The following is a 134864-nucleotide window of genomic DNA, read 5'->3' on the forward strand; positions in this document are numbered from 1 at the left end:
AGAATCACAATGAGAGACTCATGAAACCATAAGTATAGTCGGAAATGAAATCACATTCTTTGTGATGATGGTGGAAAGAATATTTGAAGAAATAATGGCTGCAAACTTTCCCAATTGGCAAAAGGTATAAACGTACAGGTTCGGAAAGCTCAGTGAACCCAAAACAGCAGAATCTCAAAGAAATCCATGCCCAGACACATCCTAGTCAAAGCTGAAAACTAAAAACATTTAAACTTTTTGAAAGCCACCTGAGAAAAACTATGCCTCACATAAAGATTAATACAAAAGATCATAGATTTCTTTTTTATTTATTTAGCTGTGCCACGTCTTAGTTTCACAGGATCTTTGTTGCCTCGTACGGGATCTTTAGTTGTGGCATGCTGGATCTAGTTCCCTGACCACGGATTGAACCCAGGCCGCCTGCATTGGGAGTGCAGAATCTTAACCGCTGGATCACCAGTGAAGTCCCGTAAGATCATAGACTTCTTATCAGAAATCATAAAGGCCAGAAGGCAGGGAAACAACATTTTTAAAGTGCTGAGAAAAAGAACTGTCGGTCTGAATTCTATACGCAGTGAAAATGCACTTCAAGAATGAAAGCAGGGGCTTCCCTGGTGGCGCAGTGGTTAAGAATCCGCTTGCCAATTCAGGGGACACGGGTTGCAGCCCTGGTCCGGGAAGATCCCACATGCCACGGAGCAACTAAGCCCGCGAGCCAGAACTACTAAGGCCACGTGCCACAACTACTGAAGCCTTCGTTCCTAGAGTCCGTGTTCCACAACAAGAGAAGCCACCACAAGGAGAAGCCCGCGCACTGCAATGAAGAGTAGCCCCCGCTCGCCGCACCTAGAGAAAGCCTGTGCGCAGCAACGAAGACCCAACACAGCCAAAAATAAATAAATAAAATGAATTTAAAAAAAAAAAGAAAGAAAGCAAAATAAAGACATCCTCAAGTGAAGCAAAACTAAGACAATCTGTTGCAAGCAGGCCTGTTCTAAAAGAAATGCTAAAGGGACTTTAGATTGCATACATTTGATCTTTAAGATATGTATGATGGTCGAAAGTAAAATTTATGACATTTTCTGGTAGGGTTTTCAGTGTATGTTAATGTGGTATATATGACAACTGCAGCACAAAGAGAGGAGGGTATCAAAATTCATTCAGTGATATATTTGAGATTTGTACATTTTACTGTCTATAAATTATATCTCAAAGAAAACCATTAGGGTACAAGATTTTTTAAAAAATTTAAAAAGGGGAGGATAAAAAGACCCATATAAAGTTTCTAAATCCCACTTTAAGTGGTAAAATATTAATTCTAAGTTGACTATGAAGAGTTAAGCATGCATACTGTAATCCTTAGAGAAATCTCTAAAAAAGACTATACAAAGAGATGATCAAAAACTCAGTAGATGAATTAAAATGGAACCTGAGAAAAAATAACCAAAAAGAGGGCAGGAAAGGGGAAACAGACGGAAAACAGAAGGAACAAACAGAAGAGAAAAAGGTGGACCAAAACCCAAGCATATCCATTGTTACATGTAAATAGTCTAAACATACCAATTAAAAGGAATTTTTTTAAAAAGAAAATAAAAAACCTACTTTAAATATAATGATATAGGTAAGCTGAAAGTAAAAGAGTGGGGAAAGGTATATAATGTGAAAACTCCATCAAAGAATGCTGCAGTCACTATATTAATATCAAACCAAGTAGACTTTAGAAAAAGGAAAATTACCAGGGATAAAGAGAGAAATTACATAGTAATAAAGGGCCAATTCACCAAGAACACAAAACAATTCCAAATATGTATGCATCTAACAACAAAGCCTTAAAATACAGGAAACAAAAACTGGTAGAGCTGAAAGAAAATAACAGACAAATTCACAATTATACTTGGAGACTTCAACACCCCTCTCTCTAGAATCAGCAGAACAAGAAGACAGAAAATCAATGGGGATACAAAAGACCTGAACAACATATCAACCAACTGGATGTAATGGATGAACTGCCAATAGTCGATCTTTTTTTTATCCACAAAGAAGTAATTTCCCATGATTTAAAGTAACACAAACCTATTTTTAAGCCTAATATTAGGCTGTTACTAATGTTTAACCCCAGAAGCCAATGACCTAAGTTTCCACCTGAAGAAAAGGAAAAAGAAGAAATTAATTCAGAAGTAAGTAGAAGGAAGGGACCAGTAACGATACAAGAAGAGATTCACAAAGTAGAAAAGAGACAGTACAAAAATGAGCAAAGCCAAACTGTAGTAAGTTCTTTGAAAAGATTAATGCAGTTGATGAGCCCCTAGCTAAACTGACAGAGAGAGAGAGGGAGAAGGGACACCACATCAGTCATGAAAGAGGTGACATCACTACAGACCCTGCAGGCACTAAGAGAATGCAGGAGTGTTATGAGCAACTCCATGCCAGTAAATCAGACCTCTCAGAAGAAAGAGGCAAACACACAGTTTATCAAGTATTAGCTGATAATGCTAGCCTAATACACAACTGCTGTATGCCAGCACCTCGAGGGCCAAGCTCCAGGCAGGGGTTGGGCAACAGTCCAGGAGGGCGTCGGGTGGGGTACACGGGGCTCAGGACCGAGGGACAGTGGGGAAGGACAGGACTCCCACTCCTCCCACAGCTCCAAGCTCGGACGTGGGAGGCCTGGCCTCTGGTTGGAGACGCAGTCCGGCACCACCACATGGTGGCCACTCAGACTGGGAAGACAGAACTACACAATGCAGCCTCTGAACTGCCTCCCAGTTCAGTCAAGGGGTGCTGGAGCCTCAAGCTGCCCGCCCACACCTGCTGGGGACTGGGCAGAGGTGACTGCGGAGTAGCTTAATGGAAGAAGGCAGAAGAAGGCAGTCTTGACAAGTGGGGGCCCGGAAGCCAATCCTCGGCACGCCTACCCTCAGGATCCAACCCGGAGCCCATCCACCTTCAAGACCCAGGATCCCAGCCCGCTTCCCTCGGCTCTGGGACTCCAGCCCCACTACACCGGGGCTGCCATCGGCCAAAGACACATTTTTAAAGTCTGTCTTCCCATTTATTGATTCTGGCGTGGTTGAGGGAGAGCCGTCCCTGCCCTCTCCCCCCAGGGCAAGTCCAGCTTCCAGCTGCAGGAAGAGGGATCAGAGCCAGGCTGGAGAAAGGACTTCCCAAGGATACCATCAGCAGCCTGGGTCTGCAGCTGGATCAGCTTCCTAGACAGATTTGACAGAAGAGACATGCTAGGGGGAGGAGGCTCCCTGGTGAGTCAGGGCAGACCTCACTGAGACCCCCCAGGAAGGATGTGGCTTGGTCCGCTGCCAGCTAAGACCCCCCCCCACACACACACCCACACCTGGGCCTCCCTCCAGGTGCTCCAGCTGGCCACGCCACTCTCTGCCTTAGGGCCTTTGCCTGTGTGGTTCCCTGCCTGCAATTCCCCCCACGCACCCCCGCAGACTAGGCCAGTGTCAGTGCTGGGAGGAGGTGCGGGGAAGGGCACTCCTGGAGGAGGGTACAATCGGGCAAAGGCCGGGAGCCTCGACGCGCCCACGGAACCGAGCTCCACCTGCCACTTGGAGCTCCACCGGGTCGCTGAGCTGGGACAGCAGGGAGTGGGGCCAGTTGGAGCGGTAGCCGCAGCTGTAGTTGCCGGCGTGTTGGGGCCCCACGTAGGTCAGCACGAGGTCCGCGGAGGGGTGGGTGGTCCAGACCACCGCCGAGGGCTCCTCTTCGCCGGACCGTAGCAGCAGGAAGGAGACGTCGGGCACGTGGCCCTCGCAGCGTAGGACAGCGTCGCGGCCCGGAGTCACGGCCCCCGTCCACAGGGGCCGGAGCCGCGGCCTGGGCAGGGGTCCTGGGCGAGAAGCGGGTCGGTCTAGTGAAGCCCCTCGCCCCAGGCAGCAGCGGCCCAGCCCCGCTCCGCTGCCAGCCCCCTTCTCCAGCCCAGGTTGCTGGCCTCACACCGTGGTCACCGCGCTGTAACCGTAGTGTCTCCCCTTACACGCCCCCCCCCCCCCTCCGCAGACCCGGGCCTTCTCTGAGACTTCCTGGGGTCCCCAGCGAACGGCACTCAGGGCTTCAGGACAGGTGAGGAGAAGGAAGACAGGATCCAGGGGAACGGGTTCCCGCAGAGGGCACAGCGCAGTCAGTGGTCTGGCGGGGGACGCTGTGCCGGGGGCTCTGCCTGACCTCCGACCCCAGGAGATCCGGATGAGGAAATCAGAGGAACACGCAAACCCCAGGGCCGGCGGGGGCTCGGGGAGAATTACAGCTCAACCCTCCACCGTGGGCACCTGGGCGCAGGCAGCGGTGGGGTCATAATCTGACTACAGCCGACAGGCGTGTCGCCCAGGGAGCCTGAGGCGTGAGCCAGTGCAAAGCCGTTAGCACTCTCAACCCTAAGTTCTGGGGCCTCTCTCCACGACCACCACCAGGGCGCTACACGTAGCCCCGGTGCTCACGTCGGTGGGAAACAGGCCGAAAGGCTGGGTGTCCCCGGGCCCTGGCGGCCGACCTCGCGCTCCCCTAAGGAGCCGACTCCGCGGGCAGGGCCGAGGCCCAGAGCGCTTCCCTTCGGCGTCCTGGGACAGGCGGGCGCCCTCGTGTTGCGCACGGGCAGAAGGAGGCTCCGGGCCGCTGGGCCCGCCGCTCACCGTCCACGCGCAGCTCCACGGGCGCGCTGGGCGCGGAGCCCGCCGAGGGCGGCGCCGTGTCCGTGTAGACGCAGCTGTAGTTGGCCGAGTCGACCGCCGAGACGTCGCGCAGCTCAAAGTGGGCCTCCGTCCCCGCGGGGCTCAAGAGACCGTGCACCCGGCGCTGGCCCGCGCCCTCGCGCACCAGGGCGAAGCGCACGCCGGCGCGGGGGGCCCGGCACCGCAGCTGCACCAGCGTCCCCGGCTCGGGCCTCAGAGTCGCGGGCTCGGCCGACAGCTCCGGCGCCGGGAGCGTCCCTGCGGGGAGGACGCGGCAAGGCTGACGCCCAATGCCGCCTCTTTCCGCCGGAAAGAGTGCGCCCCGCTGCCTCTGCTCCCTCCCGGGAGGCCTGCCCGCACCGCCCTGCGTAAAACCGCGCCATCCGCCCGACGTCCCGGCCCCCGTCCTCCCTGGACGCTCACGCACGCTCCTACACTGTGCCTAACTAATTTGTGTGCCCACCAAATTAGAGGCGTGTGGGGTCGTGTTTTGTTGGGGGAGCATCCGCGCCCGCCTCGCCCGCCGGCGTCCGCTCCTGGGGTTTACGCCCCTGGTCCGAGTCCTTGGCGGGTCCTGCAGCCCCAAACTGGCCACCCTCAACAGACAGGCCTCGGCGCCCACGCGGACCCCGGAGGCTGGGGGCCCCCGTGCATGTAGCGCCTGCATGGCCAGACTTGCGCGTGGACCCAATTATTCTTCGCGGGGCCACGAGGCTGGGCTCAGTTTTCTATCCTCAGCTGGGGAAACTGAGGCCGGGCAGATGAGTCGGGATTGAGCCGTGCAGTTACCGGGACCCTTCCCTGGGTCTCTCCTCCCGCTGCCCCGAGGGCAGAGCGCCCCCGCCCTCCCTCCCCGCTGCCACATCCCCCAGGCTCACCATCGCTCAGCACCAGCTCGGCGGGCGCGCTGTCCAAGGACCAGGGCGCTAGCTCGTCTCGCAGCCGGTAGCGGCACGTGTAGACACCGCCGTCTCCCGGGGCCAGCGTGTTCAGCTGGAAGAAGACGCGGTCTGGGCTGGTACTGGCCATGGGTACCTGCAGCACCTCCTCGCCCCGCCGCAGCTGGAAGTCCACCCCGCTCAGGGGCGCCACGCAGGTGAGAGTCGTGCGCGAGCCGGGGCGCAAGAGCCCGGCGAACCCGCTATTCAGAGTCAGCGTGGGTGGCGGCGGCGTGGCTGCAAGGCAGGGACAGTCACTGGGGCGGCCAGAGTCCCAGCCACCCCCGCTGTGGGAGCGTTCCTTGGAGCCCAGCCTCCAGACCTCGGCCCCCGGAACAGCCTTCCTTGTGGCAAATTCCCACGCCACTATCAAGGCGGGGCAACTGCGTGGCCACTGTTTCCCAGACCCAGCCCTGGGCAGGGGTATTCAGGGCTGGGGGTCAGGGTAAAAGCTACTCTGTCTCCAGGAGCCTCCGCCCCCCGGAAGCCCTCTGGGATGGTCCACACACTCACCCAGCTCCTCTATGGTCACAGTGGCACTGGGCTCCGAGGGGGCGCCTGATGCGTGGGTCCGGTAGCTGCAGCTGTAGTTGCCAGCCCGGTGGACTGGGAAGGTGGCCTGCGTGTCCTTTGGGGCCTCAGCCACCTCCAGAAACTGGTCGTCGCCTTCCCGCCTCAGCAGGAAGGTCACACCGCGAAGTCCCCCGAGGCACAGCAGCGTCGTGTTCAGGCCCCGTGTGATCCAGGGCACGGGCTTGGTCGAGAGCAAGGGTGGGGGCAGGGGCTCTGCGGCGGGGGCAGGGGGTGGGGCGCAGGGGTCACGGGTGGTTCTACCTGAGTTGGAAGATACAGGGCCCCAGCCGGACCTGGACCTCCACACTCATGGGAATGTGAGGGAGCCAGGAGATGGAAGGCATTGGCGGGGGTGGAGGGGTGGAGGGGTGGAGGGGTGGCGGGACAGGCCGAGCCGGGGACAGGGGAAGTCGCGTTCAGGGCCCAGCTGTGGCCAGGCCTGCCCTAACTGCTTCCTGGGGATTCAGTCATTTATTCCTCACAGCCTTCTAGGGTTGCTACAAACATCACCCTCATTTTACCAGTGGGGAAACTGAGGCTCAGAGATGTCACCTGACTTGCCCGAGGCCACCAGCCACTCGGGGAGGGGGCCGGAAGAGAGCAGGGAGAGTGAGGAGTGGAGGAAGGGAGGCCTCTCCAGCGGCCTCTCTTCCGGCCTCGAGGCCCACGAGCCCTCCACTCACCTGCTCCAGTCACCTCCACGAGGTTGCTCAGGCTGGTCCTCCCACTGTCCATGCTGTAGTGGCAGCGGTAGAGGCCCCGGGTGTCACCGGTCACTGCTCCCAGCGGGAACCTGTACTCGGTGGCAGGTGAGCCCAGGTGCACCAGTTCCTGGGCCACTCCATCCTTGAGGAGCTGGAACTCCAGGGTCCACAGGGGGCTCTGGCATGTCAGCGTCACGTTGGCCCAGGGTTCCAGCAGCGATTCGACCTCTGCCCACAGGGTTGGCCTTGTGTCGAAGACTGCGTGGGGATGGGTGTCAGACCTGGGTGCCCAGGCAGGGGCTCACCCCGCAGCGCCCACCATGCCCAGGCCCGGCCCACTCACATACGGCCTCCTCGGTCACTGGGTTCAGGGCGAGACCTGTGGAGACCCACCACCTGTGAGGCCCCATGGCTGTTCCTTCCCGCCCCTCATCCCGGCCCCGGGGACCCCAGGCCAGACGCCTCACCCCAGAGCAGCAGGAGGGCCACCCGTGCGGACATGGTCAGCCTCACTGCAGCCCCAGGAGTGTCTGCTGGGTGATAAGGCCCAGCCAGGGCGGCCGGGAGGGTGGGGCGGGGGGGGGGGAGGGCGCGGGGCACTGACCTCGCAGTTCATTTCCAGGAAAGCAGGGCTCCAGGGGGTCGGGACAAAGGGCAGATGTGGCCTCAGGAGTCTCAGCTATAGCAACAATCAATAACTATGCAGAATGAATAAACTGAATTAATAATAAAGAGTAAAGATAACAAAATAAATGATGTGATAACAGCAAAGAATAACAAATGAAGACACGCCTGTCGGCTGTAGTCAGATTATGACCCCACCGCTGCCTGCGCCCAGGTGCCCACGGTGGAGGGTTGAGCTGTAATTCTCCCCGAGCCCCCGCCGGCCCTGGGGTTTGCGTGTTCCTCTGATTTCCTCATCCGGATCTCCTGGGGTCGGAGGTCAGGCAGAGCCCCCGGCACAGCGTCCCCCGCCAGACCACTGACTGCGCTGTGCCCTCTGCGGGAACCCGTTCCCCTGGATCCTGTCTTCCTTCTCCTCACCTGTCCTGAAGCCCTGAGTGCCGTTCGCTGGGGACCCCAGGAAGTCTCAGAGAAGGCCCGGGTCTGCGGAGGGGGGGGGGGGGCGTGTAAGGGGAGACACTACGGTTACAGCGCGGTGACCACGGTGTGAGGCCAGCAACCTGGGCTGGAGAAGGGGGCTGGCAGCGGAGCGGGGCTGGGCCGCTGCTGCCTGGGGCGAGGGGCTTCACTTGACCGACCCGCTTCTCGCCCAGGACCCCTGCCCAGGCCGCGGCTCCGGCCCCTGTGGACGGGGGCCGTGACTCCGGGCCGCGACGCTGTCCTACGCTGCGAGGGCCACGTGCCCGACGTCTCCTTCCTGCTGCTACGGTCCGGCGAAGAGGAGCCCTCGGCGGTGGTCTGGACCACCCACCCCTCCGCGGACCTCGTGCTGACCTACGTGGGGCCCCAACACGCCGGCAACTACAGCTGCGGCTACCGCTCCAACTGGCCCCACTCCCTGCTGTCCCAGCTCAGCGACCCGGTGGAGCTCCAAGTGGCAGGTGGAGCTCGGTTCCGTGGGCGCGTCGAGGCTCCCGGCCTTTGCCCGATTGTACCCTCCTCCAGGAGTGCCCTTCCCCGCACCTCCTCCCAGCACTGACACTGGCCTAGTCTGCGGGGGTGCGTGGGGGGAATTGCAGGCAGGGAACCACACAGGCAAAGGCCCTAAGGCAGAGAGTGGCGTGGCCAGCTGGAGCACCTGGAGGGAGGCCCAGGTGTGGGTGTGTGTGTGGGGGGGGGTCTTAGCTGGCAGCGGACCAAGCCACATCCTTCCTGGGGGGTCTCAGTGAGGTCTGCCCTGACTCACCAGGGAGCCTCCTCCCCCTAGCATGTCTCTTCTGTCAAATCTGTCTAGGAAGCTGATCCAGCTGCAGACCCAGGCTGCTGATGGTATCCTTGGGAAGTCCTTTCTCCAGCCTGGCTCTGATCCCTCTTCCTGCAGCTGGAAGCTGGACTTGCCCTGGGGGGAGAGGGCAGGGACGGCTCTCCCTCAACCACGCCAGAATCAATAAATGGGAAGACAGACTTTAAAAATGTGTCTTTGGCCGATGGCAGCCCCGGTGTAGTGGGGCTGGAGTCCCAGAGCCGAGGGAAGCGGGCTGGGATCCTGGGTCTTGAAGGTGGATGGGCTCCGGGTTGGATCCTGAGGGTAGGCGTGCCGAGGATTGGCTTCCGGGCCCCCACTTGTCAAGACTGCCTTCTTCTGCCTTCTTCCATTAAGCTACTCCGCAGTCACCTCTGCCCAGTCCCCAGCAGGTGTGGGCGGGCAGCTTGAGGCTCCAGCACCCCTTGACTGAACTGGGAGGCAGTTCAGAGGCTGCATTGTGTAGTTCTGTCTTCCCAGTCTGAGTGGCCACCATGTGGTGGTGCCGGACTGCGTCTCCAACCAGAGGCCAGGCCTCCCACGTCCGAGCTTGGAGCTGTGGGAGGAGTGGGAGTCCTGTCCTTCCCCACTGTCCCTCGGTCCTGAGCCCCGTGTACCCCACCCGACGCCCTCCTGGACTGTTGCCCAACCCCTGCCTGGAGCTTGGCCCTCGAGGTGCTGGCATACAGCAGTTGTGTATTAGGCTAGCATTATCAGCTAATACTTGATAAACTGTGTGTTTGCCTCTTTCTTCTGAGAGGTCTGATTTACTGGCATGGAGTTGCTCATAACACTCCTGCATTCTTTTACTGCCTGCAGGGTCTGTAGTGATGTCACCTCTTTCATGACTGATGTGGTGTCCCTTCTCCCTCTCTCTCTCTGTCAGTTTAGCTAGGGGCTCATCAACTGCATAATCTTTTCAAAGAACTTACTACATTTTGGCTTTGCTCATTTTTGTACTGTCTCTTTTCTACTTTGTGAATCTCTTCTTGTATCGTTACTGGTCCCTTCCTTCTACTTACTTCTGAATTAATTTCTTCTTTTTCCTTTTCTTCAGGTGGAAACTTAGGTCATGGACTTTTGGGGTTAAACATTAGTAACAGTGTTACTTTTTAAAAATAAATTTATTTTACTTATTTTTAATTTTTTGGCTGTGTTGGGTCTTCGTTGCTACGTGTGGGCTTTCTCTAGTTGCGGTGAGTGGGGGCTACTCTCTGTTGCGGTGCACGGGCTTCTCATTGCAGTGGCTTCGCTTGTTGCAGAGCACAGGCTCTAGGCGCGTGGGCTTCAGTATTTGTGGCACGTGGGCTCAGTAGTTGTGGCTCACGTGCTCTAGAGCACAGGCTCAGTAGTTGTGGCTCAAGGGCTTAGTTGCTCCGCGGCATATGGGATCCTCCCAGACCAGGGCTCAAACCCGTGTCACCTGCATTGGTAGGCGGATTCCTAACCACTGCGCCACCAGGGATGCCCTGTGTTACTTTAAATCATGGGAAATTACTTCTTTGTGGATAAAAAAAAAAATCGACTATTGGCAAGTTCATCCATTACATCCAGTTGGTTGATGATGTTGTTCAGTTCTTTTGTAACCTTACTGATTTTCTGTCTTCTTGGTTTGTTGATTATAGAGAGAGGGGTGTTGAAGTCTCCAAGTATAATTGTGAATTTGTCTACTATTTTCTTTCAGCTCTACCAGTTTTTGTTTCCTGTATTTTAAGGCTTTGTTGTTAGATTCATACATATTTGGAATTATGTCTTCTTCGTGAATTGGCCCTTTATCACTGTGTAATTTCTCTCTTTATTCCTGGTAATTTTCCCTGTTCTGAAGTCTACTTGGTTCGATATTAATATAGTCACTGCAGCATTCTTTGATGGAGTTTTCATATTATATACCTTTCCCCACTCTTTTACTTTAAGCTTACGTATATTATATTTAAGGTATGTTTCTTATATTCTTTTTAAAATATTCATTCTGGCACATTCTTTAATTGGTATATTTAGACCATTTACATGTAACAATGGATATGCTTGGGTTTTCATCCACCTTTTTCTTTTCTGTTTATTCCTTCTGTTATCCATCTGTTTCCCCTTTCCTGCCTTCTTTTGGGTCATTTCTTTCTCGGTTCCATTTTTATTCATCTACTGAGCCTTAGATCATCTCCTTTTATAGTCTTTTTAAGGGGTTTCTCCAGGGATTAGAGTATTCATAACTCTTCACAGTGTACGTAGAATTAATATTTTACCACTTAAAGTGGATGTAGAAACTTTAGCACTATATAGGTCTCTTTACCTACTGCTCTTAAAATTTTTTTTTAATTTGGTACACTCATGGTTTTCTTTGAGATATTTATATACAGTAAAATGTTCAAATCTCAAATATATCACTGAATGAATTTTGATACCCTCCTCTCTTTATGCTGTAGTTGTCATTTATACCACATTAAAACCCTGTGGTATAAATGACATTTCATTGTCAAGAAAACCCTACCAGACAATGTTATAAATTTTTCTTTCAACAATCATACATATATTAAGGATCAAACATATGCAATCTGTTACTCTTCCTTCATTCCCAAGGTTCAAATTTTCCTTCTGCTTTCATTTCCCTTCTGACAAATGCTAAGCTCCCTATTTAGCATTTCTTTTAGAACAGGCGTGCTTGCAACAAATTGTCTTAGTTTTGCTTCATTTGAGGATGTCTTTATTTTGTTTTCATTCTTTTTTTTTAAATATTTTTTAATTTACTTATTTGGTTGCATTGGGTCTTAGTTGCGGCACGCAGGCTCCTTAGTTGCAGCTCGCTGGCTCCTTAGTTGCAGCACGTGGGCTCCTTAGTGGTGGCATGCGAACTCTTAGTTGCAGCATGCATGTGGGATCTAGTTCCCTGACCAGGGATCAAAACCAGTCCCCTGCATTGGGAGCGCAGAGTCTTAACCACTGCGCCACCAGGGAAGTCCCTATTTTGCTTTCTTTCTTGAAGTGGATTTTCATTGTATATTGAATTTGGACTGACAGTTCTTTTCTTCAGCACTTTAAAAATGTTGTTTCCCTGCCTTCTGGACTTCATGATATCTGATAAGAAATCTATGATCTTTTGTATCAATCTTTATGTGAGGCATAGTTTTTCTCAGGCTGCTTTCAAAAAATTTAAATTTTAGTTTTCAGCTTTGCTTATGATGTGTCTGGGCATGGATTTCTTTAGGATTATGCTGTTTTGGGTTCACTGAGGATGCCCCCTACATCCACAAGGGTTCTCCCTAGCAGGAAGTTAGAGAGAGAGGAGTTTTGACTGGGCTCACAGCCCTCCTTGCCCACATGGACTGTCTGGTGCTTGATGAAGCTGAACCACCAGCAGAAGCTTTTCCACATGCTTCTCACTCAGACAGTGTAGTAACCAGCCTTCAAGACAGCTGCTAATGACCGTCATCTCCTGGCCTCCACACCCTTGTTTGCATATTATTCTCTGCATTGAATCCGGGATGGTCTGTGGCACGAATATTATACGGCATGAGTGACAGTGTGTGACCTGGACTCAACTCACTCGCTCTGGGGAAAGTCAACTGCTATGTCATGAGGACACTCAAGCAGACTTGCACAGAGGTCCACATAGAGAGGGACCACCTGCCAACCACACTAGCAGCCAGCCATGCTTGACATAGTGGCCGCTCCGTTGTCAGGGGCCCTGGTGAGTGAGTGGGGGCGAGTGTTGCCCTTGCCAACACACAATGTATGGTGGGAGTGGGGGGTTAGTTTTAGTGTTTTCAGTCAGTAGGGCATCAGCGTTGTCACGGCAGTGGAGCTGAGCCCACCTGGTCACATTCCTAGGCTCTCTCCAGAAAGACTCCCCTTGTGTTCAGGCTTGATGGAAACTGTCACTACACTTGCATATCAACCGGGTTCCTCTTTGGTTTGAACGCGTTTAGGTCTATCACGACGACTGACGGGTGTGCATCACCCGTGACACACTGACCACACTGGGAGTCTGCCTCCCTCATCAACCCCCTCGTGTCCACCAAGGATTGCATTCTCAACAACAGAATGTCGCTTCAGAATAAATGTCCTGGGTGTCTGTAAAAGGTTGAGCTGTCCTTGGGGGTACCACTCTAGTTGGGTTTCTCCTCAGGATGAATTGTGTGGACAGTAAAAAGAAAAAACCCAAGTTCCACTTTTGCCTGAGGTGCTCCATTGGCCGCAGGGGTGGGGAGACTTCCAGGTCTCCTGAATGGCCTCTTCCACTTGCCCCACCGCACTGCTCTCTGGAATGAGCTGTCAGGTGTGCCGTGTGGGCGGCAACTGCAGCCTTCCTCACATTCTTGCACTACCCAGGATATCTGTCCAGCACGACTTTGCTGGTGTTTAGTAAGTATACAAGGAAGTGTAAATGCGCCCCTAAAATGCTGAGAACAGAACGGCAGGGGCATGTGTTTTCATTTCTGCTGGACTTGCAAAGAGACCAGCTTTGCGAAGTTTAGCCTCTACTCCAGGGTGGAATGTGACGTGGCCAGGATAGCTGCAACTTGGGAGAAACCTCTGGAAAGAGTACTGGGTGACTGGGTCCTGCCTCATGGGGGCAGGACAGGGGAGGGTTTCAAGGAGACCACCTGGCAGGACACAGTGGGCTGGGCTTGCCTCAAGAAGGACGGCTTGCCGCAGAGCAGGGGAACTCAAGCCCTCGGGAGGTGAGTCCTGAATTAAGCAAGACACAATAAAGGGCTGGATGGTGTCCTGCAAGCCAGGCCTGGGAATGGAGAGCCAACAGCTTCCTTACCCCAGGGGACCCACACATCCTCCCCTTCCCAGGCGACAGGATTTCGGGACAGGAGACAGAAAGTGAAAGGTGATTCACCAGGGCTTTGCTGCAGGGTCCATGGCCACATTCAGGGAACCCCTTTGGAAGCACGGAGGCCCAGACGGTGAGGGACTTGGTGCTGAGCCCAGCTCTGCCCTCCCTCCAGGAGGCTCTGGCTGGGCCCCCCGCCCATGGCCTCTCTGGGCACCCTGATATGGTTGAGAGTCTTCCCTGCCCCCCACCCTCAGTTAAGGTGAGGATCCAAAGGGGTGATTAAGGGCAGAGTGCCCAGCACGGTGCCCGGCCTGCAATGAGTGTGCGCAAACGTTGGCTTCTGGAGTGGAGAGTCCTCGGAGTTTCACTTTGGAAAGAGTGTGGAGGATGGGGTGGGGAGTAAATTAGAATCATATACGAACATAACCATACATACAGCTAGGAAAGAAACATGCTGCTCCGGGTCTCGGCTGGACTCCACGTAAGTGATGGCCTCGGGCAGGTGTAGCCACACCTTCAAGTCTCCCTCCTTGATTGCGCCCGCGCCGCAGGGGCTTCTGGGAGACGTAGTCCAGCCTGGCGTCCCGACAGGAGGAGACGAGCGATCGGGGTGGGAAGGACCCCCTGGCTTTGATGTAACGTGACATCCCCACCTGCCAATCACAGACCAGCCCAAGGTTGCCAGGGAATCCCCCCCAGCAGAGCCCTCTCCACGGCGACCACTGAACCGCCGAGCGGTGGGCAGGCAGAGTCCCAGCCCCAGAAGCCCCCGGCCAGCGGCCTCGGGTAGGTGCACGAGGTGTGCAGGGTCCCACTCCCGAGGCCAGGGAGGTCAGAGGCGGAGGCCTCGCCAGATCTAAGGGAGGTGGGGGGCCCAGCTACACCAGAGGGTGTGCAGACACCCCCGAGGCGACCGAGGGCTACTGAAGCCCCCTAGGAAGCTTCAGGTGGGGGACACCTGTGGACGCCGTGTGCGCGAGGCGAGGTTTAACGCGCTGCCCGCCGGCCGCTGCTGGTGCTCGTGGAGGTTGGAGCGCTGGCTGAAGGTGCGGCCGCAGCGGCCGCACGCGTAGGGCCGCTCGCCGGTGTGCGCGCGCCGGGCGCGCGAGGCTGCAGTTGCGCACGAAGGCCCGGCCGCAGTCGGCGCGGATGCAGGGCTTCTCCCCCGAGTGCAGGCGCTCGTGCTGGTGCAGCTCGGAGCAGCCCTGGAAGGTCTTGCCGCACTCGGGACAGCCGTAGGGCCGCTCGCCGGTGTGCGCGCGCCACCGGTGCTCCGCCAGGTGCGAGAGCAGGCCGAATGCCTTGGTACACTCGGTGCACTCATGGGGCTTCTCCCCGCGCGGCGAGCACCTCGGCCGGAAGGCCCGCGTGGCCAGGGCCGCGGCGCGGTTGCGGTGCTCGGCCGAGTGCGTCTTCTGGTGACCCTGGAGGCCGGAGCAGCGCACGAAGGCCTGGCCGCGGTCAGCACACGTAGGGCCGCTCACCCGTGTGGATGCCCTCGGGCTGCAGCAGTCTTGAGGTGCACGTGAAGGCCTTGCCGCACTCGACGCAGGCGTACAGCTGCTGGACCGGGCGGCCGGGCTCATGGGGGAAAGGACCCGAGGCCTGGTCGCACCTAGGACACATCGGGGGGCCCTCGTCCCATCCGCTGCTCATTGGGGCCCAAGCGCTTTCCGCACCGGGCACACGGAAGGGGCTCCTCTGCCGCCTGCATCAGCTCCTGAGGGGCCAGCGGGGACATTCGGGTACAGGCCTCTCTGTGCCGGCCCACGGCAGGAAGCTCCACGAAGGGACTCTGCTGGAGAGAGGCCGGCAGCAGGGTCCTGGGACAGGGATGTGTGCGCGGGGGGCAGTCCGAGCGGACCTCGCACAGCGCAGCGCAGGGGCAGCTCCAGTGCAGCACCTGGGCCCCACGGTGGTCACACGCGGGGGCCTTCTCCCCGGGGGGTGTCCTGGGATGCTGCACCAGGAAGGAGTTCTGGCTGGAGGCCCTGGCACCCGCTGGGCACGGACAGAGGCCCTGCCCGGCATGCGGCCCCTGGAGATGACCAGGTCGGGGTCCGGAGAGGAGGTGGGGCCACGCGGCTCTCGCACCAGGCGTCCAGCTCCTGCACTCTGACAGTCCCTGCAGTGGGGCTCACACCCAGGGGCGTTGTCCTGCCGACCACGGTCCCTCCATGCAGGTCTGCCCCCTGAGAGGGGTGTCCTTCGGCTGGGTCCTCCTCCAGGGGCCTCAGCTCTGTCTTGTGCCTCTCCGCCTGGCCCCTGTGGGCTCCCTGGGGGTCTACCTTGGGGCTGCCTTCCTGCCGAGAGCTCTGGGCCCAAGGCTGCATCCCGAGGCCAGCCTGCAACACGGTGTCCAGGTTGTGGGATCTGGAAGAGCAGAAGAGAATGAAGGTTTGCAGTTCCCTAGGAATGCTGACCCCAGGATGGATGCCTACTGAGTGGCCCCCACCCTCGGCAGTCCAAGGAAAGGGGCAGGAGGAATGACACCTGGCCATGAGAACACTGGAGCCTCCTGTCCCTACGCTCAGCACCCACGACACTCCAGAGACCTGCTTCCCTGCCTCTCTCTGCTCCCCGGCACCCTCCCTCCTCCTCGCCACTGCTGGAGTACCTTCACCCCTGGCTTGGGACCTCAGTGGCCCCTCCCTCAAGCAACGGGGACACCCCAGTTGCTCAGCTGCCCAGTCCCCAGGATCCCTCCTCCACTCCTGACCACCAGGCCCCCGGAGCCATGCCCTGATGGCTCCCTGCCTCGGCCTGGCCCAGCCCCGTCCACCTGCCATTAGCCAGCTCTTCTGTAAGGTGTGAGATGCGACTCACCTGGCAGCAGGGCTGGAGGCCCAGTGTGCCCCTCCCCACTTCTACCAGGCAAGATTGGTTCTCAGGACTGCCAGCCTCATCTACAAAGTGGGTATGATAACTTTAAATGTAAACAGCTGAGCACGGGGGCCCCCGCTCATTCCAGTGACGACCAACACCGGAAAGGGACTGATGTCTGCAATTACTATGTCCAAATTCATCTGTGGCCATTGTTGGTTTCCTACTGCTGCTGTAACAAATTACCACAACTTTAGTGGCTTAAAGCAATGCAAATTTATTATCTCAGTTCTGGAGGTCAGAAGTCCTCAATCAAGGTTTCGGCCGCATTGCTTCCTTCTGGAGGCTCTGAGGCTCGGTTTGCTTGCCTTATCCAGCTTCTAGACACCACCTCCTTCCCTGTCTTGTGGCCCTGTCTTCCATCTTCAAAGCCAGCAGTGAAACATCACTCTCTGTGTATGTCATCATATCTCCTGCATATGGACTCTGACCCTCCTGCCTTTTCTTGTGCAAAGACGCCTTGGGCCCACCATGAATCTCACGTATCAAGGTCCTTAATCACACTTCATAGTCCTTTTTGCCACGTGGAGTAAATTCCCAGGTTCTGGGGACTAGGACGTGCATATCTTTCGGGGAAGCGGGGAGCATTATTCTGCCTACCACAGTGGCCTTTTCTGAGCTTTTTATATGATTTACTGGGGAAAAACAGTAAATGCATCAAGATGCCATTTCGGTGAAACAAAACTATAAATATTTAGCCTGGAATCTTGACGGATACTCAGAACCATCCCATCTGGGGAGGGGCTCGCTCGGTGGGGCGTGGCTGCAACATGCAGCTGCACCCCGCGAGGAGGGGCAGGACAGAGGAGAAGGCCCACCCGGTGGGGAGGAAGATGGAAAGAAGGGGAAGAAGAGGACGTGCATGTCAATCAGGTTCCTGGCCAGTGACAGTCACTGATGACCAGAAAACTGACCTATTAAAGAGCCCATGGGTAAGGATGAGAATTTTCTCTAGGTTCTTGTTCCTTCCAGAACAAAGACACATCTGTCCAGTGCAGCCTCTGGGTTATGAATGTGTGACCACAGTAAATCACCACCTCACTGAGCGCCAGGGCTCAAGCTCGCCTCCTTTTGCTGTATGGAAGGCAGGTATTCCTCCATCAAACATTCCAGAGCTCTGAGTTTATTTAGGGAAATTGCTTGCTCCAACCTTCTCCTTCGACCCACTGTTGCTTTCCCATCAGTTTTGCAAATTTATAACAAGCAGTTGCCCAGGAACTAAAAGCAATCAGGACGCATTTAACCAGGACGCTACACATTTTCAGCCAAGGACACATCAGAATGGCTGGATGTGGGTTCTTTTTAGGATTCTGCTGCCAGCCATCACTGGTGGGTTATTTTGCCTTGGATATCTCAACCACAACGGCAGAGATGCATCAATGGTCTGCGCTCTGGGAGAAAATGTTTTTGAGTGGAAATTGGACACACTGAATTGGTTAAAGGTGAAAAGGCAGAGGCTTCCCTGGTGGCGCAGTAGTTGAGAGTCTGCCTGCTAATGCAGGGGACACAGGTTCAAGCCCTGGTCTGGGAGGATACCACATGCCGCGGAGCAACTAGGCCCGTGAGCCACAACTACTGAGCCTGCGCGTCTGGAGCCTGTGCTCCGCAACAAGAGAGGCCACGATAGTGAGAGGCCCGCGCACCGCGATGAAGAGTGGCCCCTGCTTGCCGCAACTAGAGAAAGCCCTCGCACAGAAACGAAGACACAACACAGCCAAAAATAAATAAATAAATAAATAAAATTTTTTTAAAAGGTGAAAATGCAGAGGAAGGCACGTCCCGCAGATGGCGAGGGGCCATCTCACCAGCCGGTGCCACTGCTCTGCTCGTCAGGGGGCTGCTTGCTGGAGCCCAGGAAGCTGAAGGCCCAAGGTAGGGGTATCTTGTCTGGTCCTGTGTTCAGCAAGTAACTGGTCTGGTGCATTTTCCAAAAAAACAAGGATGGACTTCCCTGGTGGCACACTGGTTAAGAATCTGCCTGCCACTGCAGGGGACACGGGTTCGATCCCTGGTCCAGGAAGATCCCACATGCCATGGAGCAACTACGGCTGTGTGCCACAACTACTAAGCCTGCGCTCTAGAGCCCGCGAGCCACAATTACTGAAGCCCGCGTGCTTAGAGCCCGTGCTCCACAACAAAGAGAAGCCACCACAATGAGAAGCCCGCACACCGCAACGAAGACTAGCCCCCACTAGCCGCAATTAGAGATAGCCCACACACAGCAACAAAGACCCAAGGCAGCCAAAAAGATAAAAAAGTAAATTTAAAAAAAAAGAAAGAAACAAGGATGACAGGAAGGACATTCACAGAAAGGTAGACAAAATGAAAAGGCAGAGGACTTTGTACCAGATGAAGGAACAAGATAAAACCCCAGAAAAACAACTAAATGAAGTGGAGATAGGCAACCTTCCAGAAAAAAAATTCAGAATAATGATAGTGAAGATGATCCAGGACCTCGGAAAAAGAATGGAGGCAAAGACCGAGAAGGTGCAATAAATGTTTAACAAAGACCTAGAAGAATTAAAGAACAAACACCTAGAAGAATTAAAGAACAAACAAACAGAGATGAACAATACAATAACTGAAATGAAAAATACACTAGAAGGAATCAATAGCAGAATAACTGAGGCAGAAGAATGGATAAGTGACCTGGAAGACAGAATGGTGGAATTCACTGCTGCAGAACAGACTAAAGAAAAAAGAATGAAAAGAAATGAAGACAGCTTAAAAGACCTCTGGGACAACATTAAACGCCAGAACATTCACATTATAGGGGTACCAGAAGGAGAAAAGAGAGAGAAAGGACCCGAGAAAATATTTGAAGAGATTATAGTCTAAAACTTCCCTAACATGGGAAAGGAAATAGCCACCCAAGTCCAGGAAGCGCAGAGAGTCCCAGGCAGGATAAACCCAAGGAGAAACACACCGAGACACATAGTAATCAAACTGACAAAAATTAAAGACAAAGAAAAATTATTGATAGCAACAAGGGAAAAATGACAAATAACATACAAGGGAACTTCCACAAGGTTAACAGCTGATTTCTCAGCAGAAACTCTACAAGCCAGAAGGGAGTGGCATGATATATTAAAGTGATGAAAGGGAAGAACCTACAACCAAGATTACTCTACCAGGCAAGGATCTCATTCAGATTCGACAGAGAAATCAAAAGCTTTACAGACAAGCAAAAGCTAAGAGAATTCAGCACCACCAAACCAGCTCTACAACAAACGCTAAAGGAACTTCTCTAAGTGGGAAACACAAGAGAAGAAAAGGACCTACAAAAATAAACCCATAACAATTAATAAAATGGTAATAGGAACATACATATTGATAATTACCTTAAATGTGAATGGATTAAATGCTCCAACCAAAAGACACAGGCTTGCTGAATGGATACAAAAACAAGACCCATATATATGCTGTCTACAAGAGACCCACTTCAGACATAGGGACACATACAGAATGAAAGTGAGGGGGTGGAAAAATATATTCCATGCAAATGGAAATCAAAAGAAAGCTGGAGTAGCAATACTCATATCAGATATAATAGACTTTAAAATAAAGAATGTTACAAGAGACAAGGAAGGACACTACATAATGATCAAGGGATCAATCCAAGAAGAATATATAACAATTATAAATATATATGCATCCAACATAGGAGCACCTCAATACATAAGGCAACTGCTAACAGCTATAAAAGAGGAAATCGACAGTAACACAATAATAGTGGGGGATTTTAACACCTCACTTATACCAATGGACAGATCATCCAGACAGAAAATTAAAAAGGAAACACAAGCTTTAAATGACACAAGACCAGATAGATTTAATTGATATTTATAGGACATTCCATCCAAAAACATCAGATTACACTTTCTTCTCAAGTGCACACGGAACATTCTCCAGGATAGATCACATCTTGGGTCACAAATCAAGCCTCGTTAAATTTAAGAAAACTGAAATCATATCAAGCATCTTTTCCGACCACAGCACTATGAGATTAGAAATCAATTACAGGGAAAAAAACATAAAAAACACAAACACATGGAGGCTAAACAATACGTTACTAAATAACCAAGAGATCACTGAAGAAATCAAAGAGGAAATCAAAAAATACCTAGAGACAAATTATAATGAAAACACAACGATCCAAAACCTATGGGATGCAGCAAAAGCATTTCTAAGAGGGAAGTTTATAGCAATACAAGCCTACCTCAAGAAACAAGAAAAATCTCAAATAAACAATCTAACCTTACACCTAAAGAACTAGAGAAAGAAGAACAAGCAAAACCCAGAGTTAGTAGAAGGAAAGAAATCATAAAGATCAGAGCAGAAATAAATGAAATAGAAACAAAGAAAACAATAGCAAAGATCAGTGAAACTAAAAGCTGGTTCTTTGAGAAGATAAACAAAATTGATAAACCTTTAGCCAGACTCATCAAGAAAAAGAGGGAGAGGACTCAAATCAATAAAATTAGAAATGAAAAAGGAGAAGTTACAATGGACACCACAGAAATACAAAGTATCATAAGAGACTACTACAAGCAACTCTATGCCAATAAAATGGACAACCTGGAAGAAGTGGACAAATTCTTTGACAGGTATAACCTTCCAAGACGGAACCAGGAAGAAATAGAAAATATGAACAGACCAATCACAAGTAATGAAATTGAAACTGTGATTTAAAATCTTCCAACAAACAAAAGTCCAGGACCAGATGGCTTCACAGGTGAATTCTATCAAACATTTAGAGAATAACTAACACCCATCATTCTTAAACTCTTCCAAAAAATTGCAGGGGAAGGAACACTCCCAAACTCATTCTATGAGGCCACGATCACCCTGATACCAAAATCAGACAAAGATACTACAAGAAAAGAAAATTACAGACCAATATCACTGATGAATATAGATGTAAAAATCCTCAACAAAATACTAGCAAACAGAATCCAACAACACATTAAAAGGATCATACACCATGATCAAGTGGGATTTATCCCACTTGATCCTAGGGATGCAAGGATTCTTCAATATACGCAAATCATTCCATGTGATATACCATATTAACAAATTAAGGAATAAAAACCATATGATCATCTCAGTAGATGCAGAAAAAGCTTTTGATGAAATTCAACACCCATTTATGATAAAAAAAAAAAAAAGCTCTCCAGAAAGTGGGCATAGAGGGAACCTACCTCAACATAATAAAGACCATATACGACAAACCCACAGCAAACATCATTCTCAGGTGAAAAACTGAAAGCATTTCCTCTAAGCTCAGGAACAAGACAAGGATGTCCACTCTCACCACTATTATTCAACATAGTTTTGGAAGTCCTAGCCATGGCACTCAGAAAAGAAAAACAAAAGGAATACAAATTGGAAAAGAAGCAGTAAAACTGTCACTGTTTGCAGATGACATGATACTGTACATAGAGAATCCTAAAGATGCCACCAGAAAACTACTAGAGCTAATCAATGAATTTGGTAAAGTTGCAGGATACAAAATTAATGCACAGAAATCTCTTGCATTCCTATACACTAACAATGAAAGATCAGAAAGAGAAATTAAGGAAACAATCCCATTCACCATTGCAACAAAAAGAATAAAATACCTAGGAATAAACCTACCTAAGGAGGTAAAAGACCTGTACTCAGAAAACTATAAGACACTGATGAAAGAAATCAAAGATGACACTAACAGATGGAGAGATATACCATGTTCTTGGATTGGAAGAATCAATATTGTGAAGATGACTATACTACCCAAAGCAATCTACAGATTCAGTGCAATCCCTATCAAATTACCAGTGGCATTTTTTACAGAACTAGAACAAAAAATCTTAAAATTTGTATGGAGACACACAAAAGACCCCGAATAGCCAAAGCAGTCTTGAGGGGAAAAAATGGAGCTGGAGGAATCAGACTCCCTGACTTCAGACTATACTACAAAGCTACAGTAATCAAGACAATATGGTACTGGCACAAAAACAGAAATATAGATCAATGGAACAGGATAGAAAGCCCAGAGATAAACCCACGCACTTATGATCAACTATCTATGACAAAGGAGGCAAGGATATACAATGGAGAAAAGATAGTCTCTTCAATCAGTGGTGCTGAGAAAACTGGATAGCTACATGTAAAAGAATGAAATTAGAACACTCCCTAACACCATACACAAAAATAAACTCAGAATGGATTAGAGACCTAAATGTAAGACTGGACACTATAAAACTCTTAGACGAAAACATAGCAAGAAAACTCTTTGACATAAATCACAGCAAGATCTTTTTTGATCCACCTCCTAGAGTAATGGAAATAAAAACAAAAATAAACAAATGGGACCTAATGAAACTTAAAAGCTTTTGCACAGCAAAGGAAACTACACACAAGACAAAAAGACAACCCTCAGAATGGGAGAAAATATTTGCAAATGAATCCACGGACAAAGGATTAATCTCCAAAATATATAAGCACCTCATGCAGCTCAATATTAAAAAAACAAACAACCCAATCAAAAAAATGAGCAGAAGACCTAAACAGACATTTCTCCAAGGAAGACATACAGATGGCCAAGAAGCACATGAAAAGCTGCTCAACATCACTAATTATTAGAGAAATGCAAATCAAAACTACAATGAGGTATCACCTCACACCAGTTAGAATGGGCATCATCAGAAAATCTACAAACAACAAATGCTGGAGAGGGTGTGGAGAAAAGGGAACCCTCTTGCACTGTCGGTGGGAATGTAAATTGATACAGCCACTATGGAGAACAGTATGGAGGTTCCTTAAAAAACTAAAAATAGAATTACCATATGATCCAGCAATCCCACTACTGGGCATATACCCAGAGAAATCCATAATTCAAAAAGACACATGCACCCCAATGTTCATTGCAGCACTATTTACAATAGCCAGGTCATGGAAGCAACCTAAATGCCCATCAACAGACGAATGGATAAAGAAGATGTGGTATATATATACAATGGAATATTACTCAGCCGTAAAAAGGAACAAAATTGGGTCATTTGTAGAGACGTGGATGGATCTAGAGACTGTCATACAGAGTGAAGTAAGTCAGAAAGAGAAAAACAAATATCATATATAAACACATATATGTGGAACCCAGAAAAATGGTACAGATGAACTGGTTTGCAGGGCAGAAACAGAGACAGATGTAGAGAGCAAACGTATGGACACCAAGGGGGGAAAGTGGCAGGTGGGGTGGGGGGCGATGAATTGGGAGATTGGGATTGACATACATACACTAATATGTATAAAATAGATAACTAATAAGTTAGCTATCTGTATAACTAAGTTATAAAAAATAAATTAAATAAAATTCAAAAAAAAAAAAAAAGGATGACAAGACGGACAGGACCCGAGGTTTCTCAAACAGCCCTCACTCATCACACATGTGATAATTGCACAACGCTTCCATCCCCTCTGGGCCTGTGCGGGACTGGCCTTTGACCCAGGGCAGTTGAAGCCGACACCACCCCCTCCCCTTGCTGGCTCTCCTTCCCCCACCGGTGGCATTGATCAGGGCTAATTCCTCGGAAATCCAACACCTCCCCCGCACTGTGGCAACTGCCACTTTGTACTTTGGTTTCTCCACCTGACAAGTTAGCCAGCTGGATGTCGAGACCAAAGGGTGGGTACTCGGAGCCCCTTCTCCAAGCAAGTGTGAGGACACCTGTGTGGCAATGAACACCGGCCCATCTCGCCCCATGCCAAACTGCCCACGGGGCCCTGACAGAGTCACCAGCCGTCACCACGTGAACAAATGGGAGGATGTGAGAGAGGAACATCTCTTCCCCAAACACCTGTGGGCTTGAGTCCCAGGATATTCTTCCCAGGTGGGAAGTGGCCTGGCTGCAATCCTGCCTCTCCACCTGAGACACTGACTGTGCAGCTTCCTGAGAACATGGGTGGGGGTGACGTGGGCACACTGGGGAACAGGCAGCTGTGGGCCCCACCTGCCCACCAGCGTGATCATCAGCCGGTGGGGACAAATCTAACCTACAGCGGACACCAGCTCGGGGCTGATGGAGCTGGGCTCAGTGGCCGTGGCTCCTGAGGGGCCCTGCCTGGGGGAGGTCAAGGGAGGTGCTTTCTCTAGAATGTGGAGCCTGCTGTGCAAAGCAAGTAGACAAGTTGGAGGGTCCAGGTCCCAAAAAGCGTCACTTGTCCCCCAGGACTGGCAGAGGTACCGGCAGCAAGCCCTGTTGTGCGTCACCCACTGCAGGTAAACTGCTCAGACTCATCCAGCACTCTCCACAGGCAGCGTCTGCCCCAACAAGGACAGATGCGTAGGAAGAGCTGGCAGAAAAAGGCAAGTGCAGAATGCACTCCCACACGGCTGGTGGCAATGGAAAAGGACGCGGCCAGCCACCGTGGACAGCAGCCTGGAAGTTGCCCCAGATGGTTAAACATGACACCGCAACTCCACTCCTATGTATCTAGCCGAGAGAAATGAAGACAGGTGTTCAAGCAAAAACTTGTATGCTAATGTTCACTGCAGCATTCTTCATAACAGCCAAAAGGTGGAAACAACCCAAATGTCCATCAACTGATGAATGGATAAACAAATTGTGGTCTATCCATACAATGGAATATTACTCAGCAATAAAAAGGGATGAAGTACTGATACCCGGTTGGACCTCGGAAAATATCATGGTCAGTGAAAGAAGCCAGACACCAAAAGACCACATAGTGTATAATTCCATTTATATGAAAAATCCAGAAAAAGCAAATCCAGAGACAAAGGTTAGATTCATGGTTGCCAGGGGCTGAGGGGAGGAAGAATGGGGAGTAATTGCTTAATGAATATGGAGTTTCACTTTGGGGTGCTGGAATTAGTGATGATGACTGCACAACACAGAAAATACATAAACTAAAAAATATACCAAAAACCAACCTGAACTGTACACTTCAAAATGGTTCATTTATGTTATGTGAATTGTATCCCCCCCCCACACCAAAAAAAATGGAATGCACTCATGTCACAAGGTGTTCCTGCCTTTGGCGTGCCGGTGTGTCTGCCCAAGGCCGCCTGGGCCAGCCCACCCTGCCACATCCGGATGTCATCTGAGCCCCGGCCACAGGGACAATACTGCATGGAAAGGAGGTGTGTGTGTGTGTGTGTGTGTGTGTGTGTGTGTGTGTTTAAACAATACTCTTGTAGTAAGAAAAACAAGGTCTTCAAAATTGTTAGGTAAAAATAAAACATAAACTTCTTGCCCGTGGCCAAGCTAACTGCACACCAAGCAGTTTTCACATCAGAAGCTTAATGCCGGGTTGACAGCATTCTCCCACAGGGCACAGACGTTTCTTCAATCGGGTGTCTCTTAATCCACTCGTTTCAAGAAGAAAATGCTTTGTGGGAAGCTGGACACACCTGCTGGGAATAATGGGTAGCATGCTGGGCACAGGGCGATGCCTTATGGTGTCTCCAGCCCCAGGGCACTGCTGTCACCAATTCACAGATGGAAAGCTGTGATTCAGCGAGAGCGAGACTTGGGCAGGACGTGGAGCACGTGCGCTCATGCCGAGTCTGTCTGACCCTGGAGCCCTGTCTCCGCACCCAGGGGGCCCACTGGCTCCTACCACCACCCACGGCTTTCAGCATCTGCCTCTCACAGGTGTGGGCTCCACCCTCTGGCAGGTGTCTGCCAGCCAGAGAGCTGTGCAGGGCAGGCCCATGCTGCCATCACCCCAGCTTCCCCTGTACCCCTGAGTCTCTGCCTCTGGGCGCTGCAGGTTTTGCGGATTTCCTTGGTCTGCCTCCAAGAAGCCAGGCTGACCCTGCAGGGGGACCAACTGCAGAGCTGCTGGCGCTGCCACCAGGACCCTCTACTAATGGGGATCAGTCCAGGGACACTACCAGGCTAGGATCTGAGGTCCCCACACACAAGAGAGTGGGGGCTCCCCAGCCACAAGTGCTGATGTGGGGACCCTGCCACCCCTTCTCCTTGTACAACTATAACCCCAGGGGGAGCTCCAGCCCCTCACACAGAGGAGGGGACACCACATGGGTGCTGAGCAGCAGGAGGGCAGGCGCCCAGGTGTCTGTGCATCAGCTCAGGAGAGGGACCAGACTTCTACAGTGTGCATCCTGGAAGCCCCACAGCCGGGTTCCAGGTCCCTCTGACACGACACCAGGTCACCTGTGTGAAGGACACTGGGACCTGCCCCAAGGCTTCCAGTGAATGCTGCCCCCGTGGGGTCATGACTGCTGGCCTCACATCCCGGTTTGCACAACAGCTGGCAGCCAGAGCAGGGCCTCAGGCCACCCCGAGTATGACTTCCTGGACCCCCAGGGACCCAGAGGCCAAGGACCCACAGGATGAGAGAAGACGCCAGGGCAGCCTGGCCAACCCAGGACAACCAATCACCGTGGAATCAGTGGCCATGAGGTCACCTAGGACTGAGCAGCTTCCACTGAAGGAGGCTGTAGTGGATTGAATGGCACCGCCACCCCCAAAAGATACGTCCACACCCTAATCCCTGGAACCCGTGAATGTGACCTTATTTGGGGAAAGGGTATTTGCAGGTGTACTTAAGAATCTTGAGGACTTCCCTGGTGGTCCAGTGGTTAAGACTCTGTGCTTCCCTATTTACAATAGCCAGGTCATGGAAGCAACCTAACTGCCCATCGACAGACGAATGGATAAAGAAGATGTGGTACATATATACAATGGAATATTACTCAGCCATAAAAAGGAACAAAATTGGGTCATTTGTAGAGACGTGGATGGATCTAGAGACTGTCATACCGAGTGAAGTAAGTCAGAAAGAGAAAAACAAATATCATATATTAACGCATATCTGTGGTACCTAGAAAAATGGTACAGATGAACCGGTTTGCAGGGCAGAAATAGAGACACAGACGTAGAGAACAAACATATGGACTCCAAGGGGGGAAAGTGGCGGGGTGGTGGTGGTGGTGGTGGGATGAATTGGGAGATTGGGATTGACATATATACACTAATATGTATAAAATAGATAACTAATAAGAACCTGCTGTATAAAATAAATAAATAAAATTAAATTTAAAAATTAAATAAATAAATAAATAATTTTAAAAATACTCTGTGCTTCCACTGCAGGGGGTGCGGGTTTGATCCTTGGTTGGGGAAGTTCCACATGCTGCTGGGTGCGGCCAGAAAAAAAAAAACAACAAGGATCTTGAGATGAGATCATCTTGCATTCCTGGGGTGGTCCCTAAATCCAATGACAGAATCTTTATAAGAGGGAGGCAGGGCTTCCCTGGTGGCGCAGTGGTTGGGGGTCTGCCTGCCAATGCAGGGGACACGGGTTCGAGCCCTGGTCTGGGAAGATCCCACATGCCGCGGAGCAACTAGGCCCGTGAGCCACAACTACTGAGCCTGCGCGTCTGGAGCCTGTGCTCCGCAACAAGAGAGGCCACGATAGTGAGAGGCCCGCGCACCGCGATGAAGAGCGGCCCCCGCTTGTCTCAACTAGAGGAAGCCCTCACACAGAAACGAAGACCCAACACAGCCAAAAATAAATAAATAAATAAATAATAATTAAAGGTGCTAATAATTAAAAAAAAAAAAAAAAAAAAAGAGGGAGGCAGACAGAGATGACCAAGATTGGAGTGAGGCAGCCACAAGCCAAGGAACACATGGAACTACCAGAAGCCACGACAGATGTACAGGATGGTTTCTGCCTCAGAGCCTGCCGAGGGCATGGCCCTGCCAACACCTTGATTTCAGACTTCTGGCCTATAGAACTGAGAGAATAAAGTTCTGTTGTTTTAAGATGCCCAGTAGGTTGTAATTTGTAGTAGCTACAGGAAACCAATGCAGAGACCGGCCCAGCACCCTCGACAGGATGGGTGGGTTGCACAGGGGGCTCTCCTGATCCCTGGTGATGCAGAGTCAGATGACTGCTCAGTGCCTAGACAGAGGGTCAGGAAGACTGGGTGGTCCCAGGAAGCAGCAGCCCCCGTCTTACAGGAAGGGACCCTGAACTCACAGGAGGCAGGGGCTGAGGGCACCCATTAGCCATGTGCACAGGGCACCTCCAGAACTGTCCCTAGACACCCTGCTCCCACCGTGGCCCCTCTGCCCAACTGCTTCCCAACACTGGACTCAGCAGGGGGAAGCTGCAGACCATGGCTGCGTCTCTCTGCCTCTCCTGCCCTGCTCCTAGCCTGCACCATCGAACTCTCTTACCTGCAGCTGGATGACCTTCCCGCCATGGACCCAGGATCTGTGACTGAGCTCGGCAAGGGCTGCCAGGAGCCTGTCCCTGGCCCTGAACTGCAGCTGCTCCAGGTGTTCTACCAGTAACCTCCCATCTGCCCTGGGTAACCATGACCTCCACTCTGAGTGCTCGCCCAGCTTTTCTAACTGTCCCCGGGGCTGCTGGTGTATGGGAATAGGGCACGAGGCAGCCACCTTTGGGCAGGGAGGCGGGGTGCTGAGAGGTTAATATGACCCAGGCCGAGTCCTGCAGAACCGCATGGCAACAGCCCATGGAAAGGAGGTTAGTGAGGGTGAACGCTCTCAGAACCTGGACATGGCCCCCTGAGGCTAATAAGAGGCTTTTCAGGGAAATCAAGAGAGGCAGCTTTGAGGTGAGGAGGGCACAGATTCCGTGCCGAGGCCGGGGCGGCTCCACCACCCTGAATCACAAGCCAAGCTCACCCCCACTGACAGCCCCAGAGGACGCAAATCCTAGCGCGTCTGTCCTATTCTACACCGTACACCCAATGGGAAGGCAGAGCATGACACACAGTAGGGCGAAAGGAGTACCCTCTGAGTGCGGGCTAAACTCCCTTCTAGGCCTGTCCTCCCGGTGGTGCCTCCCCTCGTGGGCCTCAGCCTCCACGATCGGGATGGGGGACGCGGGAGCCAGATCTACAGAAGACAGACCCGCCCGGACCTGAAGGACCCACGTGCGGCGGCCAGCCCGGGCCCATAGCATGCGGACCGGAAGTGCGCATGTCAGGCCTCCGCCGGGGACCCCGCGTGCGGGGGTGGCGGCCGCGCCGAGCGCCCCGAGGCCCCGCCTCGCTGGCTGGGGTCGTGGGTACGCGCAGGATGCCACTTACTCGCTGAGGGCTGCCGGCACGGGTCCCCGGCTCTCCGTCCGCCCCAGGACTCCGGTTGCCGTGGTAACCGAGGCCAGCGAGGCGTGAGCCTGCGTCGTCGCCAAGGAGATGGCGTCCCGGTCGGGGCAGTCCGGCCCACCCGGCCGGGGAAAAGCGGGTGAGTGGCCAGGACGGTGGTTGAGAGCCCTTGCCCCCAGTCAGACTTCTGGGAGATCTGGACAGGGAAAGGCGTGGGAGGGTCGCGGGTGGGAAACACCTGGGCGGCTCTGAAACGTCCCGGTGAGCGGGTCGCTCGCCAGAGCTGAAATCAGAATCTCTGGGAGTGGGGCTCGAGCATCTGGGTTTGAAAGCTTCAGGGCAGATTCCGCGGCCCCCGGGGCCCCAAAGGTGACGCTGAGCCTGCTTGCTCTCCTGGGCGGGATGCGCTGGTCAGGCCCCGCCTCCCCCGCCCCCTATGTCAACCCGCATCTTGTGCCCACCTATCCCGTGGCCCCTGCACCACAACCATACAGACACATCTGATGTTGTTAGCCGATGCGGGCCCCGTACGGCACTCAGCAGCCGGCTGTGACGGCCCCAACGGTCTGCTCCTACTGTGTGTCCCTTTCTCCATCCTATGGGTGTTTGCACAGGGTGTTTGCCCTGCCTCGGTGAGGCCTGTCTCCCTGCCCAGGGGCAGTGTTAGGGCTTGGTTGACGCTGTTGGTGGGGCTTACCACGCTCAGTGAGGTTGGAGCGGTGGCTGAAGGGCACTCGGAGGGCCGCTCGCCTGCATGCCTACCCTGATGGAACACGGAGGCTTGGCCAGGGTTGCTGCAGGGAAAAAGTGTGGGTGCGCGGGTGTGCCGGCGTGTGGGCGGCTTCTACCTCTGGCAGAAGGCCCTTGCGCACTCCCTGGGGCTTCTCACTGCTGGCTCTCCCAGGGCTCAAGAGGCTTACAAAATTGGGACCTCTCATGTCTGTGGGCGCACTGCTGCTGGAAGAGCGTGGAGCTCTTGTGAAAGGACCTCGCACTCTGGGTGCACAGAAAGGGCCACTCCCTCTCGGGTGAATTATCTGGCGCTGCCACAGGCCCACCTACCAAAGGCCTTCTTGCTGTCAGGCAGGCCTGGAGGTTGGAACTCCGACTGAAGGCGGGCGCCAGTGTGCGGGGCTTGTCTGGACGGGGGCCGGCTGCAGCGTCTGCTTTTACAGAAGCCTGTTGCATAAGATGCTCTCCCTCTACCCCAGCCCCCTGCCCCCTAGGGCTTATGCTGGGAGCAGCATCAGAAAAGCACCTCAGTACACTCACGGGGTGCGGGGAGGGGGGATTAGGAGCAAGACCCCTGGTCACACAGGACACTGGAGAGGAAGTGGGGCTCCCACACGGGGTTCCTTGAAATGTCAGGTCCTGGACTGGGGTTCATACCAAGGCCACAGCCCGGGGAGCCTGCGCCCCGGGGTAGCTGTCTTGCTGCCCACCACCCCTCCACGCAGGCCGCCCTCCTGAGCAGGGGGCCTCTCAGCACGGTCCTCGGCCAGGGTCCTAGGCTCCACCTCAGCCTCTCCTGACATCCCAGGGCAGCTCATTAGGAATCAGCCTGCTCAGTGTACTGGCCCGAAGAGCCGAGAAATGGAGAGGCTGGAAGTTTCCAAAAGGGGAAAAGGTGCCAGGAGCCATGAAAGCAAACGCCCATGGCTGAGGCATCCCGGACAGCTTGGCCAAACTTCCTCAAGAGTCTTGAAAGCTGTAAAAAGGGGAGAACATAAAGAAAGGCGTTTCAGCAGGAGCTTAAGCAGCCAGCTCAGTGGGTGAGGTGGTCAGGGGTAACTCTGCGTCTCCAGGCTTGGCTCTGCCCCGCCCCTCCACTGTCCTCTCTCACCTGTCTGACCACTGGCCCCCAGCTGACCTCTGCTTCCCTCAGACCCATCCCCTTCCCCAGCTGCCCTGCACATACTTCCAGACTGCCCATCTGACAGCACTCACCCAGTGCTGGCCATTTGGTGGCTGCGCCAGCCCCACGATGGAAACTGCTGCTGACCAAGGATTAAAGTGCAATGTATACGTGTACTCAACGGAATAACAGACTCCAAAGAGGTCCACATCCCAATCCCCAGAGCCTGCGGACGTGCCACCTCGTATGGCAAAAGGGACTTTGTGGATGTGATGAGAGACCAGGAGATAGGGAGAGTGTCCTGCATCAGCCAGGTGGGCCCTAAATGTGGTCGCGATGCTCCTTATAAGAGGGAGAGCCAGAGTCAGGGGAGGAGGAGGTGTGATGACAGAAACAGAGGTGAGAGCGGTGCGGCCACAGAAATGAGGAATTTGAGCCGCCTCTGGACGCTGGAAAAGGCACGGAGCCTTCAGGAGGAACGCAGCCCTGCCCACACCTTGATTTTAGCCCCTAAGACTCACTTTGGACTTCTGACCTCCAGAACTTTAAGATAATAAACATGTGTTAAGTTTGTGATAATTTGCTGCAGCAGCAGCGAGCAGGAAACCTCCATGAGGCACTGGGAGGTCTTTGACATTTCCACTCTGGCCCCGCTCTCTCTTGTCAGAGCGAGGGCAGGCCTCAAGCCCAGGGCCTCTGCTTTCAGCATCATCAAGCACAGTTTAACCAAAGGAGTCTGTCCAGGAATTTACACTTCGAGTTCCCTTCTTTTTCTGGCTGTTTTTATGTTTTGGTGGATGCCGTCAGGTTTCCTTCTAAGCAAAAACAAGTGAGTTGATGTAAATCAGCAGTTCTCAACCAGGGAGAGTTTTGCCCCCCAGGAGGACCCTTGGCAATGTCTGAAGACAGTTTTGGTTGTCACAACTGGGGGTGAGGGTGCTGTGACATCCACTGGGCGGAAGCCAGGGACCCTGTAACGCTCGGTACAGCCCCACCCCCAACCCCAGGACAACGCGTCAGTAGTGCTGAGGTGAAGAAACCCTGGTGTAAAGAAAACCATGAAGCACAGGAGGCACGTGCTGGAGGAAAGGGTCGCTTGGACAAAGTGGAGCTGGGCTTGGAGCTAAGTGAAAAAGCCAGACATGGAAGGCCACGTATTCCATGATTCCACTTTTATACGATGTCTAGAATAGGCAGATCCATACGGAAAGTAAGCTAGTGGCTGCCAGGGGCTGGAGGGTGGGGGGAATGGGAGTGACTGCTAATGGGTATGGGGTTTCTTTTTGGGGTTATGAAAATGTTCTGGAATTACAAAAGTGGTGATGGTTGCATGACTTTGTGAAGATACTAAAAACACTCAATTGTGCACTTTGAAATAGTTTTATGGTACATGACTAATATCTCAAAAAAATTACAGTAAGTAGAGTAGTCAGTGAAGGCCTCATGGAGAAGGTTGGATTCAAAACAATACCTGGGGGGAATTCCCTGGCAGTCCAGCTGTTAAGACTCCGTGCTTCCACTGCCGGGGGCATGGGTTCAATCCCTGGTCGGGGAACTAAGTTCCCACATGCCACGTGGCGTGGCCAAAAAATAAAAATAAATAAGTAAAAGACATGTGAAAGTCATTTAAAAAAAAATTTTTTTTAAAGAAAATAAAAACAAGACCTTGGGGCAGGGGCAGAGTGAGCCATGAGGCTCCCTGGGGAAGAGCATGTTCAGTGAGGGAACAGCAAGTGCAAAGGCCCTGAGGAGGCCTGTGTGGCTGGGACGGAGCTGAGGGGGAGAAGAGAGTGGAGGGTGACAGGGGCCATATCCTCTGGGCCTAGCAGGCCACTGTGCGGATTGTTTTTTCCCGTGAGTGACACAGGGAGGATTTTGAGCAGGGGAGGGATGAAACCTGACTTGGGTTTTCAGAGGCTCCCTCTGGTTGCCATGTGAGAATGGATGTTTTCCTCTTTGGGGCCTAGCCCGAACCTCTAACTTTCTGCAGGGTTGAGGAGTGTCTGAGACCCCATGGCTACGCCGGACTCCCAGACACAGGGAGCCTCACATGTCCCAACCCACGTCAGAGCCCCATTCCCCCGCTTCCCTGGAAACCCGGGAGATGGCCTTGCCCCTGGCGCCACCCAACCTGAGTCAGGGGGCCACTCACGTGGCAGGGTCTGCTATACGTCTGCCCCATGTCTTCATACTAATAACCTGGTGGTGGGGCCTCTGGTCTTTCCCTCACCATTCAGCCTCCTTGCAGATACCTGAGGGACCTAAGATTCCACACTGAAGTTGCCAAGTGGAAACAAAGGATGCAAAAGCGAGCTCACAGGGAAAGTATTTCTGGCATTCAACTCCCGGTGGCTGCCTCTGGGTGGGTCTGGGACTGCGGGCCATCTCTTTACACCTCTGCGATCATACCTTTCCTGTATTTTGTCCAGTAAGTAGGTATTATGTAATCGGAAGGCATCATGTTTTTGCTGTTACAACATTTCAGCGGCCCACTTGTCCTGACACCTGGGCTGAGTTACCTACTGTTGAGTAACAAACCACCCCAATATATGCATCCCCCGCTTTTCAAAAGTTTGCTTTATGCCACTTTGCTGTTATGAAAGACCTACATTAGCACCTATTTTATCTAAGTGAAAGAAATTTTCACTTTGAAGAAAAAAGTTAAAAAGCAAAAATAGTGTTCAGCATTTGTTTCGCAGTGAGCTGAGTGATAGAGGAAGCACACACCCCAGTCAGGGGGCGAGGCATCGCCGAAGGAGCTCCTTTCTCAGAACTACTCTCACCACCTCAGCATCAAGCTGCCAGAGCTTCGAACTGTGTCTTTGAGCATCTGTGCTTTATTTCTATTTATTTTGCGCATCTATTAGCAAGATGTGTCCTAAGGTAATTGATTCTTCGCTGTACACCATTTTGACTTAGGAAAGGTTTCATAGAAACGCTCTACTTTTGGCCAGCGGGGAATACCTGTGCTTTATTATGCTGTGTGTGGAGATCGAGATTCTGGCAAAACTCCATTCTAACCAGATCCTCAGGGGATGTAGCTCCAAAAGCTGGAGCATCAGGAGCCTGTAGCACAGCAGAGTTTCATAAATGTCTGCTGAATGGATAATCCATCTCTATTTATTTTTTGGCCGTGCAGCGAGGCTTGAGGGATCTTAGTTCCCTGACCAGGGATCGAACCCAGCCCCTCAGCAGTGAACGCACGCAGTCCTAACCACTAGACCGCCAGGGAAGTCCCTGGATCAACCATTTATTACTAAGCTAAAAGCGGCCACAATTCTGAGTGCCCGCTAGGCACCACCTGGCCCTGTGCTAAGAGTGTTATACACACTGATTCTTTAGTCCTCATGTCAAGTCTAGAAAAGCGGTGGCAGTACCCCACCCATTTTACAGATGGGGAAATGGGGGCTCAGACAGAGGAAGCCAGGCGTGGGCCAAATTCTTAGCCTTCAGATCTCCAGGAATCTCCAAACTTTAGCGCCCAGTGCAGGGCTTTAAATGCAGTTCTGGGGCCACCTGGAAAGACTGGAGCTCACACCTCTCCATGAGGTGGTTGCACGTGTCATCCCCACTTTACAGATGGGAAAACTGAGGCCCAGATAGGAAAGCCGCGCATCTCGGGCAGAACCCATGCAGCCGGACTCGCAGCCACCGTCCACGACACAGTCCAGGGCTCGACCTGCACCAACGCTTCCCCTCAGCCCCGCGAGCCGCGGGAGGATCGTGACCCCGCCTCCATCCCCGAAGGGCGGAAGGGAGGGCCCCGGGGGCGGTATCCAGGCGCCCCCACCTTCACGGAAAATGGGTGGCTCCTCGGGAGCTCTAGCCGGCCCTCTACTCAGACCTGAGGCTCCTACGGGGCAGGAGGCTCAGGCCGGTCGCCCCTCTAGGCCGCGGACTTCCGCACAAGCCCGAGGTAGAGCCCGCACCGCCTCAGCTCCGGAACCAACTAGCCGACCCCGCCGCGGCCCCGCCCGGACCGGAAGCGCAGGAGTCCTGGCGTTCGGCCTTCGGGGTGCCCTGAGCGGTCGGCTCTTGGCGCCCAGAAGACTGCCATCTCCGTGGTTCTTCGGGCCGGCGCGGCGTCAGGGTACCTTTTCTCAAAAGTGACCAGAGGAGGCCGGTACGGAGAGGCTTGAGAAAATGAGGTTCTGCCCCGGGTCCGCCCCAGACTCTGCCGGGTAGTTCAGCGGCGGAGAACCTGGCGGGAGGGGAACCGGCGATCTTGTCCAGGCTTGACTGGGCCTTAGGGTTACCATGGCGACCCCTCATTTCCCCCGCCTCCGCAGGGGGCGGTGGGAACTCCAGCTTCCGGGTGAAGCTGGAGCCTTCCTGCGATTCGCCATCGTCTTGGAGACGCATTACGTCATCCAGGCAGGCAAGCACTTGGATTCTGGTGATTGGTCGTTCCCAGGGAAGGGCGGGGCTTCCGGCCTAGGTCCAAGCTGTCAGTCGGTTCCAAGTGCAGGACTGAGGTAGGCGGGAGCGTCCCCCCAAAGGTTTAGGCCGTGTCCTTAGACCCCCGCAAGATCCCCATGGCCGGGTCCTCCCGCTCCGTGACCAGTAACTTAAGTTCCCGCCTCTACTTCCGCCCGATCCGGATGCCTGGTTCTCACCCCAATTCCTGCCTCTGAGTCCCCCCCAAATCCAGGTCTCTGTTTCTCTTGCAGGTAAGGCCTTGGATTCCCCTTCAAGTCCAGGTCCCCGTTTCTCTCCCAGTTGTGCCTCCAAATCGCAGCTACCAGAATCTGTATCTGTGAGACTTCTCATTTCATATGTCTGGTCTGCAAGATTTGAGATCCTGTACCCACTAATTTTGGATATTTGGATGTTCAAAATGTGTTTCTGGACTTATCCTTAACCCAAGCCTCTGAGACCCCTATTAATACCCTGTCCTAAGGTTTCCAAATCCAGCCCAGTTCCTCCTCCCCTCTATTCTTTACCCCAAGTGCTGCAAGTGAGAAGACAGGTCCGGATTTGATCCAGCGTTGCCACCCTCGTCCTGCACATTCTGCCCTGTTGCCTCACTCCTGCCCCCAATTCCAAAGAGCCACCATGAATGCGTGGTCCTAATTTACAGCTAAGCAAACTGAGAATGGGGAAGGGGCTTAGGCTGGCCCACCTAGCAGGTGAACTGGCCCAGGCACCTCCCTTGCCTTGAGGTCTAGACCTTCCGCTCCTGTAGCACGCACCCAGGCTAAGCCAGCCACCCCTGTGAGCCCAGGTTTAGACTCATGGTCAGTGGCCAAGGCAGTGAGAGGCCCAGGACAGTGGGAAAGATCACCTTGTTCTCTGCCAGGCAGCTGTGGGAGGGGGAGACACAGTCCTGCAGGAGTTAGAGGAACAATAAATATGCTTGTTTGTTCGCATTCACTTGTTCCTTTGTTTGAGCAGGTTTGGAACCAAAGAGACCATCTTTCCTCAGTAATTACATGGTTACTGGCTCAGCAGCCTTTTCTTTAAAAAGGGAGAAGCCTAAGGCACAGGGAGAGCCCCTCTCTGGATCATGCTAGATCCAGTGGAAAGGCCCAGAGTTGACTGAACTCATTTGTTTATTGGGCACTTTGTATGTTCAGAGATCGGTGGCACTGGGGGAGACATGATGCAGAGATGGTGGAGAGGCCAGCGGAGGAGGGAGAGAGAGGTCAGGCTCTGGGGCCAACCACCTTAGAATCCCAGCTCTGCCCCCTTTTGCTGTGTGACCCTGGGCAAGTTACTGCACCTCTCTGGGCCTCCCTGACTGCCTAATCAAGTTGTTCTGAAGAGCAAATGGTCTGATTCCCAGACTCCTAATGCCTACCTGGCATTAGGAAGGGGTTTCCCCAGGCTGTGGCCAGGAAGAGGGGCAGACTCAGGTAAGGAGGTGTTCTGAACAGGAGACAGCAGGACTCTGGGTCTGGAATTGGTGTCTGGTGGAGGAGGGAGGCCCAGCCGTTCGGTGTCTGCCTGAAGCCCAGAGAGGGAGCAGCAAGACTAGGGAGAACTGCCCCATCCATCCTTCCATCCATCGTTTTTTCAGCAGTTACTTGTGAGCAGATACTGTGTGCCAGACTCAGTACTTCCAGCTGGGGACACAGTGGGGAAGAAACCAAACAGTCTCTACCCTCATGGAGCAGTTAGAAAATCAGGGCAGAGGAGATGGCCAGAGCTGGTCAGCCCAGAGTGAACATGATGCACCAGGAATGCAAAGGGGCTTCTGCAGACTTTCCCCCTCCAGCCTGAGGAACACAGCACCAACATCCCTAGACTTATGGGATCAGACTCCGGATTTTGTGCCTGTGTCCTGGGGACCTGGGGAGGCTGGACTGTCTCAGGCCTGGCAAGTAGTGTGTGATCGTCAGCTATGCAAGGTGACCCCCTACCCTGCACCACATAGGGCTTTACTGCAGGACCTCTCTCCTGCTCTCCCATGCATGGTGGGTCACTCCTGTCAGGTCTATAAAGATGCCCATTATCAAGTGACCACTGACAGTCAGGCCACAGGCTCCAAACTCACCTTGTCTGATTTAGTTCTCATTTCCACACTGACAGGGGAAACTGAGGTTCAGAGGGGGTGGGCCCCTGTCCACTTTTGAGGAGAAAGAGGCAGGGTTGGGGGCCCCCTCTGGATCCTGCTGAGTGTGAGGTTGCCTGGTGCCTACTCCCAGCCTCCCTGTTTTCCCCCAGTCAGCACCTCCCCAGCTGTGTCCCCCAGGACCAGGGAGGGCCCCCAGTGATCAGAGAGGGTCCCTCCAGGTCCAGGAAGGAGCCTACTTAGCTCCTCCCCATCCCCACAGACCCCAGTAAAAGGCCCGAGGCTGCTGCTCTGTACATACCAGGGCAGAGGCCAGGGATAAGGCCACAGGCTGCAGTGGCTGAGGCCCTTGGCCTCTCTGGGTGCGGCTCCCAGACTTCAATCCACCAGAGCCTGAGGTCTCACCCGCTGCCCAGACCAGCTTCAAGGCCTGTGTCCCCCTTAGCAGTGGCATGAGCCGTGACTGACGACGACAGTCCAAGGGCGCCCAGAGTTTCTGGTCTGAAACGCTCCTGGAATTGGGATAGGGATAGGGCCGAGCCTTTATAGTCAGTCAGTATCCTTTACAATCAGTGAACAAACATCGCGGCCGCTGAGCAACTGTAATGTGCATGCCCCGAAGGTGGGCAAGTGGGGTTGGTGCGGACAAATGAAGGACCGCCTGAGTCATGTGGCTGGGCCCCTTCGGGTCTGAGAAGGGGAACTCCCACCCTTGGAGGTTGAGGTGGGCACCTGGAGGTGAGGAGCCTCAGGCGCCTTGGAGACCAAGCTCTGCCAGATGCCGCTCCCTGCCATCTGCAGCTAGCATGGGTGTGCAGCTACAGTGGTCGCTGCCTCTGCGAAGCCCGCCGAGGAGGCGTCCACAACCCAGCTCGGCTCCAGAGTCTAGGCGGGGGATGTGAAGGCTTGGCACGTGCTCTCCACGCAGACCACCGGGGTCACTGGGTGCGGCTGCAGAGTGGGCAGGGCACGCACCACCGTGCCTACCCTGCACTCGATCAGTGACCTCGGCAGCACAGACCCCAGCTGGATCAAAAAGGGCGGGGGCTGTCCCCCAGGCTCCTCCTCCAGGGCCCCTCCCTGACCCCCTCCCGCACGCGGTAACGGGGCAGGAGAGGCGGGAGCCAAAGAGAGACAATGGTCGGTCGGAGGCTCAGGCCCCAAGCAGCCCAGAGCGCGCGAGTGTTGGGGAGGGGGACCCGCGAGTGGTGCCCGCCCACGCGCGCGGGGCCCGGACCACAGCGGACAGCAGTCGCGACGCCCTGGCTTCACTGAGCCGCCGGGTCCTGCAGCGCTTGCTTGTACGGGCAGCGACGAGCGCGGGCCAGACTTTTGCCCTCATTAGACATGGCGGCGTTGACCTCATAGAGACCTCTGCGCCTGTGCAAGGCCCCCCCCCCCACCCCGAACTGGCAAGTGCTGGAAATTGGACATCCGCCAGGCACAGCCTTTGGGCCCGCTTCTGCAAGTACGCATGCGCCGGGGGTTTACGGTTTCCATTTGGCCCAGAGGGTGCCTTTACATGCTCGCTCCGGATTGGTCTGTAAATACGCCTTGTTCTGCGCACGCGCCGCCTTCGGTGACCCGGAAGTTCTCGCCTCCCTTAAAAGCGTCGGCCCGCAGTGTGCGGCCTTTTCTTGTCTGTGCCAGGGCGTCGCGTGGTCCACGCCGAGCGACCGAGACGTCTCGGCTGCGCCTTAAGGTGAGGCTGCCGCGGAGTCGGAAGTCCGAAGGCCGATTCAGGGTCTTCCGGGAGCCGTGGGTGGGCCCCGAGACCAGGGGCTTCCCTCGGGCAGGGGACAAGGATGGAGGCGCGGGGAAAGTTACTCTCGCCCCGTTGCTGATGCCCCGCCGCCGCCGTAGCCTTGCCCCCAGCGGACTGGGGAATGTTGGTCTGGTGTCTGTAGTTGTACTTTATTAATTATAAGAAGTTATCGTTATCCTTACATGCACGATGCACACTTTGGTCTGGACACGCTTTCTTCTAAATAGCAGCCTCTAATCCCCCAGTCGGGGTCGGACACCAAACTCGACCTTTGCACTGGTAAAACGCAGAATTCATACCATTGATCCTTCTGTTTTACTGATGAGGAAACTGAATCCACAGCGGCTTGTAGACTCTCCTAGGGTTGCAGAGCTCTTGAAGAACAAGGTTGGGATTTGACTTCGAGCGGATGCAGCGTCAGGGCATTTGGCATCTCCTGCCCATCTCTGGGCCGCCTTGCAACCGTTGAGGGGGTGCCTGCCAGCTGTTGGCCTCATAGTTCCTGGGTGAGAGACCGGTGTTTCTTGCTGACAGATGAGTGGTTTTCTTAAGGTTCCACAAGGTGGCCTCAGATGTTCACAGCCTTTCTCGGTTCCTGGTAACTTCCCAATTCTCAGGTTGTGCGCTAGCCTCGGAGTCCGTGGTGAGTATGCCTGGGCTTTGACAGTTTCTGTCCCTAGGATGACGGAGTGGGAGACAGCTGCACCTGCAGTAGCAGAGACCCCTGACATCAAGCTCTTTGGGAAGTGGAGCACCGATGATGTGCAGATCAATGACATTTCCCTGCAGGTGAGGTGGGGTGTAATGATTGTGCTCCCCAGCTGGGGGTGGGTCACTTGAAACTTGTAGCTGTCCCACTAAGTAGAGTTGAAGATGGAACAGGTGAAGGAGGGATCCCTGGACCACCACCTCCATCGTGTCTGTTTTTCCTTGTATCCTGTTAGAGGTTGCTACAGTTTTTGTCAGGAGATGGTTCCTTCCTCAGGGGGAGTATCACATCCCACAAGTTGTTTAGTTAGTTGTTTTGTAGTGAAATACACATAAAGTTCACCATGGTACCTTTTATTTATTTATCTTTTTAGTTTCATATATTTTATTTTTTAAAGGTTATCTATAAGTTTTGAGTGTTTTTATTTTACTCAAGTATTGAAGATGACAAGGACAATATTTCATTCAGGCTATAAAATTTTATTTAAATTATATGTTTTAGAATTAAAAATGGGCAGTATTCTTCAAGTTCAGAAGTTGTGCCTTGGAGAGACGAGTCAATTAAATTATAAAGATTCAAATGCCTAAAAATCTAAATGCCTTACCGTTGTTCCTCAGTATCTGAGGGGTGTTCTTTCTAGGAGCCCCCAAGTTTACCAAAATCTGCAGATGCTCAAGTCCCATAAAGTGTAAGGGCCTTAAATGTAGGCAATAAAACGTAACTTCAGTCTCATTTATACATTATATGTATGTGTCCCAGCACCATTTGTTTTTTTTGTTTGTTTTTGCAAGAAAACCCTTTTATTATGATTAAAGGGTCAGTACACCAAGATGACATAGCAATCCTATATGTGTATGCACCAAACAACAGAACTTTGAAATACATGAAGGAGAAACTTACAGAACTTGTAAGAGGAATAGCCAATTTCTCAATTATACTTCAGGACTTCATTATCCCTCTCCCTGCAACTGAGATAAATACTAGACAGAAAGTCAGCAAGGATGTAAAAAATCTGAGTAATAACCCCAACCAAGAGGATTGTGAAAACATTTATAGAAACTTCATCCAATGACAGCAGAATACACATTCATTTCAAGAAGCCTTACAGAACATTCAGCAAGATATACCACACCCTGGGTCATAAAACAAACATCAGCAAATTTAAACAATCAAACCAAACGTGAAACAAATAAGAAATCAGTGACAAAAAGATACCAGAAAATGCTCCAAATAGTAGGAAATGAAACAATATACTTCTAAATAATACACGGGTGACAGAGGAAGTCTCTAAGGAAATCAAGGGATATTTAGAACTGAATAAATTGTAATGAAAACTTGTGGGATAAAGCTGGAACAGTACTGAAGGAACTTTATAATACTTAATGATTTGTTAGAAAAGAAAAAAAAGTTTCAAATCAATAATATCAGCACCCCTCAAAAAATAAAAAGAACAAAATATAAGCAAAGCAAAGTAGAAGATAGGATATCATAAAGATCAGAACAGAAATCAGTGAAATTAAGAACAGAAAGGTAAAGGGACTTCCCTGGTGGTACAGTGGTTAAGACTCTGTGCTCTCAATGCAGGGGGCATAGGTTCAATCCCTGGTTGGGGAACGAAGATCCCACATGTGCAGCACCATTTGTTGAAGAGAGTATTTATCCCATTGAATGGTCTTGGCACCCTTGTTGAAAATCAGTTGAGCAAGGATGTAAGGGTTTGTTTCTGAACTCTGAACTCTATTTCATTGGTCTCTATGCCTATCCTTTTGCCAGTACCACACTGTCTTGATTACTATAGCTTTGTAATAGGTTTTGAAATTGGGAAATGGGAGTTCTCCCACTGTATGTTGCCCCCATTCTGTTTTACACTTGGCCTCATTAGGACTTTTGTGGGGCCTTCATAAAAAGAAATTTATGTTTTGTGACTGCATTGGTATAATGATGAATAAAATTCAGGTTTGATCATATTTTTCCCTTTCTTTTAAAAGAAATTAAAACTTTTTGTTGCCTCTAAATATATCATGGTACCTAGGCACTGAGCCTAACAGAGAATTCAAACCTGTTTTTCACTCTGAATGTCTTGCAGAGCTGTTTTCCTTCATGGGTTTGTTGGGGGAGAGGTCTGTAAACTTAAAAGGACCAGTTAGTAAATGTTTTATAAAGTCTTTGTAGGTCACATGTGGTCTGTCACGTGCGTGTTTGCTTCCTTGTTTTCTTTTTCTTGCTTTTTTTTGTACAACCCTTTAATAATGTAAAAACTATTCTTCACTTTCCCCTGGTGCTCTCCTAGGGGCTGGGAAAGCAGAAGTCAGCATGGTATCAGAGTTCTCACTCTCTTGAAAGCTGTGCTGGGCTCTACCGTGGGGCCCAACAGCTCAACCAAACGCTTGCTGGGGCATTTGGTATTCGCAGGTTTTTTTCTGGCACAGTGTGAGTCTCTGCATGGACACCCGTCTGTCTACTTGCCTGTTTGTGTAAGTGGTCCTCTCCAGGCTAGACACCAGACTGTCGTGCCTACATCGGAGTCCTCTGTGTTCTTTTCCTGTTAATCCTTGTATTTGTAGAAACTCACTGTTTGTACATGTTCTCGTGTGTGTGGTAGGATGACTTGGTGTAGGTTTCATACTGGAAATATCAGAAGTAGTCCCCACATGCACAGTTCCTCTGACTCAGCCCCCCCGAACGGTTTAGTGTTTCTAGACACTGTCTTGGGATATGTATGTATATATAGGCAGGATTGTTGAATGATTGTTTGAAACGCTGGTTCTCTGGGTTAGTTCCCCCCACCCCTACCCCTTTAGGGTACATTTTTGGGTGTCAGCAATGAGGAGTGCTACTGGCATACTACAGTGCACGGGACAGCCCCTCCAGAACAGAGTTATTTGACATAAAACGTCAGTGCAGAGTGAAGAACACTTTTAAAACAAGACTGGTATCGTGGGTGGTTATCTACTTAGTTTTCCATACCCTTCCTCCCATTAGAAAGGAAGTACTCTTTTTAGTGGCCTGGTAAAGTCACTTGCTTCGGTTTTACTTTTCTGTGGCAGGCCCGTGAGTGGGCGCTACCCTGAGTGGGTGTTCAGTCTCTGTGGTCCCCTGCCGAGATCCATCCTGCTCCTGACCGTGGTCCCTTCACCCCCTCTTCCTGCTGCCCCAGGATTACATCGCAGTGAAGGAGAAGTATGCCAAATACCTGCCCCACAGTGCAGGGCGCTACGCGGCCAAGCGCTTCCGCAAGGCGCAGTGCCCCATCGTGGAGCGCCTCACCAACTCCATGATGATGCACGGCCGCAACAACGGCAAGAAGCTCATGACGGTGCGCATCGTCAAGCACGCCTTCGAGATCATCCACCTGCTCACGGGCGAGGTAGGGCCCTGAGGCCAGGAGGGGCAGAGTGCCCCTGCACACCCTAAAGCCAGCGGGCGCCCCGCCGTATGCGCGCCAGGGTCCTCCAGGTTTATGGGGTGGAGGGTCGGGGAGGGATGCCTGCCAGGTATCTGGCTCAGGGCCCCTCTCTCTCTTAGAACCCCCTGCAGGTCCTGGTGAATGCCATCATCAACAGCGGCCCCCGGGAGGACTCGACCCGCATTGGGCGAGCTGGAACAGTGAGGCGGCAGGCCGTGGACGTGTCCCCGCTGCGCCGTGTGAATCAGGTGGGCTTGGGGCTTTGGGGCACACGTGGGTGGCCAGGAACGGCCACCAGGCTCTGGCAGAATCCTGCCTGGGGCAGCAGAGGCTGGCAAGTGGGAATGTTCATCTCCGTCTGCATGTTTACCTGAGGGTCAGGTAATGAAGGCTTCCTGGATTCCCACCCCACGCAGAGCAGGTCCTAGCTCTGGGCCCTCTCCTGGGCAGCATTTGATTGAAGGGCCAGTTTCATTTGAGTATATGTTTTTACACTGTTTTTTTTAATTTTCTTGGACCATTTGAGAATCAGTTGCAGGTGTTTTGACCATTTCCCTGTTAACATTTCAGTGGGTGTCTCCCTAGAATAAAGATGTTCTGTCCCCACCGTCACCCCCAAGGAATTTAACAGCAATCTAACATCTGACATTACATCACTGTTCCAGTTTATGGAGCTGTCCCCAAGCATACCCTTTATAGCTGTTCGTTTTTAGTCAAGGGTTCCAGGCCAGGAACACATTGCATTTCCCTGTCACGGCTAGTTTCAAGTCACCTGTCATCAGGGACCCAGCTTCAGCCTTTGTGTCCGCACACTTTTTTGTGCCCCTCAGTCTGATCCCAGATCTAGCCGCATGGCACCTGGGCAGCGCTGTGGGCTCCCACTGTGTCTTGCCTCACTTGGCCTGCGGATGGCAACGTGGTAGGCAGCATTTGTTGGGTCCCAGGGTACTGGAGAGCCGTGTCCCTGCGTGGTGTAGGGGCAACCCCTACTTAGCACAGGGACCCCTGTGCTCCCTAGGCCATCTGGCTGCTGTGCACAGGTGCCCGTGAGGCCGCCTTCCGGAACATCAAGACCATTGCCGAGTGCCTGGCAGACGAGCTCATCAACGCTGCCAAGGTGGGTGAGGACACCTGGGGGGGCGAGTCTCAAGGGGAGGGTCCTCCAGCATTGGAGCTAACCATCCCTTCTTGCAGGGCTCCTCCAACTCCTACGCTATCAAGAAGAAGGATGAGCTGGAACGTGTGGCCAAGTCCAACCGCTGATTGCCTGGCCGCAGCTGCAATAAACCCGCTTGCCCTTTGGGGTGGCGCCACCGACCTGTGCCGCTGTCTGTGCTCAATGGGGAAGGGCATCTGGGAGCAGGGGCTGAGGGGCAGGGTGACTGGTGTTTGGGGGAGCTGCCCGTGTGCCTGGCGTGTCTTCTGGCCTCTCGGGACCTGGACTCGCCCGGGGAGTGCCTGGCTCAGGAAGCGCCACTGGCTCAGAACCATGGCACCTCGGGCTGCAGGCCTGGCTGCCTGGACTGCGCCAGCGGGTGTTGGAAATGAGGGGGTGGGGCTGTCCTGGCAGAGGTGTCGCTGGTCTGGGGAGGGCCTTGGTGGCTGCAGCCCGCCACCCTGAGAGGTGTGTTGCCAGGAAGCAGCCCCGGGGGGAGGAAGCCAAGGCCTGGGCTCTGGACCAAGACAGTTTCTAGCCCCTTGTCGTTGGCTGGACAGGGCTGGTCCGGTCCAGTCCACTGTGGGGTCAGCCTGCCTTCAACCCCCAGGACTCCAGAAGTCCCACTCTTCTTCCTGGACACGCTGCCCCCACCCAGAGCCACTGACACCCCAGGTTGCACTCACCCCACCAGTGGCTCTAGGTGGAGGATTCATGAGGTGTTGAAGGCTGGGAGTGGTGGTGGGGACCCCCTCTCCTGATGAGCCTGGACCGTCACTGCCCTGTCAGCCTGTGCCTCCTTCCTGGCACCCCGGACATCCGGCCGAGGTCAGGCTTGGTGTTCCCTGTCCTGGGGGCGGGGAGGGCAGTGTGACAGGTCTGGTGGGAACCTGGCATCCGGAGGGAGTGGCCCCACCACAGGCACCCTCCCATGGGGAGGAGCACTTCGTATCCAGCTGCAGGTAGGGCTAGGGTTGGGGTCAGAACAGGCAAGGAAGTGCCAGCCAGAGGGAGGAAGCACCAGCGGGTGGGAAGAGCCTGCTGGCCCGCTGGGGTCTGTCACTGCGGAGTCGACTCCTGGGCTGCTGGCCACCTATCCTGAAGCTTCCGTCCTGTCCTTCATCTGCCTTTCCTGTCTGTCTTCTGTGGTCTCCCCAGGGTCTGTCTCTGCCCAGCTCTCCTGGGAGTCCCTGTCTCTCCTCTCCACGCCTGTCTGGGGTCCTTCCTGGGGTCACTCAGGTCCACCTGGCTCTTGGCTGGGCCGTCCCCCAAGTGTAGCTCAGAATCTGCGGTGCTCCCTGTCTGTCCCTGATGCTCTTCAGAACCCCTCTGGGTCTCACCTGCCTGTGTGTCCAGATCCTCTACCTGCACGCTCCCCTTCTCGGTCCCGACTCCGTCTCCTTGCCTACTGGGCTCTGCTCCCCTTTCTCTGGACGCTGCTTCCCTGTGTAGGGTGATCCTTCCAGAGCCCAGCCCCTGACCCTCCCCAGACCCCCTCTGCCGTCTCCCCCCGGCCCCTTCGCTGCCTGACCGCCTTTCCCCGCAGGCCGGGTCCAGATGCCCTGCCCTCGGCCGCCCTGGCTCCGCCGCCCCCGGGTCCCCCTGGGCTCGGAGCCCAGCATCCCGGGCTCGCCGTCCACACCCCGGTCCCCCGGCAGGGGGGAGGACGAAGACGAGGGTGATGAGGAGGAAGGGGACGGCAGCCGGGGACCCATCCTGCCGCCCGCGTCCCCCGTGGAATGCCTCATCTGCGTGTCGCCCTTTGACAGCGTATTCAAGCTGCCGAAGTGCCTGGACTGCAGCCACGTCTTCTGCCTCGAGTGCCTGGCTCGTCTGTCTCTGGCCACGGCGGGCGGCGGCGACGCGGTGGCCTGTCCCGTGTGCCGCGCGCCCACGCGCCTGGCCCCACGCCGCGAGCTGCCCGCGCTGCCCACGCAGCTCGGCCTGCTGCCCGGCTCCGCACGCGCCCCGCCGCCGCGCCAGGGCTCCGTGCGCTTCGACCGCCGGCGCGGCCTGCTCTACCTGCGGCAGCCGCCGCCCGCGCCCGGACCGCGCAAGGCCCGCCCCCCGCCGCCGCCGCCGCCGCCGCCGCTGCGCCTCGGCCGCCCGCTGTCGCGGCCCCTGACGCTGGCCCGCTCGGCCTGGGTCTTCCACGCGGCCGTCGCCGTGGCCGCGCTGGTGGCCGCGGGCCTCGTGGTCACGGGCCTCTACATCTTCTTCCTCATCCCGCGCTCCACCACCTCCAGCCCCGCGCGGCCCCAGCTCGTGGCGCTCGCCCCGGCGCCCGGCTTCTCCTGGTTCCCGCCTCGGCCCACGCCGGCGGCGCCCTGGACCTCCGGCTGGAGGCCGCGCCCCGTGGGCCCTGACCTGGACGCCGCCCCGCCGGGGGCTGCGGAGGACGCGCTGGAGCCCGAGGGGGTTCCCGAAGAGACAGAGACGCCGGACGGGTCCTTGGACCGCAGGTGGGGGGCGGAGGCTGGCCCTGGCTGGGCCCCGCGGGCACGCGGCGGGAGGAGGCGGTGGGGGCACAGTAAACGCGTCTGCGCCGCAGGCCCTGCCTCAGGCCTGGGGACCCCGGTGTCATCCTGACGCTCGCCATGATTCCCGTGGAGGCCTTAGAGGGCGCATGGCAAGCACACATTTCTCTAGAGAGGCCTGGAGGGATCATTCCTGGCATCATTAGCACGGAGCAGGGACCCTCTCAAGGAGCACCCCTGACACCAATCCCTGTGGGCATCCAGCTGTGGGACCCCCATGTCTGTAAAGGTCCTGCTGGGAGGCACTCATAAACCAGCTGGGGGTACCCTCGATCCTCAGCTCTTGTGGGAGCCCAGCTGCAGAGTCCCCCTGACCAACATCGTGCAGTGGCCCTGCTAGGGGTACCCCATCCCTGATCCTCGTAAGGGTCCTGCTGAGTACACCCCAGTCATCAGAGCTCCAGGAGAACGCTCATCCTTGGCTGGCACCAGAGCTTAAGTCTCTGATTTACTCATCCTTTGGGCTTTCTGCAGGTGCTGGAGGCCCCCATCTTTGGATGGCAGACTATTCCCTGGCCACACCTGTGAGTGGCCCACTGCAGGACCAACCACCCCACTCCTCCCCAGGCTGTGGAGTTGCTGCCTGCAGGCTGAGCCAGGGTGGGATCCAGCCATCTCCATGCTGGTCCTGCATTTGCTGCCTTACACACCTGGCTGGGGCTTGGGCTTGAAGGGGGAGGTGTGGCCTGGCCAGGACTGGGGAGAGACAGACAGGGCCTGAGCCTCAAAGACTGGCTCCCACTTGGGTCCTGAGTATCAACTTGCAATGGGGCCTCGACTTCCCCTATGGCTAGTGGCCTCTGGGATTCGCCTAATATGCTGAGGGGCAGCTGTGGTCACTGAGGCTCAAAGAGGCCAAGGTTGCCCACTGGGTCAGCCAGTGTCGTGTGATTTTGGGTGAGGGGTCGCTCCTGGACATCCCTGGCCCCTCTCCTTAGCCACTAGAGCCCTCATCACCCCCATCTCCACTCGTTAAATACTCAGCGTCGGTTACTTCATCTCCTCCAGGGCTCCGTCAGCATTTTGTGGCAACCCTGCTGTACGCCAGGGTGAATGAAGCCTCAGCCCTCCCTCAGCAGGGAGAGTGGTCCTCCTCTCAGAAGCCTTCCTGGGTTAGTCACAGTGGGGTAGATAGCAGCCACCTTCTGCACAAACTGAACATGGACTTTCTGTCACCCCCCAGGCCCTGGAGCCCCGAGTCTGCCTCACTTCACCCCAGGTTGGGATGCTGTGTGTGGCAGGTGGGCATCCAGCATTTTCCAGACAGAAATGTGACTTCTTTGGGGCTAGAGGCTCCTGTTTGATTTGTTTACGTGTGTGTCCTCAGCACCTGGCATACAGTGGGTGCCAAGTACTTTTGTAGGGAGTGACAGCATTGCCGGTAATCAAGAAGCAACCCAGGAATGTCTGCGGGCATCCTAGGTTCACCCGGCTCCCAGCCACCTTGACCTAGGCATGTCAGCGGAGCTCCTTCTGATGGGAGCCGCTGCTTCCAGGTGGGAAGCAGGAGGAGGAACGTCAGGGTGTCCTAGGGAGTGTCTTCCTGGACCAGTTCTTGTCCCACTTGGGGCCCATGACAGGTACAGGGGCCAGGACCAGTGTGCTGGGTCACTGGGCAGGCACAGCCCAGCCTGACAGGGAGGAGACCTGGTCAGGCAGGAGCAGGATTGACTGGTGGTCTGTATTGGTTTTCCCCGGCTGCTGCAACAAATTACCACCAAATCAGGTCCTTAGAATGGCACGTGTTAGTTATCTTACAGTTCTGCGGGCCAAGGGTGTTGAAATCAGTTTCACCAGGCTAAAGTGGAGGTGTCCGCAGGGCGAGTTCCTTCTGGCTGCTCTGAGAGAGGATTTCCTTAGCTTTTCTAGCTTTTCTATCTGCATTCCTTGGCTTCCTCCTCTGTCTTGAGAGGCAACAGTGTAGCCTCTTTCAATCTCTTCCTGACTCTCCTGCCTCCCTCTTTCACTTATAAGGACACTGGGATTGCACTGAGCCCACCCAGATAATCCAGGATAACCTCTCCAACTCAATATCCTTAATTTAATCACATCTGCAAAGTCCATTTTGCCATGTGAGGTAACAGATTCACATATTCCAGGGATTAGGATCTGGATACCTTTGGGGGCCGTGACTAGGCTTACCAGAGGGTCTCCAATATGCCCCTCCTCATCCCTTCCCTCCTCCACCCCAGGCTGGGAGAATTACGGTGAGGGAGTAGAACTGGCAGGGATGGGCCCAGCCAGGGGGGTCAGAAGGGGCCCTTGGCTGGTGGTGCACAGAAGAGAAAGATGATACTTTCTGCCTGAGGGTGTTCAAGGAAGGCTGCCTGGAGGAAGAGGCCTCGGGACTGTATCTTTAAGGATGCTAAGGGGTAACGCCAGCTGGCATCGAGGCAGGGGGCCCTAAGCAGGGAGCTGGCAGCTGAGGGCAGTGGGCAGGGCTGGCTCCTCCCTGTCCTAACGTGCTTCCTCCTCGGGACTGTGGGGAAGGGTTGCTTCTCCACCCTCCCAGCTGGGAGCCTGAGACCTGTCTCTCTTCCCGTAAAATGTAGCCTACCTCGATATCTGCCCGCCCACTGCCCACGAACAAAGGGGCTGCCTGAAACCACCCCGGGGCCAGGATCACAGGGGACTCCTCCCGACACTTGCCTACCAGCCTCTGTGGCCACCTGGAGCTGTGCTCTCCCGGCCCTCCCTCTGCCCACCCCATCCCTGCCGGACGCACCCCCCACGCATCTGCCCCAGACTTGCTCCTCCTTCCACTGGTCCCAATGCCTGTGAACACCCAAAGTGTGGGAGTTAGCTTCAGTGCCTGGCATGGGTGCCCAGGGACGCCTTTACTGGCCAGACTTTGGTTCTCGCTTCTCTAAAACGGGAGACAATAAACTACTTGCAGGAAGAATTCGTTCATCCACAAGTATTTATTGAGCGCCTGCTGTGTACCAAGGGGGGACTCGGGGCACCTTGCGAACGAGGGAGTTCGCATGGCAGATAATGTCCAGAGGGCTGAGGAGAGGAGCCATCATCTTGGCAACACTGCCTCCCCCTCCACGCTCGTGGGGCCCTCAACTCCCCAAACCTTTTCCAGGCCCTCCGCCAGGTCTCCTGCATTTGCCCCCGAGGGGCGCCGAGTGCTCCACTCTACCGGGATCCAGCCAGCCTCTCTCCTCACGAGGGTCACGGAGGCCTCTGCCCACACCGCACTCGTCTCCTGTCATTGGGGCCTCTTGTGTTCAGGCCAAGGGAACAAGGCCCACGGGGGGCCCTCGCTGGACCCTGAGAGCGGAAGTGTCCAGCTTACAGATGGGGAAACTGAGGCTGGGCGGGGCAGGGCGTGGATTCGAACAGGGACCAGAGAGCTTTCTGCAAAACACCTCCCCTCAACTCCACACCCTGGCAGGGCAGCCTCGCTTTTCCTTTCTCCCCGGGCCCCTCTCCTCCTCTCATCCTCTGAGTCTTTCCCGCTCACAAACCTAAGCGTGTTCGAGGCGGGGAAAGCTAGGAGGTTGTCAGCAACGCGGACCAATCGGAGGCCGCATTCCGGGCTGGGGGCGTGACCTTAATTGCCATAGCAACCTGGCCCGCCTTCGCCCCGCCGCTCTGTAGAGCTGCGCGCGCATCTTGCCCCTCCCGGAGCCTGGTGGGAGGGGCAGAGAAGGCGCGCCAGCGCTGATAGCCAATCGAAAGCTTGAGACTGTCGTTGCTATGGCGATTTTGCCCGCCTTCGGCCTGTCGGGCGCATCGCGTTCAGGCCGCAGTCTAGTGGGAGGAATTGGGGGAGGGGTGTGTGTGTGTGTGTGTGGAATTGGGGGAGGCGTGTGTGTGTGTGTATGTGTGTGTGTGTGGAATTGGGGGAGGCGTGTGTGTGTGTGTGTGTGTGTGTGGAATTGGGGGAGGCGTGTGTGTGTGTGTGTGGAATTGGGGGAGGCGTGTGTGTGTGTGTGTGTGTGTGTGTGTGTGTGTCCGACCAAGCAGGGGCCCGAAGCTGAAGCGAAGGCCGACCTGGGAAGTGCTGGGATCCTCCGTCCCAAGGGGGAAACAGGCTCGAATGGGGAGCGTCTCCCCGAGGGGCACACACCTTGGCGGGGCAGAGCTGGGCCTGTCCTCCTAAGCTGCGGCTTCCTCTGCCCTGTCAGTCTCTGCAGAGGCTTGGGGCCAGAGGGGCCAGGAGAGACCTATGACCTGCATCCCTCTTTCTGGGGCATGGATGTTTCCACTCTAATGGCCGTGGAAAACTCCACATTGGGTATGGGACGTCTCCCAGGAATCTTCCAGAAATCTACTCGTTTTTATTTTTAATAATAGCTTTCTTGAAATGTAATTCACACACCATACAATTTGCCCATTTAGAGTGAACAATTCATCGGGTTGTTAGTATGATCACACAGTTTATGCAACCATCACCACTATCTAATTTCAGAACATTTACAAAGAGAAGCCCCATACCCTTTCGAGTCATGTCCCATTTCTCCTTTTCCTCAACCCCTGGCAACCATTAGTCTACTTTTTGTCTCTATGGATTTGCCTATTCTGGACATTTCGTACCAATAGAATCATACAGTTTGTAGAAATCCACTCTTAAAAACAGCAGTGTGTGGATTGTTCTTCCCAACCGGTGGGGCCAGCTCAGCCATGGGTGTGGACTCTGGAGCCAGAGAGATATGGGTGTAAATCCTACTCCTATTATGGCCTTGTTCTTAGCCCTTCTGAAACTCACTCTCCACTTGGGGAGTGGTGGGGTGTACTCTTGGCCTTGGGCTCTCCTGGCTTCACTCAGGCTGTGCTCCCTGCTCTCAGGTACTGGTGGGCTGTGACAGGGCTGAGGGTCTCTGCGGGATTTTGAGGAGCCACAGGAGGCCAGACACAACAGGAGCAGATGGGCCCTGGGGGCTTGTCCTCTGGCCAGCCTTGCTTCAGGCCAAGCATTTGTCCCAGTGAGCCATGGACCTACTCAATCTCTGTCGCATGCTGAAATTTCATCTCATAGTTCTTTCCTTATCTCAAGGGGCACCTGTGATATTTGCCAGGCTCTGGGCTGGCTGCTGAGGTTGTAGCAGTGAACAAGAAGGTCACAGATGTTCTTATTTCTCTCTTCCTTAGAAGTCACGTTCCAGGGCAGAGCTGGACAGTCCACAGCCAGACAAACCATTCATAGTATTCTTTAGGTCAAAGCTACGTGTTCTGTGGAAGACAAAGCAAAATGATGTGACAAAGACTGTCGGGGGCCCAACTTCGATGGTGGGGTCAGGGAGTAGGAGCACAGATGCCCAAACAAGGCGAGCAGAGGCCAGGAAACAGCCTGCAAGGCTGAGAAAGTGGCAAAAGCAAAGGCCCTGATGCAGGGACAGGCTTACTGGTGGCACCGTGAGGAGCAGAGGGCCATTGGAGGAGGGCTGGCCAAGATGGACAGGAGTGTGGGAGGGTTGATGTTGGTAAAGAGCACTTAGTGATACGTGGGTTCTTTTGTTTCTCTTTCTTTCTTTTTTCTTTTTGTTTTTAATTTATTTATTTATTATTTATTTATTTTTGGCTGTGTTGGGTCTTCGTTTCTGTGCGAGGGCTTTCTCTAGTTGTGGCAAGCGGGGGCCACTCTTCATCGCGGTGCGCAGGCCTCTCACTATCGCGGCCTCTCTTGTTGTGGAGCACAGGGTCCAGACGCGCAGGCTCAGTAGTTGTGGCACACGGGCTTCGTTGCTCCGCGGCATGTGGGATCTTCCCGGACCAGGGCTCGAACCCGTGTCCCCTGCATTGGCAGGTGGACTCTCAACCACTGCGCCACCAGGGAAGCCCTCTCTCTCTTTCTTTCCTAAGGTATTATTTAGGAAGCCAGTCTAGGTACTTTATGAGCTTCATGTTCTCATACTTGAGGTATCCCCAAGATAAGGAAGCAGCTTATTTTTGAGAGATGCTGCCTGTTTTCCAGGGGGTTTAAAGCCTCATCGTGTTTTGTGCTAAGAAGTAGGCTACAGTTGGGACCTCCCAGGTGATCCAGTGGGTAAGACACCGCGCTCCCAATGCAGGAGGCCCGGGTTCAATCCCTGGTCAGGGAACTAGATCCCACATACATGCCGCAGATGAGACCTGGAGCAGCCAAAATAAATAAATATTAAAAAAAAAGGGGGGGACAGGAATAGAGACACAGACGTAGAGGACACGGTTGGGGGGGTGGGAAGGGGAAGCTGGAACAAAGTGAGAGAGTGGCATGGACATATATACATTACCAAATGTAAAATGGATAGCTAGTGGAAAGCGGCCATGTAGTGCAGGGAGATCAGCTCGGTGCTTTGTGACCACCTAGAGGGGTGGGATAAGGAGGGTGGGAGGGAGACGCAAGAGGGAGGGTCTACGGGGATACATGTATACGAATAGCTGATTCACTTTGCTATAAAGCAGAAACTAACACCATTGTAAAGCAATTATACTCCAATAAATATATTAAAGAAAAAAAAAGAATTAGGCTACAGTCTTGAAGAAGACATTGATCTTTCTGCCTGTATTAGTTTCTGCCTCAGCCTTTTCTATTGTCATGTATTGTTGCTGGGAGAATCCGGCACTGCACTGGGAGGGGACACCTGGAAGCTTGTGCCTGGTCTCTCCTAGAACCTGCCCTGTATGCCTCTTTCCTTTGCCAATTTTAATTTGAACCTTTTCATTGTAATAAACTGTAACTAAGAGTTTGAAAGATTTTCTGAGTTCAGTGTGTCCTTTTAGTCAGTCTTCGGAACCGAGGGCTCTGAGGTAGCTCCTAGCCGTCTTGCAGGGCTTGGCATGGCCGCCTCCTTCCAGCTGCTGACTTGTGATGGGAGGGCGCCCTCGCGATCTTCGATCTTCACCTGCAGGCAGCGCTGGAGTCAGTCGCACTGCAACTGCTGAGTGTGGCCATCCCCATCCTCTCCTCCTCCAGCAAATTCCTTCCAGCCACCTTTTTTTTTTTTTTTTTTTTTAAAATAGAAAGTCTTTATTTATTTATTTATTTATTTATTTATGGCTGTGTTGGGTCTTCGTTTCTGTGCGAGGGCTTTCTCTAGTTGTGGCAAGTGGGGGCCATCTCTTCATCGCGGTGCGCGGGCTTCTCACTATCACAGCCTCTCTTGTTGCGGAGCACAGGCTCCAGACGCGCAGGCTCAGTAATTGTGGCTCACGGGCCCAGTTGCTCCGTGGCATGTGGGATCTTCCCAGACCAGGGCTCGAACCCGTGTGCCCTGCATTGGCAGGCAGGTTCTCAACCACTGCGCCACCAGGGAAGCCCAGCCACCTTTGTTTTACATGCCGCTCCTCTGGTTAAATTCTTCAGCTCTATGACTTCCTAATCAGGGGTCAGCAAACTTTTTCTGTAAAGAGCCAGATAGTAAATATTTTCACCTTTGCAGGATGTGAAGTTTCTGGTCACTGCTCAACTCTGCCACCATAGAGTCAAAGTACCATAAACAATATGTAAATGCATGGCCGTGGCTGTGTTCCAATAAAACTCTATTTATGGACATGGAAATATGAATTACATGTAATTTTCATGTCATGAAATAGTATTCTTTTGATTCTTTTTTTCAATCACTAAAAAAATGTAAGAACTGCTCTCATTTTGGGGACGAGACAAAAACAGAAAATGGCCTGTATTTGGCCCACAGGCTGTAGTCTGCTGAGCCCTGGCTTAAATTACTCACGACTCTCGACTTTGATTTCCAGGGATCCCCAGAAGCGAGTGTCCTTTCCTGACTGGTTGTGTGCATGTGGTCTGAGAAGCATCATTCACGTCTGCACCAGGCTGGAGTATGGCTCTTCTGATCCAGCCCGCTCTGGGTGGTCCCCCCAACCCCCCATGGGATACAGACTTGGCTCATCAACACAGGTGGCCCCTCCCTTGCCCAGAGGCCAGTCCAGAGCTTGATGCTCCCAGCAGTTCTGGACTCCCCCCCAAGCAGAGTGAAGGGCTCTGTAGTGGGAAGAATAATGGCCCCCAAAGATATCCATGTCCTCATCCCTAGAAAGTGTGAATGTTACTTACCTTATATGGCTGAAGAAACTGCAGATGTGATCGAGGATCTTAAAATGGGGAGATTATCCTGGATTCTTTGGGTAGGCCCTCAGTGCAATCACAAGTACCCTTCGAGAGGGAGAGAGAGGAGACAGAGAAAGAGATGTGACGACGGAGGCAGAGATTGGAGTAACGTGGCCACAAGCCAAGGAAGGCTGGCAGCCACCAGGAGATGGAAGGGGCAAGGAACAGATTCTCCTCTGGACACGATGGAAAGCACGTGATCCTGCTGACACCTTGATTCTGGACTTCTAGCCCCCACAACTGTCAGACAATAAACGTCTGGGTTCTTTGGTTTTGTTTGTTTATTTATTTATTTATTGGCTGTGTTGGGTCTTCGTGGCTGCACGTGGGCTTTCTCTAGTTGCGGCGAGCGGGGGCTAATCTGCGTTGCAGTGTGCGGGTGGGCTTCAGTAGTTGTGGCACACAGGCTCAGTAGTTGTGGCTCTCGGGCTCTAGAGCACAGGCTCAGTAATTGTGGCGCACGGGCTTAGCTGTTCCGTGGCATGTGGGATCTTCCTGGACCAGGGCTCGAACTCGTGTCCCCTGCATTGGCAGGCGGATTCTTAACCACTGAGCCACCAGGGAAGACCTGTCTGTTGTTTTAACTCACCCAGTTCCTGGTCCTTTGTTATGGCAGCCTAGGAAATGAATACGCCTATTGTTCCTTCCCTTTCTGGACATTCCACCCTCTTGCCATTTCTTTTTTCTTTTTTTGTTTTTTTTGGCCACGCCACACGGCTTGCAGGATCTTAGTTCCCTGACCAGGGATCGAACCCAGGCCCCCAGCATTGGAAGCGCAGAGTCATAACCACTGGACCACCAGGGAACTCCCAGGATTGCCATTTCTAGTCTGACTTCCTCCCCTGCCTGTTTCCCACCTCTCTGTTCTCTGTCCTCTGCCTCTTATCTGCTCCTCTCTGCCGTGCTCCTTCACTCTTCACCGCTCCTTCTGCAGTGCTCTCCAAGTCGGCCTGCACTTAGTGTGTCATGAGGTGTGCACATATGCTTGAATAGCACTTGAACACCAGCTGCTCAGTTACAGTTGGATTTTCCTGGGCCTGAACACATCCTTCTACACAATGTTCACAGATGAAACCTATTTACAGAGGAGTGTGTTTGAGAGTCTACCTCCAAGCGGACTCTCCATCTTCTGTACCTCATCCCTGTCTCCATGCCCTTCATGAGGAATCCTCCACTCTGTGATCTTGCACAGTAGCCCATTAACCTGACTCAAGCCTCCTCAACGGACATATTCTGGGTGTCAGACACACATGTGTGATGGGGCTGTCCTCTCCTATCAAAGTCAAGATGCACTTTTGCCAGCATTTCTTGGCTTTCCAGTTGTTGACTTGGAGTGCAGGATGAGGAGGCACCTTTCAAGCAGGGTGTTTCTGTAAGAGTGTCACAAGTCCTCAAGGGAGGTCCTTCCACCCAGAAGACCACCCCTGTGACACATGTAGTCCAGTCTTTTTTTTAATCTAAAATGTGTTTATTAGGATGGTTTCCCGTTCATCTTGATTCATGTGCTTTTTAGTGCCTTTTTTTTAAACGTGTGGTTCAGTCTTAAAAGACTTACACTTAGCTGAGCATTAAGAAATAATCCTTGGGTAGGAACCATACATATGTGGGGCATGTGGGAGAGGATTCTAGTTCAGTGCAAAATTTCACCAGCACCCATCTTCCAGTAATAATAATGTGTTAATAACCATGGTGGTAATGAAGTAATAACACTTATTGAGAGTTCACTGAATTCCAAGCACTATGATTTGCCTGTCATACCTTTTATTTGAAGCTCATAACACCTCCACAGATAAGTCCTAGAGGTTGTGAAGAAGCTAAGGACATAGACTCCAGAGCTAAACTACATGGGTTCACATCCCACCCCAGCTAATAATAAGCTCCGTGCTCTTGGACAAATAATGTAAGCTTTTTGTGCTTCAGCTTCCTTAATTTAAAAATGGGGCCAATAGGGAATTCCCTGGCGGTCCAGTGGTTAGGCCTCTGCGCTTCCATTGCAGGGAGCACGGGTTTGATCCCTGGCTGGGAACTAAGATCCCGCAAGCCGTGCATAGCGTGGCCAAAAATAAATAAATAAATAAAAAATAAAAATGGGGCTGATAATGGCACATGATTTCTTGGTGTTTGAGAGGCTCAAGTTGATATGGGTAAAGGACATCGAGCAGAACTCAAAATGTGCAGTACTTGCTACTATCTCTATATCATAGGTGAGGACACCAGAGTTCACAGAGGTCCAACTGCCTGCGCCAGGTGACTCCTGTCCCCAGTGAAGTTATGCTTGGGTTGGGGTTTGAACCTGGGGATACAGGACTGTTGTGTGTGCAGATGAAGATGTTACTTTTCTTATTTCATGCCCAATTTACTAACATGGATTTGTCAAACAATTAGCATTTTAAAACATTAAGCAATCCAAATTTCTAAATAATTACAGGTGGAATGAGTAAAAAAGCTTACGGATTTAAGAAACTAATTGTATCCATGTTTAAATACTGATTTCATCCCACTCCTAGGTATTTACTCAAGTGAAATGAAAACTATGTTCACAGGCTTATGCAAATATTCATAGCAACTTTATTCAAAATAAATAAAAAGTAGAAACAACTCCAATATCCCATTACCAGGGTGGATAAACACAATGTGGTGCATCCATAAAATGAAATCCGTTAAGCCCATCAGAAGCAAAAAATTAATGATCTATGCACAACACTATGGGGAAAAACTCTTAAAAGCATGAAGGTAAGTGAAAGAAGCCATGAAAAAAAATGATAACCTGTAAGACCCCCACATATGAATTCTAGAAAATACAAAATTATAGTTTTGTACATTGCCTGCACTCACAAGGTGACAGCTTTATGAGCTCCTACAAGAAAAGGTATGCAGGGCATTTTTTTAAAAATATATAAATTTATTTATTTATTTATTTGGCTGCGTTAGTTGTGGCTCCTGGGTTCTAGAGCGCAGGCTCAGTAGTTGTGGCACAGGGGCTTCGTTGCTCACAGGTAGGTGGGATGTTCCCGGACCAGGGCTCGAACCCGTGTGCCCTGCGTTGGCAGGAGGATCCCTAACCACTGCGCAACCAGGGAAGTCCTGTAGGGCATTTTTGACTGAAGGCTTTCCGCAGTGGTTGCCTGAGTAGAACTCTCTGGTGTTGAACTTGCTGCTGCAGACTTCAGAGGTGGGAGATATGACTGAAGGCCTTTCCACACGCCTTACACACACGGGATTTTGCCCCATCATGTATTCCTCAGTGGTAAAGAAGGGTTGCTTCTCCTCGAAGGCCTTTCTGTAAGCCATGCATGCATAGGGCGAGTTTTCAGCGTCCGTTCTCATGAGGTTCTGCAAAAGGGATTGTTGAGGTCCCAGCTGCTGGAGACAGTACGCACTGAGCAGTGCAGCACAGGCTCTGGGACATCCACACCTCTGCCCACGTCCAACTACTGATCTTCCCGACACCTCCTCAAACTTTGCACTTGAAATGAGTGCATTTCAGTTGCACCTCTCTACGGCCGGGGTCACCTCGGCTCGGTCACCGCGGGTACAGGGCGTGGTGGGACCTCCCCGACTCTCGCGCCTCGCCCGCTCCGCGGGCCGCGGGCCCGGGGAGCCTCCTGGACGCCATCCCCCGCTGCAGCAACCCACTCTCCCCGCCCCGGCGCGGGTCCAAAGGAACTAAAACCGACACTGGAAGTCCCTGCCCCGCCCACGAGGCTCTCCCGGAAACGCCCCCCTCCTGGGCTGTCATTGGCTACGTCGGTACGGACGCAGTCTGCGACGTCTCTTATGGGAAACGTAGTTCGCGCCCGCCCCGAATGAGGTCGCGGGTGACGCGGGCGCAGACTTAACGGAGGCGCACGGGCGGGGCGGGGCGGAGCGGGACTTCCGGCGTTGCCCTGTGGTACCTGTTTTGCCGCCGCCGGTGGTCGATGCGAGCACTTTTGAGGGCAGCGCTCGCACCGCAGAGACCACACCGGCTGAGAGAAGCGCAGGTACCCTCGCCGCGCCTTTGCATGCGCCGTGACCCCCGGGCATGACTCCCTTTTCCTGAGACTCGCTGTTGTACCCTGAGAACGTCCCGAGGTTGCTCCCAGTCCTCGGGCACATTTTCCTCGGTCGGCCGGAGGCTCCAGCGCGCTGGGCGGGGTGGCGGGTGCGGATCTCAGCTGCGTCCGCTGAAACTCTCCGCCCACAGGTTCCAATGGCAGAGGAGGCGCAGGTGAGTGGGAGGTGCGCCCCAGGCTCTCACCACCCGGATCCCCACCCAGCGGGTCCGGACTCTGAATGAGCCCGTGACAGGTGAGGAAGGCTATGACAGGTGAAGGGACAATCTATGCAGAGATAGAGAAGAGGAGGGTCGGGGGTCTCGGAGCTCCGTGTGTGGATCCCGGCGGCTGAGGGTTGAAGGGTGAGGAGGTCCTCTGTGCAGAGCTGGGGGTTGTCCTTGGCTGTGGGCCATTGGAGGTGTGGGGTGGACGAGGCAGGATGGGATCGAAGATGCTCTCTGTGGTAGCGCACTGGAGACACACACCACTGTGCACAGTGGAACGCGGGAGTTGCCAGTGGGGTGGACTGGCGAGGCTGTGGTGAGGGTGTGGAGTTGTACCATGCTGTGGTACAGTTATGTGTCTGGCATGCAGGAGGACAGACTGGAGGGCCCTTGGATGATGTACTCAGGCCTAAGAGAGAGAGGAGAATATAGGGGTTTTTCCTTATGAAAGGTGATCTCTGGGACACGGACGGAATTGGCTGGCAGGAAATAGGATGGGGCCTGAGTGCTTGGCGGGGTACATAGATGGCATCTCTCTGGTCACCAGCCTGTTGTTGTGGGCTGGATGCAGAATTTAGTAGCAACATGAAGAAAGAGGCACCAATGGTACTGGGGGCCCTGGGAATCCTCTGAGATAGGGGTGTTAGGAGGAGGGAGGTATGAGGGTATGTGAGGGGTGCGGGCTCAAAGGGAAAGATGATGTCAGTGAGAGATGTGGCAGGACCCTGAGACACAGGTCAAGGACATGGATGTGTTTCGCTGTTCATATTTTGGTTGGCTTTCTGCCCACTATTGACCCTAAGGCTCAGTTGAATTCATCATTACAGGCCCCGGTGACCTTTGAGGATGTGGCTGTGTATTTCTCCCGAGAGGAGTGGGGGCTCCTTAATTTGACCCAGAGGAGCCTGTACCGTGATGTTATGCTGGAGAACTTTGCACTCATTGGTTCACTGGGTAAGTCTCTCACACTTTCCCTCAGCAAACTGACCACCTCTGCCTTTAATCCATGGGAAGTTCTGTGTATCTTAAAGCCCACAGAGGCTGTGTGCTCTTCCCCTGCCTCTCTCTGAGGAGCCCTGTTGGCAGCCTCAACACCTGTTGCCCTACAGGCTCCTGGAGTAGGGCTTGGGGTTCAGATGTCTACAGTTTGCCTAACAAATCCTATCCAGCTCTTCCTCTTTCTGGCCGCGTGACTTTGCTGAAGCTGTGGGCCCTCTCTGCTCTAGTTTTTGCCTTCTTCCTCCAAAAGAAGTTTTGTAGGGGCCTCCCTGGGCCAGGTGTGAGCCATGAATTTAAATCAGTAGATCAATTTGGGCAGGATTGCTGTCTTTTTTTTTTTTTTTGTCGCGCTGAGTGGCTTGTGGGATCTTAGTTACCCGACCAGGGGTTGAACCCGCACCCTCGGCAGTGAAAGCGTGGAGTCCTAACCACTGGACCGCCAGGGAATTCCCAGGATTGCCACCTTAATGTATTTCAATCCATGAACATGGGTGTCTTTCTATTTATTTAGCTCCGTAATTTTTTAAAGTGTTTTCAGTGTACAAGGCTAAATTTATTTCTAAATATTTTATTCATTTTGATGCTCTTTTAAGTGGAATTACTTTCTTAATTTCATTTTAGATTGTACATTGCTAGTGTATAGAAATATAATTGATTTTTGTATACTGATCTTGTATCCTGCAACCTTGCTAAACTCATTTATTAGTTCTAATGGTTATTCTTTTTGGTGGATTCCTTGGTATTTTCTCTATATATAATGTCATGTCATCTGTGAGTAGAGATATTTTTACTTCTTCCTTTGCTTAACTGACTTGGCTAGAACCTCAGTACTTTATTGAATATAAGTTGTAAGAGTAGATATCCTTGTCTTGTTCCAGATCTTATGGGAAAAGCGTTCAGTCTTTCACTAATAAGTATGATGTTAGCTGTAGGTTTGTTGCATATGCCCTTTTCAGGGGAGGAGGTTCCCTTCTCTTGTTTGTTGAGGGCATTTACAGAGAAAAGTCGTTAGATTTTGTGCAGTGCTTTTCCATGTCTATTGAAATGACCATGTGATTTTTGTCCTTTATTCTGTTAACATGGTATATTACAGTAATTGATTTTCTATATTCATAAGAGTTATCAATGGTGTAGTTTTCTTTTCTGGTTATGTCTTTATTTGGATTGAGTATGAGGATAATTTTGGCTTCAGTGGATGAGTTGGGAAATGTTCCCTTCTCTTCTTTTTATGGCACAGTTTGTGAAATATTGGTGTTAATTCTTTTTTTAAAAAAATATATTTATTTATTTATTTTGGGGTGCGTCGGGTCTTAGTTGTGGCACACGGAATCTTTCGTTGCGGCACGTGAGCTGCTCTCTAGTTGTGGCACATGGGCTCAGTAGTTGCAGCATGTGGGCTCTGTAGTTGTGGCGCCCAGGCTTAGATGCCCTGCATGTGGCATCTTAGTTCCCCGACGAGGGATCCAACCTGAGTCCCCTGCATTGGAAGGTGGATTCTTAACCACTGGACCACCAGGAAGTCCCCTGGTGTTAATTCTTATTCCTGTGTTATTATTAATCTGTGACGCCATCTCGGCCTAGTTTTTTTTTTTTTTTTTCCTGTGAGGGAAGTTTTGTCTTTTTTTTAAAGTCTATTCAGCTGTTCTGTTTCTTCTTCAGTCGGTTTATCTCTGCTCTTTTTTATTGCCTTCCTTCTTCTAGTTTTGGGTTGCTTTTTGTTGTTGTTGTTCCTTGAAGTATACAGTTAGGATATTGGTTGAAGATTCTTTTTAAATAATTTTTAATTTATTTTTTAATTGAAGTGTGATCGATTTACAGTGTTTCAGGGGTACAACAAAGTGATTCAGTTACACATATAGAGATCTTTTTTTTAATATGTGTGTTGTGACATAAGAAATATATACTTTGTCTTTGTTCCCAGTTCCTTGGCATGCAGCTCTTAAAACCTTTGGAATCTCTGGAGTGATAAGAGAGTCTTTTGTATGCTAATGGGTTGACGGTGGCTGGGGACCCCTAGATGGTTTCAGGATGGGGGATGGTCACCAGAAAGACCAAGGCATGATTGTAAGGTTGGATTTTCAGCTACTCCCAACCCCTCCTCTCCACTTTCCTACCCTGACCTTTGGGGAAGGGAGAGGGGCTGGAGATTGGGCCAGTCATCAATGGCCAATGATTTAATCAATCATGCCTATGAGATAAAACATCCATAAAAACTCCTAAATGACCAGTTCGGAGAGTTTCTGGGTTAGTGGACACAGCGAGATCCTGGGAGAATGGTGCCATCAAGGGCATGGACACTTCTTACCCCCTCTGTCCTCAATCCCCACCCCTGGCATACCTTGGCCTTTTCATCTCTTCCATTGGGCTGTTCCTAAGTTGTATCCTTTAAAATAAATTGGTAATAGTAAGTAAACTCTTTTCCTGAGTTCTCTGATCTGTTCTAACAAATTATTGATCCTGAGGAAGAATCAATAATTGTGAGAATCCCAGATTTATAGTCAGTTGGTCAGAAAGTACAGGAGGCCTGGGACTTTCCGTTGATGTCTGAAGTGGGGGCAGTCTTGTGGGACTGTGTCCATAACCTGTGGGATCTGATGCTAATTCCAGGTAGTTGGTGTCAGAATTGAATTGAATCCTTGAACACCCAGTTGGTGTCAGAGAGCTGGAGAAATGGTATGGAAAACCCCCATGCATGTGGTGTCAGAAGTGTTGTGAATAAGACAGCTCAGAGATGTTTCTGTAATTTTCCCTCTAAGCAATACTTTTCCCAATAACTTTTGGTATGTTGTGTTCTCTTTTTCTTTCATCTCAAAATGTTTTGTAACTTTCCTTGTGGTTATTTAGGAGTACTTAATTTAAATTCCATATATTTGTGAGTTTCCCAGACTCACTGACATAGAGAATAGATTTGTGGTTGCCAAGGGAAAGGGGGGGGGGCAGGGGAGGGATGGATTGGGAGTTTGTGACTAGCAGATGCAAACTATTACATATAGAATGGATAAACAACAAGGTCCTATTGTATAGCACAGGGAACTATATTCAATATCCTGTAATAAACCATAATGGAAATGAATTTTTAAAAATTTGTGGGTTTCCCAAATTTCTTTCTGTTGTTGATTTCTTTTAATTCATTTGTAGTTAGAGAACATTCTCTGTATGATTTCAATTGTCTGAAGTCTACTGAGTCTTGTTTTATATCCTAGCAAATGGTCTATTCTGGAGAATGTTCCATGTGCATGTGAGAATGGAGGAGAATATGTATTCTGCTGTTGTTAGGTGGCATGTTCTATAGATGTCTTGGAGGTCTAGTTGATTTTTAGTGTTATTCATGTGTTATATCCTTTTTCATTTTCTGCCTAGTGGTTCTATCCATATATGAAAGTTAGAAATTGAAGTCTCTAAATATTATTGTTTGTCTATTTCTTTCTTTAGTTATGTCAGTTTTGCTTCACAGGAGGGTCTTTTTTTAAAAATTGTGGTAAAGCAAATAAACCATGAGATCTACCTTCTTAACAAATTTTTAAATGTACAGAAGAGGTTCCAACAAGTATCTACTGTATAGCACAGGGAACTATATTCAGTATCTTGTAATAATCTATAATGGAAAAGAATATATATGTATATTTATATAACTGAATCACTTTGCTGTACACCAGAAACTAATACAACATTGTAAGTCAACTATATTTCAATTTAAAAAATAAATTTTACAAAATGAACATTACAATTGCTTCTCTGACAATTTTTTTAAAAAAATGTACAGAAGAGGTTCATGTTCTAATACTTGGTTTCCTTCCTGGTTGCCATGGTGACATGAGCTTCCTGTGGTACGTGTAGGGATGGGTCAGCCTTGATTTGGGCTGGCATCTTATTACCTTTCTACCTCCTAGGCTTTGCACCTTTGAGGTCCCTATGAAGGGTGAGGTGGCCCAAATGAAGGGTGAGGAAGAGCCCTGGGTGCCCAACATGGTGGACATGACTGTGGTCAGCAGAGCAGAGGCCAGGATGGGTCCTGGTCTTGGTGAATGGGGCTAGGGGGTGCCTTGGTTTCAGTGATGGGTATCTGAGTACACTGGCATTTTGGTGCTGGGGCCAGTGACCACACCTTATTCCCACCTTTCCTCTCCCCTCTTGTGGACTCACTGTGTGGTCTTGCTATCTCTACCATGGCTCTGGATGACTCACCTCTCTGGCCTCTGTGTCTTGTCGTTTCCTCTCCTCTGTGCCAGTGCAGAGCTGTCCACTGTGACCTCCTGTGTGTGTGATTTGAGATGCGTACATATCCCTCAGTAATACTTGAACACCAGCTGCTGTGTCACAGTCATGTTTTCGTTGGAGTAGACACAGCCTCTTCACAGTGCTTGCTGTCCCCAGCAGCTAAGGCCCTGCCGATACCCTTTGCACAGGAGTGACTTGGAGGCCCTGAATCCCTTCCCTGCAGTGCTCCCATCTTTGTGTCCTGGTCCCTGTTGAGGTCTCCCCTATTCTGGGCTCTGGCAGAGCCCTGTTCCACTGGGCCAGCCCTTCCTCGTCCAGACCTTTCCTTGCAACCTCCTGGCAATTCTGTGGACTCCTTTATGGGTGTGTCCGACATGCACTGGTGATGAAGGTGCCTCTTCCCTCTAAGCCAGCTCTCAGTGACTGACTCTTCTGTCTCAGGTTTTCTGTGTAGACTGCGGGATGAGGAAGCCCCTCCCGAGCAGGTGAAGAGCCGCAGAGTCCGCCTGTCAGAGACCCCCTTTCTGTGTGGGGTGTCTGGGAAGGACATCCCTGCCACCTTAGGCTTCCTCCAGCCCCAGGCCACCCACAGAGAGGCGACACCACACAGAAGCACTGAGCGCAAGGCCTTCCCACCCAGCTCCACTTGCCAGCAACAGCAGGGAGCCCACGCCACACAGAAGCCCTTCAAGTGCAGCGACTGCGGGCAAGCCTTCCTGAAGGCCTTCGCGCTCCTCGACCATCTGATCACTCACGCCAAAGAGAGACCCTTCAGGTGCCCAGCAGGTGGAAATGCCCCCAAGGAGAGCTCAACCCTGGTTCATCACCGAAAAACTCACACTGGAGAAACATCCCATGTGTGTAGTGAGTGTGGGAAGGCCTTCAGTTACCCATCTAAACTGAGGAAGCACCAGAAGGTTCATACTGGCATAAAACCTTTCAAGTGTGGTGAGTGCGGGAAAACCTTCAACCGCAAAGATGCACTTGTTCTGCACCAGAGAATTCACACTGGAGAGAGGCCTTACCAGTGCAGCGAGTGTGGGAAGTCCTTCAGCGTTCTGTCTACCCTCATTCGGCACCGGAAAGTTCACATTGGAGAAAGGCCCTATGAGTGCAGGGAATGTGGGAAATTCTTCAAATACAACCATAGCTTCATTCTTCACCAGAGAGTTCACACTGGAGAGAGGCCCTATGAGTGCAGTGAATGTGGGAAAACTTATGTGACCCGCTCTGGGCTGTATCAGCACTGGAAAGTCCACACTGGAGAACGTCCCTACGAATGCAGCCTGTGTGGGAAAACCTTCACTACCAGGTCCTACCGGAATCGGCACCAGCAGTTCCACACTGAAGAGAGGGCTTATGAATGTACAGAATGTGGGAAAGCCTTTAAACATAGTTCTACCCTCCTTCAGCACAAGAAAGTCCACACTGGAGAAAGGCCATAGGAGGACGGGGATGTGGGAAAACCTTTAGCCATGGCTGGCACCTTGTTCAACATGAAAGGTCTCACTCCAGAAAGGAGATTAAGGAGAGTAGCCATTTGAAAGCTAAACATGTCACACCCCAGCACCCACACTGGGCTGGCGCCAGGTATGTGGGAAGCGTTCAGGAGCTGTGTTGCACTCTCACCTGCCCAGGCTGTTGGCAGTGTTGAGTCACTGCCAGTTTCTGTGACAGAAGCCATCCCACTTCTACCACCTGGCAGGTCCCCTTGGTGTGCATCAGTCACTGTGTGTGCTCAGGGAAGCTGACCTCTGTGTTCCCCACTTGATAAAGGAGAGAATCATGAGTGGTGGAGCCCATAATGGGTCTTATTCCCTCCCCCTCTAACTGATTTAGGTGTGGACATGACCTAGTTCTGGCCAAGAGTAGCTGAGTAGTGTCTGCTGGGGGCTTCCAGGGAAGGCTAACCATTTTCATGGACACTGTTGACACTACATTTGGTCCCTGTCGTGCATTTATCCAACCCTGGAACTGGCTCACACTGCTCTGGCATGTCTGGTAATAAAGGCATTTTTGTTTAAACCACGCTTAATCTTTGGGATCTGTGTGTGGAAGGATTGAGAACAAAATTGGGCTCATGGATAGAGGGAACAGTTTCTGTGGGGGTCCCTGACTTTTGTCTGCCTCAGTGGGGACAGCAGGATGGCAGAGGACAGCTCCAGTCAAGGTTGGCCTAATTTGCACTGGTGCCTGAGACCTCCAGGGAAAGACTGAAGGGCTTTGTGGATAAATCTTCAGCCTGGATGTCAGGTTTACTTGAGGATCCAGAGCTCACCTGAAGAATGGGGTGGTTGGCATAAGATCCCCGTGTGACTAGGGACAAGCACCTGGGTTCCTTGTTCCCAGGGAATGTTCTGCAATCTCCAGCACTGGTCAGAAGAAGCTGTTTCCAGAATCAGCTCAGAAGCCATGCCCTCTGAAATCGAGAACGTGGAGGTAAGTTCTAGACTGGCCGTAAGTCCTACAGGGGCCTGTTGGAAAGAGTAAGTGGACACAGAAGCACTGAGTGAGGTCATGTGGAGTGGGGAGTCTGGTAAACAAGAGGGTTTGAGCTGGTTCTAAAGAGGCAATCACAAATGTTTCAGGAACCATGGTTTCACAGGGTGCGGCATGCAGAATTTCTCAGGAATTGCAAACCTTTTCCCTGTGTCCAAGGTCACTGTCAGCAAATAACCTACAGGTTTCCTGGATTCTCAGAGCCTTTCCGGGCATGTTCACCTCATGGCCATCACCCTGGGACTGAAAGAAGATCCTGTAGTCCTAGGATGTGGCTTTTGTGACCCAGCTAGTGTTCCTGATGTCTCTGCACACCATGGCTTTGGCTGTTTTTGCTGCCGCTGTCCCAGGGCTCCAGGGAATGAAGTGGTTGAATCGACATATGGATCCAGATCTATGTTTAAAATTTTGGAAACTTTTTTCAAAAGGTAAATAAAATGTCAGTTCAGCGAAACTTGTTATGTGGTTGTAGCTGTGTCCCTGGCCTAGAAATCGTGCTTCATGTCAAGAAGGAAATGTTAGCTGAGAGGTATGTTTGGGGAGAGAGCCACCAACCCCAAACTTGAGGGGCTTTGGGCCATGGTGCTCAGCCAGTACTGTGGGTTGGAAACTGCTGCTTCCTTTAGCTTCAGTGATTCCTCTCAGCCACCCCCTGATGGCAGGAGGGGCGGTGGCCATGCGGGGTGGGACCCTACGGAGTTCTCGCCAGTCTGCTCAATGTCTCTCCAACACCGTAAGGCATACGCCCACCCCCAGGCCTGCTCGGGCCCTTCTCCCTGTAATACTTGTCTGCCCCTGGCGTGGTGATCTGTGTGGGAGCAGAGTTAGAGTCCAGCTGAGCAGAGTAGGGCTCAGATGACAAACAAGTTGGGGTAGGGTAGACTGAACCAAACTCCTCACCCCAGCCAAAAGGGCCGGCATGATCTGTTTCCTGACCTTTTGGCCTTCTTCTCCTCTTCATGGGCCACTGGGTCTCCTCATTGTTCATTCTTGCCTGGGGCCTCTGCACTGCGGTTCCCTCTGGCTGGAATACCCTTCCCCTGGAGTCACCTCCTCAGCTCTTCCCAACCAATCTGCAGTAGCAGCTATCACTTTGTCACCTCTGCTTCATTTCCTTCATAGCTCCAGCCACCCTGCAATGACGCTGCTTTAGTCTGTTTGCATGTTAAATTTCTGTACTGCATATCAGATGGAGATGAAATGTATCTACCACAGAGCTCAGGCAAGAGCCTGGCACACAGTAGGACCCCAGGGAATGTTTGGCTGCTCTGAAGGACTGTGCTGGGCCCAGACCACAGCCCCGTCATCAGAGCTGACTCTGGGGAGGGAGAAGGTAGGACAGCACAGGGAAATAGTAGTACGTCCCCCTTCCTGCACTCCCTGAGTGCTTACACACCTACCCCAGGCTGTGTAAACTGCTGCTGTGCTCTGGAGACTGAACTCACCCAGCAGGGTCAAAACCCATAGGGGCCCTCCTGCATGAAAACTGACTTTCTAGTAGGTGATGTAGACCAAATGTTGTGTCCCCCCAAAATACACAGGTTAAAACCTAACCCCCAATGTTTTGTATTTGGAGGTGCGGGCCTTTGGGAGATGATTAGGTCATGGGGGAGGAACCTTCATGAATGGGATTAGTGCCCTCATAAGAGACCCCCCCCCGAGAACTCCCTCTCTCCTTCCACTGTGTGAGGACACAGAAGACAGCTATTAACCAGGATCCTCACCAGACACCAAATCTGCTGGCACCGTGATCTTGGATTTTCCAGCCTCCAGAACTGTGAGAAATTTCTATTATTTATTAGCCACCCAGTTTATGGTATTTTTGTTCTGTCAGTTGGAATGGACTAAGACACGGGGAGACAGACATCCCTTAAGAAACCACACAACTGGCAACTGTGAGCAGGGCTGTGGAGGGGCCCCAAGTGTGTCGATGAGGCCCCTCCGGATGTTCTGCATTTCTGTCTCCTGGGGGCTCAGATGACCTCTGCAATTGGCTTTTACCTTTTAGTGAAGGGAAGAAGTTATCATGGCTTGTATTCGTCATGGCTGATCCTTTCGTTGTAACTTTTAAAAAATTGAGCATTTAATGATTCTTTTTTACACTCTAGGGCTTATTCATATTTCACCAGTATACATGGAGACACACACACACACACAGATATTTCTCCCTTGGTACTGTTTTAGGTATACTCCACATGTTGTGATACGCTCTGTTTTCATTTTCATTCAAAATACTTTCTAATTTTTCTTTTGATTTCATCTTTGACCATGGATTATTTATAAGTGTGCTATTTAGTTTCCAAGTGAGGGTTTTCCACACATCATACTATCCTTGATTTCTTATTGAATTCTCTCATAGTCAGGGTCCATACTTTGTATTATTTCAATTCTTTTCCATTTATCAAGCCTTGTTTTGTGGCCCAGATGCTCCGTTTTGGTAAATGTTCTATGTGCCTGTGAAAATAATGTGTATTCTGCCTTTATTGGACAGAATGTTCTATAAATGTCCATTAGGTCAAGTTGGTTGGCAGTGTTGTTTGTCTTCTATGTCCTTACTGATTATCTGGGATGGATGTGGACATCTCCAACTATAATTGTGGATTTGTCTATTTCTCCTTGCCGTTCTATCAGTTTTTGCTTCATGTACCTTGAAGCACTGTTAGGTACATTAACGTTTAGGACTGTCATGTGTCTTGATTAATTAATCTCTCAACTGGCATGGGGTTAGTTCATTCCTTAACCCTCTCAGAGGCAATGGGAATGAAGCCATTCTAGTGAGCCTAGGACAATCCCAACACCCTCCAGGAAAGGAGAAGGGAGGCACAGGGAGGTGTTCTCTCCATGTATATGAAGGTGACTGCTGCAAATATTTGGATCCAGGCAGCTAGAAAGAGGTTTATGCTCCAGAGGCGAGACAGTGCTGCCTGGGTTCCTGGGCTGCTCAGAAGGGGCAGAGTAGCTTCTGAAGGCTCTTCCACATTAGTGACCCATTAGTTAATTTCTCTGTGGGTATTCTGCTGCATGAAGTTTGACGTGGCTGAAGACTTCCTCACGAAGATCATTTCTACAAGGCTCCACTCAGGTATGAATCCTCTTATGCTGAGCAAGGTTGCAGAGGCGGCTGAAGATTTTCCCACATTGGCCACACTCATAAGTCCTTTCTCTGGTGTGAACTATCTGGTGTCGAACAAGTGTGGATCTTTCACTAAAAGCTTTCCCACATTGGCTGCATTCATAGGGCCTTTCTTGTGTGTGAACCCTCTGGTGACGAACCAGGTGAGAGTTATTGCTGAAGGCTCTCCCGCATTCACTGCACTCATAAGGCCTTTCCCCGGTGTGAACTCTCCAGTGATAAATGAGGCTGGACTTGCGGCTAAAGAACTTCCCACATTCAGTGCACTCATAAGGCCTTTCTCCAGTGTGAACTTTCTGATGTTTAATAAGAATGGAGTTTTGGCTAAAGAATTTCCCACATTCACTACACTCATAAGGCCTTTCTCTTGTGTGAACTCTCCAGTGCTCAATGAGACTGGAACTGTGAGCAAAGGCTTTTCCACATTCGTTGCACTCGTAAGGCCTTTCTCCAGTGTGAATTCTCCAGTGCTGAATCAGGCTGGAGTTGCGACTGAAGGCTTTTCTACATTCACTGCACTCATAAGGCCTTTGACCAGTATGTACTTTCTGGTGCTGAATGAGGGTGGCGCTATTGCTGAAGGCTTTCCCACATTCACTGCATCCAAAAGGCCGTTCTCCGGTGTGAACTTTCTGATGTCGAAGGAGGTGAGAGCTTTGGTTGAAGTCTCTTCCACATTCACTGCATTCAAAAGGCCGTTCTCCAGTGTGGACCTTCTGATGCTGAGCAAGGTTGGAGTTATTGTTAAAAGCTCTCCCACACTCATTGCACTCATAAGGCCTTTCTCCAGTGTGAACCCTCCAGTGCTGAATGAGAGCAGAGCTGCGGCTGAAGGCTTTGCTACATTGATTGCACTCATAAGGTCTTACTTGGGTGTGCACTTTCTGGTGCCGAAGGAAATTGGAGCTTTGGCTGAAGGCTCTTCCACATTTGCTGCACTCAAAAGGTCTTTCTCCAGTGTGAACTTTCTCATGCCGAGTGAGGTGTGACCTGTTATTGAAGGCTTTCCCACATTCACTGCATTCATAAGGCCTTTCTCCTGTGTGGATTCTCTGGTGATGAACAAGTGTGAGTTTGTGGCTAAAAGTTTTCCCACAGTCACTGCACTCATAGTATTTTACTCCAGTATGAAATTTCTGGTGCTTCCTCAGCTTAGACGGGTGACTAAAGGCCTTGCCACACTCCTTACATATGTGAGATGTTTCTCCAGTGTGAAACTTTTGGTCATTAACAAGAGTTGATTTCTCCTCTAAGGAATTTTCAACTCTTGGGCATCTAAATTGTATCTCTTCAGAGTGAGTTCTCAGGTGGTTGAGGAGGACAGAACTCTTCTGGAAGGCTTTTCCATAGTCACTGCACTTGAAGGGCTTCTGTGAGGCATGGACTTCTAGGAGCTGCCCAAGACTGGAAGGATGTGGTAAGGCCTCCCTGCACTTTGTGCTGCTGTGTGGCTTCCCACTGCCATCTGTGTTTGGGTGCTGGAGGAGGTCATGGCCGTCCGAGACATTCTTACCACCTAACCCACATGTAAAGGGCTTCTCTGATAGACAGACTATTGAGCTCTTCACAAACAAGTCCCTGTCCTTGTCCCATTTGAAGGGCTTTTCTCCACTGTACTCCTTCTGATGCTGGTGAAGGTTTGCACCAAACCAAAACTCTCTGCCACATGCTACACGTGTGTAGGGAGTCTCCTCAGTGTGTGTTCCTTGATGTACATCCAGGTGCAAAATGTCTTTCAAGAATGGGTCACACGTGTCACAACTGTTAGCCTTCTGGGTGGAAGGATGTGCACTGAAAATCCTGACCTGTGACACCACATCTACAGAAGCATCCTGCTTGGAACGTACCTCCTCATCTTCCACTCCATGCCAACAACCTGAAAGCCGAGAAATTTCTGGTTAACTGAGTGTTCCACTTAGTGGAAAGGGTGACTTCATTAGAAATATGTGATTGACACATACAGAAATGGGCCCAAGGGTTTGTTGATAGGCCAAGGGGGCCAGAGTAAGAGTGAAAGGCTCACTGTGCAGGACAGGGCCCAGCAAGCCACAGAGTAAAGGGGCCTCACCGGAGGCATGGACACAGAGGCAAAGAACTTGAAAAGACATTTCTCAAAGAAAGATAAATATACACAAATGGCCAATAAGTACGTGAAAAAATGCTCAACAGCATTAGTCATTAGAGAAATGCAAACTCAAACCATAATGAGATACCACCCCACTAGGATAGCTATAAGAAAAAAGATAGTGACAAGTTGTTTATGAGGAAGTAGAGAAATTGGAACACTCATACACTGCAGTGGGAATGTAAAATGGTGCTGCTAATTTGGGAAACAGTTTGCAAATTCCACTGCTATGTATCTACCCAAGAGCAATGAAACATATCTACACAAAAACTTGTACCTGAACGTTCATAACAACCGTAATTTTTGTAACAGTCGAAAAGTGGAAACAAGCCAAATGCCCATCAACTGATGAATGGATTAAAAAACTGGTATATCGATACAATGGAATATTATTCAGCCATAAAAATGAACAACATATTACTGATATGTGCTGCAACATGGATGGACCTCAAAAACATTATGCTAAGTGAAAGCCAGTCACAGAAAAATGTATATTGTATGATTCCATTTGTATAAAATATCTAGAATAAGCAAATCTGTATAGTCAGGAAGTAGATTTCTGGTTGCCTAAGACTCAGGAGGAAGGGATGAGGGGGGATGGAGAGTGACTGCTAAAGGCTACAAAGTTTTACTTTAGGTAATGAAAATGTTCTAAAATTAGAGTATGGTGATATTTATTTATTACCTCTAATTTTTAAAAATTTTAATTGAAGTATATTGTGTTAATTTATGCTGTACAGCACAGTGATTCAATTACACATATATGTACAATTCTTTTTCATAGTCTTTTGCATTATGGTTTATCACAGGATATTGAATACAGTTCCCTGTTCTATACAGTAGGACCTTGTTTATCCATCCAATATGTACTAGTGTGCATCTGCTAATCCCAAACTCCCAATCCATCCCTCCTCCAACTCCCACCCTTTGCAACCACAAGTCTGTTCTCTATATCTGTGAGTCTGTTTCTGCTTCATAGATACGTTCATTTGTGTCGTATTTTAGATTCCACATATAAGTGATATCACATGGTACTTGTCTTTCTCCTTATAACTTACTTCATTTAGTATGATAATCTCTAGGTCCATCCACGTTGCTGCAAATGGCATTATTTCATTCTTTTCTAAGGCTGAGTATTATTCCATTGTATATATACACCACATCTTCTTTACCATCTGTTGAGGGACATTTAGGTTGTTTCCATGCCTTGGCTATTGTAAATAGTGTGGCTGTGAACATTGGGGTGCATGTATCTTTTCGAGTTTTCTCTGGATATGTGCTCAGGAATGGGACTGTTGAATCATATGGCAACTCTATTTTTAGTTTTTTAAGGAACCGCCATACTGTTTTCCATAGTGGCTGCACCAATTTACATTCCCACCAACAGCGTAGGAGGGTTCCCTTTTCTCTACACCCTCTCCAGCATCTGTTATTTGTAGACTTTTTAATGATGGCCATCCTGCCCAGTGTGAGGTGGTACCTCATTGTAGTTTTCATTTGCACATCTCTAATAATTAGTAATGATGAGCATCTTTTAACGTGCCTATTGCCCATCTGTATGTCTTCTTTGGAGAAATGTCTATTTAGGTCTTCTGCCCATTTTTCGTTTTCTTTTTCTTAATTTATTTTATTTTTATGTATTTTATTTTTGGCTGTGCTGGGTCCTTGCCACTGCACATGGCCTTTTCTCTGGCCGCAGCGAGGTGGGGGGCCACTCCTTGCTGCGGTATGCAGGCCTCTCATTGCGGTGGCCTCTCTCCAGCTGCGGAGCACGGGCTCCAGGCATGCAGGTTCTAGCATTTGTGGCACACAGGCCCAGCAGCTGTCTGCCCATTTTTCAATTGGATTTTTTGTTGTTGTTGTTACTGAATTATATGGGCTGTTTGTATACTTTGTAAATTAAACCCTTGTCAGTTGCATCATTTGTAAATATTTTCTCCCAGTCCGTAGGTTGTCTTTTTGTTTTGTTTATGGTTTCCTTTGCTGTGCAGAAACTTGTAAGTTTCATTAGGTCCCATTTGTTTATTTTTGTTTTTTTTTCTATTGCCTTGGGAGACTGACTTAAGAAAACTGGTACGATTTATGTCAGAGAACATACTGCCTATGTTCTCTAGGAGTTTTATGGACTATGGTGATATTTATACAATGAGAACATATGAAAAGCCACTAAACTGTACACATTAAAAAGGTGAACGTGGGACTTCTCTGGTGGTCCAGTGGTAACGAATCCACCTTCCAATGCAGGGGAGACGGGTTCGATCCCTGGTTGGGGAACTAAGATCCCACATGCTGCGGGGCAACTAAGCCCGTGTGCCACAACTACTGAACCTGTGAGCCTCAACAAAACAGCCTGCGTCCCACAAAGTACAGAGCCCACATGCTCTGGAGCCTGCGTGCCACAACTAGAGAGAAGCCTGTGCACTGAAACAAAGAGCCTGCATGCTGCATCAAAGATCCCACTTGCCTCAACTAAAACCCGACACAACCAAAAAAAAAAAAAAAAAAGGTGAATGTTATGATATGTATCAGTAAAGCCATTAAAAAAAAAAGTCTCTGGGGGAAGGGGCAGAACCTAGGCATGGCCCCACACTAGGTCACCCCACCAGGAACTGGTAAAGCTCAGTGGGATCCTTTAGGCAGACCAGAATGCCTGATCCCCAACCTCTTCTCCCACAAGGCCTCTGTGGGACATAACAGCTATTAGGATTGCTCATCAGGCTGCTCAGGGAGAAACAGGGGGAGTGCATACAGCTCAGTCCCAGCACTCACAGCACCTACAACAGGAAACCTGAGAAGGAAGCAGTGTCCATGGTCCAGCTTTGGGATGAACAGAGCTTTCTATGGGGAGAAGGCATAAGGCAGATGCTGGCCACCAGGCTGGGCAGGGCATAAGGGCCTTACCAAGTGAGGTCATGAGCTCCAAGTTCTCCAGCATCACGCTGTGGTACAGCTGCCTTTGGGCTGCATCAAGGATCCCCCACTCCTCCTTGGAAAAGTGCACAGCCACATCCTCGAAGGTCACCAGACTCTGCAATGATGAGACAGCTAAGCCAGGGGGCCAATAGGTAGGCTGAATAACAAATAGTCAAATGGGCACATCCAGGCCCTTGACCTGTGACTCAAGAGTTCTGCCACATCTACCACTGGCATCTCCTCTTCTCCTGACCCCCTCAGTCCATCCTCCCCTCACCTACCTGCAGCTCACCCCCCTCTTCAGGCCCTCACCTCAGAGAAGACAACAGGTGCTGGCACCACTGGTGTCCTTCTCTCCTCATAGTCCCACTGGCCACTTTATCCAGACCAAACCAAACAAGAGGAACAAATGGAAGGTGGATAGATGGATGCTGTTTCAGCTCTAGGTTGGCACACAGCCCACTTCCCCCATTGGACAATTTCCCTTGTGTCCTCCAGGTCACACCTCCCAAATATAAGAAAATTTGGGCTCTCTTTTTTTCCTTAAGCCTCTAGTACCAGGGCTCATTCCCTTACCTTGTACACATAGGACCATACCTTCCTCAAATCTCCACTCCCCACAGCCCGCAATACCATCGCCCCTCTCCCTGGCCACACCACAAGCATCTCCCTAGTGTACCCATATACCACTATGTACATAGCTTGTCGACAAAGGCAAGCAAAATCCAATACTAACCTTGCACTGCCCTTGATTGCCAAAACTTCCCACTGACAGAGACAGCCCTCACTCCTCTATTTAATGCCTCCCTTCTTTGCTCTGTTGCTTCAACCTTGCACCCCAGAACCATGAGTAAGATCTCAAACACCCTTATTCTCTTCCAGCTCTGACCTTGCACATGCTGTCCCTTCACCAGTCATAGCTGTCCTTGCCCTTCCTAATACACGAATCCCAGACCCGATGGCCCCCACTCTTGGCTTAGGAACTCTTAGCTTGGGCTGACCCTTTATGTCCCTGCTACTCCAATAGCCTGACAAAACCCCCTGGACCCAAGGAGGATGGCCACAAAAACCTGGTGAGCTGTAGAGAGGTAAAACAATCTAACCTCGGGCCCCTCTGTTATCCTACCTGTTACTTCCATGCTTCATTTTTTCATCCCAAGTCTACACTCTACTCAGAGGCTTGGTCATCATCCTGAACCCAGCTCACAGCTGCACACAGTGTCTAAGCACAAGCCTCCACCCCTTAGATGTCTCCAGCCTGGACCCGGCAGAAAGCACACTTGGCACCTCAATTTGGCAGTCTCTGGGACATTGTCTTTTTTTTTTTTTTTTTTTAAATATCTTATTTTATTATTTATTTATTTATTTAAATTTTATTTATTTATTTATTTATGGCTGTGTTGGGTCTTCGTTTCTGTGTGAGGGCTTTCTCTAGTTGCGGCAAGTGGGGGCCACTCTTCATCGCGGTGCGCAGGCCTCTCACTGTCGTGGCCTCTCCCGTGGCGGAGCACAGGCTCCAGACGCGCAGGCTCAGCAATTGTGGCTCACGGGCTTAATTGCTCCGCGGCATGTGGGATCTTCCCAGACCAGGGCTCGAACCCGTGTCCCCTGCATTGGCAGGCAGACTCTCAACCACTGCGCCACCAGGGAAGCCCCTGGGACATTGTCTTTTAATATTTATTATTTATTTAGGCTGCGCCGGGTCTTAGTTGCGGCACGCGGTATCTTTAGTCGTGGCATTTGGACTCTTAGTTGTGGCATGCAGACTTCTTAGTTGCGGCATGAGGACTCTTAGTTGCGGCACACATGTGGGATCTAGTTTCCCAACCAGGGATCGAACCTGGGCCCCCTGCATTGGGAGCACAGAGTCTTACCCACTGGACTACCAGGTAAGTCCCTCTGGGCCATTTCAAATACAATAAGGCCAAAACCCAACTCTTTATCTTCCCTCTGAAATCTACTCGCACCAACTTCCACATCTGGAAAACCTATCAGGGTCAACCAAGATACCTCATTACCACACATCAGGAAATCTAGTCCGTCCTACTCAAAAAGCACATCCAGGAACCAACCACTTGTCCTACCTCACAGGCACCTCTAAGAGCACACACGTGGACTACCGCAGTCTCCTCCTCAATGGTCTTCCTGCCTGCAACCGCACCCCACCTCCCAGTCTCTTCTCCACCCAGCATCCAGAGGGAGCTTGTTAAGATCTGAGTCAGAACACCTCCTTCCTCTGCTCTACACTTCCCGTGACTCGCATCACACTGCGAAGAGAGGCCCAGCACCTCACTCTGCTATTCCAGGCCTGCCTCCAGTTCCCCTGCTCGTTATTTCCACCAGACGAAATGGAGACCTGTGGTTTCTCTGAACACTTCCACCTTATACTCACCTCCAAGCAACTGGCACATACTGATCCCTGTGCTAGGGGCACCTTTCCAGACCTTATCCCACGTGATCCGCTCCATATAACCTCTGGCCTAGGTTCCGGATACTAGGACAAAGTGACTCTCAGGGCCCCAGACTCAAGTGCAGGTGAAGAATTTGGGACACCACCATTCTCTAACGGGCTCCAGGCTCAGGAGGGCGGGGATCCCAGCGGGTGAGGACCTGTGCACCCGCCACTCACCTGCGCCGGGTCCATCTGCGACGCTGCAGGCCCGGTCACAATCTGTGGGCTGGGCGGGGCCCTGCCAGGCGGCGACCGGGACGAGCCCAGCGGGCTCATCCAAACCCCCACACCCACTGGGTGGAGTGACCGCAGGCTGACTGTCTCACTCAAGGCCTTTGTCTTCCCCAGTATGATATAGGAGCTGTCTCCCGGGAATGTGGGACGAAAGCGGGGCGCGGAGACTCTCTGCGTCCGTTCCACTTCCGGGAAAACCGAGGCTCAGGAAGGAAGGGCCGTCAGCCGAGGGTAAAAGTGACTGCCAAGGTGCGATGACGGTTCCAGCACGTCCCCCCAACCCCGGCCCCCTTCGCCGCACTTCCCAGCGACGGTCTGCGCGTAGCCCCACCCGCCGCAAAACGAAGACTGCAATGGCCGCGCCGGAAGTCCCGCCCCACCCCCTGCAGCCAACGCGAAAACGCCCAAATCCTGACCGTTCACTGGTTCAAGGCTCGCGGCCTCCTATGGCGCTTTTCCCGGAGCCAATCGCGGTGCCGCCTAATCGTTGCCTAGGTGATCAGGAAGGGCGCACGTTGCGTCACGGCTCACGAGACACGAACTACATTACCCAGAAACGCCCTCGCCGTGCGACCGCACCCAGTGTTGACCAATGAGAGCCCAGGATAGGGACCAATGATAACCTAGGGGAGGGGCGTTTCCGGAACGGCCGCGCCGGTGGGGGCGGGACTTCTAGGGTCGGACCATTGCTTCATTGTACTGCCTTTATGTCGGCACTTCGTGGAGGGACGTAGTTGCTGGGCTGTGGACAGCATCCAGGAGGCTCCCCGCCCGCGGAAACGGGAGTAGGGTAGGTACGAGAGCCTGGGAGGTCCAGCCGCTGTGCCTTGTACGCCCCATGACTGCAGCGAACGTCCCGCCTCCCCGAGCTCGTGTGTCCTCGGCTGTCGGGGGACCGCCTGGCGCCGGGGTGCCTTGCGGTTATCTCCGTCAAGGCCCGTCCGTGTCCGTGGCCGCCCCGGAGTCGTCGCCCTGTGCGTTGTGTCCGCTTTACGGAGAAGAAGACCCAGGCTCAAAAGCCAGCCATTCTGAGGTCTTGACCCAGCATGTAGCTGGACTGCGGGCGTGATAAGCGAGCCGATCGACTAGGCACGGATGAGGTAGAGTCTCCTGACCTCCACCTGGCTGGACTCCGAACCCCAGTGCCCCAAGTCCCTGAGTCAGCCTCAGGCCTGGGTGTTCAGGACAGTGGAACGTTCACAGGTAAGGGGTCTCCCTTTCAGAATCCAGTGTGATAAAATGTGGAGCGTGCAGGCGGAGGAATGTGCATGTGCGAAGACTCGGAGGTGAGACTGACCTGAGAGCATTCAGGAAAGTTTTCCAGTCTCCGTTGGTAACCGAGGGCGTGAGGGTAGGAGTCCTACCTCTGTTGACGGGCTGAGGATGCTGGGAGCCACAGAAATTTTTCGTTAGAAGATGGATGGCCGTGATCTGAGTTAGGATTTTGAAACTATCCCAGTGGATCCCGTGTAAACACACTGAGCAGCCTTGTGGGAGAGGGGTTGTGGTGGGGCTGAAAGCAGGCAGCTTCATGAGGTTGCTGCTGCAGGTATATGTCGGCTGACCTGCGCAGAATAGAAGCAGGAGAGGTGGGAGAGATACTCAGATTCTGGATGTGTCTTTCAAAGTGGAGTTGATGGGGCCTCCAGTTACACGTGGAGAGTGAACGTAGTGGAGGGTAAAGGACCACCCAAAGTGTTCAGATAAAGAATGAGATGGAGATCGGAGGTTGGCAGGAGGAGTACGTTTGGGGGAAGATTAGCAGTTGGATTTTGTACGGGTAGAGACTGAGTTGTCTGGAGGCCTCTAGGTGGAGGTGACACATGTGCCCGTGAACAGATAGGGGATTTTGATTTGGCCTCCTGATTTCCAGACTGCAGTGCACTGGTGGCCTGGACCAGGGAAGATGCTGAGAATGGGATTTTGGAAGGAAACTCTTAGGTTGTTACAGATAGGCCTTGAGGTGAGTGTGGGGTGTCCAGACTAAGGACCAGTAGCTGAGTAGATGAGGTGGGTGCAGAAAAAGAGAAGCATTGTCCAAACACCAATGGACATGGGGAGAGTGCGTACCCAGGGGGACGGCCCATGCTCTCAGATACGAAAGGGTGGGCAGGTGTGTCAGGGGACAGGGTTTGGGAGACATAAGGGGAAGTGTGTGGCAGGACAGAGACTGGCGTGTCAGGTCCAGTGCCCGATGCTTAGAGCACATTCATGTGCTCCTTGCCTGCTGTTGCAGGACCCAGTGACCTTTGAGGACAAGGTTGTGTGCCTTTTTTTCGGAAGAAGTGGGTCTCCTTAGTGAGGCCCAGTGGGGCTTCTGCTGTGATATGGTGCTGTCTTCACCAGGTCAGGCTGCCAGTTTCCCTGTGAGAGGTGCTGCTGGCCCTAGTGCTGTCCAGTGTTCTGCTACCTCTCCTCCCAGACTACTGTATAAACAACCCCCAACACCTTTTGCCTTGGGACCTTGACAACTGTGGTCCAAGGTCAAAAATATCACAACCCGAGTAGCCGATCACATCCAGCTTGGTTATTTTCTGGTCCGATGAGCCAGTCAGGGTCTGTGACTTCTTGGTCCCTCTATCACACCTCCTCCAGTGGAAGTTTCCTGCCAGCTGCCCCTTGTCAGTGCCTTTACTGGTTTTATGGGCACTAACATGGCCATTGATTCAGGGGCCACTGAGCTTTTCTAGTGAGGCCTTCCCGGGGTGTTCATTTTGTGAGGTTCAGTTCTCCCAGATGTGTAAGTAATCCCCATCCACCTTGGTCTGTCATGGGGTGAATCAACCCTGACCTGGGGCTGGCTGACCTCTCACAAACGCCTTGATGCCCCTTAAGAATTACTGTCTCCACCCACCCCAGTGCGGTCACCCAACTTGAACATCGAAAGGGGACCTGGCTGGTGGACAGGGTGGCTCGAATCAGTTCATGACCAGAGACCCACGGAAGACCAGTCCTGGTGAGTGCAAGACAGGTGTGGAAGGGCCTGTGGCAGTGGGCTGATCTCTTACCTGGTGCCTGACCTGTGTCTTCTGTTGTCCTGGCATCAATGTGAGCACCCATGCCTCTTTTCTATCTTTCTGACACCCCTTCCTAATTTCCCCTGACTTCCTGTCCCCTGGCTAACCCCTCTTGGTCCTTTGCCTCTCAGCCTCTCTCTTTCTCCCCTCTTATGGCCAGGTCCTCCATCACTGGCCTCCCCTTCACATATCCTTAAATAGTTCTTGAAAACCTGTTCTTCCATGAGCCTGATTTGTTCCCTCTGAGGAAGGTGGGCACAGTGTCAGGGGTCCCAGGCCTGGACTCCACTCACTGCACAGCACCTGTCTGTCACCAGACACTGAGGCCCTGCCAGCTCCCCATTCTGCAGAATCCACAGAGAGCTGACACTGAAAGAGACACCTGATCAATGCACAGCAAATGGAGAGGTGTTCAAGGAGAGGTGTTCCCTTTTCTACCACCAAAAAAAACTTAAGAATGGGAAAAAAAATCCCAAGTGCATTTTGAAGGCCTTCACCTTTGTCTCCATCCTGAGAAAGCAGGAGTACATTCACACCTTTGAATGTTACATGAGAAAGCCTCCAGCCAGACCTCTATTTCCATTGAGCACCAAAATATTTGCCCCATAGAAAGCCCTTATGAGGGCTTCCCTAGTGGCGCAGTGGTTGAGAATCTGCCTACCAATGCAGGGGACACAGGTTCGAGCCCTGGTCTGGGAAGATCCCACATGCCGCGGAGCAACTAGGCCCGTGAGCCACAATTACTGAGCCTGCGCGTCTGGAGCTTGTGCTCCGCAACAAGAGAGGCCGCGATAGTGAGAGGCCCGCGCACGGCAATGAAGAGTGGCCCCCACTTGCCGCAACAAGAGAAAGCCCTTGCACAGAAACGAAGACCCAACACAGCCATAAATAAATAAATAAATAAAAATTTAAAAAAAATGTCTCTGCTTAGGCTTACTAAATACACTGAAAGGAAACACAAAATCAATGTTAGCTGAAAAAAAAGAAAGAAAGAAAGCCCTATGAGGGCAGGGAGTGTGGCCCAAAATTTTGAGCAAAATTTTGCACTTCCCCCTGTACCAAAGCATTCACACTGATAAAGGACTCACAAGTGTGGAGAACGGGCATCTCCATTTAGAGCTCCACTCTTGTTAGCACCAGAAAATTCACACCAGGCAACAGTTGTGCAAATGTAGTAACTACATGAAAACTTTCAGGAAAATATGAAACCTGTTTCATGCAGTCCCCTTCGGAGAAAGGCATAATGAGTACAGCTCGTGTTGGAAAGCCTCCTCTCAGAGTTAATCCTGTTTTGCAGCAGCAAGTTACCACATTGTGAGTGAGGTAAGTAGGAGAGCAAAAAGCTGCAGCTCCTGCCTGTTCCACGTAGAACGCCTCACGCTGGAGAAGGACCCTTTGTGTACAGCTGACCTGGGAGAGGTGTCAGCCACACTTCCTCCTTCCCAACGCCAGAAACCTCACTCTGGAGAGAAGCCTCCGGAGGGCAGGGAATACAGTAAAGTCTTCAGCTCTCCATCCCCACCCCCCTTTTTTTACGTTTTATTTAAAATAATCAGCCTCTTTTTTTAACCTTATCAATATAAGAGAATTAACACTCAAGAAAGAGCCTACATGAGTAGCCTTCAGGCAGAAGCTGGACCTTGTATAGAAGGACCGCCACCAGAGGAGACACTCCAGGACTGCCCTGCGCATGGGGAAGCCTGAAGGGGCAGTGTTGTAGTTTGTGACGTTGGGGGACTTTGGGAGAGCTGTCGCACCACTGGCTCTTAGGGAAGAAGCCCTTCTGTGTTTGATGGTCACCTCACAATTGATCAGCATAAAGCAGCCCCTGTTCCCTGCTTGCAGTGCCCTGGAGGGTGATGGCCCTGCACCCATTGGCATGGCATCATGCTGCTTTCCCATGACTGAATAGGGCATGGACTTCACTCCTGCTCTGAGCAAGGGGCCTGATGGGATGGTTTCTGGGGGCCTTCTGGGTAAGGTTCCCATTATTCATGGACATTGTGAAGTCTGCGTTTGATATCAGTGATGCCTTCATGGAGCTGCTTCAAGTACTCATAACATGATGGTTTTGTGCATTCCTGTCATTCAGCCCTGGTACTGTTTGACGGTGACTACATCACCAATTTACCTTTGATATTGGAGTCCTATTTAGTGGATGGAGTGAATTGAGAACACTGAATTGAGAGGTGCTCCCAAATTAGCCATTGGGGCCCCATAACACCTGAAAAAAGGCACAGCAGCAAGGCATGGAGCATCTGTGTCCAGCTGTGACTCAATTTGCATTTCTTCCCCATGTCCCTGTGAAATGTAAGGATGGAAGCCTCTGTTCTGAAGCTTCTGACCTGGAGTTCTCCTGGGGAAGACAGTGTTTGGTCTGGAAGAAGCAAGATGATGGTCTCTGTTCCAGGGAATACCTCCCTCCAACAATACACCCAGTATAAGTATACGATTTAATGATTTTTAATTAATGTAAAGAGTTCTGCAGCCATTATCTTACCCCATTCCCATTGCCCCAAAAAGCTCCTTTGGGCACTTTTATAGTCAAAACTCCCTCCCACCCCACCTCCCAAAACCTGGCAATCACTAAATATACTTTATGTCTCCCTATGGTTGCCTTTTCTGGATATTTCAGGTTCATGGAATCATACAGTATGTGGCCTTTTGTGTCTGGCTTCTATCACTCAGCATAATGTTTTTGAGGTTCATTCATGTTATATCATGTATCAGTATTTTATTCCATTTTATTGCTGAATGATATTCTCTTGTGCAGATATACCAAATTGTGTCCATCACCAGTTGATGGACTTTTGAATTTTTTTCAGTTCTTGGCAATTATAAATAATGCTTCTAGGAATATTTGCTTACAAATCTTTGTGTAGACATATGTTTTCGCTTCTGTTGGGTAAATGCCTAGGAATGGAATTGCTGAGTCATATGATAATTTTATGTTTAACTCTTTAGAAACCCCAAAGCCATTTTCCAAAGTGACTGTGCCATTAACTGTACAGTACAATGGCATTAAATAAATTCACACAGTTGTGCAACTGTCACTCGTACACATCTCCAGAAGCTTTTCATTATCCTAAACTGAAACTCTCTACCCATTAAGCAGTCATCTTACTGGTGTTTTAATCCACATTTTTTTTGTGAGCAATGATGTTGGGCATCTTTTCATGTACTTATTAACCATCTCTTTATCTTCTGTGATGATAATTGGGTTGTCTTCTTATCATTGAATCGTAAAGTTCTTCATAGATTTTATATTCAGAATCCGTATATATATACACAAGTATTTTCTCTCAGTCTGTGGCTCATCTTTTAATTTTCTTTTTTTTTTTTAAATTATTTATTTATTTATTTATTTATTTATTTGGTTGCGCCAGGTCTTAGTTGCGGAAGGTGGGCTCCTTAGTCGCGGCTCACCAGCTCCTCAGTTACGGCACGTGGGCTCCTTAGTTGCGGCATGCGAACTCATAGTTGCGGCATGCATGTGGGATCTAGTTCCCTGACCAGAGATCAAACCCGGGCCCCCTGCATTGGGAGCGCGGAGTCTTAACCACTGCGCCACCAGGGAAGTCCCTTAGTTTTCTTAATGGTGTCTTTTGAAGAGCAAAATTTTACATTTGAAGTATAATTTATTAGTTTTCCTTTTATGTATTGTCATCATGTCATACCTAAAAATTTCTTTGCCTAACCAAAAGTCAGAAATTTTCTCTGTTTTCTTCTATAAATTTTATAGTTTTAGCTCTTATAGTTATGATCTTGTTTGTGGCAACGTTTACATATGGTATGAGATAAGGATCTAAATTCATCTTTTTGCATGTGAATATCTAATTTTCCCAGAACCACTTGCTGAAAAAGCATCTTTCCACATTGTACCTTTGTTGGAAATCAATTAAGGGCATTTTGGTACTCTCAAATCTATTCTGTTGATCTGTATGTTTGGCCTTATGCCAGTACCACATTGTCTTGATTACCTTAGCTTTATAGAAACTTTTTTATTTTTTAATTGGCCTTGTTTCGGCTTGCGGGATCTTAGTTGCCTGACCAGGGATTGAACCTGTGCCCCCTGCAGTGGAAGTGGGGAGTCCTAACCACTGGACCACCAGGGAATTCCCACCTTTATAGAAACTTTTGAAATTAGGTAAGGTAAATCCAACTTTGATCCTTGTCAAAATTGTTTTGGCTGTTGTAAGTCTTCTGCGTATCTATGGGTTTAGGATCAGCATGTTAGTTTCTACCAAAAATGTCAGCTGTGGTTTTGATAAGGATTGCATGGAATCTATGCATCAATTTGGGAGTATTGTCATTTTAACACATTGAGTCTTTGTTTTGTTTTGTTGTTTTTTTTGGCTGTGTTGGGTCTTAGTTGCTCCATGCGGGCTTTTTTTTCTCTAGTTGCAGTGAGTGGGGGCTATTCTTCATTGTGGTGGACAGGCTTCTCATTGCAGTGGCTTCTCTTGTTGTAGATCATGGGCTTCAGTACTTGTGGTGTGTGGGCTCAGTAGTTGTGGCGCACGGGCTTAGTTGCTCCACGGCATGTGAGATCTTCCTGGACCAAGGCTCAAACCCGTGTCCCCTGCATTGGCAGGCGGATTCTTAACCACTGTGCCACCAGCGAAGTCCCACACATTGAGTCTTCTAATCCATGAACATGGAATGTCTCTCAGCAGTTTCTCAGCACTGTTTTATAGTTTTCAGAGTACAAGTATTGCACTTCTTTTGTTAAATTTATTACCATTTTAATCTTTTTTAAGGTACTGTGAATGGAGTTGTTTCATGAATTTCATTCTCAAATTGTTGCTAATATATTTTGGGTTTTATCCTGCCCCTTGCTAAACTTATTTACTATAGAGGTTTTCTTTTTAAAATGGATTCCTTGGGATTTTTTTACATACAAGATCACGTCATCTGCAAATAAAGACACTTTTACTTCTTCCTTTCCAGTGGGTATCCTACTTTGCATATCTGCTCTCCTGGGAAAGGCTGAAAGATTCTATGTTCCAAATCTTTTGATTTGGCTGCTAAGAGCTCACCCAGGGAAGGGAGAGAGGGCTCTGAAAACATACCAGTGGTCCAGGAGGCGAGGCTGCTGCTTTCTTGTTCTAGAGGATATTTCACATCACACACCCAGCCACAATGACAGGAAGCTCTTTTCTTGGGCTAGAAGTCATGTCCTCCGGACACCAGACCCTGAAAGGCAGGGTCACCTTCTTGTATTCCTGTAAGAGCCAGGTGGGTATATTAAGTGGTAAAGGAACACTGGGTATGAGGAAATAGGGAGTGGGGGAGACTGGCAGCCTGGAGTGACTCTTCCCTTTCTGTGGAGCAGTCATGAGTCTGCTTTGATGACTGAGTCCATGTGGAGTGAGGGTGTGCAGACTTTCTGAGGATCTGCAGACCTGCACCTCTGCCAAAGCCATCAATTCAGTATAGGGGAATCGGGACTTCCCTGGTGGCGCAGTGGTTAAGAATCCACCTGCCAGTGCAGGGGACATGGGTTCAAGCCCTGGTCCAGGAAGATCCCACATGCCGCGGAGCAACTAAGCCCATGCACCACAACTACTGAGCCTGCACTCTAGAGCCTGTGAGCCACAACTATTGAGTCTGTGTACCATAGCTACTGAAGCCCACGCACCTAGAGCCCATGCTTCACAACAAGAGAAGCCACTGCAATGAGAAGCCCACACACCACAACGAAGAGTAGCCTCTGCTCGCCGCAACTAGAGAAAGCCCATGTGCAGCAACGAAGACCCAACGCAGCCAAAAATAAAAATAAATAAATAAAAATAAAAATAATAAATATAGGGGAGTCATTATCAATAATCTATTATAGGGCTTCCCTGGTGGCACAGAGGTTAGGAATCCTCCTGCCAATGCAGGGGACACGGGTTCGAGCCCTGGTCCGGGAAGATCCCACATACTGCAGAGCAACTAAGCCCGTGCACCACAACTACTGAGCCTGCACTCTAGAGCCCGCGAGCCACAACTACTGAGCCCGTGTGCTGCAACTGCTGAAGCCCGCGCACCTAGAGCCTGTGCTCCGCAACAAGACAAGCCACTGCAGTGAGACGAAGAGTAGCCCCCGCTCGCTGTAACTGGAGAAAGCCCGCGCACAGCAACAAAGACACAATGCAACCAATAAATAAATAAATAAATAAATAATCTCTTACATATAGGGGGAACTGAGACTTTGGAATATGTCCAATGGCACACAGCTAATTATCAGCTGTGATGTGTAGCTCCAGATTTTGTGTCCTTTACCAGCTCAGTATCTCTAGAACACCTATGGGGGTGCCGTGAGCTTTAAATAAATAACACGTTTTACATGGAAGCCATGTGCTTATTTGCCATCCAGATATCTTTTTCAGTGAAGTGAGCGTTCAAGTCACTTTTGCCCATTTTTAAAAATTAGGCTGTGGGAGTTCGCTGGTGGTCTAGTGGTTAGGGTTTGGCTCTTTCACTGCCGTGGCCTGGGTTCAGTCCTGGTTGGGGAACTGAGATCCCACAAGTCCTGTGGTGTGGCCAAAAAAAAAAAAGTTGTAAGAGTTCTTTATATAGTCTAGATTCAAGTCCTTTGTTAGTGTTTGTTTTACAGATAGTTTTCCCAGTCTGTGGCTTACATTTTCATTTTCTTGAGAGTGACTGTTGAAATACAAAAGTTTAAAATTTTGATGAAGTCCAATTGATTTGTATTTTTCTTGTTATGCTTTTTATGATATATTTAAGAAATTCAGCAAATCCAAGGTCACTATGCTTCCTTCTAGAACAGGTTTGTCTATGATCAAGTTTGAGTTAACGTTTGCACATGACTTGAGGTATGGATGGAAGTTTGTTGTTATAATATATGGCTGTCCAATTGTTGATGGTTGGTTGAAAAAATTACCTTTTCCTCTGTGAATTGCTTTGGTCAATTTTGGTACATGGAACCCAAAAGTCCACTTGGCATCTGGCTTCAGGAACTAAGTGGATCTGGGGCTCAACTAACGCTGCCTTCCTCCGTGGCTCATTCACAGATCAACCTTCCCGTAGAGTCAAGACAGATGTCAGTAGCCCCAGTTCCTAGATGCTCAGAGCCGTAAGGGCTTTATTTTGGATGTTCTGGCACATGCACATGATCATGTACCCACAGACGCACGTGCATGCACACACAAACACCTCCCCCCCCACACACACACACCGCTGCAGGCCAGCTGCCCTGCACAGAGCCCTGTTGGGGAGACCACAAGGCAGGTTCAGGTCAAGGGCACTTCACCAAATCAAGGACTCTTCACCAGAAGTCTTCATTTTATAGGATCTACACATCGCAGACCATTTGGGGTACAAAGGATTCAGCTCTGATGACAGGTGTCTGCCCTACCTTGCTTGGAGGGCTGAGTCCCACATGTCTCAGCTGGACTTTAATTCTGATCCCAAGCCACTCTTCCATGTTGGTGGGAGGCAACTGATACACCCAGGAGAGTGGGCCTGAGCAGGCCAAGGGTCCCTGGATATCTTGTAATGCTAGGGATGAATTGGTACTCTGGGGAATCAAACGCTCAGAACCAACACACCTTTGTTCAGTATGTTCTGGCATCACCAGGGAAATATTAAGGTTCCAGTAAGTTGGCTGGTGTGACAGAGCCCTGGTGGGGAGAGTAGAAGGTAGGTGAAGGGCTTCACCCATGCACTGGGGGCAGTGTTATGAGGCCTGTCTAACCACAGCTGACGACAAGGGTTCAAGGACTTGAGCCATTGATGATGTGTCCACCCTTTGCTAGGAAGCCTGAGGCCCCAAGGTTCATCTGAATGTAACTCTGATCCCAAGCCTCCCAAGTTGGTGGAAGACAATCTACACCCAGAAGGGATGGTCTGAGTTCAGGGGATTCCCTGACACCTTGGGATGCTGGGGAGAGCTCAGGCACATCTGCCACGTGCTTGGCTGACCACAAGCCTGCCAGGAATGCCACCCCTCATATGGTCAGTTTCAGGGAACTGGCGGAGGATTGGGGGGGGGGTGGGCAGAGAGTCATCCTGAGTGGAGTATCAGCAGTGCCACTGTCCCTGCTACATGCTGTGCAGTAAACATGGCCAAAAGCCTTCGTGTCTGGGGACCCCCAGGGACCCTTGGGCTCCCTGAAGCCTGGTTTGCTTATTTTCTAAGAGTCACAAGTGTTGGTCCAGGAACACATATGGAACACATATATATAGTTTGCATTTATACCTATAAACTTTGAAGTTTGGGGAAAATAGTTTTCAACCTTTATAAAATCAAAAGGCTCCACATAAAAACATGGATCTCTCACTCCTCTTGGAAAACCAGAAAATGGGGCAACCATATGTTGATTCCACCGTCTCTGACCCCTATACCTGGGGACAGCTGTGCCTCAGTGGCAGCAGAAAACAGGAGATGATAAGGCCAGTGGCCACCACACTCGCCTGGAATACTGACTGGGCCACTAAAATCCTGGACTGCAGGACCTCCCTTCTCTCAGTCCCAGCGTTCCTGCCTTTGCAGTGTTGGCCTTGAAGTGAGCAGCTCTGGGAGGCTGTAGGAATCCAAACCACCTCAAGATTATTGTCTGGCAGTGAGCACCTCACCGCTGGTTACACCCCTCAAGTGGCATCGCACTTGTTCTGGAGGACAAGGCAAGAGCATGCAGGACTCCCCTGTACAGCTGAGCCTCTCCTGTGGCCAAGGTCACTGTCAGCAAGTTTGGCAAACACTACAAATCAGGTTTTCTCAAGTGTGTTGTTATTTTTTCCCTGAGAGCTATTATTTGCTAATTTCTGTGGTATAAATTCCACCATGGCTATTTCAAGCCGCCCACTTGATGTTGAACACACTCAGCTCTTGTGAGTGGGTATGATGTGTGTGGCCCAGGCACAGCATCGGCCACATCTCCTCCGTTTGTCACAGTCTTCCTGAGCTCAAACCCAGTGTGTCCACACCCACTTGTGCTTTTACCTGGCCCCTGTAGATCTTAAATCCAGAGATACCTACCTACAGATTCTGGACATCAGGGGCCTTACTGGACCCATGGGCAGGTCCCAGGAGACATCCACCCCTCAACACTTTTGAGGGATGTGGGATATTCCCAGGAATGCTGTGCAGGAATTACTGGAGATTCCCACACCAGTACTCAAACCCCAAAGCTCTGGGCCGAACAAGTAGTCCTGGCACCAGGATATAAGATTTGGCCCAGAGACCTTAAGTCTGTCCCAGGAAGCCTTGGGCTGCCAGGCAAATTAGGTTAAACTAGACTGCACGCTATTCCTTGCCATCCTACTATCAAAGTCTGGGCCCCCACAAAAGCCCTTCCCTCTCTTGGCACCATTAGAGCCCAATTCTGTTCTCCATCTTTCCCCATACACAATGGACGGAGTCTCATGACTAAAGATGGCTTCAGCAATAAGGTCTTTATTATCACACTCTGCAGGCAGGCAGTTCCAAGGCTGGGTGATTTGGAGGCTGGACCAGTTCACTGCAGGCATCATCTGTAGACTCAACAATGCCCATGAAGAAGGAAGCTTCCTCTGGACATCATCAGACTCCAGTTCAGATCCTCCTGGAGAGAACTACGTCAGGGCAACACCTGAGCCACTGGGGACAGGGGAGAGATGGAAAATGAGGCCACCCCAATGGGCTCCCAACGTTTATGGCTCCCTCCAGGGAATGAGAACACAAGCCTGCATTCCCTGAGTATGTTGAGATGACAGGCACATGGCGTGGGGACCTGCCAGCTGGTAGAGGTGAGAGGGCATCTGGCAGTGACATAATCTGGCAAAGCACCTGGACAGGTTAGAAAGTGCAGCATAGCTCCTGCAAGCTTCCCACTTACCACTGGCACTACAGCCAATCTCCCAGTAGGGGTGTAGGATGCGCAAGTTTCAAATTTTGGCTGATGGCTTCCTCACAAAGGTTCCTTTCATAGGAGTTTCTCAGGAGTGAGTCCTTTTATGGGACAAGGAGAAGGTCCTCACTAGTGCTTATCCATTCTTGCCACATTCCTAAGGCCTTTCTTTGATGTGACCTTTCTGGGCTGAGGGAGGCTGCAGCTCTGGCTGAAGGCGATCCTGTCCACTGCACTCAGACGGCTCTTTTCCAGTGTGACCCTTCTGGTGCTTAGAGAGGTTTGAGCTGTAGCGGAAAGCTTTTCCGCATTTGTTACACACATAAGGCTTTTCTCCAGTGTGAACTCTCTGGTGCTGATGGAGAATGGAGCTTTCGCTGAAGGCCTTCCCACACTGGCTGCACTCATAAGGCCGTTTTCCGGTGTGAACTTTCTGGTGCTTAACAAGGTTAGAGCTGTAGCTGAAGGCTTTCCCGCATTCACTGCACTCATAAGGCCTTTCTCTGGTATGAACTTTCTGGTGCTGAATGAGGGCAGAGCTTTGACTGAAGGCTTTCCCACATTCGGAGCACTCGTAAGGCTTTTCTCCAGTGTGAATTCGCTGGTGTGGAACGAGGTTGGAGAGGCAACTGAAGGCTTTCCCACATTGGTTGCACTTATAAGGTCTTTCTCCAGTATGACTCCTTTGATGTAGAATAAGTTTGGAGGTTTGCTGGAAGGCTTTTCCACATTCACTGCACTCAAAAGGCCTTTCTGTGTTGTGAACTTTCTGGTGCCGGACAAGATGGGAGGTGTTAACGAAGGCTTTTCCGCATTCGCTGCACTCATAAGGCCTTTCTCCGGTATGTATTTTCTGGTGCTCGACAAAGTTGGAGATACAGCTAAAGACTCGCCGACACTGTCTGCACTCATAAGGCCTCTCTGTGTTGTGAACTTTCTGGTGCCGAACAACGTGGAAGCTACGAGTGAAGGCTTTCCCACACTGGTCACACTCATAAGGCCTTTCTCCAGTGTGAACTCTCTGGTGCTGAGTGAGTGAGTGTTTGCGGGTGAAGACTTTCCCACATTCACTGCAACTGAGATGCGCTTTTCCAGTGTGAACTTTCTGATGTGTCCTCAGGCTAAACAGGTGGCTGAACACCTTCCCACATTCCTTACACACATGGGATGTTTCTCCAGTGTGAGTTTTTCGGTGTTGAACCAGGGTTGAGCTCTCCTTGGGGGCATTTCCACCTGCTGGGCACCTGAAGGGTCTCTCTTTGGCGTGAGTGATCAGGTGGTTGAGGAGTGCAAAGGCCTTCAGGAAGGCTTGTCCGCAGTTGCTGCACTTGAAGGGCTTATGTGAGGCGTGGCCTCCCTGCTGTTGCTGCCAAATGGAGCTGGGTGGGAAGGCCTCCTTACACTCGGTGCTTCTGTGTGATGTCCCCTCTCCGTGGGTGGCCTGGGGCTGGAGGCCATGGCTGTCCAGGACAGCCTTAGCACACTCTCTGCATGTGAAGGGTTTCTCTTCACTGTGCTCCTTCTGGTGCTGGTGAGAGTTTGCACTGAGCCAGAAACCTCTCCCACATGCCTCACACGTGTACGGTTTCTGCCTGGGGTGTATTCCCTGGTTCTCAGCCAGGTGTAATATGTCTTTTAACACTGGGTCACGCACGTCACAGGTGTTGGCCTTCTGGATGGATGGACCTGCCTTGGGGGTCCTGGACTGGAGCACTGCTACATAAACACTCTGCTCATAAGATGCCCCCTCAGCCTCTGCTCCACACCAATAATCTGAAAGCAGAGAAATGCCGGTGACACGTATGTAGGCTTTGTTGGGAGAGGGCAGCCCCTTCACAGATGTGTGTCTGACACATTCAGGAATGAGTCTGTAGATCAAGTCAGGGTGAGGTAGAGCCAGTGGTGCAGGACTGGGCCCAGGAAGGCCACAGAAAGCGAGGGCCCATCACCTGTGAGAACATGGGTGAAGTTCAGGCTGGGAGGAGAAGCAGAGATTCCAACTCATTCCTCAGCTTTCATCAGGAGAGGAGAGAGCTCTGCCAGGAAAAGAGAACACAGAGCCATGTGCACGAGCTCAGGAAAACCCAGGGCACCTGGTGCTCTGAGTCTACATGAAGATACACACACATGTCATGACACATGGACTGTAGGCTAACCTGGGGCAGCCCTGCAAAAGGAGGAAAGGCAGGGAATGGGGGAGAAATGGAGATCAGAGCAGTGAGGCTGTCCGTCATCAGGGCCTAGGTACAAAAGACAAATGGCAAGTAGGTGGTCTGTCCTCAATGAAGAAGGAAGGTGGGGGTAGGGTGGGGCTACTGGCTCCAGCAACAAGCTCCAGTGGACACAGGGGAAGTACCCAGTATAATGTGAGCCCACCACAATGTCACCTCTGCCCCCAGCTCCCACTCACCAGAGCCAGGCCCCCTCCCAGCCTCTCTTGCTGTTGCTGCAGACATGGGCACCCATGGTCCTTTGCCCTGTTCCTGTGGTTGGGCAACCACACAGGACGTGGAAGATGCAAGTCCTGGCAGAAAGAGTGGATAAGGGGGTGGCCTAGCTCAGGGCAACCTATCCGGTGACAGACCAAAGGGAGCTCGTGTCATCTTTGCAACTGGGAAGAAAACCCAGTGTTACAAAATCAGCCCCTGAGGAGCGGCTCCCAGGAACAGCCCTGTGGTCTCCACAAGCAGTGACCACGTCAGTGTCTGCAGTCCACAGCACAGCCAGGCACAGAGGTGCCACCGATCCGGACAAATTTAGGCAGCCGGATTGAGACTCCGAGCCCTGAGCCCTTCCCCAGAAGGCTTCGGAAGCAGGTGTTGGGGCTCCTCAGAGAAAGGAGCAGGCAAGCACGAGGCAGGTGGTCCAGGGGAGGAAGCAGCGCCCATGCTCAGCTGCGGGAAGACAGAGCTGCTTCTGGGAGAAAAGGAAAGGCAGAGCCTAGGAGGCTGGGAGGGCCTTACCCAGTGAGGCCACAAGTGCCAAGTTCTCCAGCATCACATCACAGTACAGGTGCCTCTGAGCCTCGTCAAGGAGCCCCCACTCCTCCTGAGAGAAGTACACGGCAATGTCCTCAAAGGTCCCCCAGCCCTGCCATGATGAGGACAATGAAGTCAGCTAGACCAAAGGGTGGTAGAAAAATGAACAAAAAACAAACAGTGCAGAGATGAGCCCATACGGACCTAGATCTTTCACCCTGCATCATACCACCTCTGTGGTGGGCAGTCTCTGACCCCTAAACCATCCTCCCCAAACACTCCAGGTCACCCACTTCCCCCAGATGCAATGTCATGAGTGCCACTGTCTCCTCATGTCCCATCGGTCACTGTCCTTCAAAGAGCAGGCAGGTAGATAGATGCCATCTAAACCCTGAGCCTGGCATGTAGGGCCCCACTTCCTCCTGCTAGGTAATTCCCCTGGGTCCCCAGATCCTGCCGCCCAGAAACACCAAACCAGAGGCCCCCTTTCTCCCAAAGGGCCCCCAGTACCAGATTCCAGTCCACTGACTCACCTCCTCTGCCTGCACACATCAGGCTTTGTATTGCACATCTCCAGACCCCACACCATTCCCTGGCCCACACAATGGGCATCTCCCAGCCACCCCACATGCCACTGTGCAAATGGCATCCAGAGTCTGGCGACTTGGTGAGGTCAACGAGTACCCCATCCTGACCCAGACTTCAAAGAATTCCAACTGCCAGGGGTGGCACCCAGAGTTTCCTTCATTGTTTCTGCAACTGGGCCTATTCCTGCCTTTGACCCTCAGCCACCAAGGCCAGACATGGATCTCTGGCATGTCCTGGCTCTGACTTTCTGCATGCTGTCACCTCCTCAGCCACTGTATTCTCTCCTAATGTATACTCAAAGTCCAGGCCCACCACCTCCCACCCCAGGCCTGCGACACTCCCAGTTGCCTGCCTGCCACTGAGCTAACCTGCCATCCTAACTGAAACTCACAGGCCCCGCAGAGGGGGCCAAGAAAGGCTGGTGAGCCATAGAGAGGTGAACAGCCACCAGCCCCGGTCCTGCTGTCATCGACCTCCACCTACATACAGTACGCCTCAGCCTCCACCCCAGCGACCGGGGGCCCCTTCTGGACCCTCCTCTCCACACACCCCTTCCTTTGTGGCTGCTCCTCCCTTCACCTGAATTTGTGACCCCACCACCCCTGTCCAGGTACCCAAAGAGCCACCCAGTCCTCAGCTGCCCCCTTGGGGCGTCCATCACCATGCCCTAAAGACGCTCCCTCCTAAATCTGCTCCTGAGTTCCACCTCGCTTCACAGGCTGGCTACTGCCAACTGGATGTCTCCAAGTGGAATCCCTCAGCATAACGTAGACCTGCACTCAGAAGTCTCTGGGACATCTCAGTCTCAACATGGTCAAAATCCATCTCCTGATCTTCCCTGAAACCACTCCACCCACCAACTTCCCCATCTCAGCCGAAGCACTTCCACCTTCTAATCGCTGAGGCCCGAAACCCACGGGGACATCCCCACCTCCTAGTCCTCTCTCCCTCCCTCCCTCCCTCCCTCCCTCCCTCTCTCTCTCTCTCTCTCTCTCTCTCTCTCTCTCTCCCCCCCCCCCCCCCCCTCTCCCTCTCTCCCTCTCTCCCTCCACCTAAAATCAGGCTGGCTTAACTTAAAAGACAGATCCAAGCTCCAACCATTTCTCCCAACTCCAGTCACCGCTCTGGCCAAGCCACTGCTGTATTAAGGTAGCATCCTTGTGTGCCTCCTTTTCTCTTCCCTCACTCTCACTCTCCTGTCTGTTTTCCACTCTGCAGCCCGAGGAAGCCTGTGAACACCTGAGTCAGATCACCTCCCTCTTCTGCTCCAAACCTTCCGTGGCTCCCACCACCCTCAGGTGACAGGCCAAGCTCTTGTCCACCAGGCACCAGGGAGACCTTCAGTTCCCTGAACACTCCCAACTGAGCTTCACCGCCAAGCATGTGCACGTCCTGGCCCCTGTGCCTGAAACTGCTTTGCACGCCTTGTCCCGCTGGATTCCAGCATGAGAACCTTTCCACAAAAATCCTGGCCAGGACTCGGCACCTTGGGCTTTCAGTGACCCCAGGGTCCCAGTAGCGAAGATGGAGGGGCAGAGTCCGGGAGCACCTCCTCCCCTCTGTCGGGGGTCCCGGGCCACATGGGTAGGGGTCCGAGTGAGTGGGGGCTGTGGGGACCATCCACTCACCCGCAGCGGGTCCCTCAGCGCCGCTGCCATCAGACCCAGGCGGGCCCTGCCGCTCCCTACACCCCCCGCCCCAGGCCGGGGGCCTTCCCACCGCCCGTTGCAAGCGGGGCCTCTGTCCCAACGGTGTAAACGCCGCCTCCAGGGACCGTGGGGACGCAGGACACCGCGTTACAGGACACTGCGGCTCGTACGGAGCCCGGAGGCCGGTCCCATCCTCCTCACTGTCCACCTCGGCCGGGTCCCGAGGAGGAGCCTGGAAAGCGGCCACGACCCAACACTCGGGTCCCCAAGGGCAGTGGAAAACGACCTGTCAAGAACAGAAGGAATGCCAACAATGGCGACGCCGGAGGTTCCGCCCCCGCCGACCGAGCAGCAGGAAACAGCCCTTGTTCTGGGCTGTGATTGGTCCAGAACCCGCCGCCCCCAATGCCTTGTGGTCAATGTAGTTTCAGTCCTGCATTTCCACCCCAACCCCACCCCCCAGCGCGGCGCCCACATATTCTCCATTCTCCATGGCAACGCCAAGCTACCTCTGGAGGGGCGCTGGGAAATAGAGAGCTGAGAAAAAAGACTGGAGGGGCGTGTCTTTGCTTCCTCTTAAAGGGGCCGCTCCCAGGTTTCCTCCCGCAGAGATAGTTGTCCAGCAAGTGACCCGTGTCCTGGGCCTCGGACAACCAGCCGTGAGGAGGCCCGTGGGGAACCACTTGTTGCCTTTGAGGGTGTCAAGTGAAAATACTATCTCCCTCATGGAGACTTTGTTTAGTAACCTTAAATGTCTCTCTAATTCAGTGGTCCCCAAACTGTGGTCCCTGAATCAGCATCACTGGGGAACTGGCTAGAAATGCAAATTCTTGTCCCCGCCCCCCACAGGGATGAGCCTGACAAGCCCTTGTGGAGATTCTGATGCTCTAAATTCAAAGAATCAGCTCTAATTCAAAGTCCTGTGACAAAATTTGGAAAATACCACAACTTTCCTCATGAGAGGTGACATGAAAAGTGCTTAGCACGGGGCCAGGCACGTGGTGCTACATATATGAGAGAGCTAGTATTGTTATTGTCCTTATTGTCACCAGCACCATCATCCCAAGGCTCTTACATACACTGCCAGGGAGGGCAAGTAAGAGATGCCTGTCTACAGAATGCTCGTTGACACTGTCGCTGGAAGTAATCAATAAACAATCTCTACTAGGGATAGAAGACAGTTTTATTTGAGCCAAACTGAGGACTATAGCCCAGAAGACAGCCTCTCAGATAACTCTGAGGAACTGCTCCACTGAAGCATGGCACATTTTTATATCTTGTCAGAACAAAGAACATCAGACAGGTCAAGGATGCATTCCTTCGAGGTTTAAAAACAAAAACAAAAACAGGTCGGCATGCACACAGTCAATACGGCCTTGAGAAGAAGCTAGTCTTATCATTGAAGGAATACCAGCATTGGCATCCCAGGAAGGGAGGCATTTAAACTTTATTTTTAACATGGACATTCTTTACTTCTGGTCAATGCACCCTTTTCTTTAATGATTACAGCAGATGTACCATGTGTTTTTGATAGGCCACAAACAGGCTGTTTTAGTTAGCATAAAAAAGTCAAATCATGTATAAGCCAGAATGACTTCCCCATCCCTCAATACGTGAATATAAAATGCACTCATTCTTGACTTAACGAGTAGCCAGGTAGGCAATGTTTAATTTTTTTTTTAAAATATGCTCATGGTAGGCAGACTAATGCCTCCCCCTCCCCTCAAGATGTCCAGGACCTAATCTCCAGAGCATGTAAATATGTTATGTTACAGGGCAAGGGGGAATTAAAATGATAGGTGGAATTACGGTTGATAATCAGCTGACCTTGAAATGTGGAGATCATTCTGGATTATCTGAGGTTGGGAAGGTGAGATGAAACAATGTAATCACAAGGGTCCTTAAAAGTGGAAGAGGGAGGCGGTAGAGATGGAGAGAGATTGAGTCAGGGTGATGCAATGTGAGAAAGAAGTTGCCGTTGCTGGCTTTGAAGACGGAAAGACCCACAAACCAAGGAATGCTGGCAGACTGTGGAGTCTGGAACAGGCAAGGAAACCCATTCTTCCCCAGAGTCCCCAGAAGCAACACAGTCCTGCTGATGCCTTGATTTTTTTTTTATATTTAAATACTTATTTATTTATTTATTTGGCTGCACCGGGTCTTAGTTGCGGCACACAGTATTTTCATTGCCGCATGCGGGATCTTTAGTTGTGGCATGCGAACTCTTAGTTGTGGCATGTGGGATTTAGTTCCCTGACCAGGGGTCGAACCCGGGCCCCCTGCATTGGAAGTGCAGGGTCTTAGCCACTGGACCACCAGGGAAGTCCCGATTCCTTGATTTTAGAGTAGCTGACACAAGTGTCAGACTTATGACATCCAGAAATTTTTAATAATTTGTGTTATGTTTCTCTGCTTTCAAGGGCTCATGTGATTATACTGGACTCACCCAGACAATCCTGGATATTCTTCCCATCTCAAGATCCTTAACTTAATCCATAAAGTGGGCCGTGCCAGGTAACATATTAACAGGTTCTGAGGATTAGGATGTGGACATCTTTGGAAGACCATGATTCTGCCTACCACATTGAACTCACATGGCTATTAGATATTTTAAAACAGGTGCTGGGACTTGCCTGGCAGTCCAGTGGTTAAGACTCTGCGCTTCCACTGCAGGGCACATGGGTTTGATCCCTGGTCAGGGAAGTAAGATCCTGCATGCCGTACAGCGTGGCCAAAACAATAAAACAGGTGCCAAATTATAAAAGCAGAAGTTTCCACAAAGAAATCTGAAGCTCTAGCTCCTCCAGGAAACACACACAACAGAAGATCCCAACACCGTGTTTAAATTTCCTGCTTCCCTTCTCTGCCCTAGGTTGGGCCAGCCATGCCTCTGGCCTGAGACTGGACAGCCATGAAGGTCACGTTTGCTAAAGTCACTGGGAACCCAGCCTGGGCAACAGAAGCCTCCCTGGGTTTTGGCTGGAGGGGTGACAGCTCTCAAGAACATGGCTCAGAAGACTGCAGAATACAGGATAACTTTATCTGCTCAGAAAGTGACCTCGGCCATTGTAGATACGAGTTTGGCCCCTGCAGGTCTCACAGACGGTGCCCTTGCCTACTGGGCTCTGGCCTCCCCCATTCCCCGTTACCTATGCCCCATCATTCCCCATCTACATAGAGTTCTGACCTGCCCCTGTTGGTCTGTAGTGGTGAGCCTGACTCCAGGGGTCTGGTTTTTCTGGCCAGGCACAGAAAGACGGCTTCATCTTCAGCTGGTGGCCACCCTGAGACGTGCCTGGGATGAGGGACCTGCTTCCTTATTCTCTCAGACCACTGTACCCCTGAGATCATCTACTTCCGCCTCAGGTAAGCTCTGCGCGCACAGGTAACTCTGAACTCCTGGCCACAGTTCTTTCCCTGGAGGACTTGAAGCAGCAAGACCCCTTGGACCACAAGAGGACAGAGTGCCACCCGCTGCCCTCCCAGCCCATCCTCAGAGGCAGGTGGACATTGCTGTCGCCTCTGAGAATCTGACCCCTGTGCAGGCTGGCAGTGACCCATGTCTGTTCCCTGCCTCCAGGGCCATAGCCCTAGCTCAGAGTTGATGTAACCAACCTGGCTTTATTGTCACACAGTCCGGAGCAGTCGGAGGTAAAGTGAGGACTTGCCCCCAGGACATCACAGGTGCCCAGGGCAGACCTAACCTGTCCATGAAGCAGAGCAGCTTCCCCTGAGCTGCCAGCAGACACTCTGTGGGGCCCTTGGTCAGAGCGGGTCAGTTCCTGGCTACCACACAATTAGAGCCCCTGGGGCTTCTCCCCACTGGGGAGGGGCTCTGCATGGAACCCCACCTTCAGCTGCTTCTGGGGTTAGCGGAGGCTTGGGCTGAACCAGGAGCCTCTCCCCCGTGTCCCTAGGTACACGGCTTCCTCAGGTACTGCAGCCAGGTGTCTTTGAAGATGGGTGCACAGGTGTCACTGGGGTGGGCTTTCTGGCTTTCAGGGGCTGCCTGGTGGTCCTGGCCTGTGATACTGACCCCACTGGTACGGATACACTCTGCCCAGATGGCACCCCTCCTCCCCTCCGGGCCTCATGGTGGCCCTGGGGGGTTGGGACTTCTTCACAAGTGTGTGTCTTGTGATACACCCAGGAATAATTCCATGGACATCTTTGGTGGGGGGCATTATTCTGCTGACCAGGAAGGGGAGGCTGAATTAAAGGGCCTGACCGGAAGAGTGGGAAAAGGGAATGTGTCAGATGTGGAGGCCCAAGATGGGCCCACCCACCTCCACCTTCACCCAGCCCCCCATCCCTTCTCCACATGGAAGCCAAAGGGATTCTTGTCAAATCAGATCAGGTCACTTCTCTAGTCACACATCTCCCCAGATCCCACCCCTCACCCCCCAGGATAAAGGCCTAGCATGAATCCTCCTCCCCTAAGGCTTTCTGGTCCCACCAGAAGTAAAGAACTTCAGGTTTCCCGAATGCCCGCCTGCAGGCTTGCCTCCAAGCCTTTGCACATGCTGGTCCCTCTGAAACAGGAGGGAAGGGGGCAGGGCACAACCTTTAAAAGAATGACACACGGGGCTTCCCTGGTGGCGCAGTGGTTGAGAATCTGCCTGCTAATGCAGGGGACACGGGTTCGAGCCCTGGTCTGGGAAGATCCCACATGCCACGGAGCAGCTGGGCCCGTGAGCCACAATTGCTGAGCCTGCGCGTCTGGAGCCTGTGCCCCGCGACGGGAGGGGCCGCGATAGAGAAAGGCCCGCGCACCGCGATGAAGAGCGGTCCCTGCACCGCGATGAAGAGTGGCCCCCGCTTGCCGCAACTGGAGAAAGCCCTCGCACGAACCGAAGACCCAACACAGCCAAAAATAAATAAATAAATAAAATCAAGTAAAACTTTAAAAAAAAAAAAAAAAAAGAATGACACACATAGGACATGACAAAAACTGCTTAGAACCAACTAGGTCCAAGATGGCAGAAGATTCAACTTCCAGTGGACCTTGAGACTCATTTTATGCTCGCTGTAATACATTAGCTAAATGACACACCCACAGGCGCCATGACAGTTCTGAGGTCAACCATAAAAGGTCAAAAAGTGGGTGGCGGCCCAATTCCTGGAAATCTCCACCCCTTCCCCCCGAAATACTTGGAATAATCCTCCCACTCATTAGTCTGTGAAATTACCCAGCCCATAAAAACTAACCACCCCGGGCTTCCCTGGTGGCGCAGTGGTTGAGAATCTGCCTGCTAATGCAGGGGACACGGGTTCGAGCCCTGGTCTGGGAAGATCCCACATGCCACGGAGCAGCTGGGCCCGTGAGCCACAACTACTGAGCCTGCGCGTCTGGAGCCTGTGCCCCGCAACGGGAGGGGCCGCGATAGTGAAAGGCCCGCGCACCGCGATGAAGAGCGGTCCCCGCACCGCGATGAAGAGTGGCCCCCACTTGCCGCAACTAGAGAAAGCCCTCGCACGAACCGAAGACCCAACACAGCCAAAAATAAATAAATAAATAAATAAAGTAGCTATACAATTAAAAAAAAAAAAAAAAAACTAACCACCCCATATTTCGGGGCCTCTCGTCTTCTGAGATGGCCCACACTCTGTGGAGTGTGTTTCTCCCAAGGCAGTTCTTGCCTTTTGAGACAGACCGCATTCTATCTATGGAATATGTATCTGTCTAAATAAATCCATTTCTTAGCTATCACTTTGTATCTCACTGAATTCTTTCTGCGATGAGACATAAAGAACCTGAGCTTCACTAAGTCCTGAGACCAAGTGTGTCATCTCAGTTAAAATATGGGGGGTTAGGGCTTCCCTGGTGGTGCAGTGGTTAAGAATCCGCCTGCCAATGCAGGGAACACGAGTTCGAGCCCTGGTCCAGGAAGATCCCACATGCCACGGAGCAACTAAGCCCATGCACCACAACTACTGAGCCTGCGCTCTATAGCCCGCAAGCCACAACTACTGAAGCTCACGCGCCTAGAGCCCGTGCTCCCCAACAAGAGAAGCCACCGCAATGAGAAGCCCTCGCACCACAACGAAGAGTAGCCCCACTCACCGCAACTAGAGAAAGCCCGCGCGCAGCAACGAAGACCCAACACAGCCAAAAATAAATACAAGAAATAAATTTTTAAAAAAATACTGGGGGTTGGGACTTCCCTGGCGGTCCAGTGGTTAAGATTCCACACTTTCACTACAGGGGGTGTGGCTTTGATCCCAGGTTGGGGAACTAGGATCCCCATGCCGGGCGGCACGGACGAAAAAAGAGACCGTGGGTTCAAGTCCCAATCTGGGTTTAGGCTGGGTTCTAGTCTCGGCACGTGGGTTCAAGGTGCACCTCACGTGGGACTTGAACCTTCTTTTTTTTTTTTTTTTTAAATTATTTATTTATTTGTCTGCACCGGCCCTTAGTCATTGCTGCATGCAGGATCTCCGTTGCGGCATGCGGGATCTTTAGTTGCGGCATGTGGGCTCTTAGCTGCAGCATGTGGGACCTAGTTCCCTGACCAGGGATGAACCCAGGCCCCCTGAATCGGGAGGGCGGAGTCTTAACCACTGGACCACCAGGGAGGGACTCAAACATTCTTTGTTTACTGGAATGGCAAGAAACATTCCCTACCCACATATACATTAGATTTTCTTCATTTATTTCAAAGTGAGCAAAATTTACACACAAATACTCCAAAATTGATGTTATCTCTTGCATTACAAGTATTTACAAAGAGTAATGATACTGCAGACAGAGCTGATATAGATGTTATAACAATCACTTATAACTTACCTAGGGAGGTAAGCAGGGAGGGAGACAGAGTGAATGAAATCGACACAGATTGGTTCCATATTAACTTACAATAGCCCTATGCGGTGGGTACCACTACTGTCCCATTTTGTGTATGAGGACTAAGAACCCTGAAAAAAAGACTCTCAGAGTGAAACAACAAAGAGAAAACCTTTTCCTCTCTGTCAGCAGTAGTCAGTCTGCATTGAGACTACCCTTCCGTTTGACTTTATGTGTCGTACCCATGTAGGTTGCCCCCTCCCCCCAAAATAAAGGAACAGGGAATCAACACCATGACGTGCGGGGCAAGGCAAGACGTAGACGACCTAGGGACAAGTGCGTCTGGGAAAGTACTTTGTGCGCGGCCCAGTTGAGCCAAGAAACAGATGGTGGAGGAAGTCTCAGAATGATTTCAGACGCTAGAAAAAGTTAGGCTAGGGCCTTGCGACTCGACGTGGGGGCTGTTCCCAACCATAACGGGACGCTGACCCGCGGGGGTCACACACAGCCCTGGTGCAAGGCCCCAGGAGGCGGGGATGGGATGGGACCCCCGTCGTGCTCCGTCCCTGGTGCTGCGCTGGGCGGGGGTGGGAGGTGGGGGGGCCCTCCGGGGGGGGGCACCCTCCCTCCCCGGGCCTCAGCAATTCATCGTTCACCCGCAGCGCTGACGGCCCCGCCAGGACCCCACCCCACGCGCAGCACGGAAGCCTGGCGCTGCTGCAGACTCCACTTCCCAGCGGCCCCGGCGGCGGCGCTTGGCGGTTGCCGTGGAGACCAGGCGCGCTCCGCCTACCGCGCCGGCAGCCAGAAGGCTCTGCGCGTGCGTCCGCAGCGCGCCACTGGCCAATGAGGGCTCGCGAGATTGGACCTCCGGCGTCCGGGACTGTCACTTGGCTGCCGGCGTCGGGCCACGCCGGTGACGGCCGGAGAGTGCTGGGTCGGGGCAGGTTTTGCGGAAGGGTCTGGAGACCCGAGGTGCGGGCAGCGAGGACGTGCGGGCGGAGATCCGAGGCACGGGCAGCCGAGCCCGGGGACCCACGGCCAGTCCCCGGCCTCAGTTTCCCGGGGTGCGGCGTGGGCGCCCCCCGAGCCACGTGCTCTCCGGCCTCCACGCCGTCCCGACGCGGCGCCCTTGACGGACTGGGAGAGAGGCCCGGAGCCTGAGCGCCCGCACCTTTCTGCAGGTTCCGATGGCGGCGGCGCAGACAGACCCGGCGCAGGTGAGTAGCGGGAACCCCAGGCCCCCACCCACCCGGATGCCTCCTCCATGGCCCCGGGCCCCGAGCCCCGATCGAGGGAGGCACTTTACCTGGACGTCTTGTCTTCCCCTCGCGCTTCGTCCTAGGCCCTGCTGTCCCGGTCGGTTGGGAGTGCACGCGTGGGATCCCCACTTCTGGCAGCTAAGGGGGTGAGGTGTGGAAGGAAGTTCCAAGGGGAGGGTCCCCCGTCTGCAAAAGCTGGGAGGGAAGCCTGAGTGTAGGCGCTTCCGGAACTGAGCTGCTCGGCGGGGAGAATATATGTATGTCTGAAAGGGCAGGCCGAGGAGTTAAGACTATCCCGAGGGCACCGGGAGACTGGACATGCTTTAAGTTACGATTTTTTAGGGTATTCCACCTATTGTTGAGCGGAGAACAGAAGCAGAGGGGCGTGGCGGTATGCAGGGAGGAGGCTGCTGCCACAGTCCGGGCAGTGCAGGTGCGAAAAGCCGTTGGATTCTGGATAGATATGCTGATGCATCAAGTGCGGGGTGTGCGGGAGTGTCCTGAGTGAAGGGCCATTCTAAGGTTTTCCGCCGGAGCACCCAAAAGAATGGAGCTGCCTAGCACTTTCACAGGTCCTCCCCCAGGCAGTGGGGCCAGGATTTGGTAGCTGGTGCTGAAATTGAAAACCCTTGATTGTATCCTTGCCCTGGGACTGTGCCAGTGGCAACTGTCACTCAATGGGACAGAGAAAAAAAGAACGGAGCTGCTGTAGACAAAATTAGGAATCTGAAGGGAAAGTAGGTTTCAGGGGGAAATTGGGAAGAGTCTGTGCTGTCTCAGAGTGGAGGTGTCACATGGACCTGGAATTGTAGATGTCCAAGGACAGAGTCCTGATGTTCTGAGTGAGGTAGAGCCTGGGAATCAAACTTAGGAAGAGGGCATCTCACAGACTCAGCCAGGGGTAGGCATGGGCAGTTAGGGCTCTAGGGAGATGAGGAGTGGCTGGCAGTCCCTGGAGCTCTCAGGGGAAGTCTGGCAGGTGGCTGAGGGAAGGGAAGGTGGCAGCCAAGTGAGGAGGAAATAGAGGGGGCCTGGCTATGGAGGGAGGAGGGAAATGGCTTCTTGTGTGCCCACCAGATCCTTGGGGCCACCCCTGTGGCAACTGGAGGGGATCAGCCAGTCCTTCAAGTTCAAAGAGCAGCCTTGAAATGTCAGGCAAGTTCAGCAGGAGAGGGCATCCCTACAGGGATGGGCATGTCCTGGGGGCTCTGCAGCTGGAACTTGTACAGTTACGTATGCAAGAGCAATGAGGGCACCTTTGGGGAGGCTCAGCTTGTGCAAAGGCTGGAGAATGAGTGGACGCCAGGGGCTGACCTTGGTGTGGCAGCCAGCAGAAGGCCAGGGGCTTCCCCTGGCTGCCCTGTGTAGAGTGGCCAGGTGGCGTTAAAGAGGCATCTATGGCCTAGATGGGGAAGGTGGAGGGGAGGGTCCAGACAGGTGAGGGAAGTCCCGTCTGCAGAGCCTTGGGGGAGGAGGCTGAGCACCTGAGGGACGTGAGCGGAGGTGGTCTTTGGGGCAGGGAGCTGGGTCTCGGTTCATACGGCTATAGCGTAGATCATGTCCATCTTCCAACTCTTGTAGGGCCTGATGGCCTTTGAAGACGTGGCTGTGTACTTCTCCTGGGAGGAGTGGGGGCTCCTGGATGCAGCCCAGAGGGCTCTGTACCGCTGTGTGATGCTGGAGAACTTCACCCTCCTGGCCTCGCTGGGTAAGCCCTGGGTCCTCCATGGGGAGCTCATCTGTTGCCAGGCTAGGCTGCCAGCACTAACCTCTTACCACCCGGCGGCCAGTGAGCAGCCACATGTCCTCTGGCTGAGTGTCCCTGTTAGCTGTGGTGCCTCTGTGCTCAGTCCCCTTCTGGTGCTGCCAACACGGTTCTCCTCACAGGAACCATCGAGCTGCTCCGAGAGCCCTGCCCTGTGATGCGACCTCGGGTATCCTTGGTTGCACAGATGATGCCGTCCGTGGCCCACGAAGCCCTGACTCCTGCCATCTGCCAGGGTTGACCCCTCACTTGCTTGTCTTCTCTCACAGGACTCTCTGTCTCCCGACCCCGCGTGGTCATCCAGCTTGAGTGTGGCGAGGAGCCCTGGGTTCTCAATGGGACAGATGTGACCCTGGCCAGGAATGCCCAGAGGAGGCCGAGCCCTGGTGAGTGGGGGCTCAGGGGTGTGAGCTTGGGGCCAACCTATGGCCAAGCTTCCGTCCACCTTCCCTCCTGGACGCTCTCCTCTCCAGCTTCCCACCCGACCGATTCCTTTCACCATCAGCCTCTTCTGGAGGCTCCGGCTTTGGCTGCCCTTGAAGGGGAGCTCCAAGGGCCACCCCCAGGCCATGGTGAGACCTGCTCAGAATCCCACCCTCAGGCAGTCTGTGTGGCCTCAGACCCTGCCCGTCTTCCCTCACCACCTCATCTGTGGGGCCGTTTGTTCACGTGTTCATTGTTGAGCACTTGCAGTGGCCAGTCCCGTTCCCGGCACTGGGGACACAGCCTTGCCCAGATCACTCCTGGTCCTGCCTTTGTGGGGTTGACCCTGCTAGGGGAGAGGCAGTCAGTAAGCAGAGTTGGTGAGTAAAATCTGTTACATCAGGTAGCCATCAGTGTAAGGGGCAAAGCCGCCTGGGGGGTGCCCTGGGACGGGCTCCGTGCAGGAAGGGAGTCCGGCCCCTGCTCCTCTCCCCAGCTTCCACGCCCGGTCCTGTGGGCCCCCTTGCCTACCCACGCGGCCTGTCTGGGAGGACCCAGGCGTCCACCGTTTCTCCTCCTTCAGGTTCCCCTCATCTGGCAGAGGACAGAGATGTTTCTGGAGAAGCAGCATTGCCAGGGGCCTTCCAGGACGGCCCCCCTCTGGCACCGACTAGGGTTCTCCCCAGCGCTGGTGCCTCTGAGCGTGGGAAGAGCCTGGAGGGTCGGCGCGGCGTGTCCCCCTCTCGGGAGAGGAAACCCACAGGGGTGTCTGTGATCTACTGGGAAAGCGGTGAGGCCAGCGTCAGCCTGCGGCTGACCTCTTCTCTGCGGGCCCCACCCGGGGGGAAGGCCCTCGCGCCAGGCAAGCAGCCGAGGGCGTCGGAGCGGCAGAAGCTGTACGCACGCGAGGCCCCGGGGAGAGCGTTCCCGGGCGCCCCAGAGGCTCAGGGGGCCCGAGGCATGGGTGAGGCTTGGCGCGAGCCTCAGAGGCTGCTCGCTGTCCCAGAGCCCCCGACCTGGGCCGAACTGGGCGAGGCCCTGCACGCTGGCCCCGGCCTCCTCTCTGGGGAGAAGCCCTTCGAGTGCAGGGCGTGCAGCAAAGTGTTCGTCAAGAGCTCGGACCTGCTGAAGCACCTGCGCACCCACACCGGGGAGCGGCCTTACGAGTGCGCGCAGTGCGGCAAGGCCTTCAGCCAGACGTCGCACCTGACGCAGCACCAGCGCATCCACAGCGGAGAGACGCCCTACACCTGCCCGGCCTGCGGCCAGGCCTTCCGGCACAGCTCCTCGCTGGTGCGGCACCAGCGCATCCACACGGCCGAGAAGGCCTTCCGCTGTGCCGAGTGCGGCAAGGCCTTCAGCCACCGCTCCAACCTCAGCCAGCACCGCAAGATCCACGCCGGCGGCCGGCCCTACGCGTGCACGCGCTGCGGCCGCAGCTTCTGCCGCAACTCGCACCTGATCCAGCACGAGCGCACGCACACGGGCGAGAAGCCCTTCGCCTGCGCGCTCTGCGGCGCTGCCTTCAGCCAGGGCTCGTCGCTCTTCAAGCACCGGCGCGTGCACACCGGCGAGAAGCCCTTCGCCTGCGCGCAGTGCGGCCGCGCCTTCAGCCACAGCTCCAACCTCAGGCAGCACCGGCTGCTGCACACGGGAGAGCGGCCTTTCCGTTGCTCGGACTGCGGCAAGGCCTTCGCCAAGGGCGCCGTGCTGCTCAGCCACCGACGCATCCACACGGGCGAGAAGCCCTTCGTGTGCGCGCAGTGCGGCCGCGCCTTCCGCGAGCGCCCGGCCCTCTTCCACCACCAGAGGCTCCACACCGGTGAGAAGCCAGCGCGGCGGCCCCGGGCCGGCCCGCTCCCCCAGGCCAGGCCTCCTTCGGGGGCGTCGTCCGAAGGCACACTGGGGAGGGAAGCCGGGCCCACTGCCGCCTCGGGCCCAGCCACGGTTCCGAAGACGGCTGAGCCGTGAGGTCGCAGCCCTGACCTTCCCCCGCCTGTTACGAGTCCCTTCCATGGGCACGGGGCCCCACCCTCTGCAGAGCCAGGCTGTGGAGCAGCTCTGCGCGTGCGCTGCCGTTCCCCCTGCACGTGGTGACAAGATCTGCCTCTTGTCAGCCCCAGCTCACTCCTCCGGCCCCAGGCGGTCGCGCTGCACAAAGGTCAGGGGGAGGCCGGCACGGTGCTGCCAGCTCGCCCATATTTTGACTGTGCGCGCGAACGGGAAGCACTGCGGTGGGGCGGAGGTGGTCCTGAGAACTTTCTGAGGTTTACGCCCAGCCTGCAGGGTCTGTGTGGAACCTCTCCACCCCCACCCCCAGCGTATTCCCCCAGCCCTCGGTTCATCCAGGGCTTCCTGGGAACAGGCCCAGAAGACAGGATGTCATGGGGGCGGCAGGTACTGGCTTCGGACAAGTGGCTGGGCTCTGAGCCTCAGCTCCCTCCTCTAGGGGAGAGAAAAGATTCAGCCCTGCAGAGGGCATTTGCAGCACCCTGACAGGCAGCATCTTGATAAGGGCCATTACGTGCCAACCGCCAGCGCCCGTTCGGAGCGCTGCACAGCTTCTCCTGACAGCTCTGTGAGGTGGCTGCTGTGGCTGGTATCCCCACGTCTCTGATGAGGAGACTGAGGCACAGAGAGGGGACGTGATTTGCACAACAGCAGGGCCACTGGCCCAGCATCCAGAGAGCTCACCACTTTACGCCCACACTTAGCCTGCCAGCTCTGAGGGCCGGGTGAGGCCTGCCTGGCTCCCTGCTCATGGCAGACCCTCAGGAGGTGGAGGAGGGTGGAGGCGGGAAGTCCCCGGGTGAAGGACGGAGATTGAGAGTGATGCTTCCCCAGCTGTGCTGGTGCGTTCAGAGTGTGGTCCAAGCCCCAGCTTCGGCCGCGTCCTGTCGTTACCAAAGTCAGCGATACAGGAGCCTTTCCATCCCCACTGCCTTGACTGGAGGGGACCATAACAACAGGTGCAGAGGAGACAAATGGGGCTGCTTGGTTCTCTGGGGTCCAGTGGCCACGTGCCTGCCATTACCTAAGGCTGTGTGTGGCGCCCTCCCAAGATCCCCTCCCCAGTGTGACATAACCCACAGGGTGGGGACACTGAGGCAGACAAGTTGGGTGGGGGCCTGGTTGGCTTCTTGTGGCCTTCAACAGACCAGCCCCATCTCCACCTTGGGCCTCACCCGCAGGGAAGTTAATGGTGTTTTCACTGGGGGTAAAAAAAGACTAGAACTTACGGCTTGGAATGGATGTACATTGTAAATTCTCGCACGGCACTGTGTAGGTCCACAGCCTCAGCCTCCAGGTCACGGTTCAGAAGGTTTTAACAAGACAGAGTCCAGAGAGGCTCTCTAATAAAGGTTTCTTTTTAAAAACATGTGAGTGGTAGCAGCCTGAAACCGGTGTCATCCCAGCACGATGCAAACGTGTCATCACACAGCTGCAGGGACTTGGCTTCAACCCTGGTCCCTTTGAGAGGCCGCAGGGTAGAGGTGCAGCCTGTCTGCGGCCCACCGGAGGTCTGTGTCCCCTTGGCAGCCAGGAGACCTGGGCAGGGCGGGGCTGCCCCAAGCAGCAGCTCTGCTGGGACATGAGCCTTTGTGGATCCAGGCCCTGGAGTCTGAGGCAGGGGGCACATGTGGAGACCCGAAAGGTCGACCCCAACCCAGTGGGTGCTCCAGTTCAATCACCTCAAAGACCTCGCAGGTATCTGCCATTACCAAAGAGCAGAGACATGACACCCCCAACTCTCCACCTGCCAGCAGGTTCCACCCCTGAAACCTCACAAGTTCCTGCAAGGAAAGGAGACATGGGGGTGGGGAGAATAGTCACACAGGGCCAGGCTCCCCAAGCCTCCTCAAGGGCAGGTCCCCCGAGCCATTGTCCACCCCTCTGGGGGCCCATCCTCTCTCTGACCTGGTCCATGCCCTGGCCTTGCCCTATTTCATCTTCCCCCAGGCTGGCCCCCATGAGGGATTCTTGAGCAGCTCACTTCAGGGTCAGTGTGGATGGCTATGAGATGCAGACAAACCCCACAGAGCTTACAGAAGGCTATTGTAGGGAGCCCATGGGATTCAGGAGCAAAGGAATGTTGAACATCAAGTGGATGCCCAGAGAGTCACTTGCAACCTTTTTTGCATCTTGGACAGAAGCTGGGCCTGGTGCTCTATCCTGTCTCCCCACCAGCCTCCTCCCTGCTTCACTGAGCCTTTCCTGCCTGTGTGCTTGGCCCTTCCTATCCCTCCTTTCCTCCACCCTCTCGAGCCCACCCTCCCAGCACCAGCGGTGGTCAGAGGCTCCAGCCCTGTTCCTGTGGGAACAGCAAGCATGAGCACCCGCCTTCCCCCATGTCTTGGCCCCTAAGTTGTCCTCCCCCAAACCTTTTTGGTCATGTTGGGCCACGTCCTGCCAGGCTGACCCTTCCACTCAACCGTGAACGGGTCATGACTATAAAAAGTATCCGTGGGCTTTCTGGGTCAAGATGATGGACTGAACACATGCATCTCACTTGGTCCAGAAGCCCACTGAAACCACAGAGAGCATTTAAAGCAAACCCTTGAGAATTCACTAGCGGTCCAGTGGTTAGGACTCTGTGCTTCCACTGCCGGGGGCTCGGGTTCGATCCCTGGTTGGGGAGCTAGGATTCCACAAGCGGCACGGCCAATAAATAAATAAATTAAATTAACTATAACACAAACCTACAAATATGAGGATGGTAAAAGAGGAGGCAAAGGCATTCTGAAGCTAGAAGTTGTTGGGGGTGGGAGAGCTGTCACTGATTTGGGGAAAGCCAAATACTGAGTTGGCGCTGGCAGAAGTGGAAGGAGATCCCATCAGGCTTACGCTGCAGAATTCCAGAAGGCTTGAAAACCAGCAGACCCCTGGAAGGGGAGACCCAAAACAAAGATGACTGAGTGGGAGCTCCTGGAGAAGCTGTCAGAGCTCCAGCTCTCCCCACAGGGTAGATGGTGGAAGAGTCCTTTCTGGGGAATCCGAACAGTCCCAGAGAAAAAATCAAATCCCTGGTAGCCAGGGATTCCTAGGTATTAGAAGAAACCAAAACAGGCAGGCAGATGCACCTTAGGGTCGAATAAATAAGTCATGGTTCAGCCATTTGATGTGTGGAAGCAAAACACCCTGACCCACAGTCAGATTTTAAAAACAATAACATCGTCTACTGATTTAAAATAAAAATAAAGGTCACCCTTACTAGTTCTGGTCCCCAAAGTAAATAAAAGGCTGAACACGTCCCATAATTCTGGACAAAAACCTCCAGCCCTCACTTTGCAGTACTGATCTAGCTGAAGGTATGTCTGAGACTCTGAGGGTATAAATCATGGAACAGTTTCGTCAGGAGATGGGTGCCTGCTGTCCCCGCATATCTGCAGGGCGCTCAGCAGTGGTCGAATGAAGGACCCCAGCACCATCCTCGCTGGAGAAATTCCCGGGGATGGCGGAGAAAGCCCATGGGTTAGGTCAGCCTTCCCGGTAGGTCCCTGCTTCCTCCTAGGACCCTCGGGAGGCGAGTCTCGGCGAAACAACACTCCCCCAGACCGCGACTTCCGGCCTCCGGGGAGGGCAGGGCAACTCTCGGGCCGTTGTCTTGGAAACAGCTGGAGCAGGTTGGTTGTGCTCCAGGAGTTACCAAGGCGTCCCCCGGGCGACCAGAAAGAAGCCTCAGGTAGGGCGCTGGGGGAGGAGCCTAGGCGGAGCGCGAACTCTGATTGGCCGAAAAGTCACGCTCCTCCCCATCCGTCACCTCCTGCCAATAGGCGCCGGGCCTGTTGTGCACATGCGCAGGATTCGAAGGTACCGTCCGTCTCCGCCGTTGGTGAGTCCTAGGGTGCGGATACAAAGGAAGAGCGGCTGCCGGGGAGGGGAGGGAGCCCCCCAAACCCTGCGACTCTGCAGATTCCTCTCGGAGGGATGGAGCGCCTCTCAGTCGTGAGAGGCCTCTGAAAAGGATCATCTACTGGCGGAGGCCGCGCCTGTCCCTGTTTGCTGAGGCTCATGGGAAATGTAGTCCGAAGGGAGGGGGCGCTGCCTTCGGAGCAGACGTGTGATTGGCCAGGGCGGCGTCGCCAGGGCAACGCGCGAGGGGCTGACCGCTGGGTCCGGGGAGAGGCGGGCGGGACCGCGTGGGACCACTTACCCGAAGTGGCCTCGGGTGGCCGAGGTGAGCTCCGGCCGGCTGGGTGGGCGTGGCCTTTCTACTACCTCCCGACGTGCCCCACCTCCGAGCCTTCTCCCGGGCCCCTCCTCCATTCCGGAGCCCCGTTCCCCTCCTTCGGGAAGACCTGCCCCCCTTCGCTCTGTGGAAGGCGGACTCCAGGAGTCAGGCCTAGTCCAGCCTGTCGGACAGGCCCACCCCCCCCAAGTGGGCGTGTTTCACTCCAGACCCTCTGCAGGGCCGGGACACAGTTGCCGGTCCACCGCTCCATACAACTCGTGATTCCGTTTTGCTTTGCTTCTGCATTTCACACGCACGGTCCATACCGTGTGAGTCATGCACAGCTCTCCGCGGTCAGCGAGCACGGTGTCTCGGGGTCCACATCAGCCCCTGCCTCGAGCCATGGCGCAGGCCAGCCCCTCGGGGTGCCCCACTTGGGTCAGCGTGTCCCGGAGATGGTGGGGACAGACAGCCTGGCCCCAGTTCTCACCCTGGATCACGGCCCCACCGCCTCCCTGGCTACCCCCTCTCTCCGCCGCGGGGGCACCTGCCGGGGCTCAGCCTGACCCTGGAAGCCTGTGCTAACTCCTCTTGCCTGCGCTGCAGCATCATCTCCCGGCAGTTCCCTGCAGTTTCCTGGAAGCTCCACCGGCAACTTCCCTCCAAGTGTTGGTTCCTTCTGCCCTCAGTTCCAGCTCCTGTGACCCCTCCCTCCATGAAACTTTCCCCAATTCAGCCTCAGGCATCCCCACACCAGGGTCCTCTCTGTCACAGCCTTAGCCCCCTGGGCTGGGCCTCTCTGCACAGTGCCTTACCCTGCCTGTGGCCTTGTGGCTGGCACCCTGACCCCTCCTTTCCTGCAGGTCCCCCTTGGTGGCTCCAAGAAGACTCCCGGCACAACAATGCCATCCCCACTGGGCCCCCCGAGTCTGCCCTCTGTGGACCCCGAGGCCACCCTGGAGGATCCTGAGGCAGCACGCCAGCGCTTCCGGGGCTTCTGCTACCAGGAGGTGGCCGGTCCCCGCGAGGCGCTGGCCCGGCTCCGGGAGCTCTGCCGCCAGTGGCTGCGGCCCGAGGTGCACTCCAAGGAGCAAATGCTGGAGCTGCTGGTGCTGGAGCAGTTCCTGGGCGCGCTGCCCCCCGAGATCCAGGCCTGGGTGCGGGGCCAGCAGCCAGGCAGCCCTGAGGAGGCCGCTGTCCTGGTCGAGGGCCTGCAGCATGACCCTGGGCAGCTGCTGAGCTGGGTGAGTGTGGTGGTGTTGGCTTCTTGGAGGGACAGAGTGAGACTAGAGCCCCGATGACTTGCCTCTCCCCCTCAGATTACAGCACATGTCCTGAAGCAAGCGGTGCTCCCGGCCACACAGAAGGCAGAGGAGTCTGTGGGGAGCTCCCACCCTTCAGGGACAGTGGAGCCCCTAAGGGCAGCCTCTGGGGAGGGGTCCAAGGATGCCCAGATGGAGGGGAACGCCCAGCTCAGCTGCAGTGTGAAGGAGGAGCCTGATGGCTACGGGCAGGAGACGGGTGAGAGCGGGGGTGCGCGAGGGCTGGGGCCTCCTTGAGAGAGTGCGAACGTCCCCAGCTAGTGCGGGGAACCCAGGTGCGGTTGTGCTGGAGCTGGGGGCTCCTGGAGGGAGTGCGGGTGTCCCCACCTGGGAGCGGGACCCGCAGGGACTGCAGACTGCAGAGCGGGGTCCCCGGGAGGCCGGAGGGAAGGGCTGGCTGCCTGCCTTCTTGCTGTGTGCCTGGCACACGCAGAGGACTCCTCCCTGATGCCGAGGAGGGCCCAGGCTGCGACACCAACGCCAGCTCCTCGCCTGCTCTGGCTCAGGTGGGAGCCCCTGAACCCTGTCTGCCTTGCTTCCTAGCACCGTCCAGCCCCCCACATCCAGGCCGGTCCCATGAGGGGCCCGCTGAACAACAGGAACCGACCTCCGTGCCCTTCCAACCACCCGGGATTCAGGTGAGCAGCCCCTGGTGGCAGGTGCAGGCCCACAGTGGGAGGAGAGCCCTGCCAGTTGTCCAGGCTCCTTGGCCAGCACCTCTTGTGCTCTCTGCTCCCCCAAAGTGGAGTTGGTATCACGGCACCCCCTGCAGGTCCGGGGGGGCAGGGGGACAGACCAGTGCTTGGAAAGGATTTTGGCCTCAGGTAACTGGGATTCTAGTTTAGAGTGATTGGAAACGGCAGGGGTTGGCTTCTCACTCACAGAGAAGCCAGTCAGGGGCTTGACAGCGCCCAGCAGTCCTGAGCTGGCACCTGGGTAGGGGACAGGATGACCAGGAAAGCCTGAGTGCCACCCAGCAGTCTGGCCTCCCCTGCACACCTGAGATCAGAGTGGAGACACTCTTCCCAGGAAATGCCCGCAGCTCCCCCTCTGCCCGGGCTTTTCTCCAAGGCCAACCAGCCCTCAGCTGCGACCAGCTGGGCATGGAAGCCCCTGCCACCCAGAGGGCTTGGTTCCTGAGTGTGGGCAGCAGGGGTCTTGTCCTCTCCCAGCGACACTTCCTAATCCACGCCACACTGAGAAGTTGCCCAGGACCCAGCCGCAGCCTGAAGGCATGGTTGCTTCAACCTCCGGCACCCAGGGGCCGGCCCAGCCATGTCCTGAGTGGGAGGCTGTGCCTGGCCCTCTGCGGCGCCTGCCTCCCTGCAGCCCGGTCCCCACAGCCAGGGATGCTGAGGCCCGTGGCACTTCCCCAAGGAGGATCTCCATTACTTTTGAAACCAGAGGCCTGGGAGAGGTGCTTGGGGTCCCTGCATTCCCCTGGCTTTTTGCTCTCGGTGCAGCACACACTGTTCAAGGCCCATCCCTGATGGGTCCTCAGCTTCCATCTGTGCGGCCAGAACATGGGGTGGGGCAGCTGAGGGGGCCTGATGCATCCCCCAGGTGAGCCAGAAGGCAGGTCCCTTCCCGGCCCTGCATCCCCGGCACTCACAGGTTCCCATCTCAGCTTCCCCTTTAGCCCCACCCCCGGGCAGGTGAGGGCGGTTTACCTGCCGCTCCCCAGGTGATTAACAAGGCTGTGCCCATGGGATGGGCCGGGTGGGGTGCGGGGTAGACGGGCCTTCTGTGGGTGATGGGCCGCGTCCCTGCAGGAAGAATGGGGGCTCCTGGACCCGTCACAGAAGGAGGTGTACTGGGACGCGATGCTGCAGAAGTATGGCACGGTGGTCTCCCTGGGTGAGGACCCCTCTCCTCCGGGTCCTTGCGCGCACCTTGCCTCCCGGCGCTTCCCAAGCCGCACCCTGGCCACCCGCCGGGACCCCCACCCCTGTCCCTCATTTGTGCGAATCCCTCACGCCCCCGTGCCAGGGCTCGCGCCTGATGGGCCCCCGACCCCAGCAGGGTTGCCGTGCCCCCTGCCGGAGGCGCGCACTGAGCCGGAGCCGGAGGCGCTGAGCACCGGATCCGAGGGAGCGAGAAGCCTCCGCCCAGGTGAGTGGCCTCCCGCTCTCCGGTGGCGACGGGGGCGGGGAGCGGGGAGCCCAGGCCGCCCCGCGCCTGGGGGGCTGCGGGCGGAGTCACCAGGCGACCTGGCTCTGCCCCCGCCCCCAGGAGGTGAGAGCGAGAGCTCCCGAGAGGGCCGGCCCGGCTGCCCGGAGGCCCCGCCGCCCGCGCGGGGCAAGCCCTACACGTGCGCGCAGTGCGGCCGCACCTTCGATTGGAAGTCGGTGTTCGTCATTCACCGCCGCGCGCACGCGGGCGGCCCGGGCGCCGAGAAGCAGCCGGTGGGGCCGCCCCGGCGCGCGCTCCCGGGCCCGCGCAGCTACGCCTGCGAGGAGTGCGGCCGCAGCTTCAGCTGGAAGTCGCAGCTGGTCATCCACCGCAAGGGCCACGCCGGCCAGCGGCGCCACTTCTGCGGCGACTGCGGCCACAGCTTCGACTGGAAGTCCCAGCTGGTCATCCACCGCAAGAGCCACCGGCCCGAGGCCCCGTGAGCGCTGGAGGGGCAGCCTCGCCGGGGCCCCGGGCCCAGCCCGCCCCTGCTACTGCACTCCGCCGCAGCCTGGAGAGCTGGAGGCCGCCCAGGGCAGAAGTCAGAGTCCCAGGAGGGACCCCCGTCCTCGCTCAGTCTCCCCCAAAAGCCGCGGCTCCCTCCTCTCCTGTCTCGCCCACCCCACCTTTCAGAGAGAGAGGCCTGGGCTCCAGTGCACCGCCGCACGGGACCAGCGGCGGCCGGGTGACTTCCAAACCCCTCCTGTGACATGCTGCAGGCCGGTGCAGAAAGCCCAGGAGAGCACAGCCTGCTTCTGTTTGCAGGCAGGTGGAAGGCTAAAGTCTGTCCACTGTGCGTTTCAGATTTTTAACAAATTCCAGTTTTATCCCGGAGAAGCTTCTGCGTAAGAATCCTGAGCTCTGGTCTCTGGTGGTCAGATCAGCAGCCCCTGCCCTTCCTGCCCGGCAGCTGGAGCTTCAGAGCTGCCTGCCCACGAGCAGGGTCGGTGTCCGGCTTACCTGTTCCTCGGCCACACACATCACTCCCTGGCCTTGTCCTTCCAGCTGTCGAGTCCCAGCCTGAACGGACGTGAAGGGAACTTCTTTCCAAGTATGGATGGACAAGCATGGTGTCTGAGAACAGATGTCACTTAGGCCATGCATGCTGGCAGATCAGTGAGGCACAGAGCAGGAGGGCGGACGATCAGCTGCCTGCCGCCCACGGCAGTCCGTCTGTGGGCATTCAAGACTTTGGCCATTGTCCTGTAGTACTTTCCTACTGTTGCTCTAACGAACTCGGTGGCTTGAAACAACACAAAACGTACTCTCTTGGGACTCTGAATTGGGTCTCACTGGGCCCAATCAAGGTGTCAGCAAGGCTGGTTCCTCCTGAAGGCTCTAAGGGGGGAATCCACTTTAAGGCTTTTTCTAGCTTGTAGAGGCCGCTGCATTCCTCGGTGGTGGCCCCTTCCTCCATCTTCAAAGCCAGCAGTGGATGGTTAAGTCTTATGCTGCCTCCCCCTTGTAAGGACCCTCAGGGTTACATCTACGGCTCCCCTGGTCACCCGTGATGATCTCCCCATCTCAGGGTCACATCTCATCCATGCCCCACCTACACACCTGATCTCATCTGCAAAATCCCTTCTGCATGTGAGACAACATTCACAGGTTCCAGGGGTTAGGACATGGATGTCTTTGGGGACTGTCATTCCGCACCCTTCTCTGTCACCTTTCTGCTCTGAAAACAAGGGACATTTTCGTGGGAGGTGGTTTCAGGGAAACAGGTGCACCCACAGAAGGAGCCCTCTGCAGCCTCAGGCTCATGCAGGGGTGGCAGGTGGGTGTTGAGTGTGGCTGTGACCATGGTTACTAGCAGAGGTGGGGTGGACACCTGGGCTGCGTGGGGGGGGGGGGGGACCTTGCTGCAGCCTGAAACTGGGACGGAGAGGCCTCCTTCTGGAGGACCGTCTCCTCCATCCCCAGTCTTCTGAGGACCTTTGACCTGTCGACCACACTCAGGCCTGGGGAAGCAGAGCCAGGCTGGAGATGGAACTGGGCACTGGTGATCTTGTTACCGAGTCCAAGCTTGTACTGCTGGCCGCACCACAGGCCAATAAATTGAGAGCCGAGTTGTTGAGGCGAGGAATAGTGACTTTATTCAGAAAGCCAGCAGACTCGGGACTTCCCTGGTGGCGCAGTGGTAAGAATCCGCCTGCCAACGCAGGGGACACGGGTTCGATCCCTGGTCTGGGAAGATCCCACGTGCCTCGGAGCAACTAAGCCCATGCGCCACAACTACTGAGCCTGCGCTCTAGAGCCCGAGAGCCACAACTACTGAAGCCCGCATACCTAGAGCCTGTGCTCTGCAACAAGAAAAGCCACCGCAATGAGAAGCCTGCTGCAACTGGAGAGAAAGCCCGCGTGCAGCAATGAAGATCCAACGCAGCCAAAAATTAATTAATTAAAAAAGAAAGTGCTTTAAAAAAATAGAAAGCCAACAGACCAAGAAGGTGGTCACTCGTGCCCCAAAGAACCATCTTGCCTGAGTTAAAATTCAGGTTTCTTTCATACTGAAGGGGGAGGGAGTAAAGTCAAACATTTCCTGGCTCAGGTCAGCCCCGGGAGGGGATGTGTTCATTTCTTCTCCCTGCAGTCATTCACAGGGGGGCCTGGTCAGGAGGTTTCCTGGGAGCTGAACAAAGGTATTTTAGCTTAATGCCCATTATACCTGGGAGGCAGGGCTCCCAGAAATGGGCCATTGTGTATATTGAAGCTGAAAGGCAACATCCCTCCGGTGACTATCTTGTAACAGAATACAAAGGTGCTTCCCTGTTACAATCTGGTTGGCAAGCAGGAAGCTTCAACCATGCCAGGGACGCGGTGGAAGAGGACAGCAGGGCCCGAGCGCTCAGGCCAGGCCGAGGGCCCAACGTCGGGACCGCCAGGTGCTGAGGGAGAGCGGTGGGCAATCTTCTAATGCAATTTTCCATATTTAAAAGTAGTTTACGTTCACTTAGAGAAATCTGAAATATACAAGAGGGCAAAGGAGATCTCAGAAACGACCCCTAATGCTGCTGTCTTATTCTCAGTGTTCACCCGCGGGGGTTTGTGTCACACAGCTTGTGAAGCTACTGTACGTTGTGAATCGTGCTCTTCCCACGCAGCTCCCTGTGTTATTAAAAATGCCTGGGTGGAAATCCCGTCTTCTGGCCGGCAGTGTTGTTCCCACCAAGCCCAGATAGTTCCTTGCTTCCCGCCCCCCTTAGCACCCAGTGCTGTGGTGGCCGCACCTGAGCAGACGCCCCAGATGCAACCTAGCTGTTTCCTCAATACAGACACCCCCCAAAGTGGAAGCGGTGAGTTTTCGGGAGCATGGGATTTCTGTTCTTGTTTTTTCCTTTTTGTTTTTGTCTTATAACAAAACATTATTTTTTTAAATTAATTAATTAATTTATTTATTTTTGGCTGTGTTGGGTCTTCGTTTCTGTGTGAGGGCTTTCTCTAGTTGTGGCGAGCGGGGGCCACTCCTCATCACGGTGCGCGGGCCTCTCACTGTCGCGGCCTCTCTTGTTGCGGAGCACAGGCTCCAGATGCGCAGGCTCAGTAGTTGTGGCTCACGGGCCCAGCTGCTCCGTGGCATGTGGGATCTTCCCAGACCAGGGCTCGAACCCGTGTCCCCTGCATTGGCAGGCAGATTCTCAACCACTGTGCCACCAGGGAAGTCCCCAAAACATTATTTTATAGTTCTGGAGGTCAGGAGTCAGGCACAGCCTCACTAAGCTAAGCTCCAGGTGCGGCAAGGTTGAGTTCCTTCTGTGAACTCTGGGAGAACCCATCCCGTGTGCTCGACTTTTCCACCCTAGAGATGGCCTGCGAGCCGGGCTTACGGCCCTTCCCCACCTTCTGAGCCAGCGGTGGCCAGTCGGCTCTCTCCCACAGGGCGTCACCCTGCTACTGTCCTCTGCCTCCCCTTCCACCTCTGAGGGTTCTCGTGGTGACACTGGGCCCACCAGGATCATCCAGAACCATCTCCCCACCTCAGGGTCAGCTGATGGGCCATGGGAGGGGTTTTTGCTTTTATTTATTTATTTATTTATTTTTGGCTGCGTTGGGTCTTCATTGCTGTGCGCGGCTTTCTCTAGTTGCGGTGAGCGGGGGCTACTCTTCGTTGCAGTGCGCGGGCTTCTCATTGCAGTGGCTTCTTTCGTTGTGGAGCACGGTCTCTAGGCGCACGGGCTTCAGTAGTTGCGGCACGCGGGCTCAGTAGTTGTGGTGCGCGGGCTTAGTTGCTCCGTGGCATGTGGGATCTTCCCGGACCAGGGATCGAACCCGTGTCCCCTGCGTTGGCAGGCGGATTCTCAACCACTGCGCCACCAGGGAAGCCCTGGGCCATGGGAATTTTAAATTCTCATGGATACGTCCATGTCTTCTGGAAACGTGGGGCCCGCCTGTCTGCCTTCCCTCCAGAAGGGCTCCCTGGCAGCTAGAACGCCCTGGACTCCCGTTCTCTACCATCTTCTCCATCCTGCAGGCAGAACCCAAGAGCACTGTGTCTCCGTGGATGCCAGGCAGGCTGCACCCTCCTCCCCACAGCCGCTCACGTGGCTCTCCTCTCCCGGGGACCACACCGTTGGTCACGTCTTCATGCATCTGATCTGACTTCTGAATTTTCACGTAGTCAGATCCATCACTGTCCTCATCTTCCGTCGCTTTTCTTTGTTGTTGTTGTTGTTAAATATTTCTTTATTTGGCTGTGCCGGGTCTTTTTTTTTTTTCATTTATTTATTTATTTGGTTGCCCCAGGTCTTAGTTGCGTCAGGTGGGCTCCTTAGTTGCGGCATGCGAACTCTTAGTTGCAGCATGCATGTGGGATCTAGTTCTCTGACCAGGGATCGAACCCGGGCCCCCTGCATTGGGAATGCAGAGTCTTAACCACTGTGCCACCAGGGAAGTCCCTTCCATCGCTTTTCTTAGACGGCTTGCCCCAGCCAGCTCAGCAGCATGGTCAACCTGCAGGGCGGGTTCCAGAATCTACCTCTTCGCGTTAGAAACCGGGCCAGGCCACCCCTCCCGTGGCACCCCCTCACCCCTGCCATCCCCTGGGCTGCCTCTGGACTGAGGCTGCAGGAGGTGTCTTCCTGCCCAATTCCAGCTGCTCGCCCCCCGCCCCCAGTCTCCTCTGATCCTCACGACCACCCCAAGAGCCTCTCCTCCTCACCTGGGTCTCCCTCCAGCCCCTTCTCCTTCCTCGGCCGCTGCTCCTGAGGTCAGCCTACTTGAGGTGACCCAGTGATTGGCAGAGCCAAAATCTGACGTGGGTCCGTCTGACTGTGGAAGCATCTGTGAATGTAGGGAAAGGCTAAAAGCAAAGCCCAATTCTAGGTGCCTCCCTAACACCTGAAACCAGGAGAACTCCAAGGGCAGGTAGCAAGTCCCCCTCCCTCCCTCCGCTACTCCCGCAGTAAGAGCCCCAAGTCACACAGCCCTCCTCATCAAATGGCTGATCCTGCCAAGCCTGCAGAATTATTCCAGAAAGCCAGTCACATCCTGCAGCAGGGGCCAGGGACCACCCAAGAGCACGTGACCCTGTGTGGTGCGAGGTCCTCTCCTCCGCAGGCTGTGAGCTCATCTACGCGTGTTGTGCGTTCAGCCACTCCCCATAGCCCTAGGGCTGGTTGAACAGAAGATGATTACAACAGTGGGCCCCCACGCACTTATGGTCAATAATCTATGACAAAGGAGGCAAGGATATACAGTGGAGAACAGAGAGCCTCTTCAGTAAGTGGTTCTGGGAAAACTGGACAACTACATGTAAAAGAACGAAGTTAGAACACTCCCTAACACCATACACAAAAATAAACTCAAAATGGATTAGAGACCTAAATGTAAGACCGGACATTATAAAACTCTTAGAGGAAAACATAGGAAGAACACTCTTTGACATAAATCATAGCAAGATCTTTTTTGATCCACCTCCTAGAGTAATGGAAATAAAAACAAAAATAAACAGATGGGACCTAATGAAACTTAAAAGCTTCTGCACAGCAAAGGAAACTACACACAAGACAAAAAGACAACCCTCAGAATGGGAGAAAATATTTGCAAATGAATCCACGGACAAAGGATTAATCTCCAAAATATATAAACAGATCATGAAGCTCAATATTAAAAAAACAAACAACCCAATCAAAAAAATGGGCAGAAGACTTAAATAGACATTTCTCCAAGGAAGACATACAGATGGCCAAGAAGCACATGAACAGCTGCTCAATATCACTAATTATTAGAGAAATGCAAATCAAAGCTACAATGAGGTATCACCTCACACCAGTTAGAATGGGCATCATCAGAAAATCTACAAACAACAAATGCTGGAGAGGGTGTGGAGAAAAGGGAACCCTCTTGCACTGTCGGTGGGAATGTAAATTGATAGAGCCACTATGGAGAACAGTAGGGAGATTCCTTAAAAAACTAAAAATAGAATTACCGTATGAGCCAGCAATCCCACTACTGGGCATATACCCAGAGAAAACCATAATTCAAAAAGACACATGCACCCCAATGTTCATTGCAGCACTATTTACAATAGCCAGGTCATGGAAGCAACCTAAGTGCCCATCAACAGATGAATGGATAAAGAAGATGTGGTACATATATACAATGGAATATTACTCAGCCATAAAACGGAACGAAACTGGGTCATTTGTAGAGACGTGGATGGATCTAGAGACTGTCATACAGAGTGAAGTAAGTCAGAAAGAGAAAAACAAATATCATATATTAACGCATATATGTGGAACCTAGAAAAATGGTACAGATGAACCGGTTTGCAGGGCGGAAATAGAGACACAGATGTAGAAAAAAGAAGCATGGACACCAAGGGGGGAAAGTGGCGGGGGTGGTGGTGGTGGCATGAACTGGGAGATTGGGATTGACATGTATACACTAATATGTATAAAATAGATAACTAATAAGAACCTGCTGTCTAAAAAAAATAATAAAATTCAAAAAAAATTTTTAAAAAGAAAAAAAATTAAAAAAAATACAGTGGGCCCCGGGTGCCCGCTGCCCACTGTGGGGGCCATGGTACTAGTTGAAGATGCTCCAGAGCTGGGTGGGGCACCACACTCCAAAGCTGCTGAGCAAGGCTGAAGCAGGGCGAGGAGAGCAGGGCTTTGAAGGGATGCCACAGACTCACCATCAAGACAGGTAATAGCTTCATATTCTACAAAATAAAAATGAATGCAAACATCATAAAATGTTACATTTCAGTGTAGAGATTTTTCACAGCTTTATGGAGATATTCACATACCATACAATTCACCCCTTGAAGGTATACAATTCAGTGGTTTTTAGTCTATTCACAGAGCCGTGCCTCCATCATCACACATTTAAACATTTTCTCACATTATCCAAAAAACACACACCTGTTAGCAGTCATCCCTAACTCCTCCTCCCCGGCCCCTGGCGATCCCCAATTTCCTTTCTGTCTCTGCGGATCTATCAGGGATTCTTTTTTTGCTGCTGAATAATATTCCATTGTATGCATGTAGCACATTGTGTTTATCCATTCCTAAGTTGTTTGGACAGTTTGGGTTGTTTGCACGTTTTGGTACTGTGAATAATGCTGCTATGAATGTGCAAGGGTTTGTGTGGACATATGTTTTTATCTGTCTTGGGTATAAGATTATGTTAGGGGACTTTCCTGGTGGTGCAGTGGTTAAGAATCTGTCTGCCAACGCAGGGGACACAGGTTCAAGCCCTGGTCTGGGAATATCCCACATACCACAGAGCAACTAAGCCCGTGCGCCACAAGTACTGAGCCTGCGCTCTAGAGCCCGTGAGCCACAACTACTGAGCCCGCGTGCCGCAGCTACTGAAGCCCGTGCACCTAGAGCCCGTGCTCCGCAATGAGAGACCCCACCGCCGTGAGAAGCCCGCGCACCGCAACAAAGAGTAGCCCCCGCTCGCCGCAAATAGAGAAAGCCCGCGCAGCAACGAAGACCCAACGCAGCCAAAAATAAATAAATAAATAAATTTATAGGAAAAAAAAATTATGTTAGAACTGGAATTACTGATCGTACAGTAACTCTACATTTAACCTTGAGATGACTTTTCTAAAGCAGCTGCACCGTTCTGCATTCTCACTAGCAGCGTACAAGGGTTCCAGTTTCTCCACCCCTTCCCCAACACTTGTTATTGTCTTTTTTTATAACCACACTAAAGGGTGTGAAGTGTGATAAAGAGGTGTTATAGGATCTACCTTTTTAATAGTAATCAAACACATTTAGAAATAACACCAAAAAAGCAAACTATTGACAATTCTCCTGAAAAGACCTCTGGATCAGAGAAGCAATCGCTGTTTCATAGTAAATTGACTCTTGTCCACTGAATTTGCCAGGCCAAGAAGTGACTCCCAAATCAGACTGTGTCTTGCTGTGTGATATATTTGCTGGCATCCAAAAGGGAAAGAGTCTTTCGGGGGGGCTAGAACTTGCTTTTTTTCTGTTGCAAAATGTATATTAGGACCCTCAGGCCCAAGTGAGCGTGAGGGAGACATGGTTTGGGATAAAGGCCTGAAGTCACAAAACAACGGCAGAGTGAAGCTAGATGTGGCTCACAGACTCTGCTCACAGGGTAGGCTTACAGGGATCTTGTTTTCAGGGCTGAAGCGAGGACAGCCTGGCCCAGCTGAGAGGACCTCTTGTGCCGGCTCTCCCAGCCGTGCCCGCTCGTCACCCCAGAAGTTTACACAGGCAGGGACAGTACACAAACTTAAAAGACCAATCCAGAAGAGTAGAGCAAATAAATCCAAAATAGAGCTCTCTGCACAGAACAATAAATAAAATAGATTACACCACTGAACCTGAGCAAAGAAATGAGAGAGGGCACTAAAGTATGTAAGTCTAGTCATGAAAAAAGAGTAAAATGTACCCACCAAATAGACGTAGCAGAGATATAAGGAAATATAAATTTATGTATATTATGAGCAACCCCATGGCAACACATTTAAAAATCCATTAGAAATGGATTTTCTACAACAGAAGCCCAGGGATACAGAAATCTATCCAGTTATTTTATGGAACTGGCTTAATCTTATATGACTACATAAAAGTCTAATTTCTGTACAGCAAAGAGTTACAGAAACAAGATTAAAAGAGTCTGCACCATATCTGTGCCACCCAGTACAGATAAAAGGCTAATATCCTGAAAAGACAAAGAGCTCCTTTAAATTGTTAAGAACAAGGCAAACATCCAAAGGAAAGTTAGCAAAACACACAAATGGAGAAGTCACAAGGAGGAACAGCCAATGTCCCTGTCACTTGAAGACATGGGATTTAAAGTGGCTACAAGCTGTGACTCTACCTGACAAGGCAGCAGAGAACAACAACAAACGCAAACCTCCTTGCTGGCATTAACATGAAGCAGCCTTTGGGAGAGAAAGCTGGGGACACCAGCCACATTTTTTTTTTTTTTTTGATTTTTAGCTGCGTTGAGTCTTGGTTGCTGCACGCGGGCTTTCTCTAGTTGCGGTGAGCGGGGGCTGCTCTTCGTTGTGGTGCATGGGCTTCTCATTGCGGTGGCTTCTCTTGTTGCAGAGCATGGGCTCTAGGCGCACAGGCTTCAGTAGTTGTGGCTCGCGGGCTTCAGTAGTTGTGGTTTGCGGGCTCTAGAGTGCAGGCTCAGTAGTTGTGGCGCATGGGCTTAGTTGCTCTGGGGCATGTGGGATCTTCCTGGACCAGGACTCGAACCCATGTCCCCTGCATTGGCAGGCAGATTCTTAACCACTGCACCACCAGGGAAGCCAGAACAATTATGTTTTAATCCTTGCAAAGGTAATAGCAAAAACTGAATGTCCGAAGCTGGCTGGGGCTTGCAGGGGCAGGAATTTGTTTAAAGTGCTGGTGAACCTGTAAGCCTTCAGATCCATAGTGAGATCTTTTTATAACATCCATGCGATGACGGAGGGACTTAACACCTGCCCTGACGGTGCTGGCTAAATAACTCACGGCTGAAGCACCCCCTCAGCCGGGGCTTCCTTGATGGTAAAGTGGGAATAACGCTACAACCACCCTGTGAGATGGGATGAGGGTGAAACAGACTGTTGACTGAGACGTACCCGCATTGGCCCAGCTACAAGGGCAATCTTGAGGGTTCTTAGGTACAGTTTAATCCTGTTGTTGCTGACAATGATCCCCACCAGTGACGCTGCTGATGAAGAAACAGGCCCGCAGTGAGAGCCGAGCCAGTATGCCAATGCCAGGGACTACAGGTAGCCCTTGTGGGGAACTTTCCCTGCACTTCTATCTTGTTTAATCCCCACAAACATCTGTTGAGGTGGACACGATCACCAGTCCCATTTTACAATGAAGGAAGACAGTGCTCGGAGGTAAGAGGTTCTAGGCCCAGGCCATCCAGCCTGTAAGTGGCCAGCTCTCAATCCACACTGAAACCTCCGGGATCCACAGACCCAGGTTCACGTCCAGCACACGTCCCCCTGCGCCACTCTCCAGGCATCCCAGCACATGTCCTTCTGTTGACTGGGTGGGTCTCTTTGGCCCACATCCCAGATGCTAGCCTCTTCTGTCAGGAGGAAATGCAGTGACACGGCCTCACCAGTCAGGGCCCCTTGACCTGGGTGCAGGAATGCAGTGTTCCTCATCGGGGGGGGATGGCCACAGCTTCACCCCACTCACAGCATGGTACATGCAAGAGAAGTGGACATATTGGCTCATGCTGGCACAGGCGATGGGCAGCTTTTCCTTCTCTAGGGAAGCCTGGAGAACCTGTAGAGCAGTGTCCAGCAGGTCTTAAGGGACAGTCACAAGTCATGGCAGGAGCACTTGGTCGCAGTGGGGTGGCCAGTGGCAGCCTCTACTGCTTCATCCATACACTCCAAGCTCTCTTCCAGGCTGGTTTCTGGTCCCGGAGGGTACCAGGGCCTTAAGGGCAGGACACTGGGCCTCAAGGTGGACCAGCCCAGTCTCTGCTGCTATGTGCCAGCTGTCAAACGATACTGGACCTACTGTGTGCTCCAGGAGGAAGTAGGCCTGGGCCAAAGCAGGGGTGGCCAGCCTGGGCCTCTGCTGCTATGTTCACACAGCCCCAGCTCCCTTCCTAGCCAGGGTCTCTCATGGAGGGAACAGGCGTGTGAACAAACCTGACGACCTAGTGTGTGCAGGGAGGTGGGCTGGACCACAGTGGGCCCAGATTGAGTCCAGCTGTGTGCACCAGTGCCAAGAAGGGGCTGTGGTTCTGTGGGGGACAGATGGGGCTCCCTTGGCCTCAAGGGCAGAGAAACAGTCAATGACAACAGGAACAGCCACATCCCAGAAGATAACCCCAGGGGTGGCCCGCAGTGCCTGGTCTGCTGTGCTCAGGCTGCACACAGTGCCTGGCCACCGCCACCGATGAGAAGATTCTCATAGCAAACCCACCTTAAGATGCCCAGGGAGCCGTGGGGCCATGATACTGCCTCGGGGACGTCACCCAGCAACAGCTGCTCCTGCTAACATCCCCCTGCCTGCTGCTCCCACAGTGACCCCTAAGACACTGTGTACTCTGTTCCCCAGAAGCCTCTGCCTCTGCTCCCCCAGAGGGACTTGCCGCAGGGCCTTTGCACATGCACTCTGCCAGACACACTCTTCCCCCAGTCACACCCTTCCTGCCTCGGTCCAACGCCCTCTGGCCTGTGTCAGCCTGCCCATCATGGCACTTCTCCCCACATCCTCCAGACCACGTCCACATCCACTGGCCTAGCCCAGCCCCAGCTGCATCAGAGGCCACAAGTGACCCACAGATAGAGTTGTCTCTCCACCTGGGGTGGCTGTGGGGCTGCGGGCTCCTCCCACACCCCTGGCCTTGCCCAGACAAGGCCACTCCTCGAGAAGGGGGGGACCCTGAAGTAAGTGAGGGCACCGGCCCCTGCACTCCTTGCTTGTTTCCCCATCCACACAGACATCTGTGTACACATCCAAGTTTATTCTCGCTCTGCTGCGGGGCCAGGGTCATCCCACACTGTGCAGCTGGGGATAAGGCCAGGCTGGGGTTCCTGACGAACCCGTGCAGGTCTGGGGTGTGCGTGACAATACAAGAGGGGGTGGTGATCAGCGGGTCTAACCCTGTGGGCTGACCCGAGGGTTAGAGTCTCCAGGCTCCCTCACATACTGCCCGGTATATGTCTGACGTCAGGGGCCGGAAGGCTCGGGCCCGGTTGTCCAGCAGGTACAGGGGGTCAGCAACAATGCCCACGTTGAAGCCCTCGCGCACCAACCGGGACTTCACCAGTTTGAACGTGCTTGTGATCTCCAAGGCGTCCTGCAAGGGCAGAGACTGTAACCCCGACTGTGACTGTCCCGCCGAGACCTCCCACCCACCTACTCCAGCCACGGCGAGCTCACCTGAACACGGATGAAATGGGGGGCAGCGTAGGCGGGGAGCCAAGTGCGCACGTGCTGGTACAGCCTCTGCCCGTCAAAGGCCTGGCCGGGGGCCAGCTGCACGGCAGCCATGCCCACCTTGCCCTCACATCCTGTGGAGCACATGCATCCTTGGCGGACCCGCCTCACAGTGCCCGCGGCTGGTCCCTCCCCTGGGTCCCAGCAGCCCCCCGCCTGTAACAAGGCTCCGGCACCACCCACAAAGCAGTTGGCGGGTTAGAACGAGGTGAACCCCCCGCACCTGGCACAGGCACACCGTAGACGTTCACCTCCTGCAGGAAGTCCACGAGTGACAGCACGCCCTCCACCTCCCGCGTGGACACGTTCTCACCCTTCCACCTGCGGGGTTGGAGGGGGTGCTGGGACCAGGGCCCGGGAGAGGAGGCCCCTCCCCTGACCAAGCCCCGCCTCCCGGCGACTAGGCCCCATCCCCTCCGGAATTCAGAAGTCCCGCCCCTGGAAAGGAGAGGCCCCGCCCCTTCCACAAGCCCCGCCCCCTCCAGAATCCAGAAGCCCCGCCCTGAGAAACCCCGCGGAACCGGAAGGTGTCCCCGAGGCGGTCGCGGAAGTAGAGGAAGCCTTCGTCGTCCAGGGCCAGCACGTCCCCGGTGTTGTAGTAAAGGTCGTTCGGGCGCCGCACGTTCTTCACCAACTTCCTTTCTGTGTGCTCCCGGGGCCCACGGTAGCCCAGGAAAGGTTGGTGACGCAGCACCTGGGTCAGCAGGAGCCCTGCCTCCCCTGGGGGGTAGGAGTGGGAGTCGGGCATTAGCCGTGGACGAGAACATCAGGCCCACCAGGCCGCGGCCGGGACTCTGCCAGAGAAGAGACAGAGAGAGACCCAGAAACAGATCCAGAGACAGAAAATGAGAGGCAGAAGGAGAGAGAAGGTGGCATCAGGGAGTCCATTAGAAATAGGGGACCACTGCCGCGGAAAGGAGCCCGGAGGAGTCTCTGCAGGGAGGGTCGGGAAGGGAGACGCTAGGGGGATGGATGAGTCTTCAGCTGCTGCGAAGTCGAGCTTGTGGAAGGACAATTAAGGCTCGTACTGTGTGGCCCCACAGGGGCAGAAATAGAATCAGCGGGTGGAAATTGCAGGGAGGCAGCTGGGGTCAATATAAAGAAGATCCTTGCAATCACCAGTTATCTATCAATGTAATGGGCTGTTCCAGGGGGTAGTCAGCAACTTTGTAGGCGTGCACATAGGGCTGGGTTCATTCACTCAACAAACTGACCGCTGGCCGTGGGCCACACAATATGCTGGGGGTAGATATTAAATAATTGTGTGAATAGCACAATACCTGCCACATAGTAAATGTTATCTAAGTGTTAAAAAAAAGAAAGAAAGAAAGAAAAGAAATAGGGAAAGGCTAACAAGGATGGACGAGGGAGAGAGGCAAATGGTGGTGGGAAGACAGCGATTCCGCCAGGACCTTGCAACGCCCCCGGAGAGAAGACCCTAGGAGAAGGTTCAGGACAAGAGATTGAAGCCTGGGAGGATGTGACTTCCACAGAAAGCTCAAGAGAACAAGTCAAATGGCCGAGAGGTTGAGGCAGAGCTGGGCAGAGCTGACAAGCTGCGAGGGAGAGCGCCCCGGACCGCCGTCAGACAGGCCTGGAGCTCAGGGTCAGGTGAGGACTGCAGACACCACCACTGGACCTCAGCCTCAAGGCTTTGGGTGGCTTGTTCCAGCCACGGAGGAGACTGAGGGTCTCCACCCTTCCCACACCCTGGGAAGGTTCTCCAGCCCCCATACCTGGCCTCGCAGGGATGCAGAGGCCCCAGCTGTCCCTCACAGGCTCCTCTGTCTCCGTGCTGTACTGTACAAGCTCGAAGGGGGACAGCATCTGAGTGGAGGGTGGCGAGGTGTCAGCAGAGGTCCTGTGGGCTCAGCCTCAATCAGGGCCACTGTCACGCCCAACACACTCACTCGAAGGAAGCAGCTTATCTTGCCCTGGGCCCCACAGCGCCCTGGATAGTTGACAAAGCCACCGTTGCCTTCCGTGGAGCCGTAGACTTCCCAGATCCGAATGGGCCCAAAGCGCTGCTGGAAGGTCTCCCACACTTCTGCCCGGAGTCCACTGCCAATTGCCAGGCGGACTTTATGTGTTCGGTCCTCTGGCCGCTGCAGGGACATCCCAAAAAGGGTGAGGAGGAGGTGCCCTTGGGTGTGCCCAGGAACCCTTACCCGGGAGGGCTATCTTGGGTCCTGACCTGAGGAGCTACCTGGGAGGTGATGGGGGGCCTTTACCTTGGTGATCTACCTGAGTTCTTACTTGAGCAGTTACCTGTAGTCTGTACCTGGAGAGTTACTTGCAGGGGTTACCTGCAGAGGTTACCTGGGAACCTTACCTGGAGCGATATCTAGGGGTGACTGGAGGCCTCATCTGGGGTCTTACCTAGGGGAAACATCTGGGGTCTTATATAGGGGTAGTTACCTGAAGCTTTTACCTGGGGGGGGGGGGTGGTTAACTGGAGGCCTTACCAGGAGGGGTTACTTGGGGGCCTTTACCTGAAGGTAACCTGGGGAGTGACTTGAAGCTTCATCTTGGGGAGTTATCTGGGAGCCTTACTTGGGGGTAGTTACCAGGAGCCTTTCCCTGAGGGGTTACCTAGAGACTATATTTGGAAGGATACCTGGGGACCTTGCTTAGAGACAGTTACCCAGGGTCCATACATCATTGATACATAGCATGAGGCCAGCTCACATCTAGTGAGTTTATCCTGAGCCACACCCTGTTCTAGGCACTTTATGTGTTTAATTCTCACAATACCCCCTTGAGGTATTATTCCTGATTTCCAAAAGAGGACACTGAGGCTGAGAGACGTGAAGTCACCTGCCCAAGATAGCACAGCTGATCATCAAAGCAGCCATGACTGGAAACCTTGTGTGGGACTCTGTCCGTGCCTCTTGTCTGGGGTGTTTTATTGATACCTGAGCAACCTTGCTTGAGCCCTGGACTGAATCTACCTGAGATCTTTACCTGGGATGACTCCTGGGGTGTCCACCTTGGAGCCCTAATCTTAGCACCTCACCTGGGGAGTGTTGCACAGGTACCGCAGGACCTCGCCCACATACTGGATCACAGTCACACCATGCTGCCGACAGTCGTCCCAGAAGCAGGAGGCAGAGAACTTGGGGGCCAGAACACAGGTCACTCCTTGGAGGGAGGAGAGGAAAGGGTTTCAGGTCATCCTTCCAAGCCACTGTGAGAAGCTGCTTTGATCACCTGGCTGTGGCCCCTGAAACCCAAGATGACATCAGGCTCACCTCTGTGTTGCTGGCCCAGCCAAAACTATTCCCATGAGAAGAGCACAGCCGAGCCTGAGTTTGAATCCCGTCTCCAGAATGTGTGGAAAGCTCGGTGCCTGGTACAAAGTGAGCACTGCTGAATAAGGGCTGTGAGTAGGAATCACTCTTGATTGTGATAAATGTCTTAGGAATGTCTAGCTCGGCAAATGGATAGATGGATGAATGGGTAGGTGGATGGAAAGGTGAGTGGAAGGATGGATGGGTGATGGATGGGCGGGTTGGTGGATGGATATATAGATGTTCTGAAGGATGGACACATGGATTAATACATCTTAGGGGCCACTACATCCACTCCAGGAAAGTGCTCCCTCCCTTTCTGATCCCCTCCTCTGCAGCTGGCTCTGTGGATGGCACTCTCCTTACCTCAACCCTAACCCTCAACAAAACCCTGAAAGCTAAGTACCATCCCTGCACCCAAAGGGACGATGGCTCGTGTGCTTGGTGAGGTAGCAAGTATGTGTCTTCTTCGAGGCTGTATCTTGAAGGAGGTGAAATATAATGCCCTCTCTGTGAAAATGGATGCTGGGTCCTTGAAAGAGATAGCTTTGTTAGCAACCCCTAGTGAAATGCCTGGATTCTGGAAAGGTCTTCAAGAGCTGCTAAAACCAGGGGGGAGGTTGATAAGGATTTTTCCAGTGAAAGCTTCCCAATTCTTCTCAGCCTAAGGTAGGATCCCAGTTTTGAGCAGCCTCCAATGTGACAAATTAGCAGGCACTTTGCACCCCACCAAGGTTCTTGACAAGAATAATTGAACTGAATCTGAAAACATCTCTAGAGGGAACATCTAGTCTACCAGGAAGTGTGGGAGGGAGAGGAGCAGAGACCAAGCAAGCAAGTACGATGAGAAGAGTTTAACTGCAAAAAGACAGTAAGACAATTGGGGAAATTTTTAACATGAAGTGCACATCGGATAATATCAAAGAGTTACTGTTAATTTTTTCAGGTGTGATGATCACTCTCGTTACAGTTTTTTAAGGCCTTACCTGTTAGAGATACATACTGCAATATTCACCAACAAAAAGATAGCGTCTGGGATTTGCTCCAAAATAATCCAGAAAGCAGGAAGGGAGTACATACGAAATAAAATTGGCAACATGTTAACAATTGTTGAGGCTGGGTGAGGATATGGGAAGCGTCATCAAACTATCTGCTCTGTTTTAGTGTATGTTTGAAACTGTCCATGATTTTAAATTTTTTAAATAAAATATGAGTAAAAAGACAAGTGGGAATAAGGGGGAGGCGATAAATGAAACACAGAAGAGCAGAATGCTGATGGTGGCTGAAGCTGGGTGGTGAGTACTTGAGGATGCATGTAGAGAATTTTAGAAATTTTTATATTTCAAAATTTTCCATGTTAAAATTTCAGGGAAGAAAAACAAACAAACAAACAACAACAACAACAACAAAACAGACCAGCGCAGTCTGTTGACTGAATTCATGGTCAGGTGTCTGGGGAGACAGCCTGATGGAGTGCTTGGTGAGTGTTCCCTCACTGGCTCCGCCTGCGATGATGACAGATATGAGTGACCAACACTCATATCAGCTCTTTCACCTCCTGACCACAGCACAGCCATTAAGGACGGTCTGGGTGTCCAACCCTCTGTCCAGGTAGCCCTGGGGCTCACTGTCCCTTTTCGAAGGTAAGAACCTGGGGTGCTGGGTAACCTCTGGGGCCTTGACATCCAGTCTGGCAGTCCTGTGGATTGGGGGGTGGTCCTCAGAGAAGGGCTTACCAAGCTCCAGGCAGCTAAGGACCCCAAGGACCAGCCCCATCGTGTGGTACAGAGGCAAGACCGTGTAGACCACGTCATCCGCTGTGACCCCACACAGGGTCAGCATCCCGCTTATCTGCAGCGCCCGCTCATACGTGAGGATGGCTGGCTTCGGGAGCCCTGGGGGATGAAGGAACGGGAAGAGTGGGGTGGTGCACGGACAGCACTCGAGGCACCTGCACGCAGGAGTGGGTCTCCAGGGCCAGGTCTGCGCGGTCAGGGGTTTGAGGCTCCCGAAAAGTGGTCAAGCGTGGGACCTGTGGGTGGGCTTGGGGAGGACAAGTTGGACGAGTTCAGAGGCTGAATTCCAAAGTTCAGGGTTTCAGCGGCTGTTTACTGGGCAGAGGCAGGATTCTGGCGCTGACCATTCAGATAACACTGGGGGTCAGAGTTCGGCCAAGTGTCGAAATCAAAGGGCAGGGTGGGTTTCAGGTCAAGTTTGAGGCACAGGTCAGGCTTGGAGTCACGTCAGTGGAAGGGTTCAGAGGCTGGGCTAGGCTGCTGGGCGCCCTCACCGGTGGTCCCCGAGGTGTAGATGAACAGGGCTGGGCTTCTCAGCTTGATCTCAGCTCGAAGGTCAGCGGGCACGGGGTCTGAGGGTGCAGCATCCAGAGCAGCCCCCAGAGCCCTCACCCCCGGCGTGGGGGAGGAGCGGCTGAGGTAGAAGCAGCGGATGTTCTCTGCCTGCAGCTTGGGAAGGACCTCCTCCAGGTTCTCCCGGAGGTCTGTGGGAATGCGTCAGAGGAGGAATTTAGAGGAGGCCCACCTTTGAGGTGGGGGGGGGACCCGAGATGTGGGAGAGGAGCCCACTGCCAGCCATGGAGGAAGCAGCCAGCAGAGAAGAGCACCTGCCTTATCTGTAAAGAACCCCGTAATTAGTATTTGGGGGCAAAAAAAGTTGAAATAGCCATGTTGAAGAAAACACAAAGCAGAACTCTGGTGCCCTCTGAATTACTTTCCAGCAACTAAGTTTTGGCCCTAATTGCCTGGGGGT

At 52.8% G+C, this 134864-nt stretch overlaps 10 protein-coding genes, 2 long non-coding RNA genes and 1 other non-coding gene across 27 annotated transcripts in view; 8 read left to right on the top strand and 5 right to left on the bottom strand.

Moving 5' to 3' along the window:
* Positions 1 to 3030: 3030 nt before the first annotated feature.
* On the bottom strand, positions 3031 to 7439 carry A1BG (alpha-1-B glycoprotein). Its single transcript, XM_057534267.1, has 8 exons — positions 7371 to 7439; positions 7247 to 7282; positions 6883 to 7161; positions 6140 to 6412; positions 5567 to 5863; positions 4650 to 4946; positions 3563 to 3850; positions 3031 to 3209 (listed from the first exon to the last, which is right to left on the bottom strand). Exons 1-8 carry the CDS (start codon positions 7402 to 7404, stop codon positions 3202 to 3204), a joined length of 1512 nt encoding a protein of 503 aa, XP_057390250.1. The 5' UTR covers positions 7405 to 7439; the 3' UTR covers positions 3031 to 3201.
* Positions 7440 to 8187: 748 nt separating this feature from the next.
* Positions 8188 to 9000, top strand: LOC130705720 (uncharacterized). Its single transcript, XR_009006091.1, has 2 exons — positions 8188 to 8468; positions 8822 to 9000. It is a non-coding gene; the product is annotated as an uncharacterized LOC130705720 (long non-coding RNA).
* A 5309-nt stretch (positions 9001 to 14309) lies between these two features.
* ZNF837 (zinc finger protein 837) lies at positions 14310 to 29976 on the bottom strand. The gene is given in 5 exon segments (XM_057534272.1): positions 14310 to 14710; positions 14712 to 15080; positions 15082 to 15249; positions 15251 to 15983; positions 29590 to 29976. Coding segments are annotated over 4 exon segments (795 nt in total). The 5' UTR covers positions 15352 to 15983; positions 29590 to 29976; the 3' UTR covers positions 14310 to 14553.
* A 9543-nt stretch (positions 29977 to 39519) lies between these two features.
* RPS5 (ribosomal protein S5) lies at positions 39520 to 45173 on the top strand. 2 transcript variants are annotated; one of them, XM_007175390.2, is made up of 6 exons: positions 39520 to 39678; positions 40422 to 40530; positions 43608 to 43817; positions 43976 to 44104; positions 44875 to 44973; positions 45051 to 45173. In XM_007175390.2, the coding sequence occupies exons 2-6, from the start codon at positions 40423 to 40425 to the stop codon at positions 45117 to 45119; spliced, it is 615 nt and encodes a 204-aa protein (XP_007175452.1). In that variant the 5' UTR covers positions 39520 to 39678; position 40422; the 3' UTR covers positions 45120 to 45173. The 2 variants fall into 2 exon arrangements, with proteins under 2 accessions (XP_007175452.1, XP_028020657.1); XM_028164856.2 differs by having other exon boundaries at positions 39592 to 39678; positions 40409 to 40530.
* A 165-nt stretch (positions 45174 to 45338) lies between these two features.
* Positions 45339 to 55777, top strand: RNF225 (ring finger protein 225). Of its 2 annotated transcripts, XM_057534270.1 has the most exons (2): positions 45339 to 47474; positions 55233 to 55777. In XM_057534270.1, exons 1-2 carry the CDS (start codon positions 46570 to 46572, stop codon positions 55432 to 55434), a joined length of 1107 nt encoding a protein of 368 aa, XP_057390253.1. In that variant the 5' UTR covers positions 45339 to 46569; the 3' UTR covers positions 55435 to 55777. The 2 variants fall into 2 exon arrangements, with proteins under 2 accessions (XP_057390253.1, XP_057390254.1); XM_057534271.1 differs by lacking the exon at positions 55233 to 55777 and having other exon boundaries at positions 45339 to 50418.
* Positions 55778 to 59446: 3669 nt separating this feature from the next.
* On the top strand, positions 59447 to 67112 carry ZNF584 (zinc finger protein 584). The gene is made up of 4 exons (XM_057534268.1): positions 59447 to 59588; positions 59792 to 59815; positions 60694 to 60820; positions 65525 to 67112. Exons 1-4 carry the CDS (start codon positions 59526 to 59528, stop codon positions 66526 to 66528), a joined length of 1218 nt encoding a protein of 405 aa, XP_057390251.1. The 5' UTR covers positions 59447 to 59525; the 3' UTR covers positions 66529 to 67112.
* A 2264-nt stretch (positions 67113 to 69376) lies between these two features.
* On the bottom strand, positions 69377 to 78753 carry ZNF132 (zinc finger protein 132). Its single transcript, XM_007175395.3, has 3 exons — positions 78383 to 78753; positions 75742 to 75868; positions 69377 to 72591 (listed from the first exon to the last, which is right to left on the bottom strand). Exons 1-3 carry the CDS (start codon positions 78479 to 78481, stop codon positions 70661 to 70663), a joined length of 2157 nt encoding a protein of 718 aa, XP_007175457.2. The 5' UTR covers positions 78482 to 78753; the 3' UTR covers positions 69377 to 70660.
* A 357-nt stretch (positions 78754 to 79110) lies between these two features.
* Positions 79111 to 104123, top strand: LOC114236885 (uncharacterized). The gene is made up of 3 exons (XR_009006098.1): positions 79111 to 79642; positions 99754 to 99873; positions 103954 to 104123. It is a non-coding gene; the product is annotated as an uncharacterized LOC114236885 (long non-coding RNA).
* On the bottom strand, positions 90838 to 96812 carry LOC102998592 (zinc finger protein 132-like). 3 transcript variants are annotated; one of them, XM_057534251.1, is made up of 3 exons: positions 96794 to 96812; positions 94256 to 94382; positions 90838 to 93065 (listed from the first exon to the last, which is right to left on the bottom strand). In XM_057534251.1, the coding sequence occupies exons 2-3, from the start codon at positions 94287 to 94289 to the stop codon at positions 91450 to 91452; spliced, it is 1650 nt and encodes a 549-aa protein (XP_057390234.1). In that variant the 5' UTR covers positions 94290 to 94382; positions 96794 to 96812; the 3' UTR covers positions 90838 to 91449. The 3 variants fall into 3 exon arrangements, with proteins under 3 accessions (XP_057390234.1, XP_007175459.2, XP_007175458.2); XM_007175397.2 differs by lacking the exon at positions 96794 to 96812 and adding an exon at positions 96487 to 96614; XM_007175396.2 differs by lacking the exon at positions 96794 to 96812 and adding an exon at positions 96487 to 96605 and having other exon boundaries at positions 94256 to 94409.
* A 4-nt stretch (positions 104124 to 104127) lies between the features above and the next one.
* Positions 104128 to 110114, top strand: ZNF324 (zinc finger protein 324). 4 transcript variants are annotated; one of them, XM_057534252.1, is made up of 5 exons: positions 104128 to 104511; positions 104637 to 104699; positions 106135 to 106261; positions 106588 to 106704; positions 107325 to 110114. In XM_057534252.1, exons 1-5 carry the CDS (start codon positions 104482 to 104484, stop codon positions 108710 to 108712), a joined length of 1725 nt encoding a protein of 574 aa, XP_057390235.1. In that variant the 5' UTR covers positions 104128 to 104481; the 3' UTR covers positions 108713 to 110114. The 4 variants fall into 4 exon arrangements, with proteins under 4 accessions (XP_057390235.1, XP_057390236.1, XP_007175451.2 ...); XM_057534253.1 differs by lacking the exon at positions 104637 to 104699 and adding an exon at positions 104896 to 104986; XM_057534254.1 differs by lacking the exons at positions 104128 to 104511; positions 104637 to 104699 and adding exons at positions 104935 to 104986; positions 105631 to 105708.
* LOC114236890 (small nucleolar RNA SNORA30/SNORA37 family) lies at positions 105111 to 105241 on the top strand. Its single transcript, XR_003622733.1, has one exon. It is a non-coding gene; the product is annotated as a small nucleolar RNA SNORA30/SNORA37 family (small nucleolar RNA).
* A 2416-nt stretch (positions 110115 to 112530) lies between the features above and the next one.
* Positions 112531 to 121099, top strand: ZNF446 (zinc finger protein 446). Of its 8 annotated transcripts, none has more exons than XM_057534261.1 (7): positions 112531 to 112574; positions 113777 to 114157; positions 114233 to 114434; positions 114779 to 114873; positions 116008 to 116092; positions 116255 to 116347; positions 116468 to 121099. In XM_057534261.1, exons 1-7 carry the CDS (start codon positions 112536 to 112538, stop codon positions 116848 to 116850), a joined length of 1278 nt encoding a protein of 425 aa, XP_057390244.1. In that variant the 5' UTR covers positions 112531 to 112535; the 3' UTR covers positions 116851 to 121099. The 8 variants fall into 8 exon arrangements, 7 of the variants coding, with proteins under 7 accessions (XP_057390244.1, XP_057390245.1, XP_057390241.1 ...); XM_057534262.1 differs by having other exon boundaries at positions 116258 to 116347; XR_009006090.1 differs by having other exon boundaries at positions 116008 to 119703; positions 120879 to 121099.
* Positions 121100 to 128314: 7215 nt separating this feature from the next.
* Positions 128315 to 134864, bottom strand: part of SLC27A5 (solute carrier family 27 member 5) — a 7398-nt gene continuing 848 nt past the window's right edge. Inside the window, exons 2-10 of the mRNA XM_007175388.2 lie at positions 134386 to 134595; positions 133832 to 133990; positions 131822 to 131946; positions 130716 to 130910; positions 130542 to 130632; positions 129327 to 129525; positions 129029 to 129126; positions 128749 to 128879; positions 128315 to 128665 (exon numbers count right to left, since the gene is read on the bottom strand). Of these exons, the coding sequence (XP_007175450.2) occupies positions 128489 to 128665; positions 128749 to 128879; positions 129029 to 129126; positions 129327 to 129525; positions 130542 to 130632; positions 130716 to 130910; positions 131822 to 131946; positions 133832 to 133990; positions 134386 to 134595 (1385 nt within the window). The 3' untranslated portion in view covers positions 128315 to 128488. The remainder of the gene's footprint in view (positions 128666 to 128748; positions 128880 to 129028; positions 129127 to 129326; positions 129526 to 130541; positions 130633 to 130715; positions 130911 to 131821; positions 131947 to 133831; positions 133991 to 134385; positions 134596 to 134864) is intronic.

This window comes from Balaenoptera acutorostrata, chromosome 19 (genome assembly GCF_949987535.1).
Source record: "Balaenoptera acutorostrata chromosome 19, mBalAcu1.1, whole genome shotgun sequence".
In the NCBI taxonomy this organism is placed as follows: Eukaryota; Metazoa; Chordata; class Mammalia; order Artiodactyla; family Balaenopteridae; genus Balaenoptera; species Balaenoptera acutorostrata.

What these genes read in the sequence shown, in the direction of transcription:
- A1BG (XM_057534267.1), bottom strand. Translation starts at nt 7,404, where the DNA reads ATGTCCGCACGGGTGGCCCTCCTGCTGCTCTGGG. An exon ending in GGCCCTCCTGCTGCTCTGGG is followed by an intron (nt 7,283 to 7,370) that starts GTGAGGCGTCTG and finishes GGGTCTCCACAG; the next exon opens with GTCTCGCCCTGAACCCAGTG. An exon ending in TGTGACCATAGAGGAGCTGG is followed by an intron (nt 5,864 to 6,139) that starts GTGAGTGTGTGG and finishes CCTGCCTTGCAG; the next exon opens with CCACGCCGCCGCCACCCACG.
- RPS5 (XM_007175390.2), top strand. Translation starts at nt 40,423, where the DNA reads ATGACGGAGTGGGAGACAGCTGCACCTGCAGTAGCAGAGACCCCTGAC. An exon ending in TCCACCTGCTCACGGGCGAG is followed by an intron (nt 43,818 to 43,975) that starts GTAGGGCCCTGA and finishes TCTCTCTCTTAG; the next exon opens with AACCCCCTGCAGGTCCTGGT. An exon ending in CGCTGCGCCGTGTGAATCAG is followed by an intron (nt 44,105 to 44,874) that starts GTGGGCTTGGGG and finishes TGTGCTCCCTAG; the next exon opens with GCCATCTGGCTGCTGTGCAC.
- RNF225 (XM_057534270.1), top strand. Translation starts at nt 46,570, where the DNA reads ATGCCCTGCCCTCGGCCGCCCTGGCTCCGCCGCCCCCGGGTCCCCCTG. An exon ending in GACGGGTCCTTGGACCGCAG is followed by an intron (nt 47,475 to 55,232) that starts GTGGGGGGCGGA and finishes TTTGATTTCCAG; the next exon opens with GGATCCCCAGAAGCGAGTGT.
- ZNF584 (XM_057534268.1), top strand. Translation starts at nt 59,526, where the DNA reads ATGCGAGCACTTTTGAGGGCAGCGCTCGCACCGCAGAGACCACACCGG. An exon ending in ACCGGCTGAGAGAAGCGCAG is followed by an intron (nt 59,589 to 59,791) that starts GTACCCTCGCCG and finishes CTCCGCCCACAG; the next exon opens with GTTCCAATGGCAGAGGAGGC. An exon ending in TGCACTCATTGGTTCACTGG is followed by an intron (nt 60,821 to 65,524) that starts GTAAGTCTCTCA and finishes CTTCTGTCTCAG; the next exon opens with GTTTTCTGTGTAGACTGCGG.
- ZNF132 (XM_007175395.3), bottom strand. Translation starts at nt 78,481, where the DNA reads ATGAGCCCGCTGGGCTCGTCCCGGTCGCCGCCTGGCAGGGCCCCGCCC. An exon ending in CGCAGATGGACCCGGCGCAG is followed by an intron (nt 75,869 to 78,382) that starts GTGAGTGGCGGG and finishes TCATCATTGCAG; the next exon opens with AGTCTGGTGACCTTCGAGGA. An exon ending in GGAGCTCATGACCTCACTTG is followed by an intron (nt 72,592 to 75,741) that starts GTAAGGCCCTTA and finishes CTCGGCTTTCAG; the next exon opens with GTTGTTGGCATGGAGTGGAA.
- LOC102998592 (XM_007175396.2), bottom strand. Translation starts at nt 96,516, where the DNA reads ATGGCAGCGGCGCTGAGGGACCCGCTGCGG. An exon ending in CGCTGAGGGACCCGCTGCGG is followed by an intron (nt 94,410 to 96,486) that starts GTGAGTGGATGG and finishes CCTTTGGTCTAG; the next exon opens with CTGACTTCATTGTCCTCATC. An exon ending in GGCACTTGTGGCCTCACTGG is followed by an intron (nt 93,066 to 94,255) that starts GTAAGGCCCTCC and finishes CTCTGCTTTCAG; the next exon opens with ATTATTGGTGTGGAGCAGAG.
- ZNF324 (XM_057534252.1), top strand. Translation starts at nt 104,482, where the DNA reads ATGGCGGCGGCGCAGACAGACCCGGCGCAG. An exon ending in CGCAGACAGACCCGGCGCAG is followed by an intron (nt 104,512 to 104,636) that starts GTGAGTAGCGGG and finishes GCTTCGTCCTAG; the next exon opens with GCCCTGCTGTCCCGGTCGGT. An exon ending in CACCCTCCTGGCCTCGCTGG is followed by an intron (nt 106,262 to 106,587) that starts GTAAGCCCTGGG and finishes CTTCTCTCACAG; the next exon opens with GACTCTCTGTCTCCCGACCC.
- ZNF446 (XM_057534255.1), top strand. Translation starts at nt 112,536, where the DNA reads ATGCGCAGGATTCGAAGGTACCGTCCGTCTCCGCCGTTG. An exon ending in TGGCTACGGGCAGGAGACGG is followed by an intron (nt 114,435 to 114,778) that starts GTGAGAGCGGGG and finishes CTTGCTTCCTAG; the next exon opens with CACCGTCCAGCCCCCCACAT. An exon ending in TCCAACCACCCGGGATTCAG is followed by an intron (nt 114,874 to 116,007) that starts GTGAGCAGCCCC and finishes GCGTCCCTGCAG; the next exon opens with GAAGAATGGGGGCTCCTGGA.